Source organism: Ochlerotatus camptorhynchus, unplaced genomic scaffold (genome assembly GCF_037179485.1).
Source record: "Ochlerotatus camptorhynchus isolate MF236.1 unplaced genomic scaffold, CSIRO-AGI_Acam_v1.1 ptg000055l, whole genome shotgun sequence".
Taxonomy (NCBI): Eukaryota; Metazoa; Arthropoda; class Insecta; order Diptera; family Culicidae; genus Ochlerotatus; species Ochlerotatus camptorhynchus.
The window spans coordinates 2890684-3012579 of NW_027040545.1; the positions used below are offsets into that span (position 1 = coordinate 2890684).

At 40.2% G+C, this 121896-nt stretch overlaps 8 protein-coding genes across 14 annotated transcripts; 2 read left to right on the top strand and 6 right to left on the bottom strand.

Moving 5' to 3' along the window:
• The first annotated feature begins 1533 nt into the window (after positions 1–1533).
• Positions 1534–11091, top strand: LOC135717415 (uncharacterized). Its single transcript, XM_065239495.1, has 6 exons — positions 1534–1798; positions 1890–2010; positions 2081–2287; positions 2349–2474; positions 2530–2640; positions 10547–11091. The coding sequence occupies exons 1-6, from the start codon at positions 1783–1785 to the stop codon at positions 10998–11000; spliced, it is 1035 nt and encodes a 344-aa protein (XP_065095567.1). The 5' UTR covers positions 1534–1782; the 3' UTR covers positions 11001–11091.
• IFT46 (intraflagellar transport 46) lies at positions 11011–12396 on the bottom strand. The gene is made up of 3 exons (XM_065239496.1): positions 12029–12396; positions 11547–11969; positions 11011–11486 (listed from the first exon to the last, which is right to left on the bottom strand). The coding sequence occupies exons 1-3, from the start codon at positions 12164–12166 to the stop codon at positions 11061–11063; spliced, it is 987 nt and encodes a 328-aa protein (XP_065095568.1). The 5' UTR covers positions 12167–12396; the 3' UTR covers positions 11011–11060.
• An 11939-nt stretch (positions 12397–24335) lies between these two features.
• On the bottom strand, positions 24336–37017 carry Vps39 (vacuolar protein sorting 39). Its single transcript, XM_065239373.1, has 7 exons — positions 36861–37017; positions 30455–30732; positions 30196–30399; positions 29607–30131; positions 25225–26135; positions 25017–25162; positions 24336–24958 (listed from the first exon to the last, which is right to left on the bottom strand). Exons 1-7 carry the CDS (start codon positions 36928–36930, stop codon positions 24408–24410), a joined length of 2685 nt encoding a protein of 894 aa, XP_065095445.1. The 5' UTR covers positions 36931–37017; the 3' UTR covers positions 24336–24407.
• A 2287-nt stretch (positions 37018–39304) lies between these two features.
• On the bottom strand, positions 39305–44802 carry LOC135717402 (probable methylmalonate-semialdehyde/malonate-semialdehyde dehydrogenase [acylating], mitochondrial). Its single transcript, XM_065239480.1, has 4 exons — positions 44648–44802; positions 40931–41134; positions 40717–40870; positions 39305–40645 (listed from the first exon to the last, which is right to left on the bottom strand). The coding sequence occupies exons 1-4, from the start codon at positions 44675–44677 to the stop codon at positions 39468–39470; spliced, it is 1566 nt and encodes a 521-aa protein (XP_065095552.1). The 5' UTR covers positions 44678–44802; the 3' UTR covers positions 39305–39467.
• An 8883-nt stretch (positions 44803–53685) lies between these two features.
• On the bottom strand, positions 53686–54287 carry Grx5 (Glutaredoxin 5). The gene is made up of 2 exons (XM_065239309.1): positions 53957–54287; positions 53686–53893 (listed from the first exon to the last, which is right to left on the bottom strand). The coding sequence occupies exons 1-2, from the start codon at positions 54216–54218 to the stop codon at positions 53715–53717; spliced, it is 441 nt and encodes a 146-aa protein (XP_065095381.1). The 5' UTR covers positions 54219–54287; the 3' UTR covers positions 53686–53714.
• Positions 54288–55220: 933 nt separating this feature from the next.
• PPP4R2r (Protein phosphatase 4 regulatory subunit 2-related protein) lies at positions 55221–58326 on the top strand. The gene is made up of 3 exons (XM_065239473.1): positions 55221–55557; positions 55630–55818; positions 56667–58326. The coding sequence occupies exons 1-3, from the start codon at positions 55341–55343 to the stop codon at positions 58106–58108; spliced, it is 1848 nt and encodes a 615-aa protein (XP_065095545.1). The 5' UTR covers positions 55221–55340; the 3' UTR covers positions 58109–58326.
• On the bottom strand, positions 56200–119559 carry LOC135717394 (REST corepressor-like). Of its 4 annotated transcripts, XM_065239461.1 has the most exons (11): positions 119372–119559; positions 118075–118568; positions 117942–117995; positions 110124–110258; positions 109842–110056; positions 109609–109773; positions 97403–97722; positions 96947–97190; positions 96677–96847; positions 89070–89399; positions 87431–88772 (listed from the first exon to the last, which is right to left on the bottom strand). In XM_065239461.1, exons 2-11 carry the CDS (start codon positions 118202–118204, stop codon positions 88521–88523), a joined length of 2016 nt encoding a protein of 671 aa, XP_065095533.1. In that variant the 5' UTR covers positions 118205–118568; positions 119372–119559; the 3' UTR covers positions 87431–88520. The 4 variants fall into 4 exon arrangements, with proteins under 4 accessions (XP_065095534.1, XP_065095533.1, XP_065095536.1 ...); XM_065239464.1 differs by lacking the exons at positions 89070–89399; positions 96677–96847; positions 96947–97190; positions 97403–97722 and having other exon boundaries at positions 119372–119533; XM_065239465.1 differs by lacking the exons at positions 87431–88772; positions 89070–89399; positions 96677–96847; positions 96947–97190; positions 97403–97722 and adding an exon at positions 99240–99367 and having other exon boundaries at positions 119372–119535.
• On the bottom strand, positions 63728–70381 carry LOC135717367 (eukaryotic translation initiation factor 4 gamma 3-like). Of its 4 annotated transcripts, none has more exons than XM_065239408.1 (3): positions 69988–70381; positions 68808–69874; positions 63728–68735 (listed from the first exon to the last, which is right to left on the bottom strand). In XM_065239408.1, exons 2-3 carry the CDS (start codon positions 69789–69791, stop codon positions 63732–63734), a joined length of 5988 nt encoding a protein of 1995 aa, XP_065095480.1. In that variant the 5' UTR covers positions 69792–69874; positions 69988–70381; the 3' UTR covers positions 63728–63731. The 4 variants fall into 4 exon arrangements, with proteins under 4 accessions (XP_065095480.1, XP_065095482.1, XP_065095481.1 ...); XM_065239410.1 differs by having other exon boundaries at positions 63728–67381; positions 67478–69874; XM_065239409.1 differs by having other exon boundaries at positions 63728–69311; positions 69387–69874; positions 69988–70380.
• Positions 119560–121896: the final 2337 nt, after the last annotated feature.

Sequence of the window (121896 nt, forward strand, 5' to 3'; positions counted from 1 at the left end):
TGTCAAATTTACGTCAACGCAACGCAAACAGATCTAATGTGGGTGGCCCTTAAGGGACGCCTTAAATCTCTTTGACGCAGTACAAACAATTTTGTAACACGCAGTATTTTGATTATGAATTAAACTGACTAATTTCATGATTGTCCAAGCAAACCCAACTAGAAGGGCAACCCATCTAGAAGTTTATCATCTTAAAATAGAAAAAATCAAATGGACACAAATCAGGGACCCTTACCTACCTTACCTTACCAGTCAGGATAAGGCCTGGGTGTCCTTTGCTGTACACAAAAGTCGTCTCCATTCAACTCGATCCATGGATGCACGGCACCAGCCTCGTAGTCTGCGAAGGCTCCCCCTCAGAACACCCAGGTATATGATAAAAAAAAATATTAAATCCTTACAGTGTTAGAGACTGTCTACAATTAACCACTTCATTCGAGCAGTGGTCAGTGGTTAATTCACATTAACAGTTTTAGAGGGGTTGCACGATCCAAATTAACATTTAATCTTCAAAAAATGTATATACAGCTTAGATCCACCGGACATATTGCCATCCCTAATAAACAGAAATCATCATCGAACGATAAACCGTATAGTGAAATTATTCCACAAATAATCTGGATCACGACCGGTCACGTCGCCTTCCTCAGCTCAGTCGGTAAAGGCGCAGCTACAAAGCAAGACCATGCTGAAGGTTGTTGACTTCGATTCCCGGTCCAGTCTAGGAATTTTTCTGGTTGGAACATTTCCCGACTTCCCTGGGCATAGAGTACTTGCGTGTAATTGCCACACAATTATACTAATGCAAAAATGGTACAGGCATCGAAAGCTCTCAATTAATAACTGTGGAACTGCATCTAGAACACTAAGTTGAGAGCACGCGATAAGCTAATATGCGATAAGTAATAAGCTTGAAAAGCGAGGAAGAGAGAGAGAGAGAGAGAGAGACCCCGAACACGTTGTTAAGCACTTCTTATTGTATTTTTCTATTACGGATGTCAGGGGAAACAATCTCTTAACTTGCCAGTTAAGTTCATACGTCATATGTGGGCAGAGTAGCTCGTCTAACGTAAAATTTACTGTCTTTGTTCTGCGATATCGCGATTCACTTAATCTAAAGCCTTCTTTCTTTAATCAAACTCTTTGTTACAGATAATCCGCGCTGGACGTTGCCTGCAAACCATCCGCGAGTATGATTTCTCTCATAACCTCCATGGCACTTGCATGCAAGATACCCGGTATCGGAGTAACGCTCACGAGGAGAAAGCTATCATACATCATCCACCAGCACTCTGCGCGCCTTTCCCCAGTCAGCTTCGATGTGCGAGAGCGAGCGCAATTTAGTTGGTGACGTTTGAAATGTAAGTAGTTTTTATATTGCTACCATCCAGAAAAGATTGAACTCCCGTAGATGAGATAACATTTGTTTAACTGCTAGTGGCTTGTTGATAAGGAGCTGTTAGGAAAAAAAGCAGGTGGTTCAATCGTATGTAACAAATCAGCAATCTTGGGATTTCCAGTTCATTTTTGTTATTGATGATTTTCGGAATAGAAGCAACAAGCCGTTCAGCTCAAGGCAAACCGGTACCAGCCTATTAGCGTGCTCAGTCGATTGCAGACCGTATAGCGCAGATAATCTTGCGCGTCGTGTCATCCCGTTTGCTTCTCAAGTATGCCAGACGAATTCTTCGCGAACACATCGCAAAGAAACAGGTTCTTATTGGGTTGGTCACTGGATGTCGTCAGTCAGTTAAATCTACGTGTAGCTTGGTGAAATAAAAAATGGAGCCCGAAAAAAGTGCGTCCTAAGTTCATTGCGCATAACAAAAAACATATTCACTCAGCGAAAAAGTATGTAATCCACTTTCTCTTTTCGACTCCCGTTACAGATGACGAGTTAAACTATTTGGATGGACTGCTGGGCGATGGAGCGAAAACGCAAGTGGACATCGATGTTGATGAGTACGAGCTGCAATTACCACCGTGGTACGATGATGAGAAGTACAAACGGTACGTTGACATCAACGCATCAATTGGTTTTTTTTTAATATTTATGATTTATGTAAAATATCGTTTCCAGGGCGCAGAAGTACTTCAAACAGAACTTTTTCGCGATGTTCGTAGCCAAACTCTGTGGTTTGCTTGTCATTCTGGCCGTGCCAAGTATTGTGAATGTGCTAGTCTATACGAAGCAATCGTCCACTGCCGTGACTGCCTACAGGCGCTATGTTGGGACTATAATGCACACTCTAAACTGGTACTATGAGGAACTGCTACCGGGAACTCCGTAAGTTGTCGCACATTTATGAAAATAACGCGCATGTTAACTCTTGGTCAGTGTTCTCTAGGTCATGGAAATCGATTACCTATGTTCGAAGAGGTCATGTTGCGGTTAGCAAGAGAAGCAATGCCAAGCTTGCGGGCAGGATTGTGTCCCAAAAGGATATGGCCGTTACGCAGTTTGGGTTCATGGGGTAGGTTTTTGCCTTATAAAGAAAGTAGATGTGCATTGACGAGTTTGATTTCTAGGTACGCTGTCCTAGGTTATAATAAGCTTGGAATAGTTTACAACAAGGAAGATATGGAAGCATTGGTTCACTTCTGGAGAGTTATCGGTTACATGATCGGAATTCAGGATCGGTAAGTGGTATATAAATGTTAACTCGTCGTATAAATGTTAACTGTAGAACGGGTGGGATGGATTTGAATAATTTCACTTCATCTGTAAAAACATCCCCTAAAAATAAGCATAACAGTCAATTTTCCATTTCGAAGTATTGAAGGGACCATCGAGATAGGGAGAGATCGGCATTCAGAACAGTAATTTATTAGCCTACTAGTACGATTCTAGGAGCAATTTATGTTCAAAAAGTATATTTGTTTATCCGGCATCGACAGCAAAACTCGATCACTTACTTCAAACGTAGAAAAACTGGTGAACTAAAATTTTCCATCGACATTTGGAGAGTAATTTGATCCCGAATATACCCAACGACCAGTTCACTTTTACTTAGGCTGTGAACCATTTGCCGAGTTAAATTTAACTCGTGGTTAAAAGTGACATTTCGAAAGTTATTTCTTATGTTCGAAAATCCCCGTGCTGTCGATCGACCGGTTTTCGAGCCACGGTCGTCAAAATTTAACTTCTTGTCTGTCAGAAGTAACCACGCTCGGATAGCAGGGTTAATCGATAACTTTTCATCTGTCAAATTTTAACCAAAAGTTAAAATAATCCACCAAATGGTTCAGAGCCTTAGTATTGACTAGTTTGTCTCCTTTTCTTTTTCTAATGTTGTCAAAAATGCGGGAACAAAACCACCCAACAGGGGTAGTAAAGTGTAAGAACCCAACGTTGAGTATAATCATATTTACCTACTTTTGGGTACAACCAACTTACTTTTGGGTAGAAAGCGAGTGGAAAATTCCATACGAATTGCACACAAGTAAATGAAAACTACTTTGGCCCGCTTTACCTACTTTTGGGTTCCAGCACTATAGTGCCGAGATGAGTGAAAAGAACTTACTTTTGGGTACTTTTTTTTACCGTGTAGAGAAAGATCGAGATAGAGATAATATCGAGATACTGGTATCGAGAGAACTGGATGTATGCACATCTGAAGAGACTGCTAAAAAAATCGAGATAGAGAGAAATATCGAGAAACGGAGAGTTGACTGTATTAACAATATGATCCATTCATGCCTTTTCCATACATTGCAATGGTGACCGAAAAAGTTTGTTTCATGCACCAACTCACGTTGAAAAAGATCAACATCAATCATCCAATTAAAAATCTAAGGGCGCGAATATAACACTAGTAAAAATATTTTCATTAATTACATTTTATATATAATGATATTACATGCAAATTTGTGTGACGTGTCATTGTTGTCATCAAATAAAATAAAATAGGGGTCGTCCATTAATTATGTCACACATTTAGGGAGGAGGGGGGGTTTTGAAAACTGTGACGAGCCATACAAAAAAAAAATAAGGTCCATACAAAAAATGTGACAAAGGGGGGAGGGGGTTTGAAAATGGGCCAAATTTTCGTGACATAATTAATGGACCATCCCATACTGAAATACATGCATTTAAAATATTATACAAATTTTCATTTGGGTTACCTCTCCTTCGTGAAGATAAACAAGTACATTGGTATCCTTTCAGGCCACAGAGGCACTTTCATCGCTGAAAATTCGGTTTGCCAACTAAGCGAAAGAGTGGATCATATTGTTAATATAATATATTTGATTACTTACGATCTACATATCAAACATCGTTACGGGAACATATCAAAATTATTATATGAAAAACCTAACGTGTTACGGCATAAGTATATTCTGCACATTAACACAAAGGGCCACAGGAAAGTCAAATATGGTCAAATTTGAATGTTCTGAGTAAAACAAATCCAAGTTTGTTGCACAGTGTAATACCAACAAACAATACGAAACTAAAGATTTTAAATTGGCTTATTACTTGACTAGATTTGATTAGATTTCTTTATTAAAAATGCTTTATTTGACTAGCTCATAGGTCCCAAATACATCTAAACTAACGATCATAAGTTTAAGGACACCCCCAAAAAACCCATGCAAATATGTTTTGTTCAATGATCTCTCATTTTACGTTCAATTTTCGATCTCCAAAGGTTATTTGAATGGTATGAATGGTATAGCATAAATGTTCTACTACTACTTTTATTTCAAAATTTGGCCAACCCAATTCTGAGAAAATCAGTCACGATTCTTCAGAGTAAATTTTGAAAAATATTGCAATTTTGGGTAAACTTTTAGCACACAAAATTTGAAAATTATATTGAACAATTTGCCTACGTTCCATTCAACACCTTTCAAATGATCTAAAGAGAACGAAAATTGGACGTAACATGACAGAGATATGAACATAACAAATTCGTCATGTTTTTTTGGGGGTGAACTTATGATCGGGAGTGTATAAGTGAACCCCATTCTCGTACTGAAATCTGTGTTTGTTTTGATTCCCCTTATAGACACAAACGACAAACCGACATAAATGACCATAGAAATAACCATGCAATTTCTACTCAAAGGACACTACTGACATCTGTCTTCGTGTTCGGGGAAAACGTTTGTCTAGCCACGAACACGCGTGAAAAATGTATGATTTGCTTCGTGTCTGATCTATTCTGGACAAAATAATTTTTATCTAGGCAAAAAATTCTCGGTTTTGACAGGAGATCAAAGTGTGCTCTGCTTCTGTAAGGACGTGAAACATTTCCAAGTGTTAAATTTTAGGCTTAATTTTTTCTGTCATTGATTTTTTCATCGCGTTTTTGCCCGAAACAATGTGCCACTCGATAACATTGTTCTAGATAAGAATTTTAGATGCGAAGTGATTTTAGTGATCGGGTAGAATGCATTTCAAAGTGATTTTTATCAGCATCTTTTTCGTCAGAACTGTTATTAGGCGATTGGCAAGTTGGCCCGATGATTCTGTTTGGATCGGAGGCTGATTGTGCAAGAGTTTCTTTGAAGATCCGATGGAATGGTTTGAAGTGTTGAGATAGAACTAGGAGATGCAACAGCCTTCCAAGTTTTTGCTTCACGGGCAAACCATCGTTCATTTGGTGAGATCGTTCCTGTTTATATATTCACCTGTTTCGGTTTCTACAACTTTGTCTTAGAAATCATTTCGAAGAGCCGCTTTCGTGCTGTATTTTGATGATAAATCAAATGTCTAGTGCGCTATTGTCAAAGGTCGGGAGCGAGTGGGTATGGGCAAGTTCTAACATAGATTTGACAATTGGTTCATTCGGCAAGAGAGTCGTCCTAGTGCTTTTTTTTTCTGGTTTTAGACGTTTGATGTTTTGTACCTTAAAGTTCCATTTTTGTGATCATGATTTGCCTGAAGAATTTTTGAACTAGAAACTTGCTGAGATCTTCCCTTTACTTTCATTTATATGTTCTTAAATTTATAATATATTTTTGTTCTATTGCGCTCTCTACTGAAATCTAGCTCTCACCTGTTCGTGTTCAGCGTTGGGAAATTTCGCGAGGTTTTATGAAGCACAGAAAAGGAAAAGTTCGCGAGTCATAGCGAACTTTTCATGTAGATTGATTAGAGACCCGTTATTTTCAGTTTTTACACAAGGGAAGATAAGGTTCCTTCCTTCCTCCTTTTCCTTTCTCCTACGGCCGTTTATTATATAGCTAAGACAATAGCCAACCACTCGAGGAAAATGGAGCATCATTTAACTTTTTTAGATTAAATAGATGCTCCCAACGACCAATGATTTATAACAACGGAACGTACTGTACGAGATGTCCACGTTTCATCCATTTATTAGCATCGTATTTAAATCTTTGATTTAAACAGGCCTGATGTTTCTGAATCATCTTGCCCAGTAGGCCTGGCCGTTTTAATATATTTTGCGCATCTCTGATGTACAAAATATCCCAGACAACCAGAAGTCGCATAACAATGTACAGACAGTATCGTAAATTGCTACAGTTTAAGTAAAAATCGCATATAAGAATGGCAAACCTCGCATCATGTTTAAGTTAAATCGTATAGAATGCAAATTTCCGACTTATATGCGATGACTCATTTTTCCGTCGTACTGTATCACAAATTAAAGACTTTTCAAAACTTGCGAGTGTTATGTCTGTTCTTTAAACATTGATTCAGTACCAATATATTTGAAATCGATCAATAAATTGCTGAGCAATGATTTTTCAAACATTGCCAATTTGCCATTACACATTTTGCCGGAGGCATTGTGTTTGGAGTGTTAATGAAGAGTCGTTTTGAGGGGTGCTTCAAATAGGTCTTGTAGTTACTGAGCCAAACGATTAAGCACGTTTCTTCGGGACTCCCTGGTCTTAGTGTTTGTCGATGGTAATTATACTACCATTATTTCTATCAAGCTAAGTTTCAAAAAACCCCAAGAAATTCCGAAGTGTTCTTATCTGTAAGAATGTTTCACTCTTGATCAACATACGCAATAACAGATACAAGGGGGTAGTAATATCACCAGAAATCTCTGGTATAAGTACTTTATATTGAACTACACTTGATTTTCATTTGAAGATGGACGTAACATTTGTACTCCATTATCGATCAATGTGGGTTCAATATTCATCTTATTATAGAAGTGTATACATTGTTGGGTTGTCGATAGATATTTGTTTTATTTTGTTTGAAGAGAATGTAGTTGACAAGTAACAGAACACGGTCGTAAGGGGCTCGGTGGCCTAATGGTGATCATTTTTGCTTACTGCACTCAATATCGTCGGTCTTAAGCACCTTTACAGTACTGAGTTGATATGGCTCGTGGAATTGCAATGGACTTATCAGTATCCAATAAAACGAGTATTTCGCCCACAATTTCCTTCCTGAATTCGGGCGTAGCCGGCAATGAAGGCTAGTCCAAGTGCCATCTATTGGTTTTCTGAACAATTACAGTTGATTGTATTAGTAAAAGAGTAGTATCCACGGGCGGGCAATCATGACCATACTTAACTGCCTGAATAATCAATTACTTTTGTCCTTGTCATCACAGTTTTCGTATGTTATTGATTGTTTGAGCATTTCTTTAACACACTAATTGGAGTCAAATAAAACCCATCATCAGATACTAGACCTAAAAATACTTAAGACCATGGACGTCACCTTAACATATCCTAGTATTATCTGTGGGACAACACCCATTGCGTGAATAAAATTTGACACTTCATATGTGATTGTGCGCCGACTCTAAACTGATCGTGTAGTCAATCCGATCGGTCGTATTTTTATGTTAGTTCCAGGCCCCGAGCCCATTGAATGAATAACCGGGAGTGGTGTTGAAAGTGCCTGCCATTCTCGTGCAATTTTCAATTGCGACATTTTGAAAAATGATAAAGACTCAACTTAAGCAGATGCGTACAAATAACTCCGATCGATTGGCGATAACATTATTGGAATTGGTCAAGGGGCAGCTGAGTTATTAACGTTCAAAATCTTGCATAATTTTGTTACATGTTCCATTTTCGGTTTTCACAAACTTCTGCAACCAGGTTCGGATTGACCATCCATCGGTAGTGTAATATAACGTTGTACGATGTACATCGATTTTGCGAACAAAATTACATCCATTGATGTAATATTGTGTCTGCTTTTTCCTATTACATCATTATTTCATACATCAGCTTGAATTACATTGATCTTTATTACATTATTATTTTTGCTGTGTACGTCAAAATATTAATATTTCAAGGTTTTTATATATTTTGGCGTTTAAGTCACTTGAATGATTACGTATAAGATATGAATGCTATGCATATATACATCTTTATCATCATGAACAACTTTCTCTAAAACACTATTGTTTAGCCCTATTTTACGTAATATGGCATTTGGGACACATTTATGATTACGTATACAACATACGTCGTTAATTCAAATAGCAGTTTGCATAATCATTAACGACTTTCTCTTTTGCACTTATGGGTAAAAATGATAAAAACCTCCAGTTTTGATTTTTGTCCGGTATTCCCATACATTCTACCGCACAGTGCATCCGGCGAATTGTTTAAAACACAATACAGATCGGTCTAAATCGCTTGAAAGATGTGTTATAGGGGAAATGTCTCTAATGTTGGCCTATGGATCTAAGATTAGGCCCATCGCTAAAAATCTGCTATTTATCAATTTTAACTAGATGAACGCGTTCTTGGGACGTTACTAATGGATATTTTTGTTTGCTATTGAAAATTTAGTCGATTGCTGAATTTATGCATGGGCCCAAATTAGGGACACTTAGGCCAACATTACCTGCATTTCCCCTATTTGTGCAAGATGACGAAATCATTATTAGGTCTGTCAAGGAGGTGTGGTTGTCTTAGTGATGTTATCATTACTATAATGTCATTCATTATGCGTGACAGTCGTCATAATCTTCGGAATGGTTTACTCGGTAAAATAAAAAGTATGCTACATCTGTCTTCTTCATAAAGTAAACCTAACCTAACCTAACGCCGGGAACAATCGTCACTAGTAACGGTTTATTGTAATGTAAGGGGCTGGATGGCCTAGTTGCGACCTCCAGAAAATGGTGGGTTTTATCACAAACCCCTTTACATTATTGAGTTGATATGGTCGCATTATTTGCCTACCAGCCATCAAGAGATCGGATCTTATTTACTTGAATTTAGAAAAACAATATTTATATGATATCAAAACTACGATGGCATCACTTTTCAAGGTGAATTCTGATCCAACGAACCAAAGCTACCAACTAAATATTCTCTCCTGTGACCTTTGTGAAGGCGCAGAGGTAAACACGGTCCCAAAAACAACAAAGGTCACTCTAGTATTCCTTCCATACTCCCATGTGATTGCAAATACGAGGTTGGTGCCTTTATTGATCTTCAAAATATGGATATAGGGGAAATGCAGGCAGGCATGGAAAATCATTTACATTCATTTCATGCATTCATTTACATTCAATTGCTTCTAACTTTTGCCATCAACAGCATTCCGCAAAATGATGTATAGAGCTTTAGTAGGTTTTGTTATTAGCTGCAACTTTTGCCCATAACTCAAATCTGTATCTCTTATGCATCACGAATTAGAGCGGGCAGAACTTGTTACTGTTTTTCAGTGAATGTAAAATACATTCACCGAAAAACAGTAGTGGATTCTGTTAGCTCTGGTTCGTCATGCATAAGAGATACGGATTTGAGTTGTTAACAAAAGTTGTAGCTAATAATAAAACCTACAATAGCTCCATACCTTATTTAGCGGAATGCTGTTGATAAAAAAAAAATTAGGGGCAAATCGATGTAAATGAATGCACGAAATGAATGCAAATGATTTTCCATGCCTGAATGCAGGTAATGTCGGCCTAAATGTCCCTAATTTGGGCCCATACATAAATTCAGTAATCGACTAAATTTTTAATAGCAACCAAAAATATCCATTAGTAACGTCCTAATGACGCGTTCATCTAGATAAAATTGATAAAAAGCAGATTTTTAGCGATGGGCCCAATCTTAGATCCATAGGCCAACATTAGAGACATTTCCCCTACTTAAACTTGTATATTGAGAATGAACGGTCACTCCCAGCCCCATTCAGTTGATTTATTGTGCAATTTCACTGATCCTGATCAATCAGGGAGTAGCAACCATTGATATGTGCAGTCAGTCTAATGTCGTTTTCGTTTTTACTACACTACACCGATGTAGTGTAAGCAGCAATAAGCGCGAGACATTGACAGCTCATCATCATTTGCTTGTAAACAAAGGTGCAACCGATAGCCACACCCTGAAAATTTTCGGTGTTCGGCTGTGTAGCACCGGTGTAGCTACACCTCAAAAACGAAAACGACATAAGCTAAACTAACTACACTGGATTTTCTTTAGAAGATGTATCAACACGATTAGGAATAAGTTTCATTAAGAACTGACAATTTTCTATTCTCGTTGCTATGCAACGCCTACTAAACTTACTTCAATTTCAATCTGCTGACAATTTGCTAATTCGGAGAAAAAATTACATTTTAACATTTTCCACTTTCAGTTACAACCTGTGCACAAACAACCTAGCCTCCACCGAGGAACGGATGAAACAAGTGCAGGAGCACATTTTGAAACCCGCATTGATCGCCCGGTCGGAAAATTTCGAGAAAATGAGCAAAGCCCTGATAGAGGGCCTGTGGTGTTTTAACCCATTCCTGGACTACGATGCCTTCCTGTTCCTGACGGCTCGGCTCACGGGCATTCCCGGCTATCACTATTGGACTGAAGAACACCCGTCACCAGGCTGCGAAACCAAATACGATAACTTCGGCAGATACAGCCGGTTCATCTTGTACTATCTTTTGATAGTACATGAAGTGTGGATAAAATCCACTCTCTTTAGGTGGTACTTAAACAGTCAAATGATTCTATCGAGATTCCTTATCACGTACTTCCCGTTTTTGGCTATTTTCAAGTTCGGTATAGGAGATTCCTACGTTCGGATACTTAAATAATGCAACGGCATTTACCTTCAGTTGATTTCTTAGATTTATTAAGTTCCTTTTAGACAATGATTACGCGTTACCTTGCTGCTTAACTGCTAAATACAGATTGAATAAATTATACAATGCCTGTATGTACCCCGCTTGTCCATTGATCTGCTGTACTGGAATGTCAAAAATGTTACAAATAACTTCAATATACCTACTCAGCGAACAATTCAAGTCGGCTGAGGGAAATCCAACCGTGTCGAGAATTTTTTCAATCTCCTCAGGCCACTCCGACATCAGATTGTCAATGTTCACCATCGGGCGGAGGGAGTTTATGTTCTGAGCCGATTGATTCGCCTTGAGTGACTGGATTTCCGTTATCCACCGGTCGACGTCCTTGGATGACTTTGCAATCGCTGACGGCGTCTCCAGGGGCTTGGTGAAAATAGATCGCATTTTCATCTGCAGCAGCACCCGGTCACTTTGATCGCCGCATGGCTCATCTAGAGTCTGGAAATTTACGAGTGTTTCAGAGTGTACCGAATCACAGTAGGCCTAGTGTCAACTCACCTCCAGTCCAAGCTTCTTGATGTGCTCTGTGAGGACCTTTTTCTTCTCCTCATTTATGAAAGTCGGCGAACAAACTTTCAAGAAAGCATCGATATCTCCAACCGATGGAATGAAATCGGGTACGAAAATTTTCAACTTGTAATCTATGCTAATGCGCTGCGGCGAGAATCGTGTTATGTATTGAAACAAATCCTTCACCTCGCTAGGTGCCTCAATGTTCTCGTAAAACTTTGGATTGAATTCCTTTTCTTCGACCAGGCTCTTGGGGATTTCCTTCTCATCTTCCGAAACGCTGGCACTGCTGTCCGTCAAGGAATCATGCTTCTGCAAGCTCTCTCGTTTCTTGAAGATATCGCTGGGCTTACTAGCAGTGACCTTTGTTATTTCCTCATCCACATCATCGATCGGGTCAACTTTGACGTTCTACGTTGGGCAGAATCAATTAATATCAAACACCTAGCTTGCATACCTTATTCCAATACCTGAGCCGCTTTCGGATTATCTTCAAGCGGTTCCTCGTTTACAAACTGCAACGAACTGGAAACGTCCAAATCGGGCGGTGGACTATCGTCAATTTCGCGACTATTTTTAATTTCATACATTTCGTCGTACATATCCATGTTGTCGATGCGATGAGATGATTGAAATCAAAATATCAGGTTCTGTTTGAACGCGACTAGCGTCGCCATAGAAACCGTATGCGGAAAACAAGCGGCGTACAACATCGATGTGTGTTTGAGCCTGCGCCCCTGCGTCCGGTTTGTCGCGTGTCGCGTGCCAGTAAGTAGATCGATTTCCATTTTTTGTTGGACCAATTCGACGAAGATCTTCACCACGACTTTCAACTTCATTTCTTATTTTCTGTGTTGTAATTACTTTAAGTTGAAGTTTACTTTAGAATGTTTGAAATTGTCATCGTATTATCCAAACATTTTTATTCAGAGGGAACATTTATAATAGAACGGAGCCAAATTATATTTCTCGAAGTGTACCAACAGCGAATCATAGCGTACCTTCAAGTACTTTTAACGTACCTCTCAAATGCCTTGTTTTAGGGTGTTCTGCTGAATATGCGGTTGAATTTTCGAAAATCTTTACAAAACGTTCAAATACCTTCACCAAAATAGTTTGCACATAAATTTGGTCAAAATATCATAAAATATGTATACTATTAAGAGTACACTTGGATATGATCATAGTGTAATTCGTATATATGACTGCAGTTCACGTGTAACGCAGGTCTATCCACTTAAAAATGTGTGATTTGTGTAAGAATATAGATATATGAAAAAAACATGAACAAATATGGGTAAAAAGTGACAAACCAAACCAGTGCTGGGATTTGCCATTGTCATTGACAGACTTTCGCGCGATATTGACTAAATTGTTTTTCACATAGTCACTGATAGACTTGATCCCAAGGGGTAACTCATTCAGCACAGTGTGCCGAAAGTAGATTCAGCACAGATTGGGCACATCCTTCGGCATTCTCGTAGGCATTGGGTTGGTCATTAAATATAATGGGAGCACTGCTGAACAGCTGTCATTGAAGTTGTTCACAACATTACGTGCTGTTTGACTGTGTATTTCAGAAACATACTCTGATTGAATATACGTGAGGAACTCAGACCAGCAATTCACTTCTCGGTTCACATTTAAATTCGAAATGTAGGCTTTCGAGGCCTGTCAATTGCTATCGATGCCGGTCACAAGTCTTTCAGCTACTACGCAAATGGTGTGTATTACGAACCGGAATACAAGAACAATTTGGATGGATTGGATCATGCAGTGGTGGCGGTTTTAATTCGGAAAACTAAAAGGAAAAGATTACTGGCTAATCAACTACTGGGACAACGATGGATATGCTTTGATGGCGGTGAAGGGTAACAACTGTGGCCTTACCACCGATGCGACGTATGTAAATTTGAAGTGAGATTTCGGTTTAAATTTGAATAAAGCAAAAGAGTAGTTTTATTTTCGGATATGTGCCATCTTATACGAGATTGAAATAAATGGTTTTCGATTTTTGTAACAAAAATAAAAGTTAATTAAGTTTGATTGGAAGCAATAAAAATTCGGTGTGATTGTGCCGTGAAAAGTAGTCTGTCAATTGTTCATCTACCAAACCAAACTCATGTGAACAAAACCGAACTAATTTTCACGGCACAACCACACGGAATTTTTATTGCTTCAACTCAACCTAATTAACTTAAAATTTTTAAACAATTCCGACCTCGAAACCCTCCGAGAGCTTCTTGACCGGGATCCTAACCTTCAGCAGTTTCTCTTCCAGATTGAGCAGTAAGGTGTAGTGCTTCTGTCGGATTTACCAACAACGTTCGGACGACAATGGAGTAGTAGGACTTGTAACGCGCACCCAGAATACAGATGATCGATCCAAATTGCAGATAGTTCTTGTCGCTGAATGCACTGAACTTCAATCTGTAATTGCCAGCCGACTGGATAATCGCCGGGTAGCGCATGTCCAACTAGTTGGTATCCACACCGGAGACGTACCTTTCTTATCAGCATCCATAATCTGCATGATGTGATGCTTGAGGTACTTGTTGAATACGTCTACCGTCTGATGGCGATAACCTCGGAGTCAGCCTTGGAGCACATGATGTACACGATTGGGATGCTGATGTGTACCGTGTCGAAGCTCTTGTCCTTGATGAAGGCTCGCCACGATTCACAGAATTCACCCGGGAAGTTTTCCTTGGAGAAGAAGCTCAACGTTTTGATATCCTTGGATCCCTTGAATCAAGGGCCTTGATCGCCTCCAGCAGCTTTTCAAAATTGGCCTTGTCTTTGTCGTTCTTTTCCCGAACCAACAACTTCACCGACGGAATGCCCTCCTCACCGTCCTTCTCGATCCGCGTCAGGAAATTGACCTTTGCTGGTCAGGAAAAAGATTGACTTTTCGCAAAGCTCCGTAATCGTATCGGTCAGCTCGTATCCCAGCAGCCAGGTCTGCAGCGAGGTAGATTTGCTGTAGATGGTTTCCTCGTCTGCGCCGACTGCCGTCAGAATGCAATCCACCTTCTGTAACGAATCATTATGGGAAAAATCTGCATCCTTCCAGTTGGCGTAGAAGCGTTTTATTCGTCGGTAGAAGGAAACCTTATCCTATTCGACATTTCCGGGGCCGTTGCAATTGCAAACCTAAACATTCAAGCTGTCAGAAGTGCCGGGTTTCCAAATATACCATACTATTCGTATAATTTTAAAAAAAATTCGCTGCTTACTCTATGCCCTGCACTGCCGGCACAATCAGCACACCAGCGGCACACTGAGAAAAATATTGACCCAAGATTGGTGTGCGGAGTACCTGCCCCTTGCTTGATCCTCAAAAAAGCCTTTGTCAAAATCTCAATAATTGTTTCGTCAATGACAAAGATTCACCCAGTAACAAAAAGTGTATGTAGCGCATTATGTGTAAGATTATTGTTCTCCTAGCAGTTCAGGACATAGATGCTTGTTCACCTTAACGGCTCCATGTAAGTATTTTGTTCCAGTCATTTAATTTCGTTACAAATTTAACAATTGGCATGGCTTGCCTTGATGATGACTGTTAGCTCAAATGAGTGACCAAAGCAGAATTTTGAATATCGCCGTGTATTGTCGAGATTTTGCAGCACTGAGCCAAACCTTCATAACTTTATAGTTCTTGGCCTAAGCTTCATACTGATTGGTAGTTTGTGTCTCCACTTGCCCCATTACCCCCTATAAGCGTATAAAGTTAATAAAAAAATATATAGAAATGTGCTATAACTCCTCAAGGGATAATTGTAGTGACCAACAGTCTACGACAAAAACGGGTGTTTTTGCGGTTAAAACAATTGTTTAGAACATTATAAGCTAAACAAATTAATCACTAAAAATTAATGATCGATAAACTAAATTTAAGGGAGCTACCATAAAATGTGGTCCATAGCTCTGAAAATATTGAACTGAGGATTTTGACTACGTCAGCAAAGTTGATTGATTGATTGATTTATCTTTATTAGGGAGGCTTTCAGCCTGGGGCTGGTTCGCCTCCAACACGTCAGCAAAGTTGCTTTCTTTGACCTTTTTTTCAACTTTGGTTAAGACATAATTCAAGAGCCACATGTGAAAAGGGCATACAAGCTTTTTGTAAACAAACCTTTGTAGGCCCTTTTCTCGCCAACCGAGGGTCGCCCACGCAAACCAGCAATATCATCGGGAAGGGGAAAGTGTCCCCTACCCGGTGATGTTAAAGGTTTGCGTTGGTGTCATATGGGTGGCGAGAAAAGGGCATAAGAAGGTTTGTTTACAAAAAGCTTGTATGCCCTTTTCACATGTTGTTCTGGAATTTATCTGTATATTCAAAGAAAAAAGTTGGTTTTTATATCTTATTACAACATACAAGCATAAAATTAATGAATTAAGTGCCCCGGGGCCATGTGTTTCACATTGAAGATTACAGAGAAAACTTGTTTGCCTTGATAGAACATTTATTTGATTGTTTGAATCCAAAATATAGCATCGGCTGACCCTTATTACTCGGTGGCCCATAATACTAGGGTGCTGTACGACTCTGATTTGCACTGCCAGTTTGAAATGCCCACAACACAAATCTCAGAAACTACTATGACTTCGTGATTTGAGCCTAATCCTTTGTTTTGTAGGGTTCTACTAGTGATGGTCTAAAGAATAAGGAGGATCAGAGATAAGCGCCTATTTTGATAATCTTAATTCCTTTGCTAGTGTTGATAGAAACCACCTTAGCAAAGGTCATCAAGGCTGTTTGTTCTGGATCCGCTTCTCTCTCATCCTAGACCCTCACTAGTTTCTACCCCCTGAAAGACAAAGAAAGATCACAGTAGACTCTGGATAAGGGCGGAAATATAGTGGCAGTGCGAGCAGACGGAGGAGAATTGAATCATGTTGAGAACAGTGAATAAAGAGTGGCATTGTTTGAAGTTAGTTAGTCCAAGTTGGTTAATCTTCATAATGGAGATTTTCAGCCGTAGACCTTGTTTGAAGTTATTATTGTTGTGACTTTAAGAAAGATCAGCACATCGTACAAATGTCGACTACACGACCAATAAGATCGACCCAAATTTGAGTTCAATTTACTCATAAATCGCAAAAATTAGAGGAGCTCTGCGATGAGTAAATTTGCCTCATGTTTTCCAGGAAAAATCCCGAATATGAGAAATGAAACATGAGTCAAATTTACTCATCACTTAGTTCCTGCACTTATTGCAATTTATGGGTAAAATTGTAACCCGCGTGTTACAATTAATCCCGTTTTGTGTAGTTTTGCCACCGAGTGTAATTTAACCGTGTTTCACACAAGTGTGTGCCGTGTTTGTTATATTTTGTTTTCGTTGTCATTTCACGACCGGCAACATATTCACCACTATTGTTTCGTGAATAATTTTTAATTTTGCATTTATTTAGATTTTTATGTTGTCAGTTTAGTTAGCTAAGGATAAAATTATTATTTCATGTTGTCTCGCGTATTCAATAAAGTTAGGTCCGCTGCAAAAGAAGGCGAAAACAGAAGGGATCGTCCATTAATTATGTCACACTTTTAGGGGGAGAAAGGGGGGGGGGTGTTTGGAAACTGTGACGAGCCATACAAAAAAATTTAAGGTCCATACAAAAAATGTGACAAAGAGGGAGGGGTGTTGAAAATGGGCCAAATATTCGTGACATAATTAATGGACCTTCTCTAATCAACATAACAATCGAACGCGGTTGCAGGAGCGATGGCGGTTTTGTTTTTGGGATTGTGACGTTGTGAACTAGAAAGAAGTATCCGAGCCACGGTGGAGTGAACGCGTGTTTTGGATTCGGAGACAAATTACCCCGTTTCAGCCCGCAATCGTTCTACTCAACTTTTTGTACCGCGAGTGAAAGCCGGCCCCGTGGCTGCGGAAAAAGAAACACTGTTATGGTAGAGCAGTGAAAAGGGTGCTGGATCACGATTGTGGGATTAAGGATTCGTTAAGGATCCATCTGACACCCGCCGTCCTGACTGCGGCGGCTCCGCCAATAGAGCCAGTCTCGCCACCGCAGTTAATCCTCAAGCAGGACGAAGCAGGCGGTACCAGAGGTGAGTTCGCCTGGGCAGAAACACTATCGGGGTTGCCTACGGCGAGTACGCAATCCGGTGGTTCGTCACCAATGTCGACGGGGGGGTTCCAACAGACGAGCCGCGATCATCCACCGCTAAGTGTCAAGGACAGCTGCTAAGCAGCTAAAGAAGCAAACCGCTCAGCACAACGGAATTTCGGTCATTGGAGCTGTGGCTCGGGTTTCCGATGTTTTACAACATTTTTGCGTTGGATGGTCAGATGATGTAAAGAAAGAGAGAAGTATTAGTAATAAATAATTAATTCCACTACGTTATTTACTTATGCTTGACAGATACGCGTACTACAATGTGCAGACTTCTTCAGTGTATTAATACTCGACTGAAGAAACCATCGCAACTTGCCAAATAAATATTAACCTAGGTACATTTTCACTTTGAAGCTAGGTAAACTTATAACTAATCTCCTGTAGAACTTACTCGATGATGTGTCCTAGTTAGTAACTTGAAAAGTCATGTGTGTCCGTTTCCTTGATTCCTGTTGAGTAAAGTTTAATCCCGTTGTTTGTTGATCTCGAGGCTCTCTGCAACATCCAATTTCTATGGTGTACTGTAGATACGGTTCGTAAAATCGTGATGTCCTCCCGTGGTCCTCGGTGAAGATGTTCTGTTGTTCTGCAACCTTTGATTTCACTGTTAGGTTACATGTTTTTCCTCTTGCTTTTTGGCCTTATTAACCTCCGCTATATGTTCTTTAAATCTAGTTGCTGAAGTTCTCTAGGTTTGTCCTGCGTATACTTTGTTACAATGATACAGATGATGTTGATGTGTACCTTTGGAGTAGGATCAAAACCGCGATTGTGGAGTTTCAAAGCCAGGTTGCAATCGACAGGATGCGATTATGGATATCACAGGAAACGTAACGACCTTTCCATTATTAACTTTCAGCTGTTGAAAGGTCGGTAAAAATTACTGAAGTCGGTAAACATTTCGAAGTGTGTAAGCTGTTTTGTTTTGTTTCCCACATGACTCTACTATAGACACTCATAGTAATAGCAGATCTGCTAATGTGAGTTAAAGAATTCAGAGACGGTTTTAATAAGAGACGCACGAAGACTGAAGTCAAAAGTTCCAATCAGACCGTCAAACGCGGTTGTAAATAAACACGACCGCTTCACGAGGAAAAGCGTGAGGAGTATTGAGATGGTGGTTTAAATTTAATTTTTGAGATTTGAATAAATATAATTAAGTATGAAAAGTGCAACTATTTGACTTTTGGAATTCCAATAAAACACAAGTAAAATCTTTTGAGATTAATTATTTATATTTACATCAATGCCAAAAAGTAAATATTAAAAAAAAAATACAAAGCCACTGATCGTCAAGTTTTTAATCACAAGTGAATTTTGTGAAAGACTTCAAAAAAGGAATGGACAATTGGACGTCTCTGCTTTTGTAAACAATGCATTTGATCGTCGGTTTGACGTAACTGGTAGCTCTCCCACGAATACTAACGCCACTATCAGGTAGTGGCATGCGTGGGCGAGTTACCAGTTAAGTCAAATCGACGAGCAAATGCATTATTTACAAAAGCAGATACGTCCCTTCGAAAAAGTAATTTTTGCCCTAAATTTCACATGACTTTAATAATGCATGCTCCTTAAGTGATTAGTTGGTGGATCACAATTTTAAATGAGAAGTGAACTTTTTGTGTCTTTAAAATTGAAATTTATTGCTGAAATAGTTATTTATGTAACAAGTAGCAAAAACAAGATTTTTCAGCACGACACGTAAATTTATGCACCGAAGCTTGCCGATAAGCGGCACTTTTTGGCACAGATATTTTAGTTAGCAAAAGTAGGCCAAAGCGTTTCGAAAAATAGAACTTTTCAGTATAGAGTGCTAAAGAAGGATTTACACTCAACTCTCCACAACTCAATGTCAACAAACTCGATATCTAGTAATAGAAACATAGTAAAAATGAGTGTCATTGCTACTGCAATAGATATTTTCTATGGGATTTTTGTTCTATGACTCGATGGTCCCTTCAATATGGAGTTCTTGATAGTTCATTGATTAGACGATTTGAGGGGCTAGGCCTAGTTTACATCCCGTGGCCCTACCTATTAATACAATTTCCCCTGCATGCCATCCATCCTGTTTCTCGCTCTTATCCTAGTCGTCATTTGTAGGATAGGCTGGTCTTTCTTAAACTCACAACAATAATAACTTCAAACAAGTGCTAAGACTGACAATCTCCATTATGCAGATTAACTAACTTGGGCTAACTAACTTCAAACAATACAAATCCTTATTCACAGTTCTCAACATTATTCAGTTCTCCTCCGTCTACTCACTGCCACCATCTTCCCGTCCTTATCCAGTTTCTACTGAGATTTTTCATTGTCTTTCGAAGAAACAAGTGAGGGTATGGGATAAGGGAGAAGCGGATTCAGAACAAACAGCTTTGGCAACCTTGTAACATTGTTACAAAATGGTCGTAAAAAAATAGTAACATCTGTAAATATATTCTCTTGAAGTGTGTATCTTCCACTTCTCAGGCTACAAGAAAGTCAAAGGGAAGGCAATTGTATACATTTGGTGATGTTTGCATTCGAGCACTTTTTATGCATCGTAGCGCTGTGAGTGGCGAGAATTGGAAACACTCATTTGAATCTGATCGTGAAGCAAGACATACCACTCCGTTTGGATCGCAGATAGTATAGCCAATGTTTTAAAAATGAAATGATGATATGCAAATTTTTGAAGCAATGGTATTAGTAGGGATCCCCGCGTTGCGTAACACTTGGCAAAGAAGGCCATCTTCAATTACCATTCTTTCTCGTTTCGATCGGCATAGTGGTTGGACGTAGTCCCGAAAAAAACTTAGTGGAAAGTTATCGTTTGTGAGAATTTTAGCCAATCGAAATAGTTATAGTGAGTTTTAATAAGATATCGACCATAGGAAAAATATGTAAAAAAAAAAATAACATCTTGTATTTCAGTAATCGGGAAATTTAGAAAAAAAAACAATAGTGGTTGAGAACGTTATTATTGGCCCACGCGTGCCTAAAATCTATTGTAAACCTAGTGAGTTCCTCTGTTAATTTTGTTGAATGTAGCCTAACCTAAAATTTGTTGTAGCATATGAATAGGCTAAAGTTGTCTTTAAAAGAGAAAAGGTGAAACACACGAAATAATCTGCTCGAGGTCCAGGTAAATATCCACAACTCGACTGTTGGAAGTTAGAAAAACAAAATTGTAATTGGTGCGTTTCTTTTCACTTGAAGGACCGAATATCCTTCAAGCGAAGGTGTTTCGTCGAGGTAGGTGTAGGGGTTCGCGTATGCCACGCGATCTCTGGGAAGGTCCGAAGACTCGTCAGCTTGTAGCTGGTCTCGTTGGCGGGTTAGCGATATTCCCCAGCGCACTTACGGGCCATCGGAAGTCACCACTACTTCCGGGGTTGTATACCGGTCGCCAATTGCCGGATCACCCCATGTTTGGCCTCGAAGCAGCACTCGCGCGAGTAGAAAAGCGGGCCCGCTAAAAAAAAAACCGAATCAAAACGTGTAACCGTGTGGTGGCTGTCTCGAGGAAAAAATTCGTCATAGCCGAGACACGTACCACTGACAGCATTATCAGCGAGAGGTAGTATACGGCTGCAGCCCCTCCGAGCATAACAGGTTAGATCAGTCCAGGTAACCTAAAAATAGAATAAGAAGGCATCAACACACACACACCCCTACCCCGAAGATAAGAAGGTTCTAGAATAGCAATAAATGGGACAAACCAAGTGAAGTCATTAGACAGTTGATTTTGAACTACGGTCGGTATAGCAGAGCCGATGGCTATTAACTAACCCCTTTCAAAACCGAATACAAAGTATATGAAAAAAAATAACCAACCATGATTGTCGTGAGCAAAAGAGAAAAGTCTGATAATTGAGTTTTTTTAGTCCGTGCGTTGACTTAGTTTGGGTCCCCGTTGACTACATTATCTAGGGGTCATATTGGGAAGCGTTGGTTGTGGTACGATCGGAAATCGGAGTAGTATTTTGAAGGACTCGCCTTGAGGAGTCTCACCGGGCACGAGCAAACCTTGCCTCTTCACATGCAAGTGATTCCTTTGCTTGCTTGGCGCTTAAGTGGAGAGGTTGATACACTTGGAAAGAAACCTTTCGGCGATTAGCCCGTTACAACCTAAGCTTAGGTGGTTTCTATCAGACTACCAAAAGAATCAAGATCATCAAGCTTCTCTCTTATCCTCTTTATCCTATAGACCCTCAGTTGTAGAAACCTACAAAACAAACGATTAGGCTTAAATCACGAAGTCATAGAAGTTTCTGAGATTTGTGTTGTGGGAATTTCAAACTGGCAGTACAAATTTCAAACTGGCAGTGTGTCAGTGTCATACCAGTATTATGGGCCATTGAGTAATATGGGTCAGTCGATGCTATATTTCGGTTTTAATCATTGTTTAACAACTTTAAACTACCAAATAAATTTTCTATCAAGGCAAACAACATTTATCTGTATTCTTCCATGGCAATTAGCTGCCTCAATTTCTAACTTTCTACCTTCAAATCCGACAGAATTCGCCCAACCAGTGGTAGATAAACTAGTTTTGCGGTGTGGACATTTTCAAAAAATAGAAGATTTCGTTCTTTTTAGTAATACCCAAGCAACACACATGTTCTATAACATTTTCTAAAACCTTTGTATAACTAGTTTTGCTTGTATAGCAGTTCATGTTCATTCATATCTTGATGGTGGTTTCTGTGTTGCAATTATTTGACAACCGTTATAACATTTTATAGCTCTCCAGTCTGAACAAGGCATTACTAACATAATTCTATGAATTTGTGATATTTGGGTGCTGTTGGAAACAAGTAAGCCATTAGGAAGACTTCAATAAAAAAATTTCATTATCCTCATAACCACTGTTGATTCAAGTGCAATAAAATCTGTAATCTGATAATTATCGCTGTGTTTGATTCTACATTTACAAGCTTAATAAGAATCCAGTATCCTTTCAAGGACCTTTACAAAGAAGTCCCTAGGTGAGCGAACTGTCGGTGTGATTCCGCGAACTGTCGGTGTGATTCCGAACCAGCCGCCTGAAACAGGACATACATTATGTAGAAATAGTATATCGAACAAATTGCACCATTATTGATATTTTTATACCGCCGTCATTAGCTACATTAGAGACGTAGGCAGACCGGCGATACCAGTGAGACGGCCCCCGTTCCATGTTTGCATTTTATCATGGGGCCGTCACATTATGTCGCAGACAGTGACCTAGAGTTATACAATTAATGCTCTGAAGCATTCGGCGATTTTGTTTAACTTTTTGGTTAAAATTTGACAGATGGAGAGTTATCGATTAACCCTGCTATCCGAGCATGGTTATTTCTGATTTAAATTTGACGACCGTGGCTCGAAAACCGGTCGATCGACAGCACGGGGATTTTCGAACATAAGAAACAACTTTCGAAATGTCACTTTTAACCACGAGTTAAATTTAACTCGGCAAATGGTTCACAACCTAAGAAGGAAGCTAGGGCATACCGATGGCACTCCGAGCGCGAGCCTTTAAGGCTGTGAACCATTTGCCGAGTTAAATTTAACTCGTGGTTAAAAGTGACATTTCGAAAGTTATTTTCTGTGTTCGAAAATCAGAAATAACCACGGGCGGAGAGCAGGGTTAGGCTGTGAACCATTTGCTGAGATAAATTTAACTCATGGTTAAAAGTGACATTTCGAAAGTTATTTTCTATGTTCGAAAATCCCCGTGCTGTTGATCGACCGGTTTTCGAGCCACAGTTGTCAAAATTTAACTTCTTGTCTGTCAGAAGTAACCACGCTCGGATAGCAGGGTTAATCGATAACTTTTCATCTGTCAAATTTTAACCAATAGTTAAAATAATCCACCAAATGGTTCAGAGCCTTAATCGATAACTTTCCATCTGTCAAATTTTAACCAAACTGTCATCAGATTGAGGTTAATCCCGACGGTGCAAAACCTAATATAAGTAAAATGAGTGAATAAAGCTCTGCTGTCTTGTTGTATCTAAACCAGCGTCGGGTTTTTTGATGACCGCCCGCCACGCACCAGCGAGAAATGTCGCTTTGATATTCAGTAGAAGGCCAGTAATTAAAAATGAATTTCGCCATACATTCTCAAGTCATTTATCCACCCGCCCTACGATCGAAGACGACTTGCCCTCTGGTAGTGAATGCTATCAGAAGCAGTACGAAACACCAAATACAGGCACTCTAGTTCGAAATCGTCAACCAAACCATCTCTAGGGTCATCGAAAAACAGTTATTCCGCCTATTCCGGTGACACATTGAACCAATAATGTTTGCTCTCACACTTCTAATAATACTAATAAACTCTGGACCAAAAAGAGTCCTTTAGTGTCCGCAGAACCTCATGAAAGAGGTCGGGCGCAAATTTAAGCCTCCGGCATGAATGATCAAGTTGTGATTAATTATGTTAAGCATACCGCAATGTAAATATTTCAATGGAACTAAATTTGACTAAATCTTAATTCCTTTGTAATCCGCATATTCAAGTACAAGTTTCGTTATAAAAAAAAAATCAAATATGCTTGTATCAGTTTTTGGATTGCATGACCTCTGCGGTTGTATCTTCTTAGTTAAATGCAAAGCTTTTTGTGAATAACATCGCCTTTCAAACAAACAGCAAATCAATTATTCAATCAATTAAATAGTTTTATTTTAAACAACTATCGATTACAATAGCATTCATCACCAGAAAATGATTCAAATCTTATCCTGGCATGAAAAATGCACAATATTGCCCTCCGGCGTCCGCACGAACGCACTCTGGTAGCTAAACTTCTTCTTACACACCGGGCACACACTCAACTCCGTCACCAGGAAGTGCTTCGACTCGTAGTGTATCTTCTGCTCGTGGGTCTGCAGATGTTCGGCGTAGTACAGTCCCTTCAGGATTTGAGTCTTTCGCTTCCGTTCCAGATGATGGTTCAGAGCAATCTCGAGGAAGTTCTTGATCGACTCCAGTGGAATGTTGTCCGGCAGGATCTGCAGCACCTCGTACGGATTGATCTTCTTGGCATTGTTTTCCATGATCGCCAGTACGGTATCGATGTCCGGCTTGAGACACCGTGGGTGTAGTTGCACATCGCTGTACGGCGGAGCCGTCGGAGGCGTGAGGATCGTTTTGATCAAGGTGACGTAGACGTCACAGCTTTTCGGATCATCGGCATCGTACGTTTGATCGCAATACTCAACGGCTTTGTCAAAATCGCCGAGGATTTGGACGAATATGGCTAGGACTTTTTCGTGTTTACCTGAAACGGGAAATAACTTGTGAGTTTATTGGACAAGAATTGTACACAATTGGCAGACCTAGACGTCCAAGAATGATAGCACGTGCTTCGAACAGATCGGTATATGGAAAGTCGCCCAGCACCTTCTCGGCATGATAATATGTGGATTTTTTCAGGAAAGATAACAGTTTTCCCTTGATGGTATCTCGAGCGGTTTTCTTTTGACTGTAAAACATAATTGATATCATGTTCGCAAATGCCAGATCTCAAATAACGCTACTACTCACACATCGTTCTCCACATCAGCATCATTTTTCAGCGCAATCAACCTCTCCCGATATTGTTGGATCAAAATGTTATGGAACAACGCCTTCTCCTCGTTCCACACGTTGATTATATGCTCCAGATAACGAATCACCAACCGCTTATGATCCTTCAGCAGAAAATCCAACACTTCAGCCCTGGGTAGATTTTCAACCTCCGGAACGTCTTCAATGAAAATCTTCAATCCATCATCGGGGTACTTGTCCAGAACCCATCCGGCGAATTCAAATATAAGAAACTTATGCTCATTACCCAAGTGCTGCAGATACTGAATAGTCCGATCGTGGCCGTAGAGAGGAGATCCTGGAGTCTCAGCCTGAGCCTGCAACAATTGGAGGGCTCGCTTATGTTGGCCTTTGGTTTGATAGAGAATTATCAGTTCCACGTATTTGTCGTACTTCTTCAGCACCCGTTCGGACTCTTCCAGATAGCAGCAGTTCATACGCAGCACCGAAGCCACCATGGAATCGTTCGTCTGCAGGTAGCACTTGAGCAGCGTGGTATCGATGATCGAGAGCAGGGCAGAAATATTCTTCCCCGCAGAAAGCTTGGAATCGGTTTTGTTGATCAGATCTTGCCGTAGGTTGTAGCGGATCACTGTGAGATAACCGATCAGTGCTAGTAGGCCATTCTCGATGTCTTTTTCGTCCAGCACAGGTGCCGGCTTCTTGGAGTAAGAACTCAACTTGTTCTTGCCACTATCGGGGAGCAAATCCGGAAAGAGCCTTATCACATCAATCGGGTCGGTATTCAGGTTGGAGAACTCTTTCATCGAATCGCGGAAGTATTTGTTCACGAATAGGTTGTAGGCGTGACGCGTTTGGATTTCGTTGACCTTGGTAATTTTGAATTCCGGACTTTCATCGGAAATGTTCTGGAAAATGCATGAAAAATAGTAGCATGTATTATTGGTAGATTCTAACACTTCAGTTGAGATAGCAATCATTACAGGCCATATTCTTCAACTAAATTGCCAAGCACAATATTTCCGAAAGCAATAACAATAAGCAAATATTTTAAATTCTCTTAATTAAGGGGGTTTGAAGGAAAGGGGTGTTGATTTTGATCGATTCTCTTCATCGACTTTCTCTTTCGTTAATAATTCAGCTGCAAACACATTTCTTGATTTAAGTGCCATTCTGGATGCTAGATGAGAACCTTCTTCATCAAACTATGTGGCAGAAATAGCGCAAAATCTGTTTATAAAGCTGTGGCTATCAAAAGAGAAAGTCGACCAAGAGAATCGATTAAGTCACTTACACGTGTACCCCTTTTCTTTCTAACCCCCTTAATTCAGGTCGCCTAGCAATCGGACGTCTCTGAAGTTTCGCTCTCGTACTTTTTTTCTCTTGAATACTTGACTAGTGTTTATGGTTTTGACGGAATTTAGTTCATCCCTGACGGATTTTTCTGGGACCATGAACCAGCAAATTCACCAGTAGGAGTGCCTACGAAAGAGACTACTGTCTTTTCTCGATCAGCATGAGGTGGATTGCTTATTCTGGTCGGACTTGGCAAGCTGCCACTACACAAATTCCACCAAATAGTGGTACAGCGAAAATGGCGTCGCAATGGGTCCCAAGGAGATGAATCCGGCCAATACTTCGGAACTAAGGCCAATTGAGGAATACTGGTCAATTGTGAAGCACATACTGAAGAAAAAGGGTGGAACTGCAATTGGCCTGATGGATTTCAAGCGGAAATGGAATTTGGCAGCCATACACGTGTGAACAAGGCGAGCCGCAAGATGATGGGCCGTGTACGAAGAAAAGTTCGAGCGATGGCCTATGGTACGAAGGAAGACTGAAACAGTGGTCTTACAATACGTATAATACCTACTAATATATAGCTGTTGCATTGAACTATGAAAAATAAATAGTATTTTTAAACCGCAAGAAGATTTTCGTGTCCGGATTTTTTCGTGTTTAACCTTTAAACATCACACATTATCACACAAATTATTTGGATGATAGCCCAAACACCTCGGTAAGCTGGATAGTATAGTACATCAGTAGGCGGAGTGGGCCAAAATCTGCAAAGATGGTGATAACAGACCTGAGAGTCAGCTCGTAGAGTATCTTGCTATTGAACCTTGTGGGATAAACGAACAGTTACAAGACTGCTCTGATTTTATGAGGTTGCAGTGTTCGATGGAATTTTTCAAAGATCTCCCCAGTTTTCAGAAATTCATCTGACAAAGCATCTGACAAAAAGTTTCGTGCAGAAAGCCAAGAAACGAGCAGGACTACGTTCATTCAGTGACGTTTCCTTAACCACAATCTACCTGTGCACCAACTTTCAAAACATAACCAATTATCAAAATATTGCTTGCAATGAATAGATATCGAGTAAACTAGAAGATTAAGTGTATTTTTGAACCGATTCGAGTATGAATATGGCATTAAATCTGGTTTTTAAAGTTGATGCACAGGTAAAAAGTGAGGTTACGGGACGCCACTGCGTTCATTCAAGGTTCACTAAGCATCAAACCGCAGAACGACAGAAGAGGACAGCTAGAACGCGGTCACGTAAGCTGTACACACAAATGTTGACAAAGCCACACTGCTGTATCATGGACGATGACGTCGATGACACATACGTAAAAGCGGACTTCAAACAAATTCCGAGAAACCAGTATGTGACCGCGAAAGACAAGTTCGATGTTTCAGAGTCCTTGCGGAAACAGCAAGTGTTGAAGTTCCCCAAGAAATTCATGATTTGGCTGGCTGTTCGTGTGGAAAACGGAGCAAGTCTTTCGTAACAACTACAACCGTAAATGGCTAAGTCTACATGAATGAGTGTCTGGAGAAACCACTGCTTCTGTTTCTCAAATCACACAACGTTCCTACAATTTTTTGGCCGAATCTAGCCTCTTATCACTACCCCAAGGACCTTATGGAGAGGTACAAGACGAATGGGGTCAATTTCGTGCCGAAGAATATCAATCCCCCAAACACCCCAGAGTTGCGGCCGATCGAAAGTTACTGGGCTATAATGAAGCACGAACTCCGTAAACATCCTAAAGTTATGAAGAGCTTTGAGTGTGTTGGTTTATTTCCTTTTAATTCCGTTATAATTGGTGAGTACTCAACACCACTTGGCACTGATGAAGTCTGCAAGTAGTAGCCGAAATCGCGTATCTGTCAAAAGATAAGCAATTGTAACGGAATTAAAAGAAAATAAACCAACACCTTCAAAGCTCTTCATAACGGGATTCCGTTAAAAAGTTCGACAAATTTAAAAAATTGATCCTACAGTTGTCACTACGGAGCAGGAAATGTTGAAATCATGGTTGAAAGCAGAAAAAATGTCGATTCAACCGTTGTACAAAACCTTATGGGTGGCATTTGGATTTGGTGTAGAAATAGAGCAAAATTAAGATACTTAAACCAAGCATATAGATAGTTTTAAATTCCCTGAACATTTCATGACAATCGTTTGAGAGACTTATTTTTGGCGCAATTGGACTGTGGACACCCTTTAATGTAAAAATGGTACAGGCATCGAAAGCTATCAATTGGAAGTGCATCTTCAAAATTTTTTGGGTGAATTTCAGCAGAGTTTAGGGAGCAGGAGAGAAAGTTTTGCAGAAACTCCCTGAATTTTAAATAAGATCAACTGATTTCAGAGAAACTCAGCGAAATGTAAACAAACTTAACGAACTTCATTGTAACTTAGGAAATGTCAGACAGACTCAGGAACACCCCAGTGAAGTTTGGGAGAACTCTAGGGAAGTTTAGGAATCTTAGAAAGACTTTTCGGAGATCATCCTTAGCGTATTTTTAGTTATTTAGAAAAGTTTAGAGAACTTAAAAAAAGTTTAAGAAATATGGAATGCTTTGGGCACCTTTATCAAAATCTAAGAAAATTACAGAAAACTCAAGGAAACTTAGAAAAACGTTTTGGAAACATTGAAGAAGTTTAAGAAACCCAATATTTTTTTTGGAAATTTAAAAAAATATAGCACACTTTGTGAAATAAAAAACATCAAGATGAGGCTGACTAGATTCACAGAACTCACAAATCCCCTAATTACAAAGTATACTTTGACCTGTAGAGGTTTGAGTGTATTTGGGGTGGATTAACTATACCGAAAACGACAGTAATTTTCCACGCGGGTTTCAATTTTTCATCATTTCCTATTACAAAATATATGTTAATCAAAAATAACTGATACAGACAAATACAGATGATTATGACCGAGACGATTGAAATTATACATAAGCTTCGGAAAGTTAGGACAATGGTCAGGAACTGCCCGGAACAAACTAGATAATTTTAACAGTCTCAAAGATCTTCCATCATGCAGTGTAACATGTTAACCTAAATATGAATCAGAACTTACCGTCAGTTGAAGCGCCAAATGGAAGTTCTCCTCCTGTAGCAAATGTGCACGCTGTTTCGATATGTCTACTGCCTGGATACACCACAAGTGTGAAACCGACGCCGCGTACAGCAGACCTTGCCTTCCACGAGCTATGAATCGAGCTTTCTGCAGCTGAGGAATACTCTGTATCAACGTCCCCTTGTCCGACATGTCCACATTGTCGAAAACGCGCACTTCTACACCGTCCGTAACTAGCCCTATGATATACGGTTCATCCCACACCAACCCCTGGAATGGTTCGCTCCAACTCAACGATTTCAAATTGCGGGTGTCCTTGGTCGTCAACAGTGAAGCATCCGGTTTTACCAAACCGGTCCCCTTGTCCTTCCCATCGTTTGTGTACTTTTCCGTATAGACCGTCACGAGATACTCATCCTTGGCGACAGCAAAGACGCCATCCTCGATCAGCGAGATGCAAGGTTCGATCGATTTCGATGAACTCGTCGGGAACAGGTCGATCTTCCTCGGTTGCTCCCCAGAAAGCTGAAAATGTCTTCCGTTTAGTTTATTTTCAACAATCCTACAAACCATTTACTCAATATCTTACATCGTAGATTACATATTCAGTTTTGAATCCGACACAGATGCAGTTGTTATTCCATGCGATGGTCTTCGGTACATCGTTGAGATCAATGTCCTTCCCGAAATCCAGCAATTCATTCTGCTTCCAATAGTAGCACTGAAGCTTACGTTTCACCGCTACGCAGAGGCGACAGACCAGTGCTAGTTCCCCGGTCAACGATTTCGATTTCTATAAATAAAACATTCAACGTTCTACATTCTAAAATACTCAATTTCGGCCATACCTTGATATCCAACGCAAATACGGTGGCACCTTTCGTCTTCTGAGCCATATGGATCAGCGGGAAGCCATGCCGGCTATAGTCGTTCACGTTGACAACCCCATCCGATAGGCTAAAGATCAGCTTGTACTCGGGAATGGCCTCGATCTGGGTGATGGGTTTCTTGCTAAAGTTCTTATCGTACTGCAACAGCTGCAGGTCCAGTTTGTTCGTTTCTGGGTTCGGTTCGAACGAGTACATCAGCAGATGGCCCTGACGCGTTCCGAGAATCAGTTTATTCTCTGCGAAATATTGCAATTCGGGAGATTATTAGTCACTCATCCAGCATTGTAATTTTTGAATATAGATCAGGCCTGTCCAACGTACGGCCCGCGGCCTCATTGTGTGCGTTGCGGGCCCTATATCTTTGTCAAACCGGAATCATGTTTGCCGATTTCGGTAACAGTTCCTGAGATCAATATGTAACGAGTATTGGAGAGCAGACAACAATGCCAAGTTTCTCATTAAAGCACTAAGCTACTCATCTTTATTAATTAAAAAGAATAAATCAAAAGATGAATTTTGAAAGATTGCTTTGTTTTCTGTATTTAGTAGATCGATTCCTATTGTTTTTCACCTCAACAAGAATAGGATCCTGAAGTGGGTTGGTTGGAAATGAGGTTAATTTCTCCTTAACTTTCTTTCTGGCGGCATTTTTCTTGCATGCAGTTTGTTTGTTCTTTTGAAGTTCTCGTTTTAGTTTTAAGTTTTCCGCCTCCAGTTCAACTAATCGATCTGCCATGTACACGTATCTTCAACATCCATCGTACTTATGCCATCTAAACGTAAAATTTGGCTCGTTACGTTCCGATTTGAACTCTGAAGATTAGAAAAGTTTATAATATATTATTGAGAATTAATAGACATCAATTAACGCTAACCCCTGAGTTTTGCAGAGCGGATTAATGAAGTCGTCATCCTGGAAGTGATCGCTGCAAATAACCGCAAATAACAACAATAAACTTAAAATAAACATTACTTCTAATATTTCATAACTAAGACGAATATTCAATCAATATCTAATACCCTCTGCCTGCTGCCTCAAGAAAGCCCCTGAGCCACTCAACCCAGTTCCGCGCTTGCTGATTCCTGTCATCGTAGTCGTTCTGGCCCTGTGGTTGAGAATGGTGAAGGGGTCTTCCAACCTTCTACATCAGGCAAGTATGCGTTTGTTGAAAACAGTTCTTCTCCTGATCCGTCTCTGTGTTCCAGAGAACCACCATGCTCGTTTCGGCTGATCGATCATTCTGCAGACCTCCAACCGACTTCGTTCGACCGCCTGTTGATGTATTACCAGAACGTTCGTGGTCTGCGAACAAAGATTGATGATTTTTTCCTGACTGCCGTTGACTCTGACTACGATGTCATAGTTCTTACGGAAACCTGGCTCGATGACCGCATTAATTCATCTCAATTATTTGGCAGTCTATTCACGGTATTTCGAAACGACCGCAACCAACAGAATAGTACCAAATCGCGTGGGGGAGGCGTCTTGATTGCGGTATCCAAACGCCTAAGCTCCTGCATCCATCCTGCTACAGATTGCACTTCTCTAGAGCAGCTGTGGGTCAAAATAACGACGCCTCGTAGATCAATAAGTATTGGCGCTAGGTATCTACCTCCAGACCGGAAATCTGATTCGAGCAGCATTGCAAACCACATCAGTTCGATTGGTACCGTGTTCTCTCGACTAGAACAAAACGACCTCGCTCTGGTATTTGGTGACTACAATCAGTCTGGGCTCTCATAGAACGATCTTCCTAGCATTGATGTTCTTCGCTCGAACATGCCCGCATCCTGCTGTGCTCTCCTTGATGGTTTCAACCTGCATGGCTTAACGCAAATCAACTCGCTATTCAGTAACTCTCGGCTATTTGATCTCGTTCTGGCGAACGAAGCTGCAGGACTGGAATGTTCTATCCTAGAAGCCCCAGAGCCTTTGATTGGCATCGACACCAATCATCCTGCGTTGGAAGTTTCCATCAACCTATCTGTTCCTGTTCGCTACGATAACCCCCCCTGTTGATGTACATGAGCTCGACTTTCGTAGAGCAGATTTCGTCGCGCTGAGTCACTCGCTTGCCCAGGCAGATTGGCAGTTCTTTGACGCGTGTTCATCTATTGATGAAGGTGTCAACTACTTCGCTGAGGTCGTTGGCCGGGAAATAACTGATTATGTCCCATTGAGGAGACACTCTCCCAAACCCGCATGGTCCAATGCTTGACTACGGAATTTGAAGCGTCTGAGATCGAAAGCCCTCCGTAAATACTGTCGTACTCGTAACCCATTCACTAAACGATTATTTTCAACAGCGAGCAACGAATATCGCACATATAACCGCATTATTTACAAGAGTTACACAAGGCGTGTGCAGGCTAATTTACGGCTTAATCCAAAGCAGTTCTGGTCATTCGTGAATACAAAACGAAACGAGGAGGGGCTACCAGTCGAAATTCACCTGGGTGATAGAATCGCCAGCAATTCCCTTGAGAAATGTAATCTTCTGGCAGAACATTTCAAACGCATTTTCAATGACACTACGGCTTCGTTGTCCCAAGTTGCTGAAGCGGTGAGGGATACTCCCAGTGATACTTTCAATTTTTCGATTACCTCGGTTTACAGTAGACCTCGTCGAATCCGCCATCAAGAAGCTGAAATTTTTTAATGCTGCTGACCCTGACGGGATCTTCTCAAGCATCCTGAAGCGATGCAGTTCAGAGCTTACAACACCGCTTTCGAAGCTGTTCAATATTTCATTACAGCAGGGGGAGTTTCCTACGCGTTGAAAATCGTCATTCATGTTCCCGATCTACAAGAAAGGAGACAAGAGAAACGACGAAAATTACCGAGGGATCACATAACTCAGTGCCTGCTCTACAGTTTTCGAAATCATCATCAACGACGCATTATTCTCTAGCTGCAGAAATTACATTCCTCCTGACCAACACGGTTTTTATCGCAAGAGATCAGTTTCAACAAAGCTAGCTCCGTTCATTTCTTTATGTCTTCGGAGTATGGAAGCTGGAGCGTAGGTGGAGGTTGTATATACAGATCTTAAGGCTGCATTGGACCGGTCAACTCCATACTGCTAGCTAAACTTGAAAAACTCGGTGTATCTTCGGGTTTAACTCGTTGGTTCAAGTCCTATCTCACCAATCGGGAACTTTGTGTTAGAATCGGATCAGAGCAATCGGACTATTTTACAAACAGCTCCGGTGTTCCTAAAGGTAGCAACTTGGGACCATTGCTATTCTCGATTTTTGTGAATGAGGCCCGACTGATCCTCCCAACTGGTTGCCGATCGTTCTACGCGGATGATGTGAAGATCTATGTGATTTTTCGTAGCTTCGTCGATTGCTTGCGGCTTCAGCACCTAATCGATACTTTCGAAGAGTGGTGCTCAAGAAACTATCTCACGTTGAATGTACACAAATGTAATATTATCTCATTTCATCGCAAGCTGAAATCAGTGGCATTCAACTATACGATAAATCACCAACTTCTGCAACGTGTGGACAATGTTCGTGACCTAGGAATCACGCTGAACTGCGCCTTAACATTCAAGCTTCATTACTCGGGCATCGTTGCGAAAGCTAACAGGCAACTCGGGTTCATTTTCAAGATCGCTGACGAGTTTCGCGATCCTGCCTGTCTAAAAGCTCTATACTGCTCTCTAGTGCGATCGATCTTGGAATTCAGCTCGGTAGTATGGTGCCCGTATCAAGCAGTTTGGATAGCGAGGATTGAATCTGTTCAAAGGAAATTTGTTCGGTATGCCTTTCGTCACCTTCCTTGGAATGACCCTGTGAACCTTCCGCCGTACGGAGATCGTTGTCAACTCCTGGGTCTTGAAACACTAGAACATAGGCGGACGATTAGTCAGGCCGTGATCGCAGCAAAAGTACTTATTGGTGATATCGACTCTCCAGGAATCTTGGCTGAATTCGGAATCTACGCACCCGAACGAGTTCTTCGGTCGAGGAGTTTGCTGCATCTTGGACCTCGTGCTGCGAACTACAGCTTGCATGACCCAATACGGTTCATGTCTGGGCGTTTCAACGAGTTTTACGAGTTTTTCGACTTTAACTGTGCAGCGGAAACCTTTCGTCACCGTATTCAACGCTCCTGAGACTCCTGAGAAGGTGAGTAGCTGTTCATTTAATGTACACGTGAAGGATTGTGCTACCTGTTTATTTTTCGTTTCCGGTTCAACTGCATGACGAGGACTTCTACCTGATTCACAGACAACTCTATGCCATAGGAGGACTTCATTAATGTTCGTTGTAATTGTATTGTATTATTGTGATTCATGTATTTCGAAAGATATGGGGTTTTTACGGCTTTTCAAGGCTTTTCCCCATCAGGCTTCATTTAGACACGTTAAGTCCGATGAAGAAAAACAAAATAAATAAATAAATAAATTAACAAAACACAATCCATATAATGCGATAAATTGCCTGAAAAGATGGGCAATTCGATAAGCAATATTTCCACTTCGACATGAGCGGTAAATGGGACCCCTGGTTACATGCACTAATATGTCTCGAAATCAATTTTAACAGCATTGTTTTGGATGTTTTACATTTTATCCATAATTTTATGATAATGACGTTCAAGCTAGTGCAAAAATATACTCAATATATTTGTGAAAAGTAATTTTACTAGCGATGCGAACTTGATTTTGCTCTAAAGTGAGCATTGAACGGGCATCACACGGTATGTAAAATGCTACTTAGACCAAAAGAAGATCCACACAGCCAAAAATAATCGAATTCATAAAAAAATGTTCATTAAAATCGATAATATTTTAATTATTTTTCAATAGTTGTTAAGTTGATTTGTTAATAGCACATATGGACGAGAATAATGAGCACACGGAGAAGCTTAAATAAGTATTGACTACTTAATGGTAGATTGACAAACATAAGACGTACCGAAAAGTTGTGGATCACCTACTAACTTACTGTAAGCTATCAGTTTTAATCTCACACCTAAGGGGCTGTCCATAAACTACGTAGACAGTTTAGGGGGGGGGGGGTTGTTAATTATCCACGGCCTATACAAATTTAAAAAAAAATTGTTTGGACAATTGTCTAGGCAGGGGAAGGGGGGGGGGGGGGTCAAGAATCCAAAAAAAAACTGTCTATGTAGTTAATAACAACTCCTAATGACTTCTTCACGAGTACATAAACTTACGGTGACCATGATTTTTTAATACTACGTTCATACCCCATACAGACTATAGCTGATATCATGGCATATAGGCTGCCTTGCAATGAGTACTCATACATTTGATTTCCAGTGAAAACTAGATGAATGAGTTCTCATTGCAAGGCAGCCTACATTACATGATTTAAGCCATAGTGTATACGGGGTATAATACTGCACCGTGGGGGAACGCTAAAGAGCCAGTTATCTTTAAGAAGTTACAAAAAGGCTTGCAATTGCTCATTACAGCTAAAATGCTATTTTTCGTAATTATGAAACTATGAGATACTATAATAATTGTAATTAACATTTGTATGCAGCAAGAAATAATAGATGGTAAAATTTGTGAATGACATACAAAATTTGTCAATTTTGCTTTCAGAAGGTCACAGCTAGCGATTTTATGATCGCTGATTGCTCGCTCATCGTTATAGCTAATCGCTATTGTGATCCTCTGAAAGCCAAATTGACAGGTTTTATGTGTCATATACACACTTTACCCTCTCTTCTTGCATCTTGTAAATAATAATTATCATTCAAATATTTCATAACTTCATAAATCCGAAAAATAGCATTTTAGCTGTAATGAGCATTTGCAAGCTTTACAAATAGCGGTTTATTATTATTATTTAGTTCAAACCGGGATCGGGGGGTACCGTCAGTTTGTTCGTTTGTTTTTACAACCTACCTCAGGTTGAGGTTCGCACTTACAAAACTTTCGATTTCGCACTGGGTTGGAACTGGTTGGTTATGAGGAAAATTAAATCCCACAGAATCTGTGGCATGTGATCTAAGACGCAGTTGTGTATCTGATTCAGTCTCGAAGATTTGTTATTTTTCATGTTCCGAACCAGTTTCTTCACTTCTTCGGGTCAGTTATCATGTAGAGGAGTAATTATTTGATACAGGTACTCAACGACTGATGAACTTACAACGGTGGAGACATCTCTGACCATCATCGAGTGTTGTTATGCGACTCAGTGAAACAAAATTCGATTATATTTTTTAATGAAAGCAGTTTGTGATAATCATCCAGAAAATCGCCTCAACGTAAATTTCGTTATCAATTATTTTTCCAAATCAACAAAACACTGAATTTCCTTCGACGATGAATCATCGTCCTGATGTAAACAATTTTTGTAATAAGCTAATTCCACTCACCAAATCCCGTCATCGATTCAATCTGGACCGGAATCTTCTCCGGCGGATAGAGGATATACGCTTCGTGCATGGTGCAAATCTAATAAATGTAGCCGAATCACAAATTATTTCAAACGATTAAGAAAACAGTAAAGGTTGCTTCTGGTGTAGAAAAAGTTTTGATAATAAATTTGTTTTGATCCGAGCTGTCAAAAAATCAGAGAGAAAAAACGCCCTCTCTCCCGAGAAATAATAGCACGCACACAAAGTTAAACAGCTGATTGGGTAAGAGTGCATCAGTTTGATCAGATTGGCGTTGTGTATGTGTTCATCATGTTGCGTATCATAAGATGCAGCAACATCATTTGGTCGCACGACACTTTCTACAGCGAATAAAGATGTTTGAAAAAACAGTGAGCCAAAAATTACGTTTAGTCATTGACAAAATGTTGACTTGTTATAAAATCTTCGCAACAGTTGAAGTCAAATTCCAACAGCGCAATAAACGTATTTTCAAACAATTCAGTGCCAACATTTCAAAGGGGCGTAATTGCATTTGTAAACAATGGCTTTAGTCGTCGATTTCTCGCGAATGAAAGCTCACTCATGACAATGAATGACACCAGCACGCAGACGAATGTGTCCTGTATCAGCTAGCATTTGTAATTTGGAGGGGTGGGTTTTCATTTGTGAGAAATCGACGTCTAAAGCCATTGTTTACAAAAGCAATTACGCCCCTTTGAAATGTTGGCACTGAATTGTGTTCTTCAAGGGTATTGGCGTTGACGGCACCGTCGAAAAATTTGCTCTACCAGCAAATTTAGACAGTTTCTTATGGGAATTTTCGGTGGAGTGAAAGGATAGTACAAAGACCACCATGTTTCACGCACAGTCTGACTTTTGCTTATGGATTTTCTCATAGGAGTAAAGAGCTACAGAGTCGCCGTCAACGCCAATTGAAGTGAATGCATATTCGTAATCTGCATTCAAAATGGAACCTTAATTCAAAAGTTCATCAATTTTGGTGCACAGGAACTATTTTAAATAAGTTTGATTACAAAATTATCATCTGAGCGCCACTCGATGGGACTTTCAATGGAAGCGAGCTGTCAATTTGTTAGTTTAGTGTCAAAAAGCGAAGTTATTATTTTGCTTTAAATCTTGATTTAAAAATCGAGATGAAAGTCTATGGATTCGAAAACGATATCGTTGTGGTCAGAAAAAGATGCTCTTTCAGCTGATCTATACAAACCGATATATGTTTCAAAATTAAAAAAAAATAACAGTTGTTATTGTATATTAGAATGGAGGTGCGATTTACTCCCCTCTGTTTTCGATCGTGTGATCTCAAATTGTAACCGAATTAAATGAGAGATTATTTCCAACTTATTTTTTAAAAATCAAAGAAAATTCTGGTGGTATTAAAAATCCCCTGCATCCCCATCCTGCAAGAGAGCAAAATGCAAAAAAAAATCCTCTAAAAACAGAATCAATCATATTAATAAAAATCTCGTTCATAAAGATTTAATTTTTTTTTATTTAAATCGAGTGGTAGGAAACGTATTTTCATATTATCATATTGTCGAGAAGTTTTGGACGAACTAGCGATTTTATGAAGATAAAACAATAATTTCCGGATTTTTAAGCTAAGAATAAATAATACCCTATTTTTTCGAGATTATAGAAGAAAAAAATATTATTCCACGGAAAAAAAATCGAGTGGTAGGAAACGTAATTTTAAACTGCTCCATGATATGATCCATTGAGTGAACTTGAGTGAGAATACTTACAAAATCACATAGTAGATCGATTTTAGGACGACCTTCTACCCGAGGTTTTAAGAAAATGAGACTACAAATTTCTGATTTTTTAGGGAGAGCATAAATAAGACCCTATTTCCTCGAGGTTTCAGAAGAGAAAAAAAACTCAAAATAACGTTCCACGGCAAGGTTCGAGTGGTAGGAAACGTTTTTTAGAACTGCTCGAATGACGTATGATTCATATTTCAAACGATTTTTCAAACAAAATCAAGTAGAATTGAATCAGTTAGAAATTTAAGTTTGAGTTTAAGAAAAATTCACATCTTAACAGGTGGTAAAATTATTCATGGTCAGCGACGTAAGAGCACGGCAATGTTGTATCCATAATGTAAGTGGCGTAAAACTATCACGTAACATTCAGTTGTACTTATAAATCAGGGACACTAATTTTAACCAGCAAATGTAACAACCTAACTGCCATACACGAGACCGAGAAGAAGGTTGAACCAAATATCCAAAAATACTATTTACATAACAACATTACCACGCAGTAATATTATGAAATGTTTTCTTCTTGATCTTAAAGAAAATGGGGTTTTAGTTATGGAAGACCTGAAAGTCTGGAATGTATTGCCTCATTTTCTTAAAATCCCTGGTAGAAGGACAACAAGTGAATAATTTCGAACAAGCCAAGCAAAACGCCAGTTTAACATTTTTAGCATAGAGACAATTGTTTTATTAAAACTGAATATCAGATATCGTAAATGCAGAATATGAATTCTCGTTAATCTAGTAAATGCACGCAGTTCTCATTTGATTGGAAGACACAAACCCGATTCGCAATTCGCGCGACGTTATTTTCCCGAGCTTACTTCATGGTTGGCATCGCCACGGAAGCCTTGGTGTGGGAAACATCTCCCTCACGCCACAGCTGGGTCACAGTCTTGGTCTGGGTGTAGAATTTGACACCCTGCTTGCCGTAGAAGTGGCAATCGCCCATAAAGCTGCCTCGAGATCCAGTGAACGAGAACATCGGCAATGGCACTGGGATCGGAACGTTCACACCGACCTGACCGACGTCGATTTCGTTTACAAACTTCCTCGCGGTGGCACCGTTGGTGGTGAAAATGGCGGTTCCGTTACCGTATGGGTTGTTGTTGATCAGTTCAACAGCTTCGTCCAAGGTGTCAACCGTCAGACACACCAACACCGGGCCAAAGATTTCCTCAGTGTAGCACTTCATGTTTGGCTGAACTTCGGTCAGAATGGTTGGTCCTACAAAGTTGCCGTTTTCGAAGTTCTCAACCTTGATGTCACGTCCATCCAGAACGAGCTTAGCACCTTCCTTGACGCCGGATTCAACCAAATCGTTGATTCTCTGCTTGGACTGTGGGGAAATCACTGGACCGACATCAGTTCCGGGAACGTGTCCAGCGTTGACCCTCAGTTTGCGTGCGCGCTCCACCAGATCTGGAATCCATTGCTTAGCTTCACCGACGAATACAGCAGTCGACAGAGCCATGCAACGCTGACCAGCGGCACCGAAGGCAGCTCCAGCAAGTTGGTTCAGAGTATTCTCCTTGTTGGCATCGGCCATGATTACACCGTGATTCTTGGCACCCATGTTCGATTGGACACGCTTACCGTTGCGTCCCGCACGTTCGTAGATGTACTTGCCAGCCTGGTCGGATCCGACAAACGATACAGCCTTGATTGTCGGGTGGTCACAGATAAAGTTAACAGCATCATGTGCTCCGTGAATGACGTTGACGACACCTGGTGGGCATCCAGCCTCATTAAGCATCTCCATCAACATCATGGTAGCTCCGGGAACACGCTCCGAAGGCTTGATGATGCTGGTGTTACCGGTGGTAATGGCAACTGGGAACATCCACAGCGGAATCATGGCTGGGAAATTGAACGGGCAAATACCGGCAGTCACACCCAATGGCAGAGTGTACGAGTAGGTATCCATGTCCTTGGCAATATTGGAAACGGTTTCGCCCATCTGCAGCGACGTAATGCTGCAGCAGTGTTCAACGACCTCTGTGTGAAAGTGGAATGAACAATGAAACAGTTAGAATTCAAGCTCAACAAGCACAGCATATTAGACTTACGCAATCCACGGAGGACATCACCCTCAGCATCAACCAGAGTCTTGCCCTGTTCCTTGGTGATGTTCTTGGCCAGATCAGACATGTTGTTCCGGATCAAGTGCTGCAGTTTGAACATCACCTGCTGCCGGCCCAGGATAGAAGTCTGGCTCCAGGTCTGTGGAAAGTTTCAAACAGATGAACAAATGAAGACCTTTTCAACACGGTGCATACGTACCTTGAAAGCCTTCTTGGAGGATTCCACTGCTGATTCCATTTCATCCTTGGTGCACTTGGGGACGCGCGTGACTACCTCGTTGGTGGCTGGATCGTGCAGGTCAATCCAGTCGGTGGTCTTCGAGTCGACAAACTTACCATCGATGAACATCTTGGTCGTCGGGACTGAAGCGGTACAGTAGCTGCGTTGCAGCGCATTGCGGCACTGGAAGAGAGAATGGAGAAATATATGAATGATATATTCTGGAAAATCAAAAATACATCAGTTACAGAAAGTATTAAAATGTAACTTGAATGTAAGATCTACATTCAACATTAATGTATTCCAGTGTTCCATCAAAAATACATTTTTTTGAATATTTTTTCGTTTATGAGGTATTGAGGCTGTAGCCAGGATTCAAAATAGAGAGCAGAAACTCGAATGAATCATTCCCAGATCTGGAATTTCAAATTTTCACTAAGTTCGGGAAATCATTTGTCATAGGACTCAAACATTTCCGTCTTATAGTTTAAAAAAAAATGTTTTTGAGTCCAAAATCTAGAAATTTTTTCATGTCTCAGAATGTCGGAATCTCAAATGATGTGTTAGATTTGAATAAAGCAGGTATCCCTGGATCTTAAATCTCACATTCTTTTAAGTCCAGATCGCAACAACAAAATGCTCAGAATTGTCTGTGAAATTAATTGAATTTCATCTTGGGATTTTCTCCCTTTTAAGTTGATCCATATCACTCATGAAATTTTCTGAAGGACACTGTAGGATTTCACCCCAGAAAACTCTTGGAAATCATACACACTTAATTTTTTTCGCCGAGATTTCAACAGCCAGATTTTGATGAGATTCAGTAAAACAATTTCCGAGACTCAGCTAACAAATAACATTTAGCTGAGGTATCAACAGACAACAAACAGATAATTTGCAGAGATATCAGGAAAATTAAATGCCGAGGTAATCGGCTGTTGGAGATTTTACCGAGCTAGATTAAGTGTGTACTTCATTATCCTCGAACTGTTAAAAGATCCCTCCGCTTAAAATTGTTATCCAAAATTCTCCTTAACATTTCTTTGGAGAATTATCCACCTCAGATTGGTCTTGGATTTTTTTAACAGAATTATCTTTGAAGTCTTCTGAAAATTTCCTGTGAGTTCTCCTTGTTATTCTCTATTTATTCACTCTAAATTACCTTGCAATTTTCTTCCTTTGGAAGTCCCAGAAAATGAAGTGCTACTCATAAAAACCCTATAGCGTCCTCCTCTGAATTCACTTGGAGTTCACACCAGAATTCCCTTGTAATTCTCCTTAAAGTATCATCAAATGTATTTCTCTTCTGAATTATAATAAATTATCCTTATATTGTTCATTAAATTCTCCTTAAAGTATCATCAAATATATTTCTTTTCTGAATTAAAATAAATTATCCTTATATTGTTCATTAAATTCCTCTGTATAATCCTTATATTTTTCATGATATTCTCCATAGAATTCTCCTTCACAATCATTAGTCATTATAATTCTTTTTGAACTATCCTCAGAATTTCCAATAAATTCTCTATGAATTCTCCTTCCTATTTCCTTTGGAATCTTTACATTGGAAGTTAAATCAAAACTCACTTGGAATGTTTCGCAAAATTACTCGGATTTCTCTTTACAATCATCATAAGATTTGAATCTACAATTTCAAGTCGGTATGATTTGAGTAGAGTATTTGTTTTTCTACTTTTTCATACAATAATGCCGATACAAGGAGGGCAAAAGATAAATAACACGCTAGAAAACAAATCTAAATACCTATACCATTTAAAAATAAACAGATCTTAGCTAGTATTCTAGCTATGATCGCATAACTGGTGGTGTTGAGTACTTGGCACTGATGAAGTCTGCAAGTAGTAGACGGAATTTAAAGGAAATAAACCAACCCACTCAAAGCTCTTCAGATATAACTTGTTTTGTTCCTTCAACATCTTAATTTTTGAAAGGGCGTGGCGGTGGCACGAAATATAAATAAAATTAATTAATTTTACGACCCTCAACTTTACACAAATTACCTACATCGAGTTTGAAATATATATTTGGCTGTATACCATGGAACTGAATGATTCCGTGAAAAAAGAGAATCTCTTCAGTAAAAATATTTACGCCAAAGAAAATTATGAAACGCACTTTGTTGTTGTTATTCGTTCCAATGTCATCCTAAAAATGTATCCAATTGAAGGTACATCGTAGTAACCAACCTTGAGCTTCTCAGTATTTGCGTAGCCTACTGGGTCTGATAGGATATCGAAAGGTACAGGTCACAACCGAGTTCAAGCCGAGCTGCACTTATTCAAATTGATCCACTTTTGTAATTCAAATGCGTCTCAGTAACCATCGGAGGCAAGGTCATGATATCGTTGCATAACATCACTCCATGTGGAACAGGCTACCATGATCGAATGAAAAATTCTAAATTAATTCAATCAAATTGTTTACTACTCAACTGGCACTGCCCTGCCCATGTAACGACCGAACTGTTTTACTGCGATCTGCATTTCGGTATGTAGTTGCTTTGCGAGAAAATTCGTTGCATGCGTCAAAAGTCAGATGTTATGTAAGGTACCCTGGGGTAAGTGGGGTCATTTGCTTGTGTGACAGAAATCTTATTAATTCTAACTGATTTCCACTAGAATGTGGAAGTTTTTGTTTAATTATATGCAATGCATAAGAATTTGGAAGAAATTTGAACAATAAATCTATTTCAGCGATATTTTACAAAATCATCATTTCATCATCAAGCAGGAATTCAAATTTAGTCTTCCATTCTTCAAATTTAGTTTCTTTTGTATATCGCCAATTTTGCTGATTTTTTTCTATGGCAATCAGAGTAAAGAGACCTTATACGTTTCATCGTTATGGAAATTCAATGCAGGAGTACAGTGGTTTTGTCCCTGATAGGTGGATTCTCCATCTATGTGTGTGTTCTGTCCATCAATGTTTAATTCAATTTTGAAACCATTAAATTGTTAATCCAGCTCATGGCAAGTAATCACAACATGTGGCCAATTTTCACATAGTAAACCCATGTCTAATATTTCAACATTGTTTTTGGGACTGACATACGAGTTGAACCCTACCACAAGATTTAAATTCGATGTACACAATATTGGCCTTTGCGACCCTTGAACGTAACTGTTGGTTTTTACGGACCCACTTCCCCCAGTGTACCTTATAAATGTTTCGCTGCCGTCGCTCATAGGTAACTGAACGTCTTATCAGTTACTTACTGCCATTCCATCCCGGCTCACATGTTTCAAAATGTCAATTTTTACCAAACCTAAATTTAAATATTATCGCTCACATGTTGAATTGAACAAATCTCAACTTGATATCACCATATATCTGCTTTAATTTTATCTACTCTTTAAAGCTAGCGTGTAATGCTCATGGTGCCCACGAGCCTGTGGTGCGAATTTGACTGACCTTGAACCCAGACTACGTCTTTTTCGTAGCAAAATCATACGACTTTCGGGAACAAACACTTTTTAAACATTTCTATAAATATTTTCCACACTAGCATGCGAACATGCCGTCGTCCGCACTGACCGACGAAGTTCCAAAAAAGAAATCCACGTTACATAATTTGCACTGATAATACTCAATCACCTTGCATTTTCTTTCTCCCCTAAGAATCTAATCAACACCATCTCGAGATGCACAACGATTGCAATAATATGTACATACCTCCACACCTAGCAATCTGACTAGAGCCATTTTGTCGCAGATTCTCTAGAACGAAATCAAATATCCACGCAAATGAGAGAAAACACCGTGCCGCACCGCCACCTGGGATGATGATTGGAAAGGAACTGCGCCAACCAAAGGCGACGTCGACCGGCCAGACCCCCAGTTTGCGTACAGCATTTTCGTCAACACCAGTAGGCGAACGTTGATCAAAACTTGTTTTCGTTGCTATACGCGCGAGCCTCCCATATAAAAAAACACTGTACTGGTGTGCATATTTATATGTTTATCACTTATCGCGTATTCTATGCCTGGTTTTAATGCTATCTTCATACATGAGCGTGCCCGGCGTGAGAGGAGCGAGAATTGCGTTGTTATGAAAGAGGTAAAGGTACCATCAATATACCAACATACTATTTATATGAGTCGTCTATCATATTCTTTTTCTGCTTCCCATTTCAAGATTGATGTATATCACATTTTAGCTTATTGCGTGCTCTCAACTAGATGCATTTTCACAGTTATTAATTGAAGGCATTCGATGCCTGTACCACTTTTGCATTAGTATAATTATGTGCAAGTACAATCGTAATCTATGCCACGGGAAGCCGAAAAATTTTCAAACCTGTACAATTGCTAGACCGGACCGCCCTAATAAATAAATACCAGACCCGAATGGTTTGATGATACCCTCAACACGTCGTTAAGCAAAATAACCTTACACATTTTATTAGGGCGGGAGTCGAATCCAGCCACCTACAGCATGGTCTTCCTTTGTAGCTGCGCCTTTACCGACTGAGCTAATAAGGGAGGCCCCGTCTATCAACCATATATGTATTGCGGAAAAGATAATTAACATACTTTTTGCTTGCGTTACGAGGGTAGTTATCTCTCTCATACCAACGCAAATCCCGCTCCGCTCACGCTGATCACGCTCATGTGTGTAGACACCTTAAAAGAATGGAAGTAAGAAAAATCACATGGGTGTGCGTACAGTTGCTTTGCCGGCATCGTAACACTGAACGTATACGTAAGTAATCAATCATACTTGAATGAATACATATATGTGTTCTTGTATTTGATGAGATAGAGGAGAGCGTGGAAATTTTTATTAAATAGAATAGAAACTTAAATGAGAAGAAATTTGTACTTTCTTCTATTTTTGCTAGTTTATTGCGTATTTTGAAGGTCATTTCGCCGAATAGAGTTCTCCAGATGCACAAGAATGTGCGTAGGACCGCAGGAATCATTTTTAAATAGTTCTGATAACGTTGAGTTCCTTCTTTATGTTTTCTTCGTTTTCTTCCTCCTTTTTCTGTCATTTGACTTTAGTGTTCGCTAATTAAAAGACTTTTCACTGAATCGTCTTTTAACTCAAAGTTCGCTAACAGGAAGAAGTTTCAGTTAAGTAAATTCTAGATAGAGCTGGAATTAGGGCGTAACAGCTTTTGTAAGCAATGACTTCTTTCGATGATTTCTAGAAAGTCCAGCCCACGGAAAATCTACATCACCATCAGGTAGGAGACGACTTCCGATGGTTATGTTGGTTTGCGTGGACGTGCCTTGAATTAATCATGTTTTGTTGTTTTTGACATCATCATCCACATCCAGAGGGCCAGTCACTTCGAATGTATGGGAATGGTAGGAAACCATTTAGAAATGCATGAAAATTTTCAGTTTTTATTCATTATCGTCTTTATGGGCAGTTTTAGGTGCACAAAAATTGCACGAGTACATTACTATGGTGATAAGGTAAACACTCGTTTATTTGTTTCCTTCTGTGAAAGCATGTTTAGTCACAAATCGTGGATTTTCTAATATTCTCCATACTGCAAAAATGATTTTCCTACCACTGAAGGGGCGACATCTCTCGGATATTCAGTATAGCTACTGCTCAAATCATATAATTAATACCTAGAAATCATCGAGAGTTTTTTTTAAATCTATATTATAGATGTTTACAAAAGCTGTTACGCCCTTATTTCAGCTCTATCAAGAATAATTTGTCAATATTAGGAAATTTAAAATGTCACGAAGAATCCAATGATCACGGGATGAACATTAATTAATTTCAATCCAGCATGTACTAATTTCTAGTATACAGGAAGCCATCCAGTGCCATATCATCCAGCATGCATAATACATTAACTATTGCATACTTCACGGCGTAAATCGAACAACTGTGCTAAATAAACTTTCAAACTTTCAACCATATTACATATAATTTAACCATTTATGGTGGGAAAACCAAGTGAAATACCATTCCAGTTCTTAACCAAGAATATTCTAGAGTAACAAAACAAGACATTTAAACATTAACATGGCTAGTTGTTTTAAAATTGTCTGATTGTTTTTTTTTTTTACTTCAGAGAGGAGTTCTTAAAATAAATTTTAATTTTCCCTTTCGAATACTTGCTGGATGGGTATCCCAAATACTATATCAAAGATTCGATACTCACCAAGATTTTATTCGAAAGTGAATGTAACGTTTTTTTTTTTCCTTTGGTTTGTTTTTTTTCCGTCGATCTTGTTTTCCGTTCTGAGCACCAATGCTTCCGACGTGCCAGGAAGGCAGCTCCCACACCTGGACCCTACCTATCGACCCATCACAACTCATGAACCGGAGACCAACGGCTTTACTTCCCATCCGAAGGAAGGCGTGATCAGATATATCCTGATGAATGTGGGCGTCTTAGTGGAATACCTGTATAATGAGAGAGAGAAGGATTAGTATTTTCCATTTAATTCCACTACTTTATTTGCTTATCCTTGACAGATACGCGTATTTCGTCTACAATGTGCAGACTTCTTCAGTGTCTTGTACTAATACTCGACTGAAGAAAAACATCGCATTTACCGAATATATATTAACACAGGTACATTTTCACTTAGAAACTAGGTAAACTTAAATTTAATTTTCTATAGGAACAGGTACTCCGCTGCTTACTCGTTGATGTGTCCTAGGTAGTAACTTGAAAAGCCATGTGTGTCCGTTTCCTTGATCCCTGTTGAGTAAAGTTGAATTACGTTGTTTGTTGATCTCGAGGCTTTCTGCAACATCCAATTTCCATGGTGTAGATACGGTTCGTAAAATCGTTATGTCCTCCGTCGATAGTTGGTGGTCCTCTGTGAAGATGTGTTCTGCAACCTTTGATTTGAAATCATATGTTAGGCCCTTTTCTTCTTGCTTTTTGGCCTTATTAACCTCCGCTATATGTTCTTTAAATCTAGTTGCTAAAGTTCTCTTGGTTTGTCCTACATATACTTTGTTACAATGATTACAGCTTATTTTATATACACCTGCTTTACCTAAAACATTAACTGGGTCTTTAGTGGATCCTAACAATGATTTCAACTGGTTATGTCTACTGGTGAAAACTAAATCTAATCCGAATTGTTTTAACTGTGGTCTTAGTTTACAAGTAATATCTTGATCAAATGGAACGGACACTCGTTTCAATGGTTCAGGTGCTGTGGTGAGGGTTGTAAATAATCTCCTTTGTAGAATTCTCGCTTTTTTATCGATGATTGCCTGGATTGTGGTCTCCTTGTATCCGTTGAGTCTTGCTGTTTCGAAGATGTACTGTAATTCCTTAACCTTTCCTGTATCGCTGAGTGGAAGGGTCTGCATTCGGTGAATCATGTGGTGAAAGGCGGCCATTTTCTGCTGGAACGAATGGTTGGAAGTATAGGGGATAACTCTTTTGGTGCTTGTTGGTTTCCTGTAAATTTCGTATTCAAGCGAGGAAGATGATGACGATTCCCTGATGACTAGAAGATCGAGAAATGCGAGTTTCCCGTCTTTTTCTACCTCGTGAGTGAATTTGATATCCTTATGAATTCTGTTGATCTCATCTAAAATTTGTGGAAGGGCTTCCCGTTTAACTACGCTGAAGATATCGTCAACAAACCTCCACCAACGGTTTGGTAATAATCCTTTCTCCTTCAGGATTGTCTCCAAGTTGGCCATGAAAAGTTCACACAAGAAGGGGGATAGGGGGTTTCCCATTGGGGCTCCTTTCGTCTGCTTGTAGAAGTTACCTCGGAAAGAGAAGTAGTTCTCTTCCATACAAAGGCGGGTCAGCTTAAGGTACGTCCGAACCTTGTTTCTCCATGCTGCATCCTCTCGTTGTGTTAATAGCCAGTCCTCCAAATGGTTGATCGCTTCCTTGACCGGTACGCTGGGAAAAAGAGCTGTGACGTCGAAAGATACCATAATCTCGTCCTCGTTGATGTCTCCTGAAGATTGTAGTTGCTGGGTGAACTCCTGGGTGTTACTAACTGCTTTACTCTGGAACTGATTCGGCATACTCTGGAACTCTTTGACTAGCCACTTCGCTAGTTTGTGGGTGGGGGAACCAACTGCAGACACGATCTCTCGCATTTCATTTCCTGGTTTGTGGACTTTGGGAAGACCTTTGATCCTGGGTAGAATGGGATTGGGTTCCCGTATACGACCTGCTCCATCTCCTAATATCGATTTGCACTCCTTCAGTGCTTTCTCCACGCGTTTCACTATGTTCTGTAAGGGGTCTACTCGAAGCTGTCTATACGGTCCGTTGTTAATCTTCGTTGTCATTTGATTATCGTAATCGTCCTTGTCCATGATAACGACCGCGTTTCCCTTGTCTGCCTTTACGTAGTATACTGCTTTACTTTTTAGCTCCTTTACAATCCGAATTTCTTTTTCGTTGGCGCGTCCGTCCTGTCCGTCCTTGATTATGTTCGATGTGATAGTCCTAACCGTATTCTGTGATGTTGTTGGAAGTGTCTCGATAATCGCTGTCTCCACGTCAATGATGATCTGCTTCACGTCTAGCTTGGTTGTAACCGCGTATCCTAGTCCCCTGTTGAGGTGTGTCAATTGTTCTTCTGTGAATGCGGTCGTCGATCGATTGACAACCAACCCATCAATGGAGTGAACCCGCGGCGTCGGGGTGATGGTGGTCGGCATTATTACCTTATATCATTGGATATAAATGGCAAAAAATTGACCCATGCACTGCGCAGAGCATCACCCAAAACTGTAAAACAGTGTGTTAACCTCGGTGTTAACCCACTGCTGGATGTAGTAGTGCTTACGAAAACTGGTGGATTTGGCGATAAAGAAGAGTGGCAGTCTGATGATATTTCCTGCACACAACAAAATGACGATCATAGCTGCAGAGTATTTCTTCTGATTTTTGCGGAGAAAAGAGTGTCATCAAATACGGACCCAGTGAGTGAAAAAAAACATGCGGAATATATTATTTATGAATGTTGCGAAACAATTTAGCGTTCAAAAAATATGCATGGTTTGTGGCTCGGTTTGTGGGCACTTAGCAGCAATGAAGAATCCGCACAGTGTGCTAAATTTGAGTGTGGGAAGAAGGAAGTCATTGAAACTATTGAAAAAAATATCATCAATATCATATGGTACCGTTCATCTACCAACCGAGTGCGTCAATGGTCCTACGATGACTACGATGGAATCGAATGCGAACCAGCTGATGAATAGACCGACGATGACACCGACGCTCCCCTACAATCGAACCTGATTCGAACGGGTTAAGGAGATGGATCCTCTTCAGCGCACTTCGAAGATCGCGTCTGATTAGAACCGGAAGGCATTCACTTCTAAGCTCCTGCACGAGAAGACGAACCGCTATATCGTAGGCGCCGGTCCGACGGATCATTAACAACGTGTGTTCGGCGAAGAGGCGTGACGAGTGCGTCAATTGTCCTACTATGACGACAATAGAACCATAGAACCGAATGCGAACCAGTTGAGGAATAGACCGACGATAACCCCACGATCGAACCTGATTTGAACGGGTCAAGAAGACGGATAACCTTCAGTACACTTCGAAGATTACGTCTGATTCAAACCGGAAGGTCATTTACTTCCATGCTCCTGCACGAGAAGACGATGATGAAGTTAAAAAACTACAATGGACAGCCCTATGGGGTTGTACGCAATGGTGACGTAGGACTACGTGGTCTTATATTATAAATCTTATTTGTTACCTGCAGCAGGAGCTTGTGTTTTGTGTAGGAATAGGAATTTGAGCGGGGTTTATACTCATTAGTATGACGCGCTGGACGCGCTGGACGCGCTTGACATAGATGGCCCACAGCAACTCACGAAGAGCTACTGATTCCGATCAATAGCGGTGTGGCTTCTTCCTCCTTCTTGGATGCTCATGTGGACTGCAGCTCGCTGCTTGCAGGTAGTCTTTCGTTATGTAGGTACTGGAGAACACCACCACTCACCACGCGGTGATTGAAACCGGATGGAATTTAACATTGAAATCTGTGTTAGGGAAATCGCTTTTCGCAGGCAATCAATAGTAAAATTTTGAAAACCGATAAAGTCTTAAATTAAACAGATGCGTAGAAATATATCTGATCGATTGGTGATAAAATAATTTAAATTGTTCCAGGGGCTGCTGAGTTATTAACGTTCAAAATTTTTCATAATTTTGCTACATGTTCCATTTTCGGTTTTCACAAAGTGTACCCCCATATAGAAATCACAGACGTAGTCCTACGTCAAAAAAACAATCAGACAATTTTAAAACAATAAGCCAAGATGTTTGAGTATGCAAAAGTCTTCTTAAGATACTAGTGAATACTTTAGATGAATCACTTGAATTATATTTGGCTCAGTATTCCCATCCAGCAAGTATTTGTAGAAGAAATACTCAGGAACACTGTCATCACCGTGGATTTCTTCCACTGGCCATCGTAAGCATTGAAGAGCTGGATAAGTACTCCTGTGTGCGAATGAGCGTTCTCCATAGGGCCATCGACCACTTTGAAATCCCGTCGACTTTCCTGGCAAATTATCCGCAGTGATTGCTGGTTCGAGTCCGGTTCGATGCCCTTCACACAGAATCACTATCCGTTTGAGAATGCTGTGAATTTCCAGCTTACCGGCTGACTTCATTGGCGAGGGAATCGATAAGACGCGTGGCTGTTGGTGGTCATTTCAACGGCCTTGTTCAACAAGCCCCCGTTCTAGAAGCTGTACTGCACCGGGCTAATTAGTGCTGGCTACACGGATAGAAATCTCCTTATACCTTTTGGAAAATTTCTATTGCTGATTATTCATAAAATGTATAAGCCAACTAATAAGCAGACGCCTTGTAAAAAGTTAATGAAGATCATGTGTCAAATGAAATGTATAAACGGTCACACATACCTTTTATGCATTCTTATAGGACCTATGTCGTTTGTCTTATGGAATGTATAAGGCTGAAGTTTTGGCAAAAATGTATAAGTGAAACACATGAATAAAATAATTGATTTTCATTTCGTGTAGTGATTCAATGGAGGTTGTCCACAAGTACCATGTCCGATAGTGAACCGGATTCGAACTCGAGCGGTTTTGTACGACGCAAGGATCAGAACGATTTATAATAAATATCCTTATTTATTTCTATGTTGATACACAGCAAAAAAAGTTGTTGAATATTACATCGAAACTGCTGCAACCAGGTCAATCCATCGGTTGAGTAATATCACATTGTACGATGTACATCGATTTTGCGAACAAAATTACATCCATTGATGTAATATTGTATCTGCTTTTTGCTATTACATCATTATTTCATACATCAGCTTGAATTACGTTGATCGATATTACATTTTTTTTTGCTGTGTAGTTACCTAGACCAAGAAAATATTTTTTTTGTTATGTTTTGCAGCATTTTAGATTTGCATTAAAAAAAAAACAAAGTAAATTAAACTGACAGAAAAAGCATGCTCTAAATATAAATAAAATAGCGGTTATGTATCGAATAAATACATTCACTTTATTCTATCTATGTATGAACCATTTTTATACTTGCGATTCAGCGTAACTTTTAATCTATATTTGAAAATCTTTTGTGTTATGAATGGAAATGAGAAGTGTGTTACATACCTTGGAGCGCTTTCTTATTGCAGTGCAGGGTGCAATGATTAATGCACTGAGGGGCCGAAAATTATAAGTGCAACGCAGGCTTGCAATTCTAGATAGAGCTGGAATTAGGGCGTAACAGCCTTTGTAAACAATGACTACTCTCGTTGATTTCTAGGAATTTAAGGCACGCCTACGTGAACCAACTCGATGGTGATGTCGATTTGCCAGGGAGAGCCATGACTTTCGAGAAATCCTCAAGAGAAGTCATTGTTTACAAAAGCTATTACGCCCTAATTCCAGCTCTATCTATAGAATTGCTCATTACAGCAAAAATGCTAGTTTTCGTAATTATGAAACTATGGGATACTAAAATGATTATTTTTATTTGTAAGAAGCAAGAAGAGGTTTTAAAGTTTGTGTATGGCAATTTTGCTTTAAGAAGATCACAACTAGCTATCATAAAATACCTCTGAAAGCTAAATTGACAGGTTTTATATGTCTTACACATACTTTACCTTCTTTTCTTGCATCTTGTAAATAAGAATTATCATTGAAATATCTCATAGCTTCATAAATCCGAAAAATAGCATTTTAACTGTAATGAGCATTTGCAAGCTTGGTGCAACGTTACTTGTTTACGAAATACTTATTGCATTTCTAACTGGACTCCTCAAAAGTGCGCTTTTACGTGGTATTGTCTTGGTGTCTTCTACACACTTATTCCTTATAAACCAAGGAATAAATGCACCACAAACACCAAAACGATTAAGCGTAAAAGTGCACTTTTATTAGCGATTCCGCACTTATGTGTTCAATGCGCCATATTAGATTAATCTTTGTTTTGGGGGAGCGAAAGGTAATACATTTACCGTATTATGTCGCTTCATGTTTCTGAAATGGTTAAGAAAGCTTTGAAATAAGTGTTTCTTCACCTTTTAGTGATACAAGTTCATAAAATTGCGGGAAAAAGTGGCAATATTCTCAAGGGGGGCCGAGTCCTAGAGCAGGGCGCATGGTCTGCCAAATATATAGTTTAGGCCCAACCACGCAAAGGTTCCGAACTAAACATAACCTCAAAACAACAGAAGACATTTTCACAAAAATTTATTATTAGATAGCATATTCAGTTTATTGAATCAACACTAGAATAAAATTTAAAAATTATACCGGAAACATCACCATCTACTTCTTTTCGTCCGCGCCTTCGGCATCCGAAAGGGCGCTCTTAATGCCAACCTTCTTCAGCTCATCGATCAGTTCTCCGTTTTGGTGCATTTGCAACATGATATCGCAACCGCCGACAAACTCTCCGTTGATGAAGACCTGCGGAATCGTTGGCCAGTTGGAGTAGTCTTTGATCGCTGAAACAAGGCAATGCGGGATGGTTCATTCAACGAGCAGGCAACCTTTCATTCATTACTCACCCTGCCGCAATTCATCACTCTGCAGTATATCGTGGCTGTCGTAGTTTACGGCATGCATGCGCAAAATCTGTACGACGGCATTACTGAATCCACACCGAGGAGCTTCCGGATTACCCTTCATGAACACCACTACCTTGTTGTTATGCACTAGTTTGTCGATTTCCTTGGCATCCACTGTAGCCGCGCAAAGCGTTCTGGACAGAAGGTAACTGGTCCGACCGGTGAGAACGCTGGATCCGAGTTTTCTCAACAATAGACTCATTTTTACAGTAACTTTTGTGCCGCTTCAAAAATTTAGTGTTGATTACGAATAATATTATTATCTAACAGCCTCACCAATGTTTTGATTCACCAACATCAACAAGACACGACACCGGCTAACATGACATGTCGGCATAAAATCCTCACCGATGCTTAAAATTTAACCACTTTTTATATCTATCTCTGGAGTCCTATTTGAATAGGTCTTATGTCCATTTGACGACCAAAGAATCGACTAATTTGAATCGTTTTCTGATACCCCGTACATACTATATGGCTTATATCATGTAATATAGGCTGTCTTGCAATGATCAATCATACATCTAGTTTTCACTGGAAATCTTATGTATGAGTGCTCATTGCAAGACAGTCTATATTACACGAGGGGGGTGACACATCTAAATCTCAATTCTAGATGCTCAACAAATCTCACACTAGCAAATCAATCTTCGAAAAATCATCTTTCATTTCTCGCAGCTACTTGCATCGCGCTTCATCTTTTTGCAGGAAATCTTCAAAATAGACATAAATCTTCCTTCTATCTACTCAGCTTGCGTGCAGCTAGCCACAGCTAAACACAATCTTTTCTGCATCGTAGATAGAGTCGTCCCCCTCGATATTACATGATATAAGTCTGTACGGGGTATGACACTGCGAACTGAGAGATTTGCAACATTGATACATACAATCTTATAGAGTCACGCCAACAGTGAAACTAAATCTCGCGACTACGGATGGGTGGTGCGAGGCCCTAATAAACAAATACCATAAACGAACAAAAACCCAAATAGTCGAACTTTTCCACAAATGGTTTGGATGATACCCCAAACACGTCGTTAAGCAAAATAACCATAAGAAATTTATTAGGGGGGTCAGGTCAATACTAAAAACAATATAAAAAGAAATGGAACTTTTATTTCAGTGCATAACTCTGGCGCCGTTGTGTGAAGTGGAGACTTTTGTCGGCACAAAGGCAGTCTCCCCGCGTCAACTCGCTCGTTCAACGGGTTCAACGTCAATTTAATGGCGGTGTGTGACGATCAGAATTTGTTTGGATATACGCTCGTGTGCAGTGTTCGTTTTTTGTAAAATTAATCTGCAAATCTGAAATTTTCCGTACAAAATGTCCGCTATGGAGAATCGGGACGAAGTTCTACAAATGCTCGAGCGGTTTACGAGACTGAAACAAAAGGAAATCCCCCGGGAACTCGAAGACTATTTGAGCTTTGTCGCTCGTACCGGCGATACGGTTTATCCATGGCCAGCGGTGAAGTATTTCTTCCGGACCAAGCTGAGTCTTGTCATAATGGATTTCCACGATAATACACCGAGCATTGCTGGTAGGTTAAAGTTGATCGTATTGTTTGTTCAATGGAAGATGAACTAATGTTTTGAATTCGATTATTGTACAGATTTGCCACAGTGCCCGAATGTTGATCCATTCTGTTACGATCGTATGAGGCGGACCTTGCTGAGTCGGATGGATTCGTTCAACTCTGCTCCCTTCACCATACAGCGGATCTGCGAACTGCTGAATGAACCACGGAAGCACTACACCAGAATCGACAAGTTCATGAGGGCGGTCGAGAAGAACATTCTTGGTACGTATTTACGTTGAGTTGTTACTCTTCCGATCAAGTACCGGTTGCAGCCGATTGAACTTTGCTCATATGTCGAATCAAAAGTGGCGCCATGCAGCTTTACGTTATTTGGGTCTTCTAGATAGCTAGTCTGTTAGCTAGTCACCCCTATTCTGTATTTCGTTTCGAACGAAATTCTCATACAAAAAAATATTTTTTTGTATGAGAATTTCGTTCGAAACGAAATACAGAATAGGGGTGAGTATTTGCATCTTTATTTGTCTATAGCTTTGCCAAGAAAACGTAATCCTCAGGGACAATTCAATAGGAGTTACCAATGAAAAAAAAGAAACAGTATAAATCAATTATATTTATTACACCATAATTGTACGACATAACCATATAAAATGTACACTTTTGGCCACGCACACATTTGAAAATACCTATTATATTGAGCTAAAATTAATCAAGGCACCTCTAGTTAGTTCACTGTCTGTCTTCTTTGGGACATGCACTGTGTCGTTTCTAATCATCCAGTTGCGCTCCCAGAAGATGCAACTGATGCCGAAGCACCTTTCCGCCGGCGTTGCGTGGAATTTCTTTGACAAACATTACCCCACCGGCCAGTTCCTTGTACTTGACCACCCGTCCCTTGACATAGTTCATGACGGTTTCTTCATTGAGAGTTTGTCCGTGCCTCAGAACCACGTAAGCCCTTGGCAGTTCACCTGCCGTTTCGTCCACTATGCCTGCGACAGCCACATCGGAGATTTCCGGCAACTCTAGGATTAGATTTTCCAATTCCGTTGGAGAAACCTGCAAGCAGTAGAAAATGAGTATTTGTTGTTAATTTATTCTTCTATTTACAGTGGTCAGCACACAGGAACCCGGCCGGAGAAGATCCGACAGCGAAAACGGTGATTCACTGGATTCCATTGTCAACGGAGACCTGGAGGTGAATGTTGATATCGAGATGGATAACGAAGCATTCGGTATCGATTCTAATGAGATGGTTACAAATGCGGCAGCAGCAACAACGGAAGCGGTGATACCGCCTATCACAACTCCGGCGAGTGCAGATGAAGTACCCCCGATGGAATCGTCTGAAGAGCAGGAACAGGAAACAGAAAACCACGAACCAGAAACCGTTCCGGAAATAGCTCTCACCGACAATGGAGTTGAAGTGGAGGAAATCAACGACGCGAAGACGGAAGAGGCCTTGCCAAAGGAAGTCAAAGAAAGCGATAAGTCTTCCGCAACCGAGGAAGAAGCATCCGATCAAACAGAAAAGCTTCTGTATTCCGATGAAGTGGAACCGGCTTCACCCGAAGCTTGCGCTTTGGATTCCAAAGAAGAACCACTTTCCAATGTGGTCGAAGCAGTCGGAACCGATGTTCTTGATCAGAAAGAACGGAACGAAGCTCCAGCCCAGGAATCTCACGATACTAGCAAACCAACAGCAACTGAGAAGCCACCCAATGCTATTGCACCGGAAACCGACAACGATTCCATAGATGACGGAGAACCTAAAGCTAAAATGGCCAAACTGTCCCAAGAACAGCCGGAGAGCGAAACGGCAGACCTAAAGGCCACCACAGTTCCTGCGGAGAAATCACCTGCGGATCCTGATAAAGACACAGTTAGTTCCGAATCCACAACGGACTCCAACGGAAGTAGCGTTGAATACGTTGACTGCAGCAACTCACCTGAGGAACGAACCGAAACCGGCGTAGTTTTACTTTCCTCCTCCTCTGAATCAATCGTAAACATCGTCGCCATTTCTTCCGACGAGATCTCTGAATCCGGAGAAATTTTACCTTCCCCTTCCCCTGATACAACCCTGTCGGAATCCAGTTCTGTTAACACAGTGGGGAATCCAGTACCATCAGCAGAACAAGAAAAGCAAGTGGAGCTGGAACGGCCAGCGAAACAGACTACTACTACCGATGAACCACAAACCACAGAGCAAACTTCAGAAGCACCCAGCGAACCAGCAACAGCCGTAGAACCCGTGGTCTCCATCGCGAAGGAGAATGAGGAAACGGTCGTCAAGCGCATCAACCTGGAAGCCAACCCACCTTCAACAAATGAATCGGAACAACCTGCGGCACCACGAGTGAACTCAGACGATATGGAAACGCTTTCGTCTGTGGTGTCGGAAAATGTGATGGCTACCGACGAAGAGGAACAGCCACAGCCGGGTGCAGTCGATGCGGCGGTTCCCATGGCGGCAGATGCATCCGAAACGGCCAAACCGGACGAGAACGCCATGGACATTGACGAATCCAGCGTGGAACCGATGGATCAGTAAGACGCGATAGCTTCAGTGTTCACCCACAGGTTTAGATGTTAGTACTACACTCCATACCCTTATCTATAAATTTTATGTAACTGCTGTCAGCAGCTATATAGACAAACGAGGAAAACAAACCCCCGACCAGGAACCTGCTGTAAGTATTCTAAATGTGACACAAACTTCAAATGTAAAACAAGTTAAAGTTAATAAACAATTGGTAAGTACTCACCTGATTTCCTTTGACCTTGATCAGTTCCTTCGTCCGATCTACAATGAAGAAGAATCCATCCTGATCGTAATAGGCGACATCCCCGGTGTGCAGCCACCCGTCCGAGTCGACCGTTTCCTTGGTGGCTTTTTCGTTGTTTAGGTAACCCTTCATGACCTGCGGTCCACGGATGTACAGCTCTCCCGGCTGATGAGGACCAAGGTTGCTTCCATCCGTTAGCGACACAATCTTAGCTTGAGTATTTGGATATAGCTGACCGCACGTTCCAACCTTGGACAGATCGTACTTGTGCGGAGTGCAGAGAGTAACCGGAGCGCTTTCGGTCATTCCATATCCCTGCGTAATGTCCACGTCTTTGCCGCATTTCTGTTTGAACTTGTCCTGCAGCTGAAGGGAGGCAGCGGCTGCACCCACCAGAACGCCTTCCACGCTCGAAAGATGATCCTGTGTCACCTTGGGGTGTGTGGCCAGGAACAACATCAGCGATGGGACGACGAAGAGAAACTTCGGACGGAACTCCGCCAAACATTGGATGTAGTCCTCCGGAATGAATCTGTAATGATTGTCGAGTTACGCTTCGCAGGCATTGTTCATCTGTTTTATACCATCATTCTCCGCAGCGCCTAGTTTCGCGCATTGCGCCAAAAATTTGAAGTATGTTACACTTTTGTCTAGATTTATTTATTTTTCCCATGCACAAGTGGTTAATGCCTACCTTCATGTACAATTCCATTCAAATGGTATACAATTTATAATTACTTTAAAAAATTTCAAAACTGCTCAGAACTATGGTACTTCATACTCGGACACCAATATTCATTCGTTATTCGGCCGAACACAATCACCAATATTCACGTTTACGTTCGAACCGTATTTTCCATAAACGATTTTTTTTTTATAATAATGATAAAAATCTTACAATAATAAATTGATCTTAGATAGCGCATCCCCAAATGAGATTCTGCCTTCTTTCTATTGCTACTCGTTCTTTTCACTTTCGAGAAAATGGAATTCGGGGAAGTGACATTCATAGGAAAATCATTGGAAATTTGCCAATAATTATGAAAAATTAGATCTTCATCTGGTAGGGGAAATTTTGCCCTTTCTGATAGCGGTCTTTGTTTGCATGGGTGCACTTCGGTTCGCATGAAAAAGGCTGAAAGGCCTTACAAAAGCCCTTTTAAAACGTTACGCGAGATGTAATTGTTTATCGTTTGTTCAACTTCAGGGACTTCAACTTCAGGGACAATGTATTGCTGATTGCATCTGAAACTGGACTGTCCCAAAAATGTGTGATAAAAGTGCACGTTTCCGTCACACTTTGTAATAAGTGAAAACGCGCTTATTAGTCCAATTTGGTGTGAAACGCGCAATACATCCCTCCAGATCGAAGCCGTGACTTGAAGCTTATTGACGCACATTGTCGATCCGTCTTGGTCGCTTCAGACAAAGCAGGCTCTTCCGACGAAGTTATTGTTCTTGGCGTTTTTAACCTACCGGACATTGCATGGACTCCGACCCATAGTGGTTCCACGTAGGACCAGCTCCTGGACAGTTATAGTACCGCAATTCTGTCACAAATCGATGGCCTGTTGAATGAAAACAACCCCACCCTGGATCTCTGCTTTGTGAGTGCTCATGATACAGCTCCTTTTCTCTCCACGGCACCCAAACCTCAAGTCAAGGAAGTGCATCATCACCCCGATCATCACCTTGCTTTAGTTATCGTGATCGAATCAGCACTCCAAACGCATCGCAGTATTGTCCATGTGCTGTCTAACCTTGATTGGGAGCATATTCTAGATCCTGTAGACGTCAACATTGCTGCACAAACCTTTTCTCACGTCTTGACATATGTCATTGACAGGTACGTTTCCAAAAAGATCATCCATATCGACTCTCGCGTCCCGTGGATGACGTATAAGATCTTCGCTCGTTGAAAAGAACTAATGTCGTTTTCGTTTTTGCGGTGTAGCACTGGTGTAGTGTAAGCAGGAATAAGCGCGAGTCTTTTAGCGAATTCGTTTATTATTCAGTTCCAACCTGGATCGGGTATCAAGATTGGGTCTGCTTGTTTTCTGACAAACGTCAGTTTGCTAGTTTGTTTTTAAAACAGTTTGTTTTTAAAACCTAGCTCAGGTTGAGGTTCACACTGACAAAAAGTTCGGTTTCGCACTGGGTTGGAACTGGTGTTAACCCCGATAATAAACGAATTCGCTATTTGACAGCTCAACATCATTTGTTTGTAAACAAAGGTGCATCCTATATCTACACCCTAAAATATTTCGGTGTACGGCAGTGTAGCACCGGTGTAGCTACACCGCAAAAACGAAAACGACATAAGAAGGCTGCTCTCGGAAGTTTTACTAATGTCGTTTTCGTTTTTGCGGTGTAGCTACACCGGTGCTACACCGCCGAACACCGAAAATTTTTAGGGTGTAGCTATCGATTGAACATTTGTTTACAAACAAATGATGATGAGCTGTCAATGACTCGCGCTTATTGCTGCTTACACTACACCGGTGTAGTGTAATAAAAACGAAAACGACATAAATTCCGCACACTGACGCTGAAATGCCACCATGTCAGACTCAACCACGAGTATAAGCGGTTAAGTCGCCTCTGTTTTCAACGCTATCAAAGGAGGATTCAACGGCGGCTAAAATCACACCCGAAATTCTTCTGGAACTCCGTAAATGAGCAACGCAGGGAAGTCGGCTTACCCTCTTCCATGATTGTTAATGGTGAAACTGCTGGCAATCAACAAGACGTTTGCAACCTGTTCTCAGCCAAATTTGCTAGTGTGTTTGAAGACGAGCAACTCTCCGCTAATCTCATTACTTCCGCGGCCAGTATTGTTCCTTTGGTCAACCAAACGCTACGATTTCTAGAGCAGCATCTAAACTTAAGACTTCAGCTAAGACTGGACCCGATGGTGTTCCGTCGATTATTCTTAAAAAGAACATCACTAGTCTTTTAGATCCACTGCGCCGCATATTCCAGCTCTCTCTTTCCGTCTTGCTGGAAGACTGTGGATATGTTTCCTGCTCATAAAAAGGGAAGCAAACGCGACTTAAACAACCACCGGGGAATCACGTTGTTGAGTGCTGTATCAAAACTTTTTGAATTGGTTGTCATAGAGTCCCTAGATGCGCATTGCAAGCAATAATCGAAGTATAGATCAACACGGATTCATAACTGGGCGTTCCACAACTACGAAACTGCTGTGCCTAACGTCTTACATCATAGACAGTTTGATTGCTCGGACCCAAACGGACGTTATCTACACAGATCTAACGGCAGCCTTCGATAAGCTAAACCACGAAATTGCGATTGCTAAGCTTGATAGCCTAGGGATCGGTGGAAATCTTTTGAGATGGTTTCGTTCATACCTCACGGAGCGCCAATTGATAGCAACTTTGGGTACTTGTCGCTCAGCAAGCTTCTGCGCAAAGTCCGGTATACCGGTGTAAGTAGTCTACTAGAGAGGGTCTAGTATAAGAGAGGAGTGGATTCAAAACAAACTGACAACCTATAGTCCATTCTATGCGCACGAGTATTGATGTTCCGAAAGTGAGAATAACAATCCCCCTTATTCTGCGAGTCACGTGACTCTCTCTCACCGGTGAGGTGACAATTGTCACCTCGTGTGAGGTGACTCTCCATGCAAAGCAAATGGAGAGTCACCTCACACGAGGTGACTATTGTCACCTCACCGGTGAGAGAGAGTCACGTGACTCGCAGAATAGGGGGGAATAACAAACCAACATTTTTGGCTGGGGCGAAAGTGAGGATAACAAACCTTGCACTTAAAAAAGGAATTACGCAAGTGTGCGTGTTATAAAAGTCAGAAAGGTCAATGCCTAGATGATTTCTTGCAACACTGCCAATGCAATCAAGATAGGCGCTGCTCAATTGGCTCTGATAGGCAGTTCGTTTGGCTGAAAACCTTTCTGCCAGGCCCTCTCTACTCCAAACCGATAGCAAACGTTAAGTGCCCCAGGACATGACATGTTCGATACCGATCAACTTGACACACTCAAACTATCCATGCTGGGAAGACAGTTGCACACTAACGCAGCGTTTTCGAGACATATATGTGTAGGTAACCGGCGTTTGAAGACCGTATCATGGCTTGACGTAGAACATCTCAGCCAGGGACCTTACTAGATTATCAGTTAAAAACTGTGACTGCGATATGAAATGATTTCTAACGCAATTTCAAATACTTTGTACAGGACAGTCCTAAAATGCTTATAGCTAAAAGTTTACAAATATATGCATAGTACTTTAAATTAATTTGAGTGTTACTGTGCGGTATGAAAAGTCGAAACCTACCTAAACCACTATCATCAAATATTGTGAAAAACTTCTAATATTTAATATAATACATCTATTGAGTAGCCAGCCCTTGAGTTTTCCTTCCCCGTAGAATCATTGAAAAAATTAATAAAAATCTATTTGAGAAATAGAAGCATTTTAAAATTTTAATCCTACGTACAATTTTTTGAAAACTGCATCAATTGGGACTCAGCTTTAAGGGCCCATTCAAATATTACGTAACGCAAGAGGGGATGGGGGTAGTCTGGAAATGTGTTACCACCGTTTATAACCGGGCAATGTATGAACACTAAATGTTCATTATTCATGATTAGTAAACATTGGCCGCAGCTTGTGTCATTTTTTCTCCAGTGAGTGAACTCAAATCCATCGGTGCACTCGTCCATAGGACAAAAGGGTGGGGGGTATTCAAAAATCCAACTGTCAATAGATGTGGTTTAGAAACGATGCTCGTCTTAGGGGCTGTTCATAAACTACGTAGACAGATTTTTGGGATTCTTGGCCCCCCCCCTCCCCCTACGTAGACAATTGCCCATACAAAAATTTTAAAATTTGTATGGGCCGTGGATAATTGTCAACCCCCCCCCCCCTAAACTGTCTACGTAGTTTATGAACAGCCCCTTACCCCCATCAGGTTCCCAAAAAACCGACACGAAGGCCCTTATTATGGGTGTCACTTCACGATGAAAATGAAGTGAAGTGACCAGTTGTCACTCACGGTGAAGTGATTGCCGTGTAAATCAAATGGGGATCACTTCACGGTGAGTGACAAGTTGTCACTTCACCGTGAAGTGACATCGGTAATAAGGGTCGAAGTGAATCCATCCGCCATGCAGTTTCAAACGCCTTAGAAGAAGAAGTCATCACCCGTTCTTTTCTTCTTTTTTTTTTGTGGTTCACCAGATACTTTATTTGATAATTTATAAATATATATGTAAATAAATGTTGTTCTTAACGTTAATTTTATTCATTATATTTTTATCAATTATCCATTAGTAGGTATAATAATGTGTTCTTCCAATAGTCAAATATTTACGCGGTTTCAAAAAAAAAAAACATGTTCAGTATTTAGTTATCCTCGTCGCTCGAATTCTCCATGAACATCGTCATGAACTGCGTAATTCCCTTCAAACACACACCCTTTCCGGCCGCCTCTAGCGGGTCCGTCGAATCCTTCCAAAGAGGGAATCCATCCATTATCACATCTAACTCGTACAGCTGCTCCAGTATGGAGTGCAACAGGTTCTGTGGATGCTCCAGCTCCACCACTAATCGCTGAATCGCGTACAGCGCCTGCAGTTCCCGCTCCGGCTTGCTATCGATGTACTTCTGGAGGATTTGGTGCCACTTCTGGATCTCTTGGAGGTTCAGCTTCGTCTTACCATCATCTATACAGTGTTCAATCACCGCTTTCGTGAGAGTTCGGATGAACTCGTCCGAGGTTTCGCGCTCGAGGCCAACGTAGCCGGAAATCCAGATGTAGATGTCCATGAACTTCGCGTTCGTTTTCAGGAAATGTTTGATTTGTGTGCCGACGGTTTGCATGTCGAGGGCTTTGCTGCTGGAATCGAGCAGGTAGCCTAGTTTGGCGTCAGTCAGGTATTGTTCAGCCATGTCCGGGCTGCCCAGTTTGATGAAATCGGTCGGATTGAGGGACGACTCGTACCACAGCATCACGGTGGCATCCGTACCGTAGAGGGCTTCGTACTGCAGCAGGAGTTCCTTCAGCATGGTAGCACCATAATGGGGCAGAATGTCCTGGGCAGCATTCCGAACGTCGACCAGATTGATGAACCGTTTGTTCAGCAGCATCACGTAGAAAGTGGCAACGTACTTGTACAGCTGAGGTATATCGATGATTAGATCGTTGGCCATCTTGAACATCTCCTCTAGGGCGTGCAGGTAGTCGGCCTTTACGATGACCTTCTTCTCCAACATCTGTGCGATGACCAGGACGACCATTTCGCGAGACTTGCCATCCCGTTCGACGTTGTCCATAAACAGTTGACTAACGGCAGCGTGGTAGAATTCGGGTTTGATGTTGAGGTCCTTGAGCATTGTGCAACTTTCCTCGATGTCCGATTGGTCCATTTCGCTGTTCACAGTCTTGGAGAACTTTTGCAGACTGATTTCGGTTTCTTCGTCGGGAAGCGGGAAGTTCCGCCGGACCGCAACATCCTTTGGTATAGCAAACTGGGGCAACTGTTGCTGCTGGTAGAGGTGACCAGAGCCGGTTTTCGAAAGGGCACTGCCACTGCTAGATGGTGGACCCATTTTGCCCGCTAGAGGAGCTGTGGATTGTGGAATATGTCGCTGCTGTGATCCTCGTCCAGGAATCGTTGATTGCTGCTGTTGCTGAGACGACAGTTTGCCACGGTCCCGATCGCGGTCATGCATTTGGTTATTGCTGTGCTGACCACTCATTGGTCTCATGCCCCCCGATGATGGTTCCCGCGACGAACGGGACATGCGATCATCGTTTTGACTGTTACTGCTGCCGTACCGGTTATACCGGTCCCGTTCCATCGATCCCTTGTGGTAGGAATCTCTGCTTCCAGAATTCTTATTATGACTACCGCTACGTTCCCGATCACGATCTCGGTCCCGATCACGTTGATTTCGGTCCCGATCACCACGATCCCGATCTCGTCGATCTCGATCGCCATCGCGATCCATCATACCGCCACCGCCTCCACCGCCGGCGCCACCGCCTGCAGCCTGGTTTTCTTCGTTGTTCAGTGCAGCAAACATGTTGCTGTTGTTCTTCCAGCCCTGGTAGCTAGCCGCCGATCCGAGCCGGGCTGTAATGTCTAGATTGCTGGGAATGTTGATCTTCTTGGGATCAATCTGCAACTGCGAGCGATTGTTTCGGTTGTTCGGAATTTGCTGGAATCCATCGTCGTCGGTTTGCAATCGACCGCCCTTCATTGAGCCCTGATTACCGCCCCGTCCGAGCGATCCCTGGCTGTACCCGCCGGAACCCATCGAACCGGACATTTTGGAACCACCTTGCATGTTACCACGCCCTCCTCGGCCCATGTCACCGCCCCGAGGAAGGTAGCTCATGGTGTTCTGGAACTGCTCCGTCTCGGCTTCCTTCTGGATCTGATTCATCGTTTTAGGATTGAGATCCTGCCGTCGTGGGTTCCAACCATTCCGTCGCAAATCGATTACATCTTGGATCATGAACCGAATCCTACTACTAATTCGGTACTGTTCCTTATGCCGGACAATTTCGCCCATCTTATCGAAGTATTTGCCCAAGTCTTGATCGTTTTCCTTCTCCATCTTGGAGCCGATCGTCGTCAGAAGCTTGCACAGGCATTCCAACGTCTCTTCGTCGTAGTCTTTGTGGTCCTTTTCGATGAGCAGCTTGATACAGCTGTGCATGATGCTGGCAGTCAGCTGGCCGTGCTTGAACAGTTCTCCAATGAATCGAACCGTTCCGACGGCTCTCCGCCGCACTTTCTGTTCTTCCTCCTCTAGCTGAGCCTTCAGTTCTTCGAATTCGTCCTTTGCTAGATTCTTGTTAGCTTCCAGCTTGATGCGACCGTCCCGGATGGCACTGTCCTGGTCGTTACGGCGTCGTTCAAACTCCGCCTGACACTGGGCCAGAAGGCGGCTCTTGAAGCTAGTCGTTCGCTTCTCAGTCGAAGCCACGATGGCTATCGTTCCCACTTCCTTACACATCTTGGCGTAGGCTTCGGAAAAGCTTGGTTCGGAGATAGCCTTCTCAAAGACCAACTTTATGCATCCGTCTAACCGTTCGTCGGTGTCAATCACGAAGGATTTCACCTGGTGGACCAGCTTTTCGAAATTGTCCGGTGTCAGTTTGTTCAGCACGGATCGGAACTTTTTGAACAGAACGTCCGTTTTCCGATCGATATCGTCGGAAGGTTCAGTCTGTTGGAGGTACCTTGGGCGCCATGCATTTTCACATTCGTTCAGTTTGACTTCTTCATCCAGCTGAAGCCGGATGATCTTGGATCCGGTTTTGTTCATGCCCTGTTGGGACTGTTTATTTGACTGCGATCCAGGTTGGTTGCCCTGTTGGGATGATCGCTTCGGTGGATAGGGTTGTCGCATTTGACCCATGTTGCCACCGCCGCCACCCCCACCACCTCCGCCAACCATTCGATCCTTGATGAAGGTCGGCAGGAGGGACATTTCGGCAAAGTTGCTCTTGCCATAGTGGTTTCCACCACCTCCCATCGAGTGTCCTCCACCGTGGCTGGATCTACCCAGTACGTTCTCCAGACTGTTGGGCAGATTGATCGGTTTCTCCCGAGCAGGGGCGGTGTTTTTAAGCTGCATTAGCTGATCCCGGGAATACTTTTTCTTGCCGGTTGGATTTTCCGGACTCCACTGGTCCGCATCATACTCGATGAGCGTGAGCGAGCGGGACTTTTTGATCGGAATCAACGGCGCTTTCAGGGTAGCTGCTACCGGTGCCGGGGTTGATTCTTCTGTCGGTTGTTCCACCGCCTCCGGGGTCGATTCCTTGGGTTGTGGTGGTGGCAGAGGATCCGCGGATATCACGGCTGACGTGCTACTTTCCACCACGTTCTTGTTGTCGTCAAATTCGGGTTGTTGCTCATGCTGCTGCTGCTGAACGTTGTTCTCCACGTCCACCGCCTTCGGTGGCGTGGGCTGTCGGGAATCGAGCTGTTGTTGTTTAGCGTTGTTTTCCATCGGCGACGATGCGACGTTGTTGTTGTCTGTCGTAGTAGTAGTATTATCGTTATTTGTTGTAATCGTAGTACTGGTGCAATCCACATTATTATTATTAATTATATTATCATTATCTAACTTACTAGTATTATGTTCCACTAAATTACTAATTAACGATGACGACTGCTGCTGATGAGGTTCTTCCACCGAGACGATAGCAGACCGGTCGGTTTCATCGACTGCTTCTTGTTGTTTATGCTGTTCAACCACTACCGTTGTTGTTGTTGCTGTTGTTGCTGCTACTATAGCAGGAGCTTTGCTACTGCCAGGGTCTTTGCTGCTGATAGTCTCACTTGCAGGCGCTTCTTCGACCCGTTTCTTATGTTGCTTGTTCTTCTTACTATTGTTATTGTTGCTAGTGTGACCGACGGTTGCCGCCGGTTGATCCTCTACGCTAAGCTTCTCCAATCCGGCCATCAGTGTGTCGACTGGTCGTTTCGCTTGGACTTGGACTTGAACTTGAATCGGTACCGGTACTGGTACCGACGCCACTTCCTCCACCACTTCCGGTTTGCTGGGCAAAACCGTTGCTTCCTGATGGGGAGGTTGCTGCTGCTGCTGCTGCTGTTCCTGTAGCACTACCGCGGGGGGAGGTACTTCCGGTATAACTACCGGTACCACCGGTACCGGAAGAGGAACTTCCTCTACGCGTGGTGGCGGCTGATTGCTGCTGGCACCAGTGTAGACAAAGGGTTCCGCGTCCGTCGATAGGGTCGACTCGGCGATGGATTTTTCCGAAATAGTACGGTATCGCTCCGGAGCACCACCGTAAGGAATGGGCATCATGTCGACCATATTGATTCCGGTCGGAGGTGGCGGTTGATTGATGTTAGCTGGAAGAGAATGTTGCTGCTGCTGCTGCTGGTGGTGGTGAAGATGATGGTGGAGCTGCTGCTGCTGCTGTTGCAGTTGTAGCTGTGGATGAGGTTGCACCGAAGGCGGAGGCTGCTGAATGATCACCGGCGGTTCGCTGACCGGTTTTTTCTTCTTCTGCTGATAGGGTTTGATTTCAACCGATGGCGCATTGGCATTGGCCGAAACGACCGGTGTTCCGCTAGCAGTAGTCATTTCCGCTGTAGCTGTTGGAACCGACGAGACCATCGTATGATGCGGCGGTGGAGGAAGATGTGGTGGTGGAGGATTGACGGGCTTCAGTGGACCAGCACCGGGATAGACGATTTCATGGGGCTGCTGCCCTGCCGGAGATCGGCCCATGTCAAACATTTGTCCCTGGCCGGGATGCACGTGTGTTGGTGGTGGAGGATGATTCGGCGGTGGATGCTGCAGATGGGGCGGTGCTTGATGATGTATCAACATGCCGCCCGGTAATTCCGGTGTTCCCTGGTGAGGATGAGGCGGATAATTATCATAATCGGACTCTACGGCTGCTGGATTTAGTGGAACTTGGGGTACATTTGGAGGAATAGTGCTATAGTTTGCTTGCGGTGGTGCAGAATTTCCGGCTCCAGCTCCGGCTGGTAGTGGCGGTGGTGGTCCGCTTGTAGACGCTACTGTTGTTGGCGTCGCCGAGGACGTCGGGGGCGTCGAATCATTGTAGATTATGTCCAGCAGATCTTCCTGCGTGTCTGGATTAATAATTGGAATTGCCCGTGAGCCACGTTGTTTCTTTTTGTTAACTTTAGAAGCCGGAGGTGCCGCTGGGGCCGTCAGATGAGGAGCAAGCTGCAATTGTGGCATCATCGTGTGCTGGGGCTGCGGTGCTCCGACATTGACTTGAGCGGGATTTGGCTGATGTTGTTCTATCGGCGCTTGGCCAGGGGCACCAGGAACCCCAGATTGGGGCGTATGCTGGGTCGGCGGTGGATGCAATTGTTGCATCACGAGAAGATCATGCGATACGGTCATCGGCGACGATTGTTGATTCGGTTGCCCCGGTGGCATTTGAACCTGCGGCATCTGCGGAATAGTCGTTAGCGGATTAAGCTGATTAGTGCTTCCGTTCGAAGGAGTTCCGGAATAGTTGCTATTTACATTAACTAGATTGTTTTCACCGCCCGGATTACGTCGATTCTGTTGATGCTGACCGGAGATGAATTGTCCCTGGGGCACATAGTACTGATGCGAGTACGGGGGCATTCCCGGCATCGAGGCATAGTTAGCCCACTGGTTCATCCTCGGATTATAGGGCATGGGAAATACAGGCGCAATGAACGCACTATGGTAGGCTGGTACCATGGCACGCGGCTGGCGCGTATTCTGGTTCGTACCAGCATTTCGAAACAGATTTTGCTGCTGATACTGTTGCTGATTCATCAACGGAGGTTGAGACTGCATTTTCTGCATATCGGACTGCTGCTGTGAAGAGGTCGGTGTTCCCGACCCTAGTCCTCGCATTACGGACGGACCCGGTTGTAACGGTCCTCCTCCACTCTGCATTTTTACGGTCTCGGGAAATTGTACGTCACACCAAAAGAAGCATTATTCGCTGCTCTTCCTCTTGTTCAAAACTCCGACGGGCCCTAAAATACACAAACACACACACACACATACAAAAACAACCAGCATTAGTATAGACTAGAGAGCTTCCTACCCAGGAAAGTTAACTTCCCGAGAACTGCAAAATTCTACCTACCATGTCTACATCGCGCATTGAATCATCAATTACAGGAAATTCTCTTCCAATTTGTACACGCACCACATCTAGCAGTGCACTTTCGAGATTATTATTTGACACTCGGTGCTGGTGCTTGCTGATGATGATGATGGTTTCTTGCCAGGAGCCAGCAGCAGCAGAAAAATATAGGTTATAGCTGCACAAAATGTCACAGCTCAAAGCAGCCAGACGTCGTCGTGGACACTTTCGGAAAATCCGCTCGATTTACCTACTCCACTGCACTGTACCGAATGTTCTCCGGTTGCGGAACGGATTTCCAACACCAGATTTTATATTTTCACGCTTGTTTTCCCGATTTTTCGTTCCGAAAATGTACTCCTTTCGCTTTACGACAAACTACTCATCGCGGAATAAAGAGGAAAAAATTTAGGCCGTGGAACAAACTTTGACAGATGTGACGTCATTCATCAATCGATTTGGTTACGTAAAATAACGGTTGTATTTTCGAAAGGGCCACTCGCACCTTACTGTCACGGAATTCAAAAAACCTCCTCACCAGTAACGGTCTTGAATTGAAATTTTTCTCAATTTAGCAAAAAATTTCCTCCCCGGAAGATCAAGGGCAATGCTCCGACTCCAAATAATCCACCGGAAAACCACGAAACCTCAAAAAATCACCCCCAATTTCGTTTGAACTCGATTGTTTACGTACGATGCGCCCTTTTGCCTCTTGCAGCGCGCTGTCGAGTTGACTTTCGCGCCCTCCAAATCACCTTCGTTAAGTGCTGCCGATCCTCCGGGTGGGCACTTTCGTTAAATAGCACAGAGCGAGTACCGTGCACGTAGCCGCGTTTATCAGCAACCGGCTGCGGCTGTATTTTGTTCCAACTGAGCAGCACCGGCGGTTTGTTTTTATTTTTTCACTTTCAATGCATGACCAAGCGATGGAAATTAATTTGCTACTTTATTTGTACCTAGTGGTTGCTGGAAAACTGTGGCTAAGCTTTCAGGTATAAACAATGCTGTTTTGGTAGAATTTTGTTGCTCATAACCTCTTCGAATGCCACGTGTTGACCGTTAGGCTGCGTACTGATGAAATTTTCAAATATGACTGTTTCGATTTCTGCTAATTTTTGCACTGAAAATATTTCTGGATCAACAATTGAGAAGGGTGTATCAGAAGACTGATGCAAATTTTGAAATATTCTCTCCACAGTACTTAAGGCCCAAGCGCAATGCCAGCGGAAGCGAAACGGCAGCGGCAGCGGAAAAGCCCGATCTGAGTAAGCCTACTTGTCGGATTGAAAACTAGTTAGAATCAAATCGACTTCGGTTGGGCATCTTGATGGCATTTGTGACAACTGTCAAACTTTCCGTTTCCGTTCCGCTTCCGTCCACAATGCGTTTGGGCCTTTAGAGCACCGCCACGGAAGTCTTTAAACGGGCGCCTACAATTAATTCAGATCACCGAAGTCGGTTTTTGAACAGCAGAACAAGTCGGTTAAATTTTCATATGACCGTTACTCGTGAGAAATCAATAAAAAATTTTTTTTTTATAAATATATGGGATAAACTGTACAAAGTTCGGAATAAATTTACTAATAATTGGATTTTTCACTGATTTTTAAACTTTTACCGAACAGTTCTGTAGTTCAAAATTTGCCGAACGTCGGAGGCCTTGAATTAGCGTGTATTTCCGAACCCCATTTAGCAACTTATGTATATCACGTAATATAGGCTGTCTTGCAATGAGCAGATTTCCAGTGAAAACTAGATGTATGAGTGCTCATTGCAAGACAGCGTATATCACGTGATATACGGTGTAATGTGAACGGGGTATAGGGTAAACGCTCCTATAGTTGCGGTACGTTAGAAGCGTTAGGTTCCTATATTTGTGTATGCAGACTCCATACACAACTATAGGAACCTAACGCTTCTAACGTACCGCAACTATAGGAGCGTTTCCCCTAAACATCGATAGTTTCAAAACAGGAATGGGAAATGAGAACGAATCGAATTAAAAGTTATGAGTTTTCAAATTTGGTGACCCGCTAAAACTCTGTTTTGGGTTGCTATTTTGTTTGAGTGTGTGTTGCTCCGATCAAAAGCCCCTTTCTCGGTTTGCATTTTGTTGTTCAGCTCATTTAAATCAGTACCAACATTTCAAAGGGACGTAATTGTTTTTGTAAACAATGACTTTAGCCGTCGAACCATATCTTGACCTTACCGAAAATGTTTTTTTTTTCTTTATTACCGTGATTTTTAGTCGTAGGCTAGTTCATCACGTTATACAGCAGATGGTCAGGCTTGATCCTGCCTAAAAAATAGGTTTTAATTTGACATTAAAGTGACTTAATGTAAAGTGAGGATAAGATCGGGGCTGTGGTGAGGACTGGGTGCGCAAACAAGGTAGAGCTCCACCGTAGGAGACAGTGCCCGGTTCGCCGGAGAAACCCCGACGGCAGAAAAAAATAGAAACGTGAGGAACACAGATCAGTGCAGCCACCGATGGGGGGCTAGATTTGATCATACAAGTGGGCTTCCTTCAGAAAGGCGATCAGCGCAGCCAACGTCGAGGGGTCGTAACCAAGCAGATTACTGACGTTCTCCGGGAGTTCATGTTGTTCGTGTAGCTTCTGGAACTCCGGGCAGACACACAGCACGTGTTCCACCGAGGCGAGGATGCTGCAAATTGAACAGATCTTGCGGAAAGGTGTCCCATCGAAATTACAGGAAATCCTCGCATGGCCGGTCCGGAGTCTTGAGATGATCCGCTGGTCCGTGTACTTTTGGCTGTCCAGCCAGGAGCGTACGGTTTCCTTGATCTTCCTCAGGAAAGTGGTCCGCGACTGAAACCATTCCTGCTGCCAGGCTTCCAGATGATGTCTGTTCATGATGTCGGGATACTCCAAAAATACTTAATTCTGTCGTCTTTACTCCATCCAAATTGAACTGATCAGTGGATCCAATTTATTAATGGCACGAATGAAGACATCATGTAAATTATCTACTCTTGATCGATTTCTTGCATGATGGGTTCGATATTTTTTTTTATTGTTTATGTTGACTTTCTGCTGCCTCTTCCGCTAATGAACCAAGTGGTGCTGGTGAATTTAAGGTTGGTTCTTAACAACACATTATTTGTAAGGTTCACTTCCAAAAAACCATAATACATAAGGTTAAAACTTAATCACACAAATGTTCATGTAAAGTTCCAAGGTATATACATGGTGATACAGCTTTGTTACTATTGAGATTCTCACGTCCGGTTGTATTGGTGCGATATGTCAGACCGTGTTAGTGAAAATCCGAGGAAAACACATAACAAATCGCTGTCAAGCGCATTTTGACAGATCTAATTTCATACATTTTTTTAGTTTAGCTAGAGGAAAATAATAAACAACTTTACACGGCGATATACCCGCTAGTGTGCGTGCGTTAAACGTCACTAATCTCTATAAACTTCTCTGACGTTTGTGAATTTCACAAGTATTAGTGCTGAACTTTGGGTAAATTTAAAGGTTTTCGTGTACTAATACTTGTGAATTTCATAAACGTCAGAGAAGTCTTAGTACATTCTATGTGCGCGAGTATTGATGGTCCGAAAGTGAGGATAACAATAACAAACCAACATTTATCGCTGGAGCGAAAGTGAGGATAGCAAAAATCGCACTTCAAAATGGGATTACGCAAGTGTGCGTGTTATAAACGTCAGAAAGCTCAATATACTACTCTGAAGTTTGTGAAATTCACAAATATTAGTGCAGAACTTTGGGTAAATTATAAATATTAGTGCAAGAAAACCTTTAAATTTACCCAAAGTTCTGCACTAATACCAACAATCAATACGAAACTAACGATTTTGCATTGGCTCACTACTTGACTAGCCTATTGGTCCCAAGCAAATCGATTAACGTACCCCATTCTAGTATAAATTCCAGTACTACACTATGTTTGTTTTGATTCGCTATGAAAGTTTGACAGATAAAATGAGGGGTTTATTTGTTTATTTGTTATGGTTGCATCAACAGACTAGAAATAGTCCCAATGATGTGTTGTAAAAAATACAGATTATACAGACGACATACATATACTACAGTTACTACAGTTACAAACGAAAATAACTTGGAAAGCATTGTCAAGTTACTAAAAATTTATAAGTCTTAAATTTTACACTTAGCTGTTGGGTATCAAGCGCCTTCGGTCAGCAAAAAAGGCAGAGAATCTTCGGCGAAGCATATTCCGTGTCAAGTGGAAATCGAACATCGACGCTACTCGGTTGAACACTAGCTGCAAGCCGTAAATAGCGCTCCCTATGCTATAATTAGTTCGAAGAAGTGGAAGTCTCAGCATAAGACTGTTGCGTAGTGATCGAGGTTGAACATTAATGTTCACTTGTTGCAGAATTGCTTCGCAGTCAATTCTTCCTTGCAGAGTATCGGCGACGGTTAAGGCTCTGAAAACATCTCTTCGGATACGTAAGGGCTCGATATTGATCAATTGGCAGCGATTCTCGTAGCTTGGAAGACGAAGTGGGTATCTCCAAGGCAGCTTACGGAGCGCGAAGCGAAGAAAACGTCGTTGAACAGATTCAATTCGCTCGGCCCCATTATTGTAGTTCAGGCTCCAGACAGCAGAGCAGTATTCCAACGTAGATCGTACGAGAGAGCAATAGAGCGATTTCAAGCAGTAAATGTCCGTGAAGTTCTTAGTAATCTTGAAGACAAAGCCAAGCGTTCTGGACGCTTTGTCGACGACATACGATATATGGTGTGAGTATGTCAGCTTTGAGTCTAGAAAAACGCCTAAGTCTTTCACGCAGTGCACCCGTTCGATAGTCGTGCCTAGTAGTTTGTAGTTGAAAATAATCGGTTGTTTCTTGCGTGAGAAAGTAATAACTGTACACTTAGCTGGGTTGACCACCAGTCGTGGATTTTCATGTTTCGAGGGGTGCATCGATTAGCTTGGGACCGAAGATAGTACCAGAGCTGAGCCAAAAAGTTGAGCTCGTTTCTTCGGAACCTTATGGTGCTAATCCCACCGACAAACCGACATGACACTTAATTCTGACTTATGCACGAAAATCGTAAACGGCCGATTTAAATATGCAGTGATCCGAACTGTCAAAAGCATAGGATTTTTTGATCTAGATAAAAAATAATTTGACCATAATAGATCAGACACGAACCAATTCATAACATTTGCATGCGGGTTCATGGCTTAGCTGACTATTTCCAGCGAACATGGAGCCAGGTGTCAGTAGTGTCAGAAATTTTATTGTTTTTGCTATGGTTATTCATGTCGGTTTGTCGGTGCTAATACTTGTAAAATTTACAAACATCAGAGAAGTTTATACGGGCGAGGAGATTTCCTTCGGAAGGAAGTAAAGCCGTTAGTCCCAGCCCATGTGTGTTGAATGGGTGCGATATTCTACGCAGGTGTGGAAGCTGCCTTCTTTCAATGGATGGCAATCGATGTCCGTCGGTGATTGGCACTAGATTGCGGAACAGAGACCGACGTTAAATAAAGGAATGAAGAAGAAGAAGAAGGACGAGGAGCAAATTGGGTTGATCCATTCTTACCTTTTCCATATATTGGCGACCCAAAAAATATTACCTCTCGCACCATCTAGCGTTTAAAAAGGTCAGCAACGTTCATTAAATTACATTCAAGGGGCTAAGCGAAAGACTGGATCATATTGTTAATATAATATATTTGCTGGTAAGCTCATACAATCAGTCGCTGAGTGTGGTTTAAGAATTAATTTAAATAAATTAAACCGTGACTTGGAAAATGAGAAGTCGAAGCTACTTTAATTGAAAATAAATAAGAAATTTCAGTGCCAACATTTTATAGGGGCGTAAGTGCATTTGTAAATAATGGCTTTAGCCGTCGATTTCTCGCGAATAAAAGCTCAATCATGAAAAATAATGACACCAGCAGGTAGAGGAATGTTTCCTCTACCAGCTAGCATTGTAATATTTGAAAGGTAAGATTTCATTCGCGAGAAATTGACGGCTAAAGTCATTGTTTACAGAAGCAATAACGTTCCTTTGAAATGTTGGCACTGATTTGATGAAGTTTATTTAGTTCTGGAACTATGCATTGCTAATATAATAAGTCGCTCAGTGCAGCTTAAGTAGGAATTATTTAAAATAAATCAAATGGTGACTTGATAAATTAGAGTTTGGAAGTCGACGTTACTCAAAACGAAAAATAGTTAGACATTTTGTGGAATGAAAGTTTTGAAGTCGAAGATATTCAAATTCGAGCATATTTAGTAATTTGAGGCTGATTTGATTTTGAAGCTATAAAAAATAGAGTTTTGAAGTTAAAGGTTGGAGTATATGATAAATTTCAATTATTATTTGGAACTATACTATACTTTGCTTGGTAGTTTGTTGTTGATTTGATGGTATTTATTAAGTTCTGTAACTGTACATTGCACTAGAAGCCTGGTACGCTCATTTAATTAGATGCTGAGTGTGGTTTAGGAATTATTTCAAATTAAGCAAAACACGATTTGATAAATGTGAGTTTTGAGGTTAGAGTTACTTTAAAAGAATATGATTCAGTAATTTGATGATGATTTGATTCTGAAACTATGAGAAATGACTGTTTTAAAGTTGGAGATACAATGAAATATGATTTTGAAGCTATGAGAAATAATGCTACTGATTTTAGAGATACTTCAATAAAAGAGGTTCCAGAGACGAAAGTATCTTTAATAACCTAACCTAACCTTCAAAGAAAAATAGTTTAGTAATTTGATTTTGATTAGATTATGTAACTATTTATGTGAAATAAAAGTTTTGAATCCGGATCACTTCAAAGGAAGATAATCTCCCTTATTCTGCGCCACGAGTGAGGTGAGGTGACTCGCTGTCACTAGTGTGGGGACAAAAGTCACCGCGAGAGAGGTGACTTTTCGTGTAAATCAAATGGAGAGTCACTTCACTCACGGTAACTATTGTCATCTTACCTCACTCCCGGCCCAGAATAAGCTTCAATGTTGTCATTTGATTTTGATTTGATTCTGAAGCTATGAGTAATATATTTTTTTTTTTGAAAACGGAGATACGGTAGAGCACTACTTTGTCGTAATCGCCCATTTCCGTTGTATCGATCAGAAAAGATTAAAAATATCAATGATTTCACCACAGACAAACAGACATAACTCTCGCAAGTTATTCATCGAACAAGCATTTAACGGTCAATTCAAAAGTATCATAGTTGGTAGTACCGCCACCTGTGGCGCGCATAGTCAATTCCCTTGCGTTTGACGTGTACACACTACCGCCATCTGTTCAGCGTACTACCCACCACAGTGTACTCAACAGATGGCGGTAATGTTTTAGCGACGATGTTTTACATAGAGAAATATTCAATGTGTTATGTCTGTTTGTCTGTGATTTCACCGTACACAAATCAATAGTAGGTCGCATTGGAGCGTTAGTTCATTAACTACAACATACATCCTGTTAGAGCGCTTTGTATAAATATTTACGCTCATTGTTCTTAAAACAAAAGAAGTGCTCCTAGCGAATTCCCTTTTTCTACGTTTATCCGTAGGACGAAGAAATTCTAATGGCGTTTCAATGCGTTAGGATGGAATTGAAACTCGTAGAACGAATTTGGAATCAAGAAGTAATACCAACAATCAATACGAAACTAACGATTTTAAATTGGCTCACCACTTTAGTAGCCTATTGGTCCCAAGCAAACGATTAACGTACCCTATTCTAGTTGAAATTCTATTACTACACTATGTTTGTTTTGATTCGCTATGAAAGTTTGACAGATAACATCAGGGGTGTGTGGATTCATGCAGAACATGCAGGGGTGAGTGAAATAGCTTGGGACTGCTTGGGACCGTTGTTCTGGTACTGAGTGAGCCAAAATTAATAATGATTTTCTTCGGGACCCAGTGGTCTTAGAGTTACCTCTATGGTAATACTGCTATAAAAAATTTTAAACAATATCTCAAAATAATAATAAGTAATAATTTTAAGCAATATCTCAAAAATGTGTGACTTTTTATCAAATCCAACATGGAAAGGTGTATAAATTTAGAAGTCATCTTTGACAGAAATATTATTTTTTTTGTTTAACCTCGTTTAGAAAAGAGAGGTAAAGCGCTGGTTTTGCCTAGTAGGACGGAAATTAGATCAAAAACCCTACTATCGAGCAGAAAACACCAAAAATACCAATAATTTCACCGTGCACAAATCAATAACACTTTTCTTTCGATACGTTAGCTTATAAGAGATCATTCGTAGAACAAAGCAAAAATAAACAATGGCGTTTCAATGCGCTACGACGGAATTGAAACTCGTAGAACGAATTTGGAATCAAGAAGCAGTTTTAGATTTCTACCAATATATCAACAACTTGTGATTCTTTATCAAATTCAGAAAGGTAAATAAATTTGAAAGTTAACTATAGTACCATGACTCCAATTTTGGGTTCATATCCATTCGAAAAAGAGGCGTTAAGTGTGGGTTGTGCTTAGGCTGTGAACCATTTGCTGAGTTAAATTTAACTCGTGGTTAAAAGTGATGTCGAAAGTTATTTTCTATGTTCGAAAATCCCTGTGCTGTCGATCGAACTGTTTTCGAGAAGAACTTAGCCAAGGTTGTCAAAATTTAACTTCTTGTACAGACAGCAGAAGTAACCACGCCCGGATAGCAGGGTTAATCGATAACTTTCCATCTGTCAAATTTTAACCAAAAGTTAAAATAATCCACCAAATGGTTCAGGGCCTTAATGATTGTGAAGACAGCCATTGTTGCATGACGTCCCGCTTCACCTTAAGATTGAGTCATATTTCTCGAGGAGTATGTAAACTTACCTGGGGATGGATATCAGGTGGTTTCTGCTTTTGAGGCACGAGTTCAGGATGGCGTTGAATCCGTAAATGTGGAAAAACGGTGGGATTGTTAGGATTGATTCAGAGTAACCAGCTGGGAGGAATGATCCATTATCAGGTCTGATAAGCATTTCTTAACAGTCAACGAACTGTAACTCACCAAATTCCGGTCTATAGTATTTATTCATTTCGGGGTGAGATCCTTGAGCCAGGTTTGCCACTAGATTGTTGTGACTCAGTTCGACGCCTTTCGGCATTCCCGTGGTGCCAGATGAGTAAGGTAGAATAGCCGTATCCTCGGGATCAATTTCCGGCAGTTCGACGCTGTGACCTTCACGCAACAAGTCTTCGAAACCGAAAATATTTTCCCCGATATTGTGCTTGCCACCGATGCTGACCGTCCCACGATATTTCTTTGCTTTGCTTTTGTAGATCTGTGCCACGGGTAATAGCACTGGTAGTGTGATGATTAAACGAACGCCGGCATTTTCAAACTGTCGACAAATTTCCTCTGAAATAATACGCATACTCGCATTACGGAGATTCACAAATTCGTGTTTGAACCCTACCTGGCGTATAGAGCGGATTGGCAAAAGTGGTCGTAAGTCCTGCCAACAAGCTGCCATGTATCGCTGGTACATATTCGGGAATATTTGGAAGCAGGATTCCTACAACTTCTTTCTTGCGCATCGCACAACCTTTCTGCGATAGAAGGGCGTGTGCCATTCGTTTGGTCATCTCGTAGATCATTCCATAACTGTAGCTGCGTTTACTAGATCCACATGACTGTCGTTGGGAAAAGAAGGAATGCGTACACTATAAGCGTCGATTCTAATTTTGGACTCCTTCTAACGCGATATGTTGTAAGGCACATATGTATGTTTGCTTTCCTGGCTGCACGTGACAAGATGTTTTCATATTATTCACTAAAATAAAAACAACACACGCTTCCAAGTAAGACATAATACCTATGCCAATACATACAAAGTCAGGTTTTCAAACCAATAATGGTCAAAGTGCATGTTTCTAGCTCAATGCAGCTGAATGTTGTTATTTACGTACTATAATCCAAAACAAATGCTTATCAACTACTATACTAATGCTGGTGAGTGAGGCAATTAATAATACTAAATGAGCAACTCAACAGTCCATTTTCGGCAGTTCAATAAAAACTAGATAAGGCTATACACGGTGACACTGCTACTTCGCAACGCATAGAACGCATTGTCGACTTGTACTCGCTACTGCTACTTACAACTGCTGCTTTATCCGCCACGTGCTCGTGTCCTTGGAAAATGTAGTCCGTTACACACATCTTTGGAATATCCACACTGTACGGTGAATCGACAATGTTTCTCTCGTATTCCGCTTGAGTACTATAACAGCCATCAGCGAAACCAAGCTGACTTACGGCGCCAGGTTTTCCGGAAGTGATTCTCACTAGAAACTGACTTCCGAAGCGCGGATTCAACAAACGTAGCATATTTACGCAGCGGCGTCTCACTGGGCACTGTTTGATAATGGATTTTACTATAAAGTATGATTGATTCGAACCTTTGTCTGCTCGTGTACTTCTCTGCAAGTCTGACCGGTAACTGATTTTCAAATCTACAAGATTGATTAGAGGGTGCTGCTATAGAGGCTTATATATACAATGATGATGATTACGATGCTCGTCCCTCTCTCTCTCCCTCTCGCTCGTCCTCTGTTTAGACAGGGTTTCAGAGATTAGAAATATTAATAGAAATGGGACGGGACTCTCCTTCGATTTGCATCTGCATGCGTATTGACATTCTCAATGCGAATGAGTTAAGTTTCAGCTTAGTTCCAGGCTTAGAGGTAACCCTTCCAAACCGTAAGACAAGACGGGACATCTGTCTTCGTTTTGTTCTTCATTGCAGTTTCTTCATTCACTCCTGCAGTCCCTGTGGAACATTATTCGTGATATGACAGTAATTCTGGGCATATTTAAAACAGAAAAACAATCTTACTTTAAACTTTCAATAACCGATCAGCGACTGGATCCAAATCTACACCCCAAGTTGTCTCCTCTAGAGTCGATGTATAATGAGTCACGCCAAGAGTGAAGCCAAGTCTACCTATTGAACTGTCAATCTGGCTACCTATCGTGCAAAATAAATAAACATTACGATGCTATGAAAGCTACACGAAAGGTATTGCAATAAAATATAAAATTTAATCGAAGAAATGATCATAAACACGCAGTGAGCATTTAAATTGTAATGAGATACGTTTGGTGATGATCATTAATGAGAATTTGTAATATAGGGGAAATATATGTAATGTCGGCCTAAGTGTCACTAATTTGGGCCCATACATAAATTCAGCAATCGACTAAATTTTCCAAAGCAACCAAAAATATCCATTAGTACCGTCCCAATGACGCGTTCATCTAGATAGAATGAATAAATAGTAGATTTTTAGCGATGGGCCCAATCTTAGATCCATAGGCCTACATTAGAGCCATTTCCCCTATGTTGCTGATTTAATCCGACAAAATCACTCATATAATAATTTACTGCAGCCGGTAATTTAATTTCTAGCGAGAAGTCCTTTGAAGTATAGATACTATATATTCCATAGATAAGCGGAGGCACAAAAAGTTGTTTTGGCAACCATGAAAAATAAATGATCTTACTGGCATCCGTGAAAAAAGTTCATGCCATCATAGAGCTCTTCGTTATGCAGTTTTGTTTTGTTTCGTGCTTAAAAGCTCAAAATCAAGTGCAAAGTAAATCTTTGCAACAATGAGTCGAGGAATGGGTTGCTTTAGCTTTCCTTCTTCCGTTGTGTGTGTGTGTTTTTTTTTTTTAATTCTTTATTAAAGAGATTTTTAGCCTTAGGCTAGTTCATCTCTATAGTGTGTGTGTGTGTGTGTACAATCCAACCCCCACTGTCCGGCAGTGTTATTATGGAAGAAAACTGCTTTTTATTACCCTTCAATTAAAGCAGGTTTAGTCCGGGAGTTAGAAGGTGTTAGCTCTATTGCAGCTCCAGTGACCCATTTCAGAATGCCTGGTAATTCACGACCACTCCGAGGTCACTTTTACTTACAATAAGCCCCGCATGTTCACTCTACCTTTATCAAATGGATAATGGTATCATAAACACACTTCCGGATTCAAAAAATATTATTTCCAAATCTGGCACGTATATAGTTTTGAAATTTGTTTAACTGTAATAAAACGATTTGAATGGACATTTCGTACCAATTTTGTTTCGAATACCTCTTGATTCATCTGCTGGCAGCACTTCCCTAATAAAATTGTTATGGTTATTTTGCTTAACGACGTGTTCCTGGTATAATCCAAACCATTTGTGGAATAGTTCTATTATTTGGGTTGTCGTTCGTTTATGGTTATTTTTTATTAGGGTTACTGGCCCTTACCGGCGACCAACTCGTCTGCCCGCAAAAGCAACAACGCCTAAATCTCAAAGCTCTCCGGACGTCCCCTCGAAAATGCAATCGAGATATGTGTAAGAACAATCTTCAACTGGAACGAACTCACCAAATCAATACATCCGGGAGCACATTCCCGATGCTTATTTTTCTCTCGCATGCCCGTCGTCGTCGAACGGCAAAAAAAAAGGGAACTCGTTGAGCAATTTTGTTATACGGAATTTTCACTGAACATAAACCGCGAATTTACGAACTTCACCACTCCCAACTGCGAAACACGTTCAGAAGCACTTTTGGTACACTTTCGATCAATTTCTTTCGAAAACACAAAAAAAAGTTTCAAGCAGCGAGCCAACATCAACACCGATTGTGCCGAACTCTTTCACGCACCTTGCAGCGCGTAAATAAACTGAAATTAAAAATTATCACTCGCGATGCCACTAATTTCTGGTCCGGGAGAAAAATTAGCTTTCCTTCTTCCATTGTCCGCTAAATAAATCGGAATATGGAGTGTAGAAAGAGTTTTGTGCTCATAATATTACAATACTTCTCCCTCAAACAGCACCATGATGACGTCATGCTCGTTTGGCTACAGTAACTGACAGTTCGTTTGGCTACATTATACCATAGAGGTAACTCTAAGACCACTGGGTCCCGAAGAAAATCATTATTATTTTTGGCTCACTCAGTACCAGAACAACGGTCCCAAGCAGTCCCAAGCTATTTCACTCACCCCTGCATGTTCTGCATGAATCCACACACCCCTGATGTTATCTGTCAAACTTTCATAGCGAACCAAAACAAACATAGTGTAGTAATAGAATTTAAACTAGAATAGGGTACGTTAATCGTTTGCTTGGGACCAATAGGCTACTAAAGTGGTGAGCCAATTTTAAATCGTTAGTTTCGTATTGATTGTTGATTATACTTTGCCTCCACTTATCTATGGAATCTATAGAATCTATACTTTGAAGTTGATGCAGAAGTCCTCTGTTGTCAAGTGAAAGGGAAGGGAATCTTTCGAAAACCGTGATGCGAGTTCCACTGTTTTTCTCTTGGCGTGACTCATTATAACCATAGAGGTAACTCTAAGACTAGTAGGTCCCGAAGAAACGTGCTCAACTTTTTGGCTCAGCTCTGGTACTATCTTCGGTCCCAAGCTAATCGATGCACCCCTCGAAACATATGAAAATCCACGAACCCCTCATTTTATCTGTCAAATTTTCATAGCGAATCAAAACAAACATAGGCTAGTCCAGTGTGAGCCAATTTAAAATCGTTAGTTTTAAATTGCTCGACTCTTATTCCTCTTCGATCCTTGTTTGGAGCATACCCGAGGTAATCCTGCTTGGACATCGACTTGGAAAATTTCTCTTCGACCCTTCGGATTCTTATAGTAATCTGCTAGGAAATCGATTTAGGGAAATTTGGTTCTGCCGCCATGGCACCTAAGGGGCTGTTCATAAACTACATAGACAGTTTTTTAGGATTATTGACCCCCCCCCCTCCCCCTGCGTAGACAATTGTCCATATTTTTTTTTTAAATTTGTATGGGTCGTGGATAATTGTCAATCCCCCCTCCCCCTAAACTGTCTACGAAGTTTATGAACAGCCCCTAACCGCAAAAGAAAAGAGCAATCGCTTGATCCCCCTTCTGATGAAATTCAATCGAGCAATCAATTTGATAGACTCACGGCTTAATAACAAGAAGTAAAAGGTCCTCCCCCATTGTGATACCCACTTCTGAATTCCATGCTCTTCGTACGGAACTTTTGAACTTCGTTAAATCAGACCCCCTTCAGTCTTTGGATTTTTTTAGAGAAAGATAACAGCGCCAAACGGTTTGTGACGTTGAACTGCAGCGTTGGAAGAAAACACGCACACCAACATCTATACATGTACGAACCCACACAACTGAGTGGACGGTACAGCGCAAATCAAAACACGAAGCGTTGTCATCACTCATCGTTTTCATTCAGCATCGGCTACTTCCGTTTGCGTTTGCTTTCAAAGCGTTGACAAGTACTTCCTACGTTATAAAATAGGAAAGTAATGATTATTCCAAAGTAATTTTTGAATAGAATGCGTGCTGCGTTGGCCAAAGAAGACGGCATATTTTATTACGTTTAGCAATGATTTCGATACGTAGCATTTCCAGTGACTGGGGTGTTGGAATAATTCTTTAGAGAGAGTGAATGCTTTTCCCTTGTTTACTTCTATGCTTATTAAGATTCTTTTGAGCACCAGCTCCGCAAATCATCAATTACTATTAGAGATTTGCATCTTACTGATCCCGGTGGTATATTGGAAACTCTTTCGCTCGAAAGCAAAACATATTACATGCACATCATGATGCGCGCTTGGATGTGTGATTGTTTTCTCAAGTGTTTCTGTTGCGTATAAAGTAGTAATGATTGAAAATCGGAACAATCCTCGGAACAATCATAAACAAGAATCTTGCTCTCGCAATATAATGATGATGACTTCGAGGATGATATCGTCCTCTTTCCTATCATGCTGACACCTGTCAGTTATTGAGCCCAGGTGGTGAAGTTGGCGGAGAACTCCCAACAGTGTCAATGTGCACTCAACAGAAGGCACTGCGATCACATACGGGTGGTAATTATATGCCTTGTATGAGGAATTGATTAGTGGGATATCTTGTTAATTAGATATCTTTGTTCAGTTTCACTTCAAATTGGCGGTCGGGGTGGTGAATGTCGTGTATTGGCTGAAACTTTGGACGGATTCAAACGTCTTCCCAAGTATTTTATTGAGAAGCACACATTGTTTACTTACGACACCAACACTGAACGACTGTTCAAGGTTGTCTTGAAAGGTCTGCCCAGTGGGTAGAGGAAATTCTCTGCTATTCGATAGTGGTGTTCGATTGGATATGTGATCTTCGGTGTGCGAGATAAGGTCATAACAATTTGTTTGATCCGTCATTCTGTATTGTTGGTCGAGTTCGAAAATCTTTGTTCTAAAACAAATCTATGCATAGAGCTGGAAGTAGCAACAATCAATACGAAACTAACGATTTTAAATTGGCTCACTACTTGACTAGCCTATTGGTCCCAAGCAAACGATTAACGTACCCCATTCTAGTCTAAATTCTAGTACTACGCAATGTTTGTTTTGATTCGCTATAAAAGTTTGACAGGTAAAATGAGGGGTTATTGGTTTTTCCTATGTTTCGAAGGGTGAATCGATTAGCTTGGGACCGAAGATAGTACCAGAGCTGAGCCAAAAAGTTGAGCACGTTATTTCGGGACCTTCTAGTCTTAGAGTTACCTCTATGGAAGTAGTGCGTAACAGCTTAGGTAAACAATGACTTCTCTCGATGATTACTAGGAATTCAAGGCACGCCCATACAAACCAACATAACCATCATGTAAAGGAAGTCTTCTAGAAATATTAAAAAAAGAGGAACTGCATTCATTTTTGCCTTGGGTATAGTCGCTTCAAGATCACGGACTATGATTTGGACTACCCTGGCATCCGGTGAACAAGCATCGATACGGCATCTATGGTTTGGTCATACGTTTGGCCATCAATGCCGGTAGTCAATAAGGTCACCAACCCTCCGTGCAGATATTTTCGTTGCTTCCAGATTTGGAACTTGAAGCTTGAAGGGTTTGAAACAATCAATAGTGGATGAAATCGGATAATATCGAAAGGCGCGCTTTCATTCATAACGAATCGAATTTATCCAAAACAAATTCGAGAAAATTAAGCAAATTTTATTGAAATTCGTTAAAAGAAATGTAGAACAGATAACTTTCGTCCCCCTCGGATCTGTATTATTTAGATTGTTTCCGTCATCGGGAAAGTTGTTCAAGTGAACAATCCCCCTTATTCTGCGAGTCACGTGACTCTCTGTCACCGGTGAGGTGACAATTGTCACCTCGTGTGAGGTGACTCTCCATGTAAATCAAATGGAGAGTCACCTCACACGAGGTGACTATTGTCACCTCACCGGTGAGAGAGAGTCACGTGACTCGCAGAATAGGGGGGAATGTCTTCAAATTTGTGGGTTAGTTAGTTCAGAGTTCTCTCACTACGTGACACTAGTTTACGTGTGGTCTTCACGTAGATGTCCTGACTTCGTAGATGGTGAGGATACATACAAACAGCCGTAACTCTTTATTCTGGATCATCGTTTGCGCATTTAACGATTGGTTTGAATATTATCGTTTCAGCGAACTACTCGCTGCAGCGCTGGCATCGGATCACTTTGAGGATTCTTTATATTTGGTTTTTCTTGCATGCAACATTGTTTGCGAATCTGCGAGCAAGCTTGTTTTCCGCGAGATGTCGTTACTAAAATCCTATGTTTGGCGGTACCATGTTTTGAAGATAATTTTAATCAAAGAGTTACGTCTGTTTGTCTGTGGTGAGGATTTCAAGATATAGCTTATACACAGACAAACAGACATAACAGTCGCAAGTTGTTCGTCGAACAAGCATTTAACGGTCAATTTAAAAGTATCGTAGTTGGTAGTACCGCTACCTGTGGCGCGCATATTCAATTCCCTTGTGTTTGACGTTTACACACTACCGCCATCTGTTCAGCGTGCTACCCAACACACTGTATTGAACAGATGGCGGTAATGTTTTAGCGACGATGTTTTACAGTGAGAAATATTCAATATGTTATGTCTGTTTGTCTGTGGCTTATAGATACAGAAAGTTCACATGTACACTAGCGCCGCGTAGTGAGGGAATTCCTTATTTACTTGTGCAACATCCCCATTTGGAATGCATTGTTCATCTTACTTATAAGGGGCTGTTCATTAACTACGTAGACACTTTTTTTAAATTCTTGGTCCCTCCCCTAACAAATAACGCTGCATCACTAGTTTTTTTTCAAGAGTTGATTGTTTCAAGAATCTAAAGGTTGACCGTCTTACCCCGTCGTCCTCATACGAAGGAGCGGAAACGGAAACTGCAAGAAACAGATGTATAGGAACGCAGCAGAGCCGAACCTAGGGGCTCGTGGCAGCGGAGCCTTTACAAAAAAAATCAAGCATGTCGACAGAAATCTGATATGGGCCCAGGTCAAGACGAAAGCAAGCAGCCGGGTGCTCAGGATACTCAGGAGTGAGTGAGTGACAGTGATATCTACTACGGAGATGGAATTTCTTTCTTCTGAAACTATTGTCCATGTCTTTAGAGGCATTCAATGTCGCATATATTTTCCTGTTTTTTTTTTTAATCAGAATTGTGTAAGAGTGTTTTCGATCTATCATATTACTTATCTGTTTTCCATGTTTTGTAGTTTAGTCAACTCTGTTAAATAATCATCTGCCTTTATTCTAGTTTTTTTCTGTAATCAATTATGATAGCATAATAATAATAATAATAATAACGGTTTCTAGTTTTTTTCAACGGTGCCTATACCATGTGTGTCTGAAGGAAACAGTGCATTTCTGTTTTTCCTTTCCCTAAATTGTTGGTATAGGTAAGTTCGTGACCTGCAAATTGTTAAGGGCGTATTTGCAAGCATGTGTTAATTGTGTTGTATGCATCTTGTTTTGTGAACCACTAATACGATTCAGGCATTTTTTTTTCTTTTTCTTCTTCGTGTGTAAGTTTCCTAGCTAACCTTTGTCACGGACAAATAAATAGACAGATAAATTTTTCTGTGGAACTAAAATCATCGTGTGGAAATCGGGACGGTTAGAAACAAAAGGTGATGTGGTTAAACATCCAATCAATGATGATTTGCGCTTATTTTAGGTTCCATGTTTTTGGTAGTTCATGTCTTAATAAAATTGGTAGATCCAACGTGGTCTACAATCGACACTATATGAGTCAGGCTTTGAAACTGCCACGGTAGGCATCATTTAAGGAAATTATTTAAATAATACTACCGTGAAAATTTAGAAGTCTGCTTAAAGGCAGTTTACTTTACGATTATGCATACAATGTTGAACAGTGTTACATTCGTGAGAACAGTGCCACTACTGCTACGAAAAAAATAATAATAATACAGTGGTATTCAAATATGCTATAGGGAAACTATTTCAATTGAACTTTAAAAACTCGTTTCCGATCGAGTTACATCTTCATTTGCAGCGCATCCGAAACGATTGGATTTTTGTATGCCAGACTTTCCCTATAGCATATTATGGTATTCTACTTCTACGAAAACCAGAAGAGACAAGGTACAAAATGACAAAGCAAGATGGGGTTTAATGAAGGAAGTTTAAAAAGGAGTTGGGGTGGACATTACGCTGATTCGGCTGGTGTTGTCTCTTATTTGATGATAATGGTACTGCTACTAGCCGAATCTGATCCTTTCACACTAGAACTGGACTGATCGTCAACTTCCATTGGGGCTTCACTGTCTATCAATGCTGCATTGGAGGTAGATATTCCGGAAGAAGAAATCGTTAACGAACTACCCGTCGAAAGGGAGGAATTTGACGTCGCAGCTGGTCCATCCAGGGCGTCTCCGCCCGTGTCGGATTTCTTTCCATTGACCATCTCATCGTCGACAAGATCGATCTGCAAGTGTTTGGAGGATGGGACAGTGTTAACAAAAACAACCAGAGCAAGTCGCAATTTACTACTGTGTTAGGAGTTAGGTGTGTTAGCATTGGTATTGTCATTCGCACATGTCACACTCATTCCAGATGGTGTATTTATTTTATAACCTTCGTGACGTTTGACGTTTACCATTTAAAGCTATTACAGCCATTAATTACATTTGGTAAAAGTATGCAGTCAATTTAAACGATAAAAGCCAAACGTCCTACCAAATAAACCCCCCGTCTGCTAATGCACAATATCCTATTCTATTACCTCCATGATATCATTCTCCAAGATGGCGGATTTCTTTCCGGAAAACTTTTTGCTTTCTTCTAGATCCAGCTTGTCACCGGTCATTGAATTCGTATCGGCACTTTCCAGCTCACTGATGCTCGTCGTCGAGTCATCTTCCTTGTTACTGCTAGCAGCATTGTTGTTGTTGTTGTTGTTATTATTATTATTATTATTCATTTGCTCTTGAAGTTGCTTCTGTTCTGCCTCAAACTCCTTCAGCACGTTGTCCAGGTTGAATTTCCGACGGTAGTTGACGTAAAAGGTGCGCAACTGTGCTTCGGTCTTGGTGCCGATCGTGTCAGCATTTGCCTAACCGAGAGAATCAAGCGACTTTTGCAATCTCATAGGGTTTCAAGGGTAACCGGATAACCTTAGGATCAGTTTTTGGGTTTCGAGGTAGGATCGCAAATTTATGTAACTACTAGCATATCTACTGGAAACAATTATCAAACATACGCACTACGTAGGAGATCTACAAGATGTTACTAGCAGAAACATAACTAAATCAAAATAAAAAGCATCGGAACTCTTCCTCTAGCTTAGTCGGTAAAGGCGCAGCTGTAAAGCAAGACCATGCTGGAGGCGACTGGGTTCGATTCCTGGTCACATTGTTTAAATGAAATCGCCGCGAATTCAGGAGAAGTTTTTTACAACTTCTTACCAAACTGCCACCTTTCATCGAAAATGGTCATAGCTTTTTCAAGCAAATGTCAGAATGTCAGCCAAAGTTTTAAAGACATTGGATATGATTTCTGAAACAAAGGGCCTCAGTTAATTTAAAAAACTGTGAACTTAACCATCTTGTAATGAACACTAGGTATAGGAAAACATCAGTTGATTTTTTTGTACGGATTAATTTGCTGCTAGTAATTTTTAATCCTCTACATAATTTTCATTTTTTTTTTTCTAATCTTACCTTGGGACTTTCCAAATATTTTCAGGGATATTATTAAAACAAACTATTGAGAGTTTTTATTTACGTCCCATTTCCTTGTTGCGTCACAAAGATCTGGGGCAAAATCTCAATGAATGTCATTGTTATTGCCGTAGAAGGTGAACTAGTAAAAAATATACATCATGCCGATCTATGACTTAATAAAAATAAAAGAAAAAAACATCGAAAGCAACGCAAAGGCTTTCGGGGAAATGGCGTTCGGTGAAATGGCATTCGGTCATATTTTCCATAGTAATTTTTTTTTCGCCCCACCCTAGCTTGAAACCTGGCTACGCCCTAGAAGGAATTCTAGAAGGTATTTAAGGATTTTTGGTAGTTTTTACTATAGTCGCTATATTTATAGTCTGGTGGAAAGAATTTCGATCTATCAAAAAGGAAGTAGACCAACAATTGAAAAGCTATTACAGGGTGTCTACTCAATCCAAGGAATCAAATTCCCTGAGTTTTCCAGGTTTTTCCAGGTCGAATGAAAAAAAATCCAGGTGCATACAAATTATACACATTATTATTTTATCTATTTATCCATCTGGGATCCCTTTTATGTACTTATTGATTTATGTTATTTTCGATTGTTCAAACTTGGGCGTTGGTACTTATAAGTCGGCACAGCAAAAAAGTTATTGAATATTACAGCAGAACAGATGCACATAGGTTGTTTAATATTAATTTGTACAACCAATAGTGGAGGAACGTTAGTACAATGTACTTCTATAGCGGCTTAGGGAGACTCTAAGCCACCATAGTAACATATTACACTAAAGTACCTCCACTATTGGTGCATTTATCCTACACATAATTTGCGAAAAGAAATTATATCCATGGGTGTAATACTGTATTTGGTTTTTGCAATCACATTAGTTATTCATACAGTAACATGCATTACGTCAATCAATATTACATTCTTTTTTGGTATTTGTGTTAATTCAAGAATATAAACCTGTCTATACTATTTCGATAAAACGATAGATCAAAATTTGATAACAATATGTTTTCAAAAACAAAATATTATTTTGATAATATGTTTGAGTCCAACTCTGTTTGGAAGACCAAGACAGAATAAATCATGGTTTCACATGTCTAAAATCTCTTAAGGTCCGTTGAGACTATCTGATTTCTTGGTCTGATTTTGACCACCGCCATAATGAAAAATCTGCTCGAATTTACTTTCGACCACTTTGTCGAACCCCCCTGTTTGCTGGTGTTCACACTGCTTGCACATGTCGAAAGAACTGTCAATTTAGATTTCAAAACAAAACTGTATCAGGAATCAAAAGTAAATACTTCCATCATGAATTACCGGAAAATTGCTCTAGTTTCGGCAGACGTATTTGCTTTTATTATTTTAAATAAAATGAGGAAGAGAAGGTGAACTTTGTGGAGTAGGAAATGGTTGCTCAGGAGGAACACCGGCAGGGATCTGGCTCATCTTGTCCATCAAGAGCTGCGATATGAAGATGAAAATGGATTTCAAAACTTCGCCAGGATGTCGATACCAACTTTAAACAAGCTAGTGGGAAAAGTTCTCACTAGAAATACATGATACCTTGAGTTCTGAAAATTTCTGTAAACAACTCTATTCTGCAAGGTCTTCAAACCTTCTGACGTCCCTGAAGTTTTGTTTCTGTTCTCCGGTAATTTTTTTTTAAAGATCAACGATCTTTCCTGACAATCTGCAAATGTCTAGGTAGTTCTACAGATTTCTTTGAAGTTCTCTGTGTTCTTCAGAAGTTCTGCAAATTTTCCTAAAAATCTACAAAGTTCCTGAATCCCTGAAGATTTAAGATCCTTAAAGATCAACAATTATCTCTGATGTTCACAAAATTTCTAATAATCTAAAAACTTCTCGAAAGTTCTGTAATTTTCTCTGCAGATTTTCATGATTCAATGAATATCTGCAAATATCTCTGAACATCTATACAATTTTCTAAAGAATTAAAAGATTATCTAGAAATTTTTGAGCTTTCCGGAAGTTTTAGGAAGTATTCTGAAGTTTTTCTAATTTTTCTGAAGCTGTGCAAATATCTCTAAAGTTCAGTGAACTTAACTGAAGTTCTGTAAATGTCTTTCAAAATCCAAGGACCGCAGTAAAATTCTGAAAATTTATTTAAACATCTGCTAATTTTTGAGTAGATTTACGATCTACCCTCTGAACTTTTATGAAGTTAGTAAAATTTATTTCAAATTCTGTAAAGTTTTCTGAAGTACTGTATTTCTGCTTTAAAGATCTACGAACTGCTTTGAAGTTCAATAAATTTCACAGTAAATCTCCGAACTTTTATAAAGTTCTTTGTGGATTATTTATCTAAAGATCGGCGAATTTTCCCGAAAATCTGTGAGTTTTGCTGAAGTTTTTCTAAAAACGTACGAACTTTCTGACGTTCTACAGACTTCTCTTAAGGTCTACGGACTTCTCTTAAGGTCTACGGACTTCTCTGAAGTTCTTTAGATCTATCTATTTCCGACTTCCATGGAGTTCTGCAAAATATTGTACTTTTGTACTTCGCTGCGATTTGTTTTTGGAGTTGAGGTGCTTTTCTGACATTTAACGAATTTTTCTTAAGATCTCACATTTGTGTGAAACTGTGAAACTATCTGTCAAATTCCTGCAAATATCTTTAAAGTTCTGTAAAGTTGTCTTAAGCTCCGTAGCTCTATTCCAAGATCTACAAAAAAAACATGAGGCTCAATACATTTCTCAGTAGATCTGCAAACTTCTCTGATGTTTTGTAAATTCCTCTCGGGTTACCCTGAAGATTTGAAAATTGAAGATTACCTAAAGTTGTCAAAATTTATCTGAAAATATTTGAGCTTCTTAGAAGTTTTAAATGTCTCTCTCAAGATCTACAAATTTTCCTGAAATCGTGTAAATATTTTTTTTTTTAATTCGCCGAGCTTCCCTGAAGTTCTGCAATTTTTACTGAAGATCCATTAACATTTCTGAGATTCTTGTGATTTTTTCAGAAGTCCTGTATTTTTTTTCAAAGTTCTGTAGCTTTGTTCTGAAGATCTACGAACTTTTCTGATGTTGAATAATGTTTCGAGGATCTCCAAACTTCTGTGAAATACTTTATATTTCACTGTAGATTCTTGGACTTGTCTGAAGTTATGCGAATTTCCCTGAAGATTTGCAAAATTTCGCTTATAGTAATTATTTTTACATGCTTGAAGTTTTGAAAATTTCTTTGAACATTTATCTGAAGATCTACGACCTCTCTTGTGATTTTGTTTTTATGAATTTCTGTTAATTACTTTTAATTTGTTTGTAGTTCTGTTCTCAAGATCTACGAACTACCCTGAAGCTCAACAAATTTCTCAGTAGATCTCCGACCCTCTCTGAAGCTCAAAAAAAAATTCTATGTAGGCCTGCTGTCTGGCATGCTTATTCTTATAGAATACATGCTTCGTATGCTTCCTTTTGACGGTTGCCAGTCTCTCTTTTTCGGCTGTTTCCTTTTTACGACGATTTTGATCCTCCACATACAAATCAGCGAAGAGCGAGCGTGACAAGACTCTCTGAATGAACTTGTCTTGTTCGCACACGTTGTCTTAGATGTCAGATGCTTGTCAAATCCAGTGTCCTTAAGAAACGTTTCGAGAAACTGAACGAAAAACTTCTTTTGAATTACGAATGGAGTGATAATTTGAAAATTCCCTGAGTGGAACCAAAATTCCCTGAATATTCCAGGCTTTTCCAGAAAAAATAAAATTCCCTGTAAATTCCCGGTTTTCCAGGTTTTTCCAGGTAGTAGACACCCTGTTAATCATAATTCCACGGAACTCCTTGTAAGTCTCTGCAAATTTTCTTAAGTTAATGGGATTATTCTGAAGCTATCTGATCGTCCTTGAAGTACTCGGAACTTCGCTGAATATCATGGAACTAGCTAAATTTATAAGAAGTTCTCTGGAATTTCTTGAAGATATCACTGCTTCCTAAAAGTTCTCGCATTTTTTAGATTAATGGAACTTCGTTGATTTTCTCTAATAAATACTTAGCTAAATTTTCGCATTTTTTTAAGTTCTTGAAATCTCCATAGTATAACACGCTTAAAATACTCTCACGCAACTTCTTTAAGGTTTCTAAAATTTCCTTGAAATTATTTGAACTGCCCTTTGATTCTCTAATCTGTCTTGATGTTCTCGAAGCTTCCCTAAAGCTCTCAATTCTATTGAAGATCTCGGTTCTGCTCGAAAATAAATGGAATTCCCATAAACACCTTTAAATTTCCCTGAAATTCTCTGGACTTCTGTGTAGTATCTGGAAAATTTCTGAAGTTTTCATAAATTCGCTGAAATTCTCGGAACATCTTGAGGGTCTGATTTTTTTTCAGCACATCATGGAACTATCCTGATTTCCACTTTTTTATTCCTGCTCCAAAAGTCTGGACTAAAGCTTCGGAAACTGCTCTTAAGATCTGAAATTCCCCAAAAATCTCTAGCTTTTCTGAGGCACTTAGAACTTCTTAAAAAATTGCACAATACCCCTCATGTTTTCTATATTTCTCAAGTTCGCTTGACACCTGTGAAGTTCTCTGAAATTCTAGGAACTTCATAACAGTTCCCGAAAATTTTCAAATGCTTTAAGAACTGCTTTGAGGTTCTTGAAGCTTCCAGTAAGTTCCCCATATTTTCAGCGCAGTTTGTTTATGGAGCTTTACTGAAATTCTCAGCATTTCTATTTATTACTTAGAACTTCTCCAAAGTTCCTACACTTCCGAACTTTAAAAAAATCATTTTTTATTTTGTTTCTGGAGCTTTGAAAATTTTTATTATCTTGAACATGGAATACGAAACTTAAAGATATTGAAAAATTTTAGATCTTAGACTTACTCAAATTAAGTAAGGTTTTTTTTTAAAACTTTATTAAGTGAGAAATTAAGTAAGTGTTAAACTTCAACATTCCATGGATTTGATTGTAAAGCTGTTTCTTAAAAACTGATTGCCATGTTTAAAAAAGTTAATGTCAATTGCTGTTGTTTTTGATCTACAAAAAAAGCATATTTTTAACGCATTTAAAGAATAGCTTTCTTATTATAAACCTGGAATTTATTCGGTAAAGAACTGTAAAAACCTGGAAAACTTAGGTGAGTCTATTTAGAACAATGAGTAGACACCCTGCAGATAGAGAAAGACGATTAAACACCACAAAGCAAGGAATGATCAATCTTGAAACAAATTCACGCTAAAAAAGTTGAAAATAGTGACTTATAACAAGAAAAAGTGACTTAAGTGACTTGGCCTTAAAAAAAAGAGACTTTTTAGTGACTGGCTTGAAAAAAGTGACCAAGTAACTAAAAAGTGACTCGCTACCAGCCCTGGGAAGTAGACCAACAATTGAAAAGCTATTATCAACTTTAATAAACAGAATGTTGATTATTCTGTCCTCGCCAATTGAACGCAAATTACCCGCATCATCGGATATGGGAAACTTTCCTCAACACAAAGATGATGTTAGTTTGCGTAGGCGAGCCTTGAGTCATGAGAAAAGGGTTTCCGAAGTTTTGTTCGCAATAGCTGATGTGCTCTTTTCTGTTGTTGGTCGTGATTTGCTCGATTGGTTCCGCTATTTGACAGCTCAATTGGTTCCCGAGATTCTATCCACCAGGCTTTGAATACAGCGACTATAGTTTTTACTATAATTCACAGGCAATTGTGAAAAAACACCAAGGTGCTTGTAAGAAGAGCTACAAGCAAAATTTAGAAAAAAGTAATTCTGAGTAGAATTTTTAGGAGGTTCATAAGAGTATTCCATTACGAGGAAGATTTCTTCGAAAATTCTAATGAATATAATTACCTATATAATCAGTTAATATAAACCCGAGTTCTGAGAAGATTTTCAACAAAGTTCAGATGAGGCTTGCAATGAAATTCCGAAAATACTTAAAACCATTGAATTTAATAGTGTCTCTCAAATAAAGATAATCAGTCGATTAGTGTCCTGGAATTATAACTTCATTTTCATAAAAATGTTGGTAGAATGTCGTCCCAAAACGGCTCGACAATATGATTGATTGGATTCCAAGAGAATTCCGAGAAGAATATCAAAGGAATCGATTTTGAGGACATAATCCAAAGGAATTCTCAACTTCGATGCAGATAAGATCTGTACCTAATTAAATTATTTCTTATAAATTACTGTCTTCAGGTGCAAGAAGACGCAGAAACTTTCAAAAACAAATTGTTGGTCTCTGAAATGTAGATATTCAGGTACTGCATCCAACTTGGCAAGTGGAATAAAGTAAACACATTTCACAAAAAATGTCTGCGACACTGGTTTCCTTTCCCCTGAAGTACCCACCTACTTAAATTATACTCTGCAGTCCGGTAATTACTTTTCAAGTCCGTTAATTGCAGTGAATAATTTGTAATTAATGTATACTCATTGAATGTTCAGTAATTATATTTTAAATGCGGTCACTTTCTCCCCACGGCTTACTAGAAACCCAAAACTGCTGCATTTACCCTATTCAACAATCGAAGGAAAGCAGATCGAGTTGCTCAGTCAGATAGTACATTGAAGATGGTTCCGATTCATTTCCAGCAAGACATAGACTCAACAACCAAAAACTGATCCATCAGCAACCGTGAGAAATTTCCGAAAATGGCAAACACAATCCAGAATAGAAGGCATTACCTGAAAATCGCGACCATACTTCCGGACGCCCTGTACGGCCAGCAATAGTTCTTCGTTGTTCCACCGACTGCTGACCCGAATGGTCGGAGATTCCGTCGGGCGAGTCATATTCTCCTGACCGACACCAAGCTTCCGCTTCAGACCACTGATGGACTGCTTGTTCAACTGTATCTGCACAACGCCGAGACAGAGAGAAGCAAACGTTGTAGAGAGAAAAAAAAAATGCAAACAACCGAAATCGAATGGGAAGGATTAGATCGGGGTGCTTACTTGACTCCAGAGGGTAACGATTTCCCTATCCATCCCAGCCAGCAGGTCGTCGTTGGGATTCGGTTCGGCATTGTTATTGTTCTGGGCCGTGTTGGCCAGTTTGACAATGTCGTCGTGATTGATGTACATACCCCGCGGGGGCCTACGCTTGTGACTGTCCCCGGATTTGCCCAACAGGTTCGAATTGCGCGCGCGTTTGTTCATAAAAGTCGGACCGGATGTGGGACGCAAAACACCGGTACGTCTAGAAGAGAGAAATTTTGAAGAAAGAGAACACACAGAGAAAAATTATTTCAGTGGGTAGTTTGGAACAACGTGTAGTAAGGGTAGTAACATCACGTGTGAGAGAAGAAGGAAGGCTTATGTTTAGAGTGCAGTTCGCGGTGCAATATCAAATAATGAAAGCAAAATCAAAGAAAGATTATCGTTAAAAATGAAATAATTTTTCTCCAATACCTCCAATGATGATAGCAACTGCCGCACAGTTTGCCCTGGGGAGTCGCATTCAGTTCGCTGCACGTAACGCCACACCCGGAACAGTTGAGAGAACTGTTACCGTTGGTGGAGGCTGCGCTTGGAACAGAGGCCGCGCCACCGCCTTCAGCTTCGTTTGGACCGGGCTTGGCAATGTCGCCTGAATCGTTCTGTGCAGTGGTACCGTTTGAGTTGGGGACAACCGTTGAGCCGCCATTGCCAGCGACGGCGGCACCGGTGGTGGTACTGCCCACAGCGGAATTTGAAGCTGGATTATTGATGCCAGTGCTTGCCGTTGATGGCTGGGACGTGAAGTGGTATGCAAAAGGAAAGAATAAATGGGAAATTTACGTCAGGGATCGATCAGCGACGAATTTGATTGGGCAGGTATTCCTCAACGCTCATACGAAAACCTCTTTCTAACCGGACGAGACATTTCCTACAAGACTGACTGAGAATGTAAACCAATAGCAGATTGTTTGCAACGCGAGGAACATCATCATCGGACCCTGGGACCAATATAAACTTAAGAAACAAAAAATAAAATGTGAACCTTGCAGGGATAAACATAGAACATAAAACAAGACAAAAACTATTCCACTACTAATCTACCAACTAGCTACATCCAACCAACTACGTATACCTACCCCGCTGTTATTCCGTTATTTGTCGTTGTCATCTGTCGCATGAAGCAGAGAACCACCAAGGCGGACAACCACAACCAATAACTGACCAGTAGTAGGGGATAGTGGGGCAAGACGATCACCCCAAAGGAAACCCGAATAAAATTTCCCAAATTTTGACCAGACAATAGCTTTTACAAAAGCTTCAAGGGTTGGCCACAACATTCTAAATCTACTACGAAATCTCTACTCTAGGGTCTCAAATAGGGCAGTACATACTACTACTCTTTCTCCCCATTAAGTGAGTCATCTTACGCCTTGGATAGAAATGTTCCCAGAAAATTTTGAATTTTAATGAATGAAGACATTTTCAGTTGAAAGTTAGATAACTTTTGTATAATCCCAATACTTTGTATACTTTTAAAAGAATTACTGCAGATACCAATCTACAGTAATTCTTTTCAAAGTATGCTAAAATTAGACAAGCTTTAAGTAAATCCACAGGAATTTCAATTGGAGCTACCGTGAAGTGCCATATTTTTTTACGCGGCACCTATCAAATCTAGGCACACCCCTTAACTACCGATTAAGCTAAAAACATTGGCAGAAAACAACTTAACCAACTTAACAGAAATATGTAAATTGAGGTTTCCTCAAAAAAAAAATATATGCATTTAGATTCACATTCCGTAGTTTTGTCAATCAGAAAAAAAAAATCGCATCCTGATTGGTGCGAAGCATTGCAAGCAATGTTTGAACATAGAACTCAAAAAGGGGATCTAGAATATAAATTTAAATGCATAATTATTAAAGGTGCCGATCAGTTTTTGTCAGTAGCAGAAACTCTAAGTTGATGTCTGTGAAAGAGAAATCTCAATTTTCTTGTCTTCTAACGCTGAAAGTTATGCACGAAATCTTTACAGCAAAGTTGTTTTCTTCCAAATTCTTTAACTTAATCCAAATATATTATATAAACGATGTAGTCCACTTTCCACTTTTCCATACATCACGCGGTAGACAAGAATGTAGCACCATCTAGCGTCAGAAAAGGTCCCCAGCAAGCGTTTGATTACAGCCCAGGGGTGTGTGAATAGCAATTATTACACAATTAAAATACAATTTTATTTCGTTTATTACATCGGAGTAAATAGTATGGCATGTTGACAAAATTTATAGAAACACATTGGAACATGATTATAATGCTTAAAACAAGTTAGGATTCACTCCTTTGTTGAAGCTTTGAAGCATCCCTCGTAATGTTTTTAGAATACATTAGCTGCCTTTTTTGACGCAAGAGCGCTCTTGTTGTCTGAAAATCGTGTCCCTGCGGGATCGAAAGAGTGGACCATATGTTAATATAATATATTTGCTTAATCGGTAGATAAGAGGTGTGCCTAGTTATGATTGGAGGAATTTGCCGCAAATATGCCATAATAGTGAAGAGCCGCAGTAAGTGGTGCCGCTGTCCCACCACTGTCTTTTTATCACTTGAGCTGATTTTCTGTAGCTGACTAATTTATGGTTAACACCAATCACCATACAAAATCAGCTCAATCGGTTGGAAAATAGCGGGTCGGCACTACCCACCGCGCATTCGGTAGATTTGAGTACGCCTAACCCTTTTTTACGCGGGTACATTTTTCCAATTTTCTTTATTTGTGGTGAAGTTAGAAAATGTATCTTTGATTTTTTGACACATCAAGCTTAAGGAAAATAAGACCGCGTAAAATAAGGGTTGGGTGTACTTGAATTCAATTGCCAAATTTCTAGAAAAGTAGGTGTGAAAATTATATATCAACGATAATTATTGTGGTATCAGCAAAACGTTTGTTGATTCTGCAACCGTTTTGTTAATTCAACTATATTTATTGTTGAAATAATCGCATTTTTTTTTTTTGAATCAATAGAATATTGTGGAGCCGTGAGTCAACAATATTTGTGTTGAATTTCAAATCCATTCTCTGCGTGCCCTGTTTCTTTTTTTTACATCCTAGAGAAAGACCTACCTTAACTCTCAAACCCCCAACGTCTGATTCTGAAAAATGCTAAAACCACAGACAAACAGACATAATACATTGAATATATTTCAATATAAAACATCATCGCTAAAACACTACTGCCATCTGTTGAGTATACTGTGATTTGTAGTACGCTGAACAGATGGCGGTAGTGTGTAGACATCAAAAACACGCCACACCGTTAAATGCGTGTTCGATGAACAACTTGCGAGTGTTATGTCTGTTTGCCTGTGCTAAAACTATCATGGCTCCGTAATTTCTGTGTAGTTTTTTGACGGTGGGGGTTTGAAAGTTAATATAGGAAATCATGGCAAATAATACGTTTGGGCGCTAAATAAAGTACATTTCCGGAGAGGAGATTTCGGCGTAATAATTCAACGATTTACATAGTTGAAGATGCTAATTTCAAATAACAGACTAGAGTGGTAATTTTTTTACGATAGATGAGGAGATGAAAGTATAGAGTTGATAGTTCCGTTAGAGTACGGCAATGTGAAATTGTTTATCTATAGTAGAGTAGAAAGCGAGCAAGGACAACTTTTATGAATGAAGGTACACGCGTTCTACTCTCTATGTAAACAATTTCACACTGCCGTACTCTAACGGAACTATCAACTCTATACTTTCATCTCCTCATCTATCGTATAAAAATTACCACTCTAGTCTGTTATTTGAAATTAGCACATAGTGTTATTAGTTTTCGAGTTTCTCAAGAAATCGATTATTGACGTGTTCGTTTACAAAAGCAATCACGCCCACATCTCAAATCAATCCGGATCTACGATATAAGCACCGACAAACCGACATGAATGACCATAGAAGTTACCATGAAATTTTTACTCAAAGCACACCACTGATATCTGTCTGCATTTCCGCGGAAAAGGAAAGAAGAAGAGGAGACAACTGGCTTCTTACTCTTTTATCTCTATCTCTATCTATCCCTACACTAAAGCAAAAGAACATAAGAATTCCATAAGAACCACATATGAATTTAAGCCACAAGAAATCGATATGAATTTCATAGATTTGCCTTATGAAAAATAATGTCGACAAAAAAATAGTTAACCGGAGCAGACTGGTACCGAACCATGGACGTTGAGATTACGGGTGTGTGTCTGGTCCACTCGTCTGTCAACATCTGGGAAAATGGAATGGCTAAAGGCGTATAAGACATACCTTATTTTAGACGAACATTTTTCATAAGTCGCGCTAATGAAATTCGTATGTGTCGTTCATGAGTCGATACTTATTTTCATTCATTCATCTTAAGTCAATTTGCCTCAGTGTATCTCTATCTTACCCACTTCAAATCGACCAATCACGAGCTGGTTCGCGTTTGAAAGAAAAGTCAAGCCTAACAATGCATTAAGTCCTAAGTAACATTGATCGATTCTCTTCATCGACTTTCTCTTTCGTTAATAACTTGGGTTTCTTTTCGTGATTGTCGTATAACACGCTAGATAATAGCTTGTTTCATCGATTTGTGTGCTGAAATTAACTGGCAATGTCTTATCATGGCCGTGAGGATGCAAAGAGAAAGTCGACGAAGAGAATCTGTCAAATGTTACTTAGGACCTAATCGAAGACAACAAATCAACCCTTTGTCTGAGGATGTAATCTTTGCTATCAAATTCATTCGAAGCATTTACCTTTGAGCGGCAGATGACGCGATTGTACCTGTCTCATAGCGTTCGTATGAGAAAATAAAAGAGTTGCCAGTCTTCTTGATTTGTTGTGTTCGACCTAATGCAATGTTCAGCTTGAAGTGGTTCGTTTTCGCCTCCTTGTTTGTCTCCTCTTCCTCATAGCGGAAAACGTTTAGCTAAGCCACGAACACGTGTGCAAAAATTTATGAGTTGGGTCTTGTCTGATCAATTCTGGACTTAATAGAACTACGTCTGGCTGAAAATCTCATAATAATAAAGACAACCAACCAACCTAAAATCCTATGGTTTGGACATATCGAATCGCTGCACATTTGAGTCAGCCGGTTTAGATATTCTAGCAAAAGCTAAATTAATGTTTCATGTACGTTTGTCGGTGATATAAGAACGTAATTCATCGGTTGGAAAAGCCTCCTTAATAAAGCTAAATAATAATAATAATAATCATCGCTTGATGTTTAAGGTTAGTCGACTTTAATAAAATGGATTAGTTTTGTATCATATTGCGCATGTTGCATCAAAGATTCCACATCTCAAAAAATGTGCTTACTGCATGGCTCCATACCAGAACTTTTAAAATTAAGTTTTTTTTTCTGACCGTTCGATCTTCTACAAAGTTGTTCTGAAAAGTTTTCCCCCAATTTTTTTTTTTAATTTTTGACTACTCATTAGTTGTTTAGGTCCGTTTCCCATACATTTTCCCATAGAAAATTCAAAGTTCTTCCGCAAATCCAGACCATAACAAAATTCGATCAAATTTGGCACAGTTGTGGGGCCCTGAATACAGATCGAAAGAGTAGTGTGGAGCGGGGTGTTGTAAAGATGAAAGTCATAATGAATTGGGATGTTAGTGAAATACTCACAAGAGCTAATAAAAGGTGATTATATTCCATTCAATTGGGTTGTTTAATTTTGAAAAATTTTAAGTTTGCATCTGAAGGAGCTTCGTATTCTGAGCACAAAATTTTTTAATCGAACCCATTGACTTGCATCTTTATTTTTAAATCAAGATTTAAACCAAAATAATAACTTCACTGTTTGACTCTAAACTACCAAAGCGACAGCTCGCTCCCATACACTTAAAGTTATTACTATACTAAGATTGATTAAAATTAAATCATTTTATGGTTACGCAATGTTTATACATTGATCGGATTAAAGTTTTCCTTTAAATATATACAAAGTCCGCTTGACGGTGGAGAATTCATACAGTGTTAAAAGCAAAAAAAGGGGTAAGCAAATTGCAAGTCAAACCAAACACGATGACACTTTCCGGTTCTTGTAGGTTTTGTTGTACAGGTAGGGCTTAGATCTAATTTGGGCCTACTAAGCACATCCCGCCCTTTGCCTATAATTTGCTAATCGTCTCAAGCAAACTTGATTTCATTTTCTTTTAAGAAATCTCCGAGCTTAATGTATCCACACCAGAAGCAACTGTTATAATACTGCAATAATACTTGATAAGAATACCATGCCACCAGTCATGCTGTATCAATGCATATAGCAAGAACTAAACCGATGCCTCGAATTCTTCTCAGCGCCAAATGGTGAGTGGGGAAACAACTATACTAAGAAGATTTAACGAAGAAAACTATTCTTTGCAGCTACATCAATTTAAAAAATCAGAAAGTAGCAAGTGTCCAAGTCCATCGATAACATAGATCCAAGCAGCCCAAAGGTAGCTGCGAATGCACCAAGTACATTATCCGGCATGCTATAAGAATGGTGACCCCCCTCAGAAGCTCACAAGGAGTTTGCTAAATTAACTTAACTGTGCTAAATCATAGCACCTGCGATCCTCTACGCAGCTCCGGTGTGGGAATCATGTGCACAGACTCGCAGGAACAAAATCCAGGTCGCTCAGAATAGAGTTCTTACAACCTTTTCTCAGACATAAGTTAGATCAGATTAAACGAATGGGACGAATTCCAGCAAAGTCCTGTAAAGTCAGGCATCATAAACCATCAGGTAATTTCTTACTAATGTTACCTACACACTTAGCAAAAAAATCACCGACTTCGGTAATTCATTTACCGAATTCTCAACAGCTGAACGGTCGGTAATATTTACGATAATCGAGAACATTACCGAAAAATCTGTTAACTGTCAAATTTACCGAACGATCGGTAGCGTTTACTGATGTGCATTGCTTGATTTGTAGTCGACTTTACCGGAGAACTGTAATTTTGAGGACAATATGCAAATCGAAAATTACACACTAAGATTATTTTACCGAAATCTGTGAAATTTTACCGAAATCTCAACAGCTGAACGTTCGGTAAATAGTTCGGTGATTTTTCACAGATTTCTTGTAATTTTTCAACGAATATCTGTGAAAAATCACCGAACTGTTTACCGAACGTTCAGCTGTTGAGATTTCGGTAAAATTTCACAGATTTCGGTAAAATAATCTTAGTGTGTACCGAGAGATCTGTAATTTTTAAAAAGGTAACCGGCCCAACAGTAATTTGCTTTAATATTGTGTCAAGGTGGCGGTCACTGCAACCCATGCAAAAATTTGGCTACAGTCGTGATCAATGTGTTAGTGTTGCAAATTGCTCCACCAATGAACAAAAACTAGTTTTTGTCGGAAGGATTCGGCGCTACACTGAAAACAGGGAAGCATTAGATGAAGATTCCAAATGCTGCTTTCAGATCGTCGCCAACGAGAATGGAACTTGAACCGACAGAAAAAAAACAAGCAACAACATCGGCCATCTGTAATCGGTGTTTATTTAGATAAGGAAAATTAATTACTTATGGTGTTGCATAACAGCCTCCATAATTTCAACATTTTTAAAGTCGATCGAAAATCACAATATGGTGGATTTGACGTTGAAGTCAGTGTTGAAGCTGATTTACAGACCTGCCGGTAAAAATGTTTACCGTTTTAGTTAAATCAAAATGAAATTACCGAAATTCTGTCATTTCATTTACAGTTTTTAGCAATAAAGCGAGAAAATACCGAAACATCTGTAATTTTTAGCATTACCGATCAAAGCCGATATTTTTTTTTTACAGAGCTCAGGGTCTCTGTTTAAGTGTGTACATTCGAATTAACCACCTAGTTCCAGCTATCTAAGAATTGACACGACGTCTTGTTGAAAATTTAATTTCAGTTCATCTGTAGTTGAACTAACGATTATTGTTTATTTGCTTTATTTAACACATTTTAGGTCATGCGTGACTTGTGCGAGGTGAGATTTGAACTCAAGTCTTTCAGCGTGAGAAACATGGATGGTAACCATTTACACCAGGCCCGTATTCAGTTAAATATTATGAATGCAGAATCAGTAAACAAATTGATTTCATTGAAAGCAGGATTAGTTTTCCGTTTTTCATTCTTTACAAAAGCAGCTACACGCTATTTTTAAACTACTCAAATTTGAGTAGAATTCACCCAGATCGGTCAAAACTGAACCTAACCAAAAATGGGTAAACCGTGTTGGCAGTGACAAGTTGACAAATGAACAACGTCGATCGGATTCATGTCTATGTTGTTCGTTTGTCAACTTGTCACTCCCAACACAGTTTACCCATTTTTGGGTAGGTTCAGTTCACATCTATGACACAAATGTCATTCCCTTATACTGTGTGTGAAGCCGAAAAATCCTGGTTCTCTGGTTCGATTTAACGTCAACATTTGACAGCTGCTGCAAATATTCGCAAGTAAGCTCTGTTCATGCGTGATACGTTGTTAGAAAAGTTTGTCGCGAGTAGCGGGACAGATTTAGTTTAATATTTGTTGTGCCATAGGCGCTGTTTACTGTGTTTAATAGGAATTATCGTTGCCTAAAAAAGAAGCGCATTATAATTGGATGTGATAACAGCATTACTACACCATTAAAAACTTTTAACGCGATATAATCATGCGGCACACATGACTGTAGCTTAAGAACGTGTTTGCAACACTAACACCACCACCATCGGTGGCGGCTTCAGAAAGTACCAGTCTTGCCAGGGATGTGGTTCAGTTTTAACAGATCTGTGTTGATTCTACCCAAATTTGGGTACTTTTGAAATAGCATGTACGGCAATTTGACACTTCTCGTGCAACATTAGAAAAGGGCCTATCAGTAAACATATCTTGTAATGCCATTTCCACGCAAACACGAGCAGCGACGCAAACAAAACACCATTATCCGGAAGGGGAGAGTTTCTACGATAGAGTTGGTTTGCATATAGAGAAGCAACATCCATTGACAAAAATACTATGTTGATGGTTTAAATTAAGTACTCCCACCAACAGATTTTTGCAGAAACGAATTTCATTTAATTTTACTATTAGTTTTGACAGAATCTTACCCATTACGAACCCCATTCTAGTCGAAATTCTAGTACTACGGAATGTTTGTTTTGATTCGCTATGAAAGTCTGACAGATAAAATGAGGGGTTATTGGTTTTTCCTATGTTTCGAGGGGTGAATCGATTAGCTTGGTACCGAAGAGAGTACCAGAGCTGAGCCAAAAAGTTGAGCACGTTATTTCGGGACCGTCTAGTCTTAGAGTTACCTCTATGGTTATACCATAGAGGTAACTCTAAGACTAGTAGGTCCCGAAGAAACGTGCTCAACTTTTTGGCTCAGCTCTGGTACTATCTTCGGTCCCAAGCTAATCGATTCACCCCTCGAAACATAGGAAAATCCACTAACCCCTCATTTTATCTGTCAAACTTTCATAGCGAATCAAAACAAACATAGTGTAGTAATAGAATTTCGACAATAATGGGGCACGTTAATCGATTTGCTTGGGACCAATAGGCTAGTCAAGTAGTGAGCCAATTTAAAATTGTTAGTTTCGTATTGATTGTTGGTTATACTGAAAATAAATGATTTCTTCAAAATAGTATTCCTACCTAAGGTCCTTGTAGCAGTGAGGCAAACTTACAAAAGCTGATATGCCATTTTCGAATGTTACGCGAGACTTTATCCTTGAATTTTGTTTAGAAATAAGGAAATTGAGGGTGATTTTGTGGAAAATAGACATGAAAACATCGGGGCCTCAAATAGCGTTAGTCTGTAAAGACACCAAACCAAGCCGGTGGCGGCGGGTTCGATGCCCGATCCGGTCGAGGAAATCTTTCGGGTTGGAAATTTTCTTGACTTGCCTGGGCATAGAGTATCATTGTGCTTGCCATTCAATACACAAATTCATGCACTGGTTGGCATAGAAAGCTGCCACTGGTTGGCATAGTTAGCAAACAAAATCGAACTGGTTTCAGTTACAGATATAAATTCCCTCTAGAGTTTACAGTTGCTTCACAGCGATATAATATGGCCACCAATAATATGGCAAAGGAACGTAAGAATTCCTTAAGAAATGCTTATGAATTTGCAACAAAAGGGTTTCTGATGGAAATCCTAAATTTGCCTTATGAAATTGAATTCATAAGTCAAAACATTGAAATTCACACGTCAGCTGTAGGGTTAACTACCCCATTTTCGACCTATTAAGCACAACCCGCACTTAGTCTTTCTTAATCTAGCGCAGTTTAGCACCAAACGGAGTGTTATTATTACTGATGGCTTCCAAATTTATTTACCTTTCTGTACGTACCGTAAGATTTGATAAAGAGGAACCAATCGTTGAGATATTGTCAAAAGTCTAACACTGCTTCTTGACGCCAAACTCGGCCTAACGCATTGAAACGCCATTGAAACGCAAATGAATTCACTTCGGCCTATCGGATGAAGATAAAAATTGATTCGATCGGAGCGCTTCTTTTGTTTTTGTGAATTATGGGTGCAAACCTTCATATCACGCGTTCTCATTGACTAAAGTATCGTACCAAACTCATAATTGACTCGTTAACTCTGAAATCATGGAATTATTTTGTGTTTTCTGCACGATAGGCCCAAAATAGGCGATTAGGCCGAAGTAGTTCTCTACCCTAGTGCCTATAAGCGGGTTCTTTAATTTTGAAAAAAAGTAGGCATTAAGAAAATGGCAGTCGAAGTTGCCAAGGTAATTCTCATGAAAATATTTGAAAAATCCTAGTGAATTTATTAATATTTTTTCAAGTTAGAATAAGTGCAATGAAGCTTGCATGTTTTGTTATATCTCACGTAACTTTTCAATAGGTCCTAAGTAACAAATGTAAACAAATCGAGTTAAGCTATACAAACTATTGCTTTTTTATCATTGTATGTGATACAAAAACACCCACCCAAATGTACTTTCATTCTATTTAAGATAATCATAGGTCAAAAATTGTCCAATGACCAGCTTGAAATGATGGATAGATAAATGATTGTAACTTCGCTCATTTGGACTGCCTAACATGATTGGTGGTCATTTTCTATAGGCGGGGCCAATCTAAAGTTAAGTACTCTACTCTGACATCTGTGAGAGGGAATCTAGTATCATGTAGAACAAAACGTCCAATGTAACACTCATTGATTATGTTATTGAGAAAAATCGTCCAATGTAACATGCCTGATGTACAACTTGACTAGTCAAAACGTCCTATGTGTTTTTTCCCTATATTGTAGCATGAAATTGAAAGTAAAATGTGATTTTACCGTTTCTACTGAATTTTCAACGTTATTATTCACTGACCACATTGCAAAATGTGTTGCTTCTAAACAGTTAAAATAATAATCTGTCGAACTTCATCTTCGATTTTCTCAATATGGCCGATATGTTACATTGGTCTATATGAAAAGTGACGCGAGATATCAGCGAAAAATATGCAAATTCAAAAAGCAGAACTGTTACTTGACCCCTGGACGATTGAATTTCAGGATAAAACTGATGGGCAAAACTGACTCTATGTTGTTTTCACATTTTTCGTGATCATCATAATATGAAAGTACTGATAGTGGATAGCGGAGTTATAAACTAACGGAAGTCCGTATGGGACTGATATGCGTTTATAGACAGTGTAGCAATATAAAATGTAGCAGAGTGGAATCGAAATCGAACAAGTTAAAGGCATAAGAATTACTCGTAGTTAAGGCAAGATGAGTCATCTACATGATTAATTTACACAGGCTCAATGTCGATGGGTGGGAATCGATGTCCGTCGGTAAAGGAATCAAGAAGAAGCAGAACAGGCTCAGTATTTGAAAAAAGTGAACCATAATAATTGGGGTTACATTGAACCTGTTGATTGTGACAAACAAATTAATTAATTAATGTACTATCTGACCCATCTTGCCCCACCTTACCCAAACCCAAATTGTCCAGGTTCATACGCCATGGTCTTATGGCATTCTTAAGATTTGTTTGCCTTTCATTCCACAGGGTTCATGCACATCTTCAAGTCGGTTTCCTAAAAGTCCTTCCTTCGATATGCTTACAAAAATAAGAAACTTTGAGTTGGATTAAACATCATTGTGTATTATTAGATTAAAGACCTTAGCGTCGTGTTGCCAACATCGATATTTCACTGTATTTTTTTCATTATCTCGTTTTTTTTCGCTTAATTTGGTATGGAGTTATGATTTTCAGAATGTGGCCAAACTGTCCCATTTTCCCCTGCATAGAGAGAATTTCACAACGCAGACGAATAAGATTCCTAAGAAGTTTCCTCAGATAGTCCTCCTGCTTAGTGGCGCCGAATGGTGATTTGGCGATCTCCCGAGAACACAAACATTGAAACAAAACTAACCAATTCAACATTGATGGGACGATCACATAAATTATCTACGATTTCTAGGTGTTTCCAGTTCACAACATTTTTTTTTTCGGATCAAAGCTAACTGTCATCAATCACATAAAGAAAAAGACTCAACAAACGAATTCCGTCTCAAACACACACTGTTCTCGTTCACGCAAATGACAATAATACTTAACTAAATACCCTTACAGCTGCTGTTGTAGTAGTAATAGTAGTGGTGGAGGAAACACCGTTGTTAGTCTAGCACTATGATCGGACTCACCTTGTCGTCGTTGTCCGAGTCTTCATTGCTCCCGTGGTCGCTTCCGTTCTCCGAACTGTCGTTCTTCTTAATCTTCTCCTGCCGATCCATGACGCTGGTTCGGCTGCGCGTCTTCTTCCACGAGTAGTAGAACTTGACCAGGCTGGCAATCGATTTGTCCGGTAGCTGTAGGGAAATTGGGTACCGTGATGTGATCAATTTCAAACAAAGCTGTAAAAGCGATGGGAACTTACCATTTGTCGAATTCGGTGGAAGCTTTTGCCGTGGAACTGGAATGCCTGTTCGAACAGAACCTTGTCCTCGACGGTCCACTCATCTGGGAAGGGTGTGAAGTTTGCCAAATCCAGCACCGCCCGTTCGAGGTCATGTTTGTGCCAGAAGAGCATTCCCAGTGCTTGCTCGCCGTTGTATCCGTACTTTTCTTTGGCCACCGTTATGTACTCTTCCACTGTCGGGATTGAGAAGAAAACAATCATCATCAGGATCAATGATGTAAAGGCAGGTGCCAGACTTACGTTTCGGGTCTGGAATTTCCTTCGTGGGAGACCAAACCAGCAGAGCTCGGTCATTTAGGTTTTCTGGCTTTCGCTCTGGTGCCGGTATCAGTTCTGGGCACACGGCTTGATAATCTCGTCCGACGCGGATTTTCTCTGAAATGTGGAAACAATTTTATGAACAAATGCAGTCTGAGCAAAGTTACAAATGTGTCATCGTTCTACCCATCTGACTTGGAGCAAGTGATTTAGTTTGTCGGAAGTTAGAGAAATTTCAGTTAATATTCTTTTTTGAACACCTATTTTTAAACTACTATACTGCCGTTATACGCATAACTGTCCCATGTTCTATGCAATCCTTATGCACTGTGGGACTCTTATGCGTAGAACGGCAGTATATGTTTGAGAATGATAAACCAAATGAGCTGAAATTGTGCTCATTTATTATAAAAACATAGATCGTTCATTTGGTACCAATTAAACTAAAATACGTTAAGTACAACAAAATGTTATAACCGTTTAATCTTTTTGACGTAGAACTATGTCTGTGTCTATGTCGAAAATGGAACATGTAACAAAATTATGAAAGATTTTGAACGTTACTAACTCAGCTGCCGCTGGACCAATTTCAATAATTTTATCACCAATCGATCTGAAATGTTTCTACGCATTTGTTGAATTTAAGAATTTATCATTTTTCAAAATGTCACTATTGAAAATTGCACGGATGAACAACTGTTGCTATAATAGTTCAAATTATCACAGATTGCCTGCGAAAAGCGATTTCCCTAACACAGATTTCAAAGTTGAATCCATCCATCCGGTCTCTCCAAACGGTGTTTATTCAATCACCGCGTGGTGAGTGGTGTTGCTCTCCAGTACACAACGAAAGGGTGCCTGCAAGCAGCGAGCTGCAGCCCAGATGAGCATCCATAGAAGGTGTAGTAATACTAACCTTAACAAATTACCCTTTTGAATAATATCTTATCCCTTAACAAATTACCCTTTTGAATAATTCCTTATCCCTTACTACGGACCATGCATCACATGGAAAGTATAATTCCATTACACATCATAAATTAAATACTCACTCAGCTTGACATAGAAACAATTACCCAAATTCTTAACCTACTGAGAAAACACTCAGTCAGCACCAAAACCTTTTCCTTTTCCTTATTTTGAAATCATTTAAGTGCTACCATATGTACACAATAAATTCCGCGCGTATGTACGCCAAATAGTTTACAAAACAGCCTAACGCGTCGCTTCCCTCCATGCTAGTTTTCATTTGAAGAACCCGGTAAAATAAACTCACATTCTACTTTCAACTGTCTAAGACTATAGTGGATAAATCCGAAAGTCCGATCTTGCCACAAAGGAGGAAGAGGCCGCACCACTATTGATCGGAATCAGTAGCTTTTCGTGAGTCGCTGTGGGCCATCTATGTCAAGCGCGTCATACTAAACAGTATAAACAGCTGCAGCAGCTAACAAATGAGATTTATTATATAAGACCACGTAGTCCTACGTCACAATTGCGTACAACCCCATAGGGCTGTCCCTTGTAGTTTTTTTTTGCTTATTAATGACCGTCTGTTGACACAAATATTGATCTAGATTTGTAATTTTTCATTTGTTATGGCTAAGAAAAATAGGGAGTGTTTAAAAATGCCAAAAGTATACAGCCAATATTGTTGCAACTGTTTTAAAAAGGATTAAAGCATTTATAATTGTTTTCGATAATTTTACGGGGGATAAAAACTCAATGGTACTCAATAGACGTTTAATGTTTTTCAAATATTTGATGATAGTAGTTCAAATAGGTAAATTTCGCCATTGTATCCCCGTAATAAGACTGAAATTAATTAAAAGTACTTGATTCAAAAATATAAGTGTTTTAAAACGTCTCTCCTATACCTTAGACCACCCGCACCGGTGCTAGGTTGACAACTTTAGCCGTTGCTATTTTAGTTATCAACCAGTTTACGCACCGGTCGTTGCTATCACGATTGTCAATTTATGTTTTTGACTTTCGCACCGATGGTTTCTAAATCTATCGTCGAACTTCGAGCTGAAACTTATCGCAGAGCTTCGTGATTACTTTTTTTTCGATGATATTGATATACCTAAACATAAAGATTGAAGGTTGAGATCAGAGTTACATTTTCCTCGTGTGTGCAAAAATGTGCTGCCGAGACTCTCAACAAACCGTCTCCCGTCGCAACGAAAACAACATGTGACGAGCGAGAAAGAGACACGCGAGAATAAGATACGAGCGAGAAACAAATGCGACACCAAAAATCCTGGCGTGCGCGAGGCTCGCGCTGATCTCATGTGCTACGATACGATTAACGCTAGAACTGCAGAGCCCGAAGTTAAGTGAAATACAGGCTGTTGAAACTTGGTTGCTTTGGCCGACATTTCATTTGCGTTTGCCCAAACCATTCCTAATTTAGAGGAAAGGTAGCATATATTTGCAGTGCTTAAATTCTTGAAATCCTCTAATAGCAAAAGCCATTAATTTGCCGGTCAATTAGAATATTCTTTGTTTATTTTTGCCGGTTCAACACTAAACTGCACTTGCATGACTAACATCTTTTGACACGTTATTTTCAAAATATAGAATGGACAAAAATTCTACAAAAAATGTATCGGTATTGTTAAGTACGGGCATTTGACCGTTGCAAGACGTTCACACATTTTCAACGTAATCAATTACGAGCTGCGAGGTGTATGAAGTGTCGTTGTCTTATAACTTTTTCAGGTACGTAGAAGAAGAGTTATCGAAGCAGTTCGATGAAGCTCTACGAAGTTCACTGAAGTTCAGTGAGCTTCTACAATGTTAGCTGAACTTTAAAGAAAAATATGCACTTCAAGAAAGTTTCCTGAAGTACCACGAAGTTTCTTGAAGAACTACAAAATTCCTTGCAACTCGGATAGCAGTTTGTACCCTGGTGTAGTGGCTGTAGGTGCATTGTCAGACAGCACCAGCAAATCAACAGAGGAAGTGGTAGAGGTGCTGCATGAAGAGGTGGTGATAATGGACGTGCCCTCAGGAGGCCAATAAAGCATGCAAAAACGAACATCAGCATCCTCGGCAGAAAGGGTTTGTGGATCTGTCGAGATTCGATGCGTTGCAAACAAAAAATAATAATATAGGAAATCGATTTAGATCTCCATTGTAATATTTGTTTAGTCCTTCAGCTCCGCAGAGCTTTCAAAGTAATTGAGCCAACTAAATAAACATTTTGAAAAACATGGTTTTCGATTCATATACCGGTGAGTGTGACAAATATGTTGGATTCATCCCAAAATTTACAATCCAGTTTTCTTATTTCTCATCATATTTTTAGGTTGACTACTACTTGGGACGAACACACCATGCTTTTTGTCTAAATATATTTGAACAGTTCTCAAATTTAAGTACATGTTTGAATTAACTAGTGATGTCGGCTACAGCTTGAAAGGCTGAAAATACTGATGGATGAAGTCACACGAATCAATTTCAACAACGAAGTTTTTTTAAAGGGTCCTCCAAACTATTGGTTCTCTGCATGCTGCAAAATACCTTTCAATTTGATCCACCAAGATCAATCCGATCCAAATCAGGCTGATCAATATCCCAAAATTTCTACTAATTTGGTGGCGAACTGATTCTGCACTGGCTCTTTGAAGTTTATATGGGAATTACTATAAGAAGTGTTTTTTGTCCTCATCGTTCTAGCCCTGCACCATAATGATTTACGGAAAAGTTGTCCATCAGAGCCCCCGCCCCTCCCATCTGACGTGAGAATTTCCCAGCTACAACTTTGTTGAATGTCAAGAAAATTTCTTATTAATTAATTTCCAAGCTAATAACTTGCTGGTAGGATTAATCGGCTGTTTTCAGGGCAACACTGCATCTTGCCCTTATGACATAATAGCCTCGATTTTTTGTCTGCTGAGTAGTAAATGAACCATGTCAGAAGAACATCATCTTCCTAATCTATTAATAACTAATTATCCTAACCTTCAGCTAACCTCACGCACACTTTTGTGCATCTGGAGAACTCTATAGCTCACTGTTTTTTTAAATCATTTTGAATGAATTGGAATCTGTCGGAATGGTCCTCTGGGAGATCCGGAACATCCGTGAAGTTCGTAAAAAAGATCCTAGACCAACTGCAATTTTTTTTTAATCATTTGTTGTTAAGCTATATGAATGAATTTGGATTTAAGATCAGCATCTGCTGGCCACGGGACGGTTCTCCGGAATATCCGTGAAAGTGGTCAAGTTCGTTATAATTAGAATCTCCGCTGTTTTTAATGTGTTTGTTGTGATGCTGCATGAATTAATTTGGATTTGGACCAGCATGCTAACTTTGATGGCTACGGAGTATAGTCCTCCGGAATATTAGGAATATCCATATATTTTTTTGTTGTGATGCTACATGAATGAATTAGGATCGGAGGCCGAAAACTGTTCCCTAGCGTCCAAAGGAGGTTGTCTGGAAAATCCTGAACATCCGTAAAATTGGTCATTTAATGAAAAATATTCTAGATCTGTGGAGGTTAGGAGCTGTTCATTAACACATTTTGAGAGAACAGTCAGGACCAGATTTAGAATCGATTGAGCCTGGATCAAAATCAATATTTTGAACCTTAGTACATATGCTAGTCCTAGATTCTAATTCATACATGTAGCATCATAACAAGTGATTTAAAATAAACCAACTAACGCAGCATTTTAGTGGGGAGGAGGTCTGCAGGAGTTGGGACCGACCATGAATTATGTATTGCAAAATACGCCACGAGGGGGGTCTAACATTGGTCAGAAATATGCTACGTCAATTATGGATGGTCTATTATAGGATCTGTTTTACGAATTGACAACTTTTACGGAAGATCCAGTCCAGGACAAGTCCGTGCGCATGCTGGTCCCTACGGATTTTCTTGGGCTTATTAGCCATTGAAACGCCATTCGGCCTATGGAACGGAAAGAAAAGTTAATTCGCGTGTGCCTTTTGTACACTTTCGAGATCTTATTTTGCGTTCTTCAACACTTCGTCTTGAAACTATTGAATAGAAGCATCGTATGCCGGAATCATAGATTTATTTGATGTTTTCTGCCTGATAGGGCCAAAATGGGCGATTAGGCCGAAGTAGTTCTCTACCCTATCATAATAAGTGATTAAAAAAAAAATCACTGAGCATTAGGATCTTTTATACGAATTGGCCACTTTTATTGATGTTACGGATCTTCCGGAGGATCGTTTTGTGGTCTCCAGCGGGCACATCATGGTCTCAAATCTAAATATAATTCATGCAGCATTCCAAAAAGTTGTTTAAAAATCACGGAATTGTAGATTATTTTTTACGAATTGACCACTTTTACGGATGTTCCGGGGTCCGCTTCGCTGTCCCTGCGATCTACATTTTAATTCCACATTCAAACTTATTGATGCGGTATTGCTGCGGTTGCTGCGTCATGTTGCAGGTTGCTAAAATAGATTTAGTAACGCGTTAGTGTGGGTGTTCGAAGAAGTGCAAAATTTTAAGATCTGTATCAAGCCTTTTTGTCAATCCCCATAAACGACCAAGCTATAAGCAGTCAAAACCTGATGCTATTTCGTTACACATTTTTTGATTAGTATCCCAGTAGGGTTAAGATCTAATTTTCGTCACACTAAGCACAAACCGCACAACGGGTTTGAACAAAAATGGAATCTTAATTGATTGGTGAGCGTTTTAGATCGGCCCCTACTCTACTAACTTTAGTTTTAAGTAATTTTGTCAAACAAAACCAGAAATTCGGCTCCACAAAGCTACCGCGAATGAGCCTCGACAATGAACAAACTATAAAAAAAAATTTCCGCTAGGGGACATGGCGTTTAGGAACTGTTCATTAACTACGTAGACAGTTTTTTTTGATTTTTAAACCCCCCCCCCCTCCCTCCTGCGTAGACAATTGTCCATACAAAAAATTTAAATTTTTTATGTGTCGTGGATAAATAGTGGACCCTTATTGACTCGGAAACTACTAAACATATGGGCGTGAAAATTTGTATGTAGGGGTTTTTTGGGCCGGGAAAGGTTCTTATGATGGTTCGAGACCTCATCCCCCTCTGTAAAGGGGGCTACCATACAAATGAAACAGAAAAATATAGCATACTTTTTTGAATCGGCGCATAAACTCAAGCTAATATTGAATCCGGAGCAAGGCCGGGCACACTCAGCTAGTAAGATATAAAAATGGAATGATGACTTTTGAATTTATTTACATTTCCATACGAACCGTTAGATTCAATAAAGAGTCACAAATTGTTGAGATATTGTTAAAAATCTAACACTGCTTCTTGATTTCAATTCCGTCATACGAGTTTCAATTCCGTGCAAACACATTAAACGTCATTGAATTCACTTCGGCATCCGGTTTTCAGAAGAATGGATGTAAATATTCATACTCATTCTTATAGATTTTGTTTTATAGCTTTTGAATGATTCGTTCACGTCGAAATCATTGATACATTTGATGTTTCTGCTTGGTTTGACGGAAAAGGGCGCTTATGCCGAAGTAAGTATCTACCCTATATAAAGGAAGTGAACCAGTATTGGCCATAGGTTCCTATTTGGCCACACCTCAGAAAACCGATTAAATTACAATATTGGTGCATTTTGTGGTCGAAATGTTTATGTACACCAATGAATATGATTTGTACCAACAAACTGAACGTAACTGAACATCTCAAAATTGTAAACGTGAAAATATCGTCAAAAGGTGGTCAAAATAGGAACATGGCCAATACTGGTGCGTTTACCATACTCAACAAAGAGAATTAGTAACGGCAATCAGGACAACGTTTCTAGATTTCGATAGAATAGAATATCAGCTAGGTCAAATAAAGATCTCGGGCATTGAAATTTTGGGGGCTTAACCCTTTTCCATGGTAGACTGGTGGGTGATCCACACCTTTTCCGTCCGTCTCATGTTTGTCAATCTACCATTAAATAGTCAGTACTTATTTAAGCTTCTCAGTGTGTTCATTATTTTAGTCCATATGATTCAACTGAGTAGCTATTGAAAAACGATTAGCATACTATTGATTTTAATTAAAAACATGTTTCAATGGATCCAATAATTTAAAGCAATATGGAACACTTTTTTTTTGTTTAAATACATTTTTGCATCTTAAAACAACCAAAAACTTTCTGGGAATTAAAGGGTTAAGATTTTTTTTAATAAATTTCTGAATTAAGAAAATATACAAGGTCATGGAGTTTAAAGACTCTTGGAATTACAAATAGAATCGAAATGGAATAATACATTAGAAACTCATTCCCTGATGACTCGAGGTTTTCGATGTAGTCTGTCTAAATTTTGGTCACAACGCGTTTTAGGGGGATTTAGTTTAATGTATTGATATGATGTATGTAATAGCATTGAGTTGTCATGATACAAAGTTATTACTAATAGGCTATCGTAACCAAGAAAACAACAAATTACAAATACAGTAGACCACCGTTTTATCTTAAATGCCTCAAAACTTTCCATTCGGAACTTTTTGAGCTGCATACAACGAAGTTGACCCCGCCTTGTATAAATGCAATTTCTTGCATTGCATCTCTATCACCCTAGTTCAATAAACATAGGGCATCGTCCTCCATCATTAACATGCACCTATCAGCCGAAATAAGCTTTACTTTTCAAATTCTCAAGAGGATGCAATTATTACATTTAAAAATAAACACAATTAAGGTCAATTTTCATATTTAAAAAAAAATCAGCCTGACATTTCAATACGCCTCCGCTAGCAGTTTTTGCGACGTTATACCCGGAATCTAGCACAATCAACTTTCTTACCTTCATATTCGCTCTTCTTTTTCGTTTCCTTGGAGGAATTTCCATTTTTCCGTGCTGCGAACGAAACGAAGAACGAGAGAACAAGGATTAGCTCACACGATGCTCTTTGGCACAGAATCCGAATGTCACTCACAGTTTTCGTCATCTGAGCTGGATTCGGTGATTCCGCCGGCGGCCATCGCTGCCGAGTGACCGTTGGGACTGGGTCCTCGCGATCGTCGTCCGTTACGGACATTCTCAGCAGTTCGGTCGGCCAGCACCATTTTTCCCTTTTTCGCCTCCAATTTGAGCGATTATTGAGGAGCTCACCCGGAAGCTCACTCACTCTCTGCCAGGGGAAAGGGTTCGGGAGGTTCGAAGGTGTGTTTACTGCTGGGGTCCGTGCGGTTTGTTTGGACCAGTTCTGACACTATTTTCGGAGCTCCGAACGACCCAAACTACAGCAGCAGCAGCAGAGCAAGAGAAAACGGGAGGCAAAAGTGTAATACAAACAGCTACGGGTGCCACGGGTCCCTAGCTGCACTTTTCCGGCGACCGTACACCACAGCAGTGAGAGGTGCCGCTTACAATGCCAAAATCTCGAACGCTTTGACACCTTTCGAATGAGATATTTTCAAATTTACGTATCTGAAAATGTTATTCAAGAAGAACATTATTTAGTTAACTACTAAGAAATGCAATTTTAAGAAGTCCTTAAGCTTATAGAATACAGAAAAATAAAAAATAAAACAGTTGGAATTTCTGGATATCGGAAATCAATAAACTTCAACACTTCCAACACTATTTCACAACCAACAATTTAAGCAGAAATTCTAAACTCTTCTACCGTGTAAACATTGTGAACCACTAACCAAAATGTATGTTATCATTAAAGAGAGTACTTTGACGAATATGTTATCTATTTTAGCACTAATTACCGGAAAAGTCCTTTCTCATTCCGGGGGAAAACTAACGTGCGTGACTGCAAAGGATTACTAATCTGGTGTTCACCGAAAGCTCCGAACAAGGTAGCAAATGCTAACAATCCAGTGCTGCCGAAGTCACCGCTTCATTAACTACTGGTCGTAAACAATGTTCATATTTCAGCCCTCAATGCAAACATTTTAAGAAACTTCATACTTTTAAAATACAGTCCAAAGTAAGCATCATATTTTCAGTACTAGATGCTACCCATAATCAGTTTTTCAAAAAAAATCTCACCGATTTCTAACCAGCGAAACCAGCCACCCTGGAAGTACGGTTGCACCAACGAGTGCACAAAATGGTGTCCCCTAGCCTTCACTTGGAGATTTAGCTCGTGCAACCGTACAAAACAGTAAATACAAAGCGAGCGAAGCAACCAAGGAGCTGAACCTCTCGATCGCAGTAATCTTTCGCAAGGCTTCACACGCCCCCCGCATGTTTTCACTACGCAGATCGAAAAATCTTACCTTCCTCCTCCGTGCTACACAGGCTATTCAACGATCGATATCGATTTAATAGCTCTTTCGATAATGTTTATCTGCTACGGCGGAAGAGACAATCGATCGCACTTTCGAGGGAAAACAAAACTTTGACGGACGGATGAGTGCGGAACGAAAATAACGGAGACAACCCGCTAACCGTCTTCTATACGGACTGCGTGCTTGTGCTTGATGCGATGCAAGCTGAGCCGACGGCTGGCCGACCTAATGTGCTGTAAATAGGTGAGGCAATGTAAATTGGACATCTCTTTCGTTCTCCCTTCAGGTTGACGGCGTTTGACGTCACTCCTTTGAACAGCGAAGGAACAAAAGAGACGACAGCTTCAATGGGCCTCACCTGTTTACATACCTCTAATTTTGACGACCGACCAAGAGATGAAAGGGACGAAAAAGCACATTTCGTGCGGGCGGTGGTAAGCGACGCAGTTTTCAATCCTGACATGCTGAGGTGAGTGCCTATAAATAGTGGTGCCAGTCAAATAAGACATTTCAACCATTTCGAAAATATCTTTTTTTCACTTGTGTTGAATCAAATTTTAACAAATTTTAAATAACAATTAAATTTTCACGTTTAAATAATTGAATATGTATGTATGATTCCAAGTATGCTGCAGCAACGAATTTTCATTTCCTTTTTTTAATTTATGATTTTGTTCCACAGCTGTTGGCATCACTGTATGCGCTGAGTGCTTGCAAATGAGAGAAGAAAACAAATGTAACGTGGGACTGCCAACAAATTTTGTTAAAACATTAAAATACACGGAGAAAAATTCTGGATCAACAATAGAAAAGGGCCCATCAGCATTTGTAAACAAACCGGCCCATTCCTCACAAATCGAAGGCCGCCCACACAAACCAACACCATCATCGTGTAGGTGGAAGTTTCCCCTAGTCGGTGGTGGTGTTGGTTTGCGTGGGTGGCCTTCGCTTTGTCAGTAAATGTCTTTGGAACGGTTTGTTTACAAATGTTGATGGGCCCTTTTCTATTGTTGATCCAGAATTAGTCTAGTTTGAAACGAGGTTTGAAACATTCAAAAGCATGGATCAAAATTTAACTGTAAAATCGGTACTAGCATTTTCATCAAATGTACTCGAATGTTTTGGTTCTATCTCTTTCACTCTACTCAAAACTGAAATGCATAAAAAATGACAAAATAATACACTCTGATCAAAGATCACTGCACACAAAATCAACTTTGTTCAAATCGGAACAAAAATACTAGCCCAGTCTATTACAACGAACCACATTATTTTAGTTGATTTCTTCGCCAGTTATAATATGGTCAAAACAATAACCAGCTATGGTTCGATTATGTTCAATGGAACCATATCCATTATGGTCTCGGAAGGAAGATAAACCATTATTGTTAAGGTCATAATGTGGTTAATGTTTATGCGGGTAGTCGTCTGTCAATTCGTTTGTGATTTAAACAATGTTAGTTGTTTCAAATTCGCAATTTTGTTTGATATAAATAGGAAATAAACGGGTTATTCCCAGGGGTATTAAGGATAGAGTCAGCAATAAAAATTTGCTTCATTACTAATTCAGTGTCATCATTTCAAAGGGAAATTTATTACATCATCAGATAAAGGTATGCTTTATCTACCAGCTACTATTGTTAGGGATAAGCTTTTATTTGCGAGAAATCAACAACTAAACGCAGCTTTGAATTGTTAGCATAGAATTGTAGTTGATTCAACAAACTTAACATTTTTGTTGTTTGAATTTTAATGTTGGAGTATCCTATAAAAAATAATTTCAATATTAATTCGAGTATTAATTTAGTTTATTAAACTTAACATTTTTCTTGTTTAAAACCAACTAAACTACACAGCAAAGGATGTAATAAATTTGCCATACACTGATACCTCGACTGATACGATGTAATCAGGAGGTATGGGAGGTATAGCTGGAATATTAGGGTCCATTCAAATATTATGTACACGCAGAAAAAAAAACATAGGTAAATCAAATAAAGTTCGTTTAACTTTAAACAAAATTTTGAATAGAATATGGATCAATAAAATTGACAGATTAATTCAACAAAAACATTGGGTTGAAATAATTATACTAACTTTATTGAATTGATCATCGGTTATTATTGATTCAAACAAAATGTTTGCTTGGATCAAATTGAAGCATTTTTTGAAGCAATGTACGTTTTTTGTTGTCTTGAAACATCATTTTAATTATTTAAGAATCGTTTTTATTTTCAATTCCCAGGTTGTCTTTATTGAAAAAAAAATATTGCAAATAACATGTAAAGTAGTAAGAAGTACTAGAAGCAACAATCAATACGAAACTAACGATTTTAAATTGGCTCACCACTTTAGTAGCCTATTGGTCCCAAGCAAACGATTAACGTACCCTATTCTAGTTGAAATTCTATTACTACACTATGTTTGTTTTGATTCGCTATGACAGTTTGACAGATAACATCAGGGGTGTGTGGATTCATGCAGAACATGCAGGGGTGAGTGAAATAGCTTGG

Coding starts and splice junctions, on each gene's coding strand:
- LOC135717415 (XM_065239495.1), top strand. Junction 2,475..2,529: donor ACGCAGTTTGGGTTCATGGG/GTAGGTTTTTGC, acceptor TTTGATTTCTAG/GTACGCTGTCCTAGGTTATA. Junction 2,641..10,546: donor ATGATCGGAATTCAGGATCG/GTAAGTGGTATA, acceptor TTCCACTTTCAG/TTACAACCTGTGCACAAACA.
- LOC135717367 (XM_065239407.1), bottom strand. CDS start 69,791: ATGCAGAGTGGAGGAGGACCGTTACAACCGGGTCCGTCCGTAATGCGA.
- Vps39 (XM_065239373.1), bottom strand. CDS start 36,930: ATGCACGAAGCGTATATCCTCTATCCGCCGGAGAAGATTCCGGTCCAG. Junction 30,400..30,454: donor TATTTGCGTTGGATATCAAG/GTATGGCCGAAA, acceptor TTTTATTTATAG/AAATCGAAATCGTTGACCGG. Junction 25,163..25,224: donor GCTGATGTGGAGAACGATGT/GTGAGTAGTAGC, acceptor TATGTTTTACAG/TCAAAAGAAAACCGCTCGAG.
- IFT46 (XM_065239496.1), bottom strand. CDS start 12,166: ATGGATATGTACGACGAAATGTATGAAATTAAAAATAGTCGCGAAATT. Junction 11,970..12,028: donor ATAATCCGAAAGCGGCTCAG/GTATTGGAATAA, acceptor TGCCCAACGTAG/AACGTCAAAGTTGACCCGAT. Junction 11,487..11,546: donor TCAAGAAGCTTGGACTGGAG/GTGAGTTGACAC, acceptor GTAAATTTCCAG/ACTCTAGATGAGCCATGCGG.
- LOC135717402 (XM_065239480.1), bottom strand. CDS start 44,677: ATGGCTCTAGTCAGATTGCTAGGTGTGGAG. Junction 41,135..44,647: donor TCAGATTGCTAGGTGTGGAG/GTATGTACATAT, acceptor TCTCTCTTCCAG/TGCCGCAATGCGCTGCAACG. Junction 40,871..40,930: donor CCTCCAAGAAGGCTTTCAAG/GTACGTATGCAC, acceptor AACTTTCCACAG/ACCTGGAGCCAGACTTCTAT.
- Grx5 (XM_065239309.1), bottom strand. CDS start 54,218: ATGAGTCTATTGTTGAGAAAACTCGGATCCAGCGTTCTCACCGGTCGG. Junction 53,894..53,956: donor GAGTGATGAATTGCGGCAGG/GTGAGTAATGAA, acceptor GCCTTGTTTCAG/CGATCAAAGACTACTCCAAC.
- PPP4R2r (XM_065239473.1), top strand. CDS start 55,341: ATGTCCGCTATGGAGAATCGGGACGAAGTTCTACAAATGCTCGAGCGG. Junction 55,558..55,629: donor TAATACACCGAGCATTGCTG/GTAGGTTAAAGT, acceptor ATTATTGTACAG/ATTTGCCACAGTGCCCGAAT. Junction 55,819..56,666: donor GGTCGAGAAGAACATTCTTG/GTACGTATTTAC, acceptor TTCTATTTACAG/TGGTCAGCACACAGGAACCC.
- LOC135717394 (XM_065239461.1), bottom strand. CDS start 118,204: ATGGTGCTGGCCGACCGAACTGCTGAGAATGTCCGTAACGGACGACGA. Junction 117,996..118,074: donor CAGCTCAGATGACGAAAACT/GTGAGTGACATT, acceptor TTTCGTTCGCAG/CACGGAAAAATGGAAATTCC. Junction 97,191..97,402: donor AGTTGCTATCATCATTGGAG/GTATTGGAGAAA, acceptor TCTCTCTTCTAG/ACGTACCGGTGTTTTGCGTC.